The sequence below is a fragment of the Salvia splendens genome, chromosome 12 (assembly GCF_004379255.2).
Source record: "Salvia splendens isolate huo1 chromosome 12, SspV2, whole genome shotgun sequence".
Taxonomy (NCBI): domain Eukaryota; kingdom Viridiplantae; phylum Streptophyta; class Magnoliopsida; order Lamiales; family Lamiaceae; genus Salvia; species Salvia splendens.
In genome coordinates, this window is record NC_056043.1 from 1,742,972 (window position 1) to 1,885,719 (window position 142,748).

The 142,748-nt window shown below is 39.9% G+C and overlaps 12 protein-coding genes and 1 pseudogene across 15 annotated transcripts; 3 read left to right on the forward strand and 10 right to left on the reverse strand.

Moving 5' to 3' along the window:
- The first annotated feature begins 14,158 nt into the window (after positions 1-14,158).
- On the forward strand, positions 14,159-17,537 carry LOC121759341 (annotated as a pseudogene).
- A 145-nt stretch (positions 17,538-17,682) lies between these two features.
- On the reverse strand, positions 17,683-25,255 carry LOC121757026 (phosphoenolpyruvate carboxylase 2-like). The gene is made up of 11 exons (XM_042152490.1): positions 24,915-25,255; positions 23,469-23,860; positions 23,312-23,396; positions 23,026-23,248; positions 22,816-22,919; positions 22,658-22,745; positions 22,424-22,578; positions 21,734-22,293; positions 18,804-19,248; positions 18,338-18,724; positions 17,683-18,212 (listed from the first exon to the last, which is right to left on the reverse strand). Exons 1-11 carry the CDS (start codon positions 25,077-25,079, stop codon positions 17,910-17,912), a joined length of 2,907 nt encoding a protein of 968 aa, XP_042008424.1. The 5' UTR covers positions 25,080-25,255; the 3' UTR covers positions 17,683-17,909.
- Positions 25,256-31,540: 6,285 nt separating this feature from the next.
- LOC121758686 (probable disease resistance protein At1g58602) lies at positions 31,541-43,039 on the forward strand. 2 transcript variants are annotated; one of them, XM_042154072.1, is made up of 5 exons: positions 31,541-31,692; positions 32,556-32,689; positions 39,732-40,556; positions 40,801-42,566; positions 42,685-43,039. In XM_042154072.1, the coding sequence occupies exons 3-4, from the start codon at positions 39,752-39,754 to the stop codon at positions 42,555-42,557; spliced, it is 2,562 nt and encodes an 853-aa protein (XP_042010006.1). In that variant the 5' UTR covers positions 31,541-31,692; positions 32,556-32,689; positions 39,732-39,751; the 3' UTR covers positions 42,558-42,566; positions 42,685-43,039. The 2 variants fall into 2 exon arrangements, with proteins under 2 accessions (XP_042010006.1, XP_042010007.1); XM_042154073.1 differs by having other exon boundaries at positions 31,546-31,692; positions 32,600-32,689.
- A 19,749-nt stretch (positions 43,040-62,788) lies between these two features.
- On the reverse strand, positions 62,789-63,817 carry LOC121758689. The gene is made up of 2 exons (XM_042154075.1): positions 63,330-63,817; positions 62,789-63,249 (listed from the first exon to the last, which is right to left on the reverse strand). The coding sequence occupies exons 1-2, from the start codon at positions 63,654-63,656 to the stop codon at positions 63,163-63,165; spliced, it is 414 nt and encodes a 137-aa protein (XP_042010009.1). The 5' UTR covers positions 63,657-63,817; the 3' UTR covers positions 62,789-63,162.
- Positions 63,818-64,573: 756 nt separating this feature from the next.
- On the forward strand, positions 64,574-81,456 carry LOC121758685 (probable disease resistance protein At1g58602). The gene is made up of 4 exons (XM_042154071.1): positions 64,574-64,808; positions 78,137-78,961; positions 79,206-80,983; positions 81,102-81,456. Exons 2-3 carry the CDS (start codon positions 78,157-78,159, stop codon positions 80,972-80,974), a joined length of 2,574 nt encoding a protein of 857 aa, XP_042010005.1. The 5' UTR covers positions 64,574-64,808; positions 78,137-78,156; the 3' UTR covers positions 80,975-80,983; positions 81,102-81,456.
- Positions 64,859-67,084, reverse strand: LOC121758688. The gene is made up of 2 exons (XM_042154074.1): positions 66,822-67,084; positions 64,859-66,728 (listed from the first exon to the last, which is right to left on the reverse strand). Exon 2 carries the CDS (start codon positions 66,236-66,238, stop codon positions 65,627-65,629), a length of 612 nt encoding a protein of 203 aa, XP_042010008.1. The 5' UTR covers positions 66,239-66,728; positions 66,822-67,084; the 3' UTR covers positions 64,859-65,626.
- An 18,027-nt stretch (positions 81,457-99,483) lies between the features above and the next one.
- LOC121757200 (protein LIGHT-DEPENDENT SHORT HYPOCOTYLS 10-like) lies at positions 99,484-100,758 on the reverse strand. Its single transcript, XM_042152717.1, has 2 exons — positions 100,114-100,758; positions 99,484-99,833 (listed from the first exon to the last, which is right to left on the reverse strand). The coding sequence occupies exon 1, from the start codon at positions 100,616-100,618 to the stop codon at positions 100,133-100,135; it is 486 nt and encodes a 161-aa protein (XP_042008651.1). The 5' UTR covers positions 100,619-100,758; the 3' UTR covers positions 99,484-99,833; positions 100,114-100,132.
- A 3,427-nt stretch (positions 100,759-104,185) lies between these two features.
- Positions 104,186-113,467, reverse strand: LOC121759315 (serine/threonine-protein kinase EDR1-like). The gene is made up of 16 exons (XM_042154854.1): positions 113,294-113,467; positions 111,228-111,596; positions 109,768-109,971; positions 108,953-109,138; positions 108,519-108,778; positions 108,212-108,328; positions 108,008-108,094; positions 107,258-107,341; positions 107,012-107,129; positions 106,409-106,622; positions 106,048-106,171; positions 105,932-105,951; positions 105,330-105,486; positions 104,917-105,202; positions 104,759-104,831; positions 104,186-104,682 (listed from the first exon to the last, which is right to left on the reverse strand). The coding sequence occupies exons 2-16, from the start codon at positions 111,456-111,458 to the stop codon at positions 104,603-104,605; spliced, it is 2,241 nt and encodes a 746-aa protein (XP_042010788.1). The 5' UTR covers positions 111,459-111,596; positions 113,294-113,467; the 3' UTR covers positions 104,186-104,602.
- A 2,308-nt stretch (positions 113,468-115,775) lies between these two features.
- LOC121758259 lies at positions 115,776-116,999 on the reverse strand. 2 transcript variants are annotated; one of them, XM_042153671.1, is made up of 3 exons: positions 116,743-116,999; positions 116,566-116,650; positions 115,776-116,443 (listed from the first exon to the last, which is right to left on the reverse strand). In XM_042153671.1, the coding sequence occupies exons 1-3, from the start codon at positions 116,879-116,881 to the stop codon at positions 116,314-116,316; spliced, it is 354 nt and encodes a 117-aa protein (XP_042009605.1). In that variant the 5' UTR covers positions 116,882-116,999; the 3' UTR covers positions 115,776-116,313. The 2 variants fall into 2 exon arrangements, with proteins under 2 accessions (XP_042009605.1, XP_042009604.1); XM_042153670.1 differs by having other exon boundaries at positions 115,776-116,476.
- A 138-nt stretch (positions 117,000-117,137) lies between these two features.
- Positions 117,138-120,683, reverse strand: LOC121758257 (plant cysteine oxidase 5-like). Of its 2 annotated transcripts, none has more exons than XM_042153669.1 (6): positions 120,491-120,683; positions 119,780-120,022; positions 118,412-118,557; positions 118,087-118,234; positions 117,554-117,760; positions 117,138-117,451 (listed from the first exon to the last, which is right to left on the reverse strand). In XM_042153669.1, the coding sequence occupies exons 2-6, from the start codon at positions 119,877-119,879 to the stop codon at positions 117,333-117,335; spliced, it is 720 nt and encodes a 239-aa protein (XP_042009603.1). In that variant the 5' UTR covers positions 119,880-120,022; positions 120,491-120,683; the 3' UTR covers positions 117,138-117,332. The 2 variants fall into 2 exon arrangements, with proteins under 2 accessions (XP_042009603.1, XP_042009602.1); XM_042153668.1 differs by having other exon boundaries at positions 119,780-120,074.
- Positions 120,684-123,604: 2,921 nt separating this feature from the next.
- LOC121758330 (cytochrome P450 72A225-like) lies at positions 123,605-126,339 on the reverse strand. Its single transcript, XM_042153743.1, has 4 exons — positions 126,054-126,339; positions 125,737-125,951; positions 124,624-125,244; positions 123,605-124,106 (listed from the first exon to the last, which is right to left on the reverse strand). Exons 1-4 carry the CDS (start codon positions 126,325-126,327, stop codon positions 123,681-123,683), a joined length of 1,536 nt encoding a protein of 511 aa, XP_042009677.1. The 5' UTR covers positions 126,328-126,339; the 3' UTR covers positions 123,605-123,680.
- Positions 126,340-130,954: 4,615 nt separating this feature from the next.
- On the reverse strand, positions 130,955-133,618 carry LOC121757220 (cytochrome P450 72A225-like). Its single transcript, XM_042152732.1, has 4 exons — positions 133,335-133,618; positions 132,725-132,939; positions 131,952-132,572; positions 130,955-131,549 (listed from the first exon to the last, which is right to left on the reverse strand). The coding sequence occupies exons 1-4, from the start codon at positions 133,606-133,608 to the stop codon at positions 131,124-131,126; spliced, it is 1,536 nt and encodes a 511-aa protein (XP_042008666.1). The 5' UTR covers positions 133,609-133,618; the 3' UTR covers positions 130,955-131,123.
- A 5,157-nt stretch (positions 133,619-138,775) lies between these two features.
- On the reverse strand, positions 138,776-142,678 carry LOC121758346 (cytochrome P450 72A225-like). The gene is made up of 4 exons (XM_042153753.1): positions 142,405-142,678; positions 141,611-141,825; positions 140,829-141,449; positions 138,776-139,201 (listed from the first exon to the last, which is right to left on the reverse strand). Exons 1-4 carry the CDS (start codon positions 142,676-142,678, stop codon positions 138,776-138,778), a joined length of 1,536 nt encoding a protein of 511 aa, XP_042009687.1.
- Between the last annotated feature and the right edge of the window lie 70 nt (positions 142,679-142,748).

The window sequence follows — 142,748 nt, forward strand, 5'->3', positions numbered from 1 at the left end:
CAAGGCTAGCAGAGAATGGAGACTAAGGCGCCTGGGTTGGGGCAGAATCCCCCTCAAGACAACCGTCTTATCACCATGCACAAATTCGAGCGTCTTCCCCACGAAATCTGCCGTCACTTTCCCTAAGGATTCCAACCAATCCATACCCAAAATAATGTCCGGGCCATGGATAGGTAGAATATGCAGGTCGACCACGAAGACCATTCCCTGGACCGCCAACCTTGTTTGCTTCGAAACATGAGTACAGAGCAGTGCTTCACTGTTCCCGACGACCACTCGAAAAGGCTGGATTGGCGATAGAGGCAGATGAAGGCCCTCCGCGATCCTAGGGTGTAAGAAGTCTCTGTCACTCCCGGTGTCAATCAAGATGCAGACTTCTCTGTCTCCAATCAAACCCGTTACCTTAAGGGGACGTGACCGTTGACCCCCTTTCATCGCTTGGATGTGGGTAAAATCCGCTGCCTCATTCTCCTCTGTTACCAACTCACCGTCCGCACCCACGCCTTCATCTTCCTCAGCGTAGCAGCAAACATTGTTTGCAGACATGGCCCACCACCCATTTATCGAGGCAGTAATAACAGAGCCCCAGCCGAGCCCGTTCCGCTTTTTCCGCCTGCGAAACCCTGACCATCGGGGCCCGTAGCTGCACGGCTGGCCGTCCCGAACCCCCCTGGGGCTGAGCCGTCCCTCCCGGTGATTGGGCAGGCTGCTGCGCAGGGGTAACGCTCTGCGGTCCCCTCGCGTCCCTGTTCTGCCAGGGTCGTCGCGCACCTGTCGATGGTTGGGGTGTGCGTTCGACCATAGTATCGGACAACTCCAGTGCTAGGGCCATAGCGGCCGCCAAGGACTGCGGTCTGTGCAACTCCAATCTCTCCCGCAAATCGGGCTTAAGCCCCGCAACGAATAGGGTGAACAGATCGGATTCCGGGACTCCTTTAACACGATTCAAGTATCGTTCAAATGTGTCGTGATATTCCAACACCGTTCCCGTCTGTGTCAGTTTTGCGATCAGCCCATAGAAATTCTTGAAGCTTTGTCGATCGAAACGGTGACGTACATCCTCCAAGAATTCACACCACGTCACAAATTCATTATTTGAGCAATAGTTGAAAACCCACTCTGCTGCCGGTTGGTCGAACAACATGACCGCATAATGCAAGCGCTGGGCCTCGGGCATCATCAAATGATTAAAGTAATATTGGACCTTTGAGATCCATGTTGCTGCGTCTGTCCCATCAAAACGCGGAGGCTGCATTTTAACTCGCTCCGGCTTATCGTACCCCGCTGCTTGGAAACGCTGGGGTGGGACCCAGCACGACAGCGGTCGCTCCCCTGGTTGCGCGAACACGCCGGTCTGGTCCCCCCCAAACCCTGCGCGATATCCCGTCTCCCGACGGCCCCGACAGTCCATCCCGGTCTCGCGACCTCCTGGGGTCAAGGTCCGAGGACGCGATACTCTATCCCCCGAATACCGCCAACGATTACCCTCGTCCTCCCACTCGTCACCGTCCCCCATACCCAACGGTGGATCAGCCTCGCGAGAAAAGTGTGGTTCGAGATTTTCAAACCGTCGGTCCGTTTCATCGCGCCAAACGTCCAACTTATCAAAGCGTTCGAGTAATCGATCCAGTTTGTGACTAACCTGATCCTCTGGGGTCGAATCCTCCCCAAATCTTGCGTCGAAATCACTAGCCTCCAGACCAGGCCGCTGCAACCCACCCTGATCGCGGCGGCCTCCAAAAGGCGGAACACGTCCACCAAACCTGGTTGGTGGATACGTATCTTGACGGCTTGAGCCCCACACGGCCTTGCCGTTATTGTTGTATCGCTTCATGAGTACTGGATGAAAGCACCAGTTGTTAAGGGTTTTCCCCTTAACCTCGCCAAGCTTAGCCTCGGCGAACCTACTTCTCCGGCGCCCTGCGTCAGGGTCGACGGACAACGAGCGGATCGTGTGCGGGAATCCTCTCCCGTCAGGCGATCAGGCTCGATAACTTGCTTCTCAAGATAACACAAAATATGTGGGCAATTGATAATATTTTATTTCTTGAAAGTTTATGAACAATTCGCCCTATTTATAGACTAAGGACCCTAGGGTTGATTCGACCTAATCCTACTCTTATCGGGAAAGAATCAACAAAGAAAACCCGACGTAAAATAAATAATAAAACTAATAATTAAAAAAACAAAAATAACCGAAAATTAATAAAGGAAATAAACTAAGGCAGTATTCTATTTGGCGACGAAGTCGCCCAACCTCTTCGGTGGTCTAGCGTTCCTTTTTGGTTTTGTCGTCGCAATCGACTCCCCTTCCCTTGGCCTTGCCTCCGTATTCTCCGTCGGCTGCGGCTCTGCAGGAGGAGACGGTTCCCTTGGCTGCGGGACCGTATCAAACCCCATCAAGAGCAAACCATTAGCTGAATCAATTACAATACAATGTGAACTCATTCTTTTAGGACAGCGCAACGAGATCCTGAGAAGTGGTCTGAAGGCCTCATCGTAAACTTTGAACTCTTGGCCAGGACGAGCGAGTGTCAGGCCTTGCTTCGGAGTGTACGATGTCTCTATAAGATCTTATAGCGCCATAATTTACAAACACACTTGCATATTATCCTGTTTCTAATAGTGAGTCTGAGCAGAATCTCTCTTATAATCTCTTGAGGTAGAGTTGTAAATAAATCATCCTTCATTATTACCAAAATATATCATAAAGATTAACAAGTAAATGAAGAAAACCTCGGGCTCTGATAAAGCCTTGACCTTGAAGCACCCATTTCCCATGTATGGTCGTACTAGATTCAAATCAAACATTAAAATACGTGATTTGATGAACAAATTGGCAGCAATAAAACTATGCCTTCTACTACTCTTCGTGGTAATTTAATTTATTTTTAATACATAATTTCTTTTCATATATATTATATGCATAGAACCAATCAAAATTATTAATTAAAACAAATTCAAACCTCTCGTTTTTTAATACAAAAATAACAAAATTGAAGCAAAGTTCAAATCTAATCAATTACCTGCTTTTGACTTGAAACAACGTATGGTTTTAACAATGAATAATTTGATCACAATGAATAATTTGATCTTGGAGAATTCACTTTACTTGAACTTAATAAAAAGGATTGCGGCTGAAGCTTTTCACGTTGAATTGGAAATTTAATAAATAAAAGGCGTTAGGTTTAAAATTTAAATTTAGTTTTTCATTTCCTTTTTTAATTAATATGTACATGGCAATAGATTCCTTTTTAAAATAATATCTACATGGTAATAGAATATTGGTAATAATATCTACATGGCAATAGAGAAAATAGGTGCAAGAGGTTGCTTTTTGTCCATTTTCTACTAGGTTAAACTCAGTAATTAATTTTATCTTATTCTGTAAAAGATTCTGATCAATGTTCTTGTTGGTAGGGAGAAACTGGGAAATTGAATCAATTATAATAAAACAATTTCGTAAGTATTCACCAGAATCCTCTACGAAAAAAATAACAGTAGTTGTTTGTCACACATAGGCTAAGGTAGTCTGATACGGATATCACACGAGAGCAATCTGCGACGCCTCCGGAGCCATCAGAGGACTCTTCAGAGGGCAACAGCGAGGATGAAGGAAGCACGCAGGAGGAACCGAGGAGGAGCTCGAGGCAATCGAAGAAGCCGGAGTGGTTCAAGAATTATGTTTCACGCTAGTTATAGTAATTTGGGCTTTTGTTAGTTTTATTATTTTCGTTGGAATATTTAAATTAGAACTTTTTGGGTCGAGCATATTATTTAAATTAGAACTTTTTGGGTCGAGCATATTATAAGTTCCGTTTCGTGTTTTCTTGTTGGTTCTTTCCCGGAATGATCGAGTCAAACCAAACCTAGGGTCCTTAGAATTATAAATAGGAATTCTGTGCATTGAAACATCATCACTCACTACAACAAAACTTTTCCTAAATTTTGTTTTTTTTCTTCCGCAAGTTTCTCGTCCAAACCCTAGTTGGACGAAACCCTAGGCTGCTCGACGGGAGGTTTCCGCGAACGAACCTATCAGTTCTCCGGCGATCCCTCATCGCCACCACAGATACGATCATCATTGTATCATCTGGTGCTTTCACTCGTTCTCTACCTTCCGCCGTTACGACATCAACTATGACGGCAAACAATTCAGGTGTTGGGCGGACCGAACCGATCGGCGTTACTCTTCAGCCGCCCTCTTCGGGGGTGACTCCAGACCCTACGGTGGCAGCGCTGTCCTCTCAGTTGGTGCAACTCACTGCGATGATGTTACGGACGTCCTCCGTAACGAGGCCGGATGGCTAACTTCTCGGAGAGATAAGGTGATCGAACCTTCGACGTGCTCGAAGGAAAGGCCACGATTTGCGGTTCCACGGACGTTCTCCGTTGGGCAGCAAATATGGAACGATAATATTCTTGTTGCTCAAGACAAGTTTAGGGAAAATATGTAATTCATTGATTGATTGAATGATAACAAGCTCTGCTATTTATAATACTAGAATACTACTACCCTAACTTAATGAACAAGAAACAAATATCTAAACAAATATGGGAAAGATATGGTGAATCACAATTAACTAAATAGAATAATATCCTATGAATATTCCCTAATAATATGTAGAGGATGATCGTATCAACTCCCCCACGGTTGAAATTCACCTTGTCCTCAAGGTGGAAACCACGAAGCAACAAAGAGAGTTAAAAGAAGAAGCATTGGTGATTTATCTCCTCCCGGATCAAATGTGCCTGGTCGCTGGAGTTGAGCAAATGCGGATCCGTTTCCTACCTCCTCCTTTATCTCTAACTCCCATTGTGTGCGATTAAGAAGATCACCACTTTTGACATCATCAAACACCACGTCAAATGTAAATTTCCTCCAATCAACGACATCTGTCATCTCCAATTCCTGATGTGGTGGAACAATAAAATCACCAATCTTCTCATCATATACCCCGACGAGCACTTGCCGAGGCATATTGTCGGTTTTGACGTTCACGACCTTTTCCAGGGACTCGTCGTTTGGAACATCAAGATTAGCGCCCCCGTTGTGAGCGGGGTTGTTGGAAACATCTTCAACTAGATTTTCGTCATCAATATTATCCTCAAATACGCAATTCAACCGGACGAGAAGGGCGGCTTGCTCCAATCTATAAATACGCAATTTCTCGTTGTAATCACTTACGGCAGCTGGTTGGGCCGGGCAAGGCGAACGAACCTTGAGACTGGAAATATTGGGAAGACCATGTTGCTTCCCTGAATCAATAAACTTGCTGGACTGTTGAGGCCGGTGCGTGGAGCCAGATCGTGGCGGGGCGACAGTAGGCAACGGTTCTGTGCGGTTATCCAACGATCGGTTGCACCGTGGTGGCTGGTATGTAGGCTGCGTGTACAGCACTTCCGGCGGGTGGTAAGTCGGTTGCCATTGCTGATATCCTGCGTGGAAGGTCCCCTGGCGGCGATAGTCGGGTGGGTCCCAACACGAGGGCTGATGGAGCTGCTCGGCGTGGCCGTTTTGAGGCTGCTGGTGTCGCCACGGATAGTGTTCAGAACTCTGGCTTTGACGGTTGTTTCCACGATCGTGCCAGCCCCCTTGATCCCAATTGTTATCAATGATTCGAGGTTGGGGTTGGTCATGAAAGCGCCCCCGATACCTCCTGTTAGGAATTTGTGGAGGATCTTGTCCATCCGAGAACAGGAGCGACGGTGGTTCTCGCCATGGTTGTCTTGCGCGGCAATGTTGGTCTCCATCGTTGGCCGTGAAATCATGTAGCCAATAAGGCGGCTCCCATGTACCTGCTCGGTGGATCTTCCCGCCCCTGTACCTGTCCGGCGGGTAGGGCGGCCGACTGTGGGCCAGATAGTTGTGGTGGGTTCGCTGCGCGTACGGCGGTGCTGGAGTCAGAAGTGGGGGTGGCCGGTCGTTCGCGTTCATACGCGACTCCAATTTGTCCACCCGTCGATCCATACTGTCGAGGCGTGCATTTAATTTATCAAACCCTAATGTGATTGGGTCGACCGAAGCCTTCCCCGATTGGTCGGGACGACGCGGCGGGCCTATATGCAGCGCCGGCGTTGCTTCCCTCGTCGGCCGTTCCGACGTAGATGGGCCATGGTATGTTGACGTCATGAGTACGGGATGAAAGCACCAGTTGTTACGGACGTCCTCCGTAACGAGGCCGGATGGCTAACTTCTCGGAGAGATAAGGTGATCGAACCTTCGACGTGCTCGAAGGAAAGGCCACGATTTGCGGTTCCACGGACGTTCTCCGTTGGGCAGCAAATATGGAACGATAATATTCTTGTTGCTCAAGACAAGTTTAGGGAAAATATGTAATTCATTGATTGATTGAATGATAACAAGCTCTGCTATTTATAATACTAGAATACTACTACCCTAACTTAATGAACAAGAAACAAATATCTAAACAAATATGGGAAAGATATGGTGAATCACAATTAACTAAATAGAATAATATCCTATGAATATTCCCTAATAATATGTAGAGGATGATCGTATCAGATGATCAGCGAATTGACGAAGCGAATGGAGGGACAGAATTTCGGGCCAGCGACACATCAACCCTAACCCGCCCACAACCAGCGCCGCCTTTCTCCACGCTGTTTTCGACGCAGCCGTCGATTACCATGCCGATGTTTAGTTACTCTCCGGCTCCGTTATCAACCATCCACACCATGAACCACAGCTTTCCGCCGTTCTCCGAGGGGTTTCCGCAGACCCTGGGATCGACGCCACCGACATCCCTTCATTACTTTGGGCTTGGGGCCTCGAGCAGTACGTTACCGACGGCAACTAGACTTCCACATGCTTCTGTGCTGCCATGGCAGTAGCATAACCCGGATCATGGCCGTTTGGACCGGAATCGGTTGACTCAACCCCCTATTGTGAGCACATCATCTTGTTGGGGCCCACCAAAGCACAATATTCCTTCAGGAGTTTTTCCTTCGGATCATAAACAGCCCAAGTTCAAGATGGATCCACCAAGGTTTGACGGCACGGAGGTAAATAACTGGATTCGAGGAGTGCAATTTTATTTTGATCACGTCGGTACACCCGAGGTACAGTGCTTACACTATGTAGTAATGTTTTTTGAGCCAAATGTGGCAGATTGGATCTGGAATTATTGCGCAAGCCACGAATTTGTGACTTGGTTTGAATTCTTGGATGATGTGCGTCGGCGTTTTGACCCGCAATGCTACGTGAGCCACGTTGGCCTGCTCAAGAAGCTGCAGCAGACTGGCACTGTTTCTGATTACCAATTGGCCTTCGAAAAATTACAGACTAAGGTTGTTGGCGTCCCTGATCACGTGCTACTTGATTTGTATGTCGCTGGTTTGAAACAACCGATCCAGGACGAGGTCCTCCTTCATCGCCCGACTTCCTTGGCCCCGGCCTTCGCTCTGGCAACATAGTTAGCGTCCTGCAGACCAGATTGGGTACAGCCTCAACCCACTTATTCTCGCCGCCAGTGGCAGCCACGGGACAATCGACCACCTGGTCCGGGTAGCCAGGCATCGCCGGCCCCGGTTTCTAGGCTAGCTCTGCCAGCCCCGCGTCAGCACGAGCCCTCGGCCACACCAATCATACGACTCTCGGCTGCTGATAAGGCCGAACGTCGGAAGCAAGGCATCTGTTTCTTCTGTCTCGAGAAATGGGCAGTAGGGCATGTCTGCAAACACAGATTCCTAGCACACATGGGCGTGCCGGAGGATGAGGACGACCCGAATGATTATCCAGAGGACCCCCCGCCGGACGAGATAATTAATGCAGATTTATCCCATTTGTTAACTATTGGGGGCCATCGTCAGTCCAAGTCGCTTATGCTTTCAGGTGTGATCGAATCCGAGCCCGTGTCAGTTTTGGTGGATACAGGAAGCTCTCACGATTTCCTACATCCCCGGATCGCCGAGAAGCTACGCCTACCACTGACCGCGGTGAGACCGTTTCGAGTATATGTTGGTAATGGTGAATCCTTGGTATGCTCTCACATGTGTAATGGTGAATCCTTGCAGGATACGCCGTTCTTGATTGAATTGCACGTCCTTCCGGTGCATGGCCCGGATGTCATTCTGGGTATGGAGTGGTTAGAGTCCTTGGGTCGGGTTACCACCGATTTCATCACAAAGTCCATGGAGTTTATCCGTGATGATAAGCTTATCGTTTTGTCTGGTGCTAATCGGCCACCCTCACAGGTTTCACTAACTTGTTTTGCTTCGTTGGTATCACACGCCTCACTCTTCGAGCTATACGAGTTGATCCCGATGGACCCGGCTCCGTGTGCTAGCTCGACGACTGCCCATATTGAGTTTCCCGCAGACCTACCGGCCGCCACCAGTACCATCCTTGCCAAGCATGCGGCGGTCTTTCAGGCACCCATTGGACTTCCCCCAGTCCGCCAGTTTGATCATCGGATACACCTCCTCCCCAACTCGAAACCAGTGAACGTGCGCCCTTACAGATACCCATACTTTCAGAAGAATGAGATAGAGAGACAGGTTAAGGAGATGCTTGAGCAGGGCGTTATTCAACGCAGTCAGAGCCCGTTTTCCTCACCTGTCTTATTGGTGCGCAAGAAGGACGACACATTTCGATTATTCATCGACTACAGAGCATTGAACAAAGCCACAGTTCCGGATCATTTTCCAATTCCGATGGCAGACGAGCTGTTTGATGAGTTGGGCGAGGCTCGTTTCTTCACGAAATTGGATCTCCGTTCGGGATACCATCAGATTCGGATGCACGACGCGGACACATATAAGACGACATTCCGCACACATGATGGACACTTTGAGTTTCTGGTTATGCCATTCGGTCTGACGAACACCCCGTCAACCTTTCAATCGGCTATGAATTGCATTTTCCAGCCCCTCTTGCGGAAATCGGTAATTGTTTTCTTTGATGATATTTTGGTTTATAGTCCGACCTTGGAATCCCACGCAGATCACCTCAGCCAGGTCCTGTCAATTTTGGAGTTGCACTGTTTCTTCGTGAAATTATCTAAGCGCTCCTTCTGCAGCACGACGATTGATTATTTGGGGCACTTAATCACCAAGGGCCAGCTCATGACCGACCCGCAAAGATTGACGCAATGCTTGCGTGGCCCACACCGGCAACCGTGAAGCAGCTCCGGGGATTTCTTGGCCTCACGGGTTATTACCGCCGCTTTATTGCCCACTATGCGGTAATTGCAGCGCCCCTCACCGATCTACTTAAGAAGGACTCTTTTGGTTGGTCCACGACGGCGAGTAAGAGTTTTGAGGACTTGAAACGTGCAATGACTGCGGCGCCGGTTCTCCGCCTGCCGGATTTTTCCAAGACGTTTTATTTGGAGACGGATGCGTCTGATTTTGGTATTGGAGCCGTCCTCATGCAAGATGGCCACCCTTTGGCTTTTTTCAGCAAGAAGTTAGGTCCCAGACGCCGGAGTGCCTCTACTTACCACAAGGAACTTTATGCTATCGTTGAGGCCGTGGCAATATTTATTGTGTCGTGAATTTGTCATCCGGAGTGATCAGAAAAGCTTGCGGGGAGCTTCTACAACAAGTCATTCAAACTCCGGAACAACACATCTATGTCCGAAAATTGATGGGATATAAGTTCTCGATCGAATACAAACCCGGGACAGCCAACCGTGTGGCTGACGCTCTGTCGCGTAGGGATGAGGATGTGGACGCCAATGCGGCGTTGTTGACTGCTTTCGCCCAGCCAATTCCGGATATTATGAATTTATTGAAGGAGGAGACTGCGGTGGTACCAGAATTGTGCCTCTTACGCAGACAGATTGAGGATGGGACTGCGGACCCCAAGTACTCGATGGTGGATGGCCTAATATATTGGGGACGTCGGATTGTAGTAAGCAAGGATTCTCCTCTACGCGAGGCATTACTATATGAACATCATAGTACACCGCAGGCTGGTCACCCGAGGTTCGAGAGAACGCTCCGCCGCTTAAACGCCTTTTTCCATTGGCCGCATATGAGGCGCGATGTAAAAGCCTTTGTGGCATCTTGCCTTACCTTCCAAACGACGAAGTATTCTACGCAGAAGCCGGTCGGGGTCCTAAAGTCTTTACCTATTCCAACCGCAGGTTTGGGAGGACATATCGATGGATTTCATAGTGGGGTTACCTCTTTCGAAAGGTTACACAACTATAATGGTAGTGGTCGATCGCCTATCGAAATATGCTCATTTCGCCCCGCTTCCAGCCCGATTTGATGCCCTGCGAGTAGCCCGTTTATTTGTGGAGACGGTTGTCAAACATCATAGTTTTCCTAAAACGCTAGTGTCGGATCGTGACCCTATTTTTTTGGGAGCTATATGGAAGGATATGCTCCGCCTCAGTGGTACAAAGCTTCACTTTTCGACCGCGTATCACCCTCAGTCCGATGGACAAACCGAGATCAGAAACAGGGGCTTGGTGCAGTATTTAAGCTCCTTTGCCGCGGATCGACCGTCGAAGTGGGCAAAGTTCCTCCCTTGGGCGGAATTGGCACTTAATTGTTTCCACAATGAGAGCATTGGCACTTCTCCGTTTCGAGCACTTTACGGGCGTGAACCCGGCTCTCGTCGCGGTAAAACCATCAGCAGGAAGGATTCGCGAGGAACCGGCAGTGGCGGAGCTGATTTCACAGCGTTCGGCGCTGTTGGTGGACTTAAGGAAGAGTTTGGAGCGGGCTCAGCAACGGATGCGCGATACAGTGAATAAGCATAGGCGGGACGTGCAGTTCGATATTGGTGATAAGGTTCTTCTTAAGTTGCAGCAATACAGACAACACTCTGTGGCGAAACCTCTGTCCGCTAAACTTAGTCATCGATACTATGGGTCGTTCGTCATCACCGAGCGGATTGGTCAGGTCGCCTATCGCCTGCAGTTACCGCCGGGTTCGAAGATTCATGATGTGTTCCATGTTAGTTTACTTCGCCCTTATGTTGAAGGCAGTTCGTCGGAGGATTTTGCAACTCTGCCACGGGAGTTTGTGGGGGGTCGTTTGGTGGTCTGCCCGGTGGAGGTTCTGGACAGCCGTATGGCTTTGAAGGATGGCAGCCCGGTGGACCAGGTTCTGGTTAAATGGTCAGACGAGGATGGCTCGGTTGCGACATGGGAGCCGCGAGGGGTGATCGCTCGCCATTTTCCATCAGTCCTTGTGGACAAGGAGCTTCTTATCCGGGGAGGGGTTGATACGGATATCACACGAGAGCAATCTGCGACGCCTCCGGAGGCGTCAGAGGACTCTTCAGAGGGCAATCGAGGAGGAGCTCGAGGCAATCGAAGAAGCCGGAGTGGTTCAAGAATTATGTTTCACGCTAGTTATAGTAATTTGGGCTTTTGTTAGTTTTATTATTTTCATTGGAATATTTAAATTAGAACTTTTTGGGTCGAGCATATTATAAGCTCCGTTTCGGGTTTTCTTGTTGGTTCTTTCCCGGAATGATCGAGTCGAACCATAGGGTCCTTAGAATTATAAATAGGAATTCTGTGCATTGAAACATCATCACTCAATACAACAGAACTTTTCCTAAATTTTGTTTTTTTTCTTCCGCATGTTTCTCGTCCAAACCCTAGTTGGACGAAACCCTAGGCTGCTCGACGGGAGGCTCTCGCGAACGAACCTATCAGTTCTCCGGCGATCCCTCATCGCCACCACAGATACGATCATCATCGTATCATAGTCACTAAAATTAAACCACCTATATCGCCACATCCATAAATTAACCACAACCCAACATCATCCACAAACACTCAACAATGCAACATTAACACAAACACGAAACAAAGTATCTACTTCGGCCCCAGACAAACTTCCCCTCGACAAATCACCAATCTGTCCTCGCTCGCGCGTGGAGAGGTTTCACTGCAATGTATGTAAAAAGAGAGCAGTTGGGACTCGGGCACACTGTCGATATGTAAACATCTGGATTTTTTACAAAGTTAAACGGAGATTTGGAGGGGATCTCACCTTATTAGCAACTGCATCTTCGCGTCCAACCTTAGACGTAGCATCCAGCTTTTGTGCTTCGTCTGCAAACAAAGGATAAAAGATTACATACTTTGTAGAATTTTATGTCTATGCACATTAAAACATAACAAAAGCTAAAATATTTGGTTTTCACTATTTCTAATGAGTATGAATTAGTTACCTGCATCCTCGGGAATGTCAGAGAGGTCCACAGTGTGAGGTTGTCACGAAGCAGTTGGAGAATTAAGGTGCTATCCTTGTATGAATTCTTCGTTCAGAGATAGCTTTATCAAACGCCTGCTTTGCAAGATGGCATGCCCTGGAACATATAGTTAAGAAAGTCGATATTGATTTGAAGTAACTGAATATTATTTTTGAATCAACACTCAACAGTACTGATCAGAAAACGAACCTTTCGGGGAATTCAGAATTTCTTTTAAATTAATTCACTTTAACTTTTTAAATAATTACTTGAATAATGTATAGATTAAACTTTATAATGAAAAAATTACTATAGTTCACTTTAATATTTTTAGTAAAAAAATGTCGCTTTAATTTACGTTAGATATAATTCACTTAAATTTTAATTAGAGGGAACATCTTTTTTTGTCCACAAACTTTGCCAAAATATCATTTTAGGTCCATGAACTTTGAAAAAATATCATTTGAGGTCCACCAACTATATATTAATATCATTTGAAGTACATTTTTACTATTTTCAAGTTTTTTTTGATGAAAATACCCTCAATACCTTAAAGTGTATATATTTTTAATAAATATATCATATACTCATATTTTTTTTAAATATCTTTACATTATATTTTTGACAAATTTTCTAAATATAATTTGACCTTAAATATTATCACTTAATTTTGTGACATGCAAGTAAAATTGCTTCTTCAATTTTTTATATTAATATTTTTAAAAATTGAATAAAGAACTTTTCTTTAATAATAAAAATTGAATAAAGATCTTTTCTTGCATGTCACAAAATTAAATGATAATATTGAAGGTTAAATTATATTTAGAAAATTTGTCAAAAATATATTATAAATATATTTATAAAAAAATATGAGTATATGATAAATTTATTAAAAATATACACCCTTTAAGGTATTGAGGGAATTTTTGTCCAAAAAAACTTGGAAATAGTAAAAAGTACTTCAAATGATATTAACTCATAGTTGGTGGACCTTAAATGATATTTTCAAAGTTCACAGACCTAAAATGATACTTTGGTAAAGTTCGTGGACCAAAAAAGATGTTCCCTCTTTTAATTATTATATTTAAAAAATATTTTCACTATATTATATTTTAATTAACGTAATTAAAATATTTATTTTTCACATAGTAACATTTAAATATTTAAGTATCATTTTTTAAATAAAAAATTACTAGTATAATTCACTATAATATTTTTTCTTTTCAAATTTAAAAAATTTAAGTAAAATTTTTAAGTAAAAATAAATCCCTCAAAAAAATTTCTATAATTCACTTTAATATTTATATAAAAAAATGTTACTATTAAATATAATTTTTTCTTCGCATACATTCAAATTAAGTTGTATAATAAATAATATTTAATTTTAAAAATAAATAAAGCATAATTAAAATATTTTGTTTCTTATTTAAAATTTTGAAATTATAAAGCATAATATTATTTAAATGAAAGTATAATTGAATTTATAAAAGAAAATGGTGATGGAAGAAAAAATGAAAAAAATTAAAAGGAGAGTAGAAAGGTCCAAAATGCCCCAAAACTTTAAATATTTACATTAGTGGTGCCTAGGGTTACTTCAGTCTTATCGTACCAAAAATGATATAAAATTTTTTAGGGACCATTGGTGCATTTTTCGACAATATTAAAAACTATTAGTGTAGTTCACTCTATAATAAAATGTGAGTGAGAATAAGTTAGTGGAATGTGGAATTTACTACTAAAAATGATAAAAAGTAAAATGTGACAAATTTTGTGGGATGATCGGAAATGAAAAAAATGTGACAAAATTTAATGGAAGGATGGAGTATATAAACTAATTTCAGAAAATAGCCTTTTCACAGAGACAAAATATCTCCCACAGCTGTAAAAGCTGAAAAAATACTGAAAATTTTCACAATTCATAAAAAAATCACTTATATTTAATGAAAATGAAATGAACAACAAAGCAGTCTCCAATCCAAAAACACCACAACCCTCTCTTCCTCTGATATTTCCCTCTCTCCCCAATCCCCAAACTGAGAATCAATGGCGGCAGTTCATTGCTGCCTCTCAGTGACCTCCGCCGCCGTTCCCAGCTCCCAAGACTCGCCATCCCCGCCGCCGACCAAGATCATTCTGCCGAACAAGAAGCCGGAGAAGTGGTCCACCGGGGTGGCTCCGGGGGAGTACGGCGGCCCTCCCACCACCACCAAGCTCAGAAAGTACTGGGGCGGAGAGCAGGACCCTCTCGCCTCCGATGATTACTTGTGGAATAAGGATTTCATGGATCGCATGAAGAAGCTCATTCAGGATCCTGAGGATGTATCGAAAGACTCTACCTTTACATCTGTAAAGGTTTAATTTTGCCATTTTTCTGTGTTTTTGATTTCTGGTTAATGTTGGATTGTTTTCAGTTTGTTTGATTCTCTGCAATTTGGGTGATTTCTAGCGATTATTGGGATTGATAGAGAGAGAGAGAGTGGCGCAAGATTGTATCTTTGGATAGTAGTGAACTCATCTTGTTTGTTTGATGTTGGATTGATTATCGGCAATTTAAGTGATTATCCCTAATAGTTTTTGGGATTGAGAGAGTGAGGAGTTTGTATATTTAGATAGTAGGCCATTCCTAATGTGTGTGTGTGTGTTTTGCGTGTGAGAGAGGCACAAGATTGAATCTTTAGATAGTAGTGAAGAGAGGCACAAGATTGAATCTTTAGATAGTAGTGAAGAGAGGCACAAGCTTGAATCTTTAGATTGTAGTGAACTCATCTTGTTTGTTTGATCATTGATGTTGGATTAATTATCGGCAATTTGAGTGATCCCTAGATATTCTTGGGGTTGAGAGAGAAAAAAGCACAAGTTTGTGTTTTTAGATAGTAGGCCATTCCTAATGTGTGTGTGTGTGTGTGAGAGAGAGAGAGAAAGAGGGGCACAAGATTGAATCTTTAGATAGTAGTGAACTAATTGTGTATGTACTGTTCGTTTTATATTGGATTCATTATCTGCAAATTGAGTGATCCTTATGGATTCTTGGGTTGAGAGAGAGGCATAAGTTTGTATATTTAGATTGTAGGGGAATCCTAATGTGTGTATGTGTGTGTGAGAGAAATAGAGTTGCACAAGATTGTATCTTTAGATTGTACTGAACTCATCGGATATGTTATTGTTTGTTTGATGGCTCGATTGAATGAAAGAACTCTCTTTTTTGTGCCGTTTTTCCTTTTCAACTCTTGTAATGTTAACAGTGTGCTAGTTTTAGTGTTTAAGTTTAACAGGTTATGTATTGATGCAGTTTGGATCTCTTTGTCAATAGGAGCCTTCTGTGGATTCATTAGCGTTGTATTCTTATTCTTTTCTGTTGGTTTGATGTTCGATTAATTATCTGCAGTTTTTGTGATCCGTACCGGTTCTTGAGGTTTGAGAAAGAGGGAGAGAGAGGCAGGCGATATTTAGATAGTAGGGGATTCCTAATGTGTGTGTGTGTGAGAGAGAGAGAGAGAGGCGCAAGATTGCATCTTCATATAGCAGTGAACTCATCATGTTTGTTATTTTTCGTTTGGTGGTTCTCAATTTAATGAAGGATCTCTCTTTTGTTTTATCCCTTTTTAACCCACATTTTGATTGTAATGTTCATAGTGCTGGTTTTGGTATATACGTTTAAATCAATGCTTTGTGTTATTCTTGTTCGGTGTATGTCTTGATGTCGTTTGGGTCTCTTTCTTAATAGGAGGAGCCTTCTGGATTTCTTAGCTTGAATAGAGTCATGAGCTTGGACAAGTATGCCGATACCGTTTTCTACAAATCTTTTTTTTTTCGGGCGAAGAATGTTTCTGCTTTTATCGTATAACAATTCTGTGATCTAACTATGCAGTATGGAAGTTGACTTGAGCAAAGAACTAGCAGCTCCTTCTGCATCCGTAGTGGAAGAGCAAGTCGAGGAGCAAGTATTATTCCGACTTTTCTTGGCTTTTGTATCTTGTAGTCTCGTATTTTTTGCTCTCTTACCCGTCTCATTGAAATGATATTCAGACTGTCAGGACTGCCGGTAGGAAATGGAGACCAGCTCCAACACGTCGTGAGCTAGACAAGTGGACAGAGCTGCCAAGGCTGCAAGCGGAGGCAGTGTAAGTTCTTATATGCGTAAAAGTATGTGCTTTCGATAGATATAAGACACATATTCCTTTTCTTTTTATACAGGATGTCATGTTGCGGGAATCAAGGCGCGCAAGAGGGGATCCCGTGGTTTTGGCTGCTCAGTCGAAGGAACAATATTATAAGGTGCTTAACTATAAAATAAACGATGTTCTTCTGTATTCTTCATTTCCAGCACTTTGAATTTTATATTTTGCGAATCTTTTTTCTTCAGTTGAAAAACAAATTGCAAGTGCTCACGGTGGGAATCGGTGGCGTTGGCTTGATTTCAGCTTATTTCACATATTCTCCAGAAATTGCAGCAAGGTATCTAAAACGCTGTCGTGTAGGCGTTTCTTAAAGTTTTCTTTAATATCCTATTGCTTATACCCGCGTCTCATTAACAAATGTTTTATTCTCTTGCATCTATTTTATGATTATTGCATTACGAACTATTTCAGCTATGGTGATGGCTGGCTCGGTGCTTTGGTGTACATGCGAATGCTCGGTAATAGTATTGATTCCATGGCCGATGGAGCAAGAGGGGTTATCCAGTATGTTTTCTGTCTTTTCTCTTGAGCATTAAAAGTTCTTAGATGGTTTTGGCCTTATAATGCGTATGTGCCATTGTCGTTGCTCGTGCATTTGCTGCTACTTGATCTTCATTTGAACATTATCGTTGCAGGGGAGCAATGGCGCAGCCGAGGCTGTTGGTTCCCGTAGTCTTGGTGATGGTATTCAATCGATGGAACGGGTAAGGCCTTTTTACTCCCCGGCTTCGTTGCTTCTCCCAACTTTTAGCGTATCTCATATTGTTTCGTCCACAGGATTTTAGTGCCCGAGTATGGTTTCATGCCCCTTGATTTGATCCCGATGCTGGTCGGGTTTTTCACGTACAAGATCGCCACTTTTATGCAGGCGATAGAGGAGGCGGTGAACGTCGCTGCCGGAAAATCCGAAGCTTGATTCAACCTACCTATATGTAGATAGTGATGAGAATTCTTGAGTATGGGAATTGGGAAATAATCTTTAGTTCCCTACATTATTGTAAATGAGATGATATTGTAATATTTGTTGCAGAAGTAATGCTTCATCTTATATTTCACTTAGATATAGACTTAGAAATTAGAAAGATTTGTACAAATTATAAAACCGTATAATGTAGGAGTACTAAAATGGTAGTTATGCCTATATACTATAATGCCATCTTTTTTATTTTTTAAAATACCAATTTTTTTTTATATAATATGCCAATTTTCAATACCGTTATTGCACTAAAATGTTGGTATGTTGTATTGAAATTAGATATATTGTACTTTACTTTTACGGTATTATCGAATTTCAGTACAACATAACGAATTCTTATTTCATATCATTAATACTAGAATCTTTATTTAATTTGTTTTAATTTTTATCTAAAGCTTCAACATAGAAGTAAATATTTCTGAAATTACACAAGTTGATGACATAAAAACACCAACTACTATTAACACTACACTTATTTATTTTCTTCAAGATTTCTTTCACAGGAGGATGCATAAATAGTTCCTCCAAATAAAGCTCTCAAGTCTTCCCAAAAGTGGCCACAGCCACTCGACTAGCCGGTGTTTTGCAGCCCGGCCGCGATACCCTTCATGGTGAGGATGAGCGTGTCCTCCAGTCCCGGGGCGTACTCGCTCGTGGGGTTGAGCTTCACCAGCTCATCGGCCGGTTTGCTCGCGTCCATCTCCATGATCTCCTTCGAAAGATGCGGCCCCACCTTCACGCTGTAGGTGGGGTCGCGGATGCGCCTCAACGTGTATATCTGGCACACGTTGAGGACCGTGATGTACGGGTCTCGGAGCCTCAGCCTCTGCCTCAGGTACGGGTCTCCCTCCAGAATCTCCTTGTGTCCAGCAACCTGAAACCCGACCACGAGTCAGTAATTGCTCGTCTCTCCAAACGTCGTTCTCGTTCGCAGAAAGTAAGAATCGAGAATGTTGCAATCATACTCGAGAACTGAATGTACGTCTCACATGATCTCACCTGAAGGATCATGTCCTGAGTCGCTTGGTAGTTCGCGCGCAGCTGCTCTCCGAACGGCCACAGATCCTCGGAGACGAGGAGCTTGTCGCAGAGAGCGCCGATCTTGGGGTCGCCCTTGGCGAAGACCATCTCGATCAAGTCGATCGTGACTCTGAAGAACGGCCACCCGTTGTACATGTCTCGGAGCATCTGCAGATTCTTGATGTCTTTGTGGATCGCCTCTTTCATCGCGGCCCCAAAACCGAGCCAGACTGGGAGATGGAACCGCGTCTGAGTCCACGCGAATATCCACGGGATCGCCCTGAGTGACTCTATGCCACCGCTCGGTTTTCTCTTAGACGGACGGCTCCCAATGTTCATCCGGCCGTACTCCAGCTCTGGTGTCGCCTAACAACGGAAGCAACAAGACACGAAGATTAAATGCAAGTCACGGATAAGAGAAAGCGACTATCCACAACATACTTACGAGGCGAAAGTATTCAACAAATCGAGGCTCTTGGAAGACGAAAGAGCGGTATTCTTTTGTGGCAATCACGGCCATCTCGTCCATGAGCGCGCGCCATTCGGGCTTTGGAGCAACCGGGGGGTTCATTCCGTGCTCGAGCGTAGCAGCAGTGAATCTCTGGAGCGTTCTGAAGCATAAGTGCTCCTCTCCGAACGACTGCTCGATGACTTCTCCCTGAACCGTGACACGGAGCGAGCCGTGGATGGTGTCGGGCGGCTGAGACAATATGGCAAGGTGAGTCGGCCCACCTCCTCGTCCGACAGTCCCTCCTCGGCCGTGGAACATCGTGAGCTTCACTCCGAATTCCTTCGCCACCTTGATGAGCTCCTCCTGAGCCTTATAAAGTTGCCACGCCGCGGAAAGCCGGCCAGCGTCCTTCCCCGAATCCGAGTATCCAATCATGATCCTCTCGCGGTACCAATCAATGGAGAAGAGACGAGCAACGGCCGGGGGAGCGGCCTCGAGATCGGCCAATTTCTCGAACAGTGGACTTGGTCTCGAACTTGTATGGTTTTGGTGCTACAACAGAAGAACCTATTGAAGCTTGAGTAACAGACACCGGAGCCACAAGAGTGTTTGATTGTGCTTGTGGAGCTTGAGAACCCATATGTGAAATGAAATTTGATTTGTAGCAACTCCCGTGGAAGTAGGAGGAACCATGTATCCACCAGCTGGGGCTGCATCTTTCGAATTCCTCTTCCAGCGGCAGCTCGCGCTCTTTCAGCTTGGCCGACGGAGGTCCCGTAACAACTCCACGTCGAATTCTCCCCTGAATCATCACACCAACCCAGCTGCACCTCCTCCAAAGTCGCTCCATTACGCCAAACCGTTCGGCGGTCCAAGATCCGCACCAGCCGCGCTTCCGGCTTCTCCCGTGCGAACAATGCCTGAAGCTCCGTTTGAACCCAACTAACGTTCTCCACAAACGGCTTCAATAGATCCACATGGAACACATTATGGACACGACTACCGTCCGGCAACTGCAAACGATGAGCCACCTGGCCAATTCTCTCCAACACCTCGAAAAGCCCATAAAAGCGTCGCGATAATTTCGACGACAGAGGTTTCGCCACCGAATGTTGCCTGTATTGCTGCAGCTTGAGTAACACCTTGTCCCCTACACTGAACTCCACGTCGCAATGATGCTTATTCATCGACTTTCGCATCCGCTGCTGCGCTTTCTCCAAGTTCCGGTGAAGTAACACAATTGTTTCCCCTTACTGCCGTATCAAAGATGCCACATCTGGAGGCGTCGAAGCCGAAGGGGGCACGACGATCAAGGGCGGGGGCTCTCGTCCGTACAGAGCCTCGAATGGCGAAGTCTCTAACCCCTCATGATGGAAACAGTTCAAGGCCAGCTCCGCCCATGGCAAAAAATTCGACCATCTGGTCGGTCTATCTGCAGTAAAGGCTCGCAAGTATTGCCCTAAGCCTCGATTCCTGACCTCTGTTTGTCCGTCCGTTTGGAGATGATAAGCTGTTGAAAAATGAGGTTTAGTACCACTTAAACGAAGCATCTCCTCACATACATCATTCAAGAAAACCGGATCCATGTCTGACACCAACGTCTTGGGTAAACCATGCTGTTTCACTACCGTCTCAATGAACAAGTTCGCAATCTTCAAAGCATTGTAGCGAACTGGCTACAAGGCGAAATGAGCATACTTCGATAGGCGATCCACGACGACCATGACACACATGTGACCTCGAGATGGTGGGAGGCCAGTGATGAAGTCCATCGATACATCCTCCCACACCTACGAAGGAATAGGAAGCGGTTGTAACAGCCCCGTCGGTTTCTGAGTGGAATACTTGATTGTCTGGCACTCATAACATGATTCAACAAATTTTCTAACATCCTTACGCATCCCTTTCCAATAGAACGAGGCCGCCAACCTCCTAAATGTTCTATCCACTCCCGGGTGGCCCGCTACAGGCGACAAATGATGCGCATGTAGGAGCGCCGATTTAGCCTCGGAATCCCTGCTCACATAAATTCGACGGTTAAAGTATAGCAAACAGTCCACTAAAAAATAACCGGATCCGCATTCGCGTGCTGCAGGGCAGCCATCAGCGCCTACCCTACCTCCTCCTCCGGGACCGCCGGATAGTCTGGCACCTCCACCGCCACCGTTGACCCGCCGTCAGCCACGGAAACAGGCTCCGTCCGGCACCTCCACATCTCGTCTGGACAAGGCATCTGCCACCTTGTTGGAAGCTCCAGTCTTGTACTCAATGCGAAATTTGTAGCCCATCAACTTCCGAGCATATAATTGCTGATCTGGAGTCTGAACTATTGTTGTAACAACTCCTTAAGGCTCTTCTGGTCACTGCAAATGACGAACTCCCTGCCCAGTAAATATTGACGCCATTTCTGCACCGCCTCGACAATGGCATACAACTCCAATTTTATGGTACGTTGACGAGATCTGTCATTTCGACCCCAATTTTTTACTAAAGAACGCCAGGGAGTGTCCTTCCTGGAGTAAAACTGCCCCGATTCCGAAATTCGAAGCGCCTGTCTCCAAATAAAAAGTGTGATCAAAATCTAGAAGGTGAAGGACCGGGGCAGAAGGCGCCTGCTTCAAGGCTAAGAAATTATCTGTCGCCGCTACAGTCCACACCAAACTGTCCTTCTTTAATAACTCCGTCAACAGGACAGCGATGGAAGCACAGTTTCGATAAACCGACGGTAGTACCCGGTGAGCCCCAGAAAGCCACGCAACTGTTTTACCGCCGTCGGAACCGGCCACACCACCATTGCTTCAATCTTAGCCGGGTCTGCCTTCAATTTTCCCTCCGAAATTAGGTGACCCAAATACTCCACCGTAGAGCACGCAAATGTGCACTTAGACAGCTTTACAAAAAAGTGAAGAGTCTTGAGGATAGACAAGACCTCTTGCTTCCCGTTGATCCTCTCGCGGTACCAATCAATGGAGAAGAGACGAGCAACGGCCGCGGGAGCGGCCTCGAGATCGGCCAATTTCTCGAACAGGGGAACCACTCTCAGAGGGGTCTTGACGTGGCACTCGCGTTGCAAAAGCTCCACGGCCAGCACGTCAGATGGGGAAGTCGCCATCGAGATGATGTAGGCGCCAAAGTTGTCGGAGGGGAGCTCGGCAATGACTTGGAACGTGTCGAGGACGGCGGCAATCTCCTCTGTTTTCGGAAGGTCCGGGCCGAACAACGGACGCTTGCCACTAAGTTCGGATAGAAGCCACTCCTGGCGGTGCTCCTCGGGCCACTCCTTGTAGGATCCGATTTCGAGGTGCCTCGTGATAGCATCGAGAACATCGGTGTGCCTGTCCGACTCCTGCCTGATGTCAAGCCTCACGAGAGAGAGCCCAAACGTCGAAACTTGTCTTAGGAAATCGAGAAGGCTCCCGTCAGCAATCGGACGATCCCCGCAAGCACAAAGTGATCGGTAGCACAACTCTAGAGGCTCCAGAAACTGAAGATCAAACATATGATTTAGTTTTAGTGAAATTATTGATAAAAAACACAAAATTAATATAACTAGAAACATTATTACAAATTTATTTTCAAGAACAATAAAATGAAGGTGTTCTAGATGAGCAAACCTCTTCGGTATTGGTGAATGTTAGCTCGACGGGGATATCGGAGACTCCACTCGCAAGTAACTGGCGAGCACGTTCGCGCGTGTGATAGAGCTTGTCCCTCACGTCCCCGAGAATAACACGGTAAGGCTCATTCGAGGGAACTTGCTTCCAAAACTCTGGTGGAAAGAATGCACATTGCAATATGAATGAGAACACAAGACTTTTGAGTTTTTATTGAGCAAACGAGACACATACCGATGTAATGTTTAGCTTCCCTCTTGGAAGAACCATGAAGTTCTTCTGCACGCACACGAAGTTCATCGCTGCAGCGCCACATTGAAAGCTGCGGACGAGAGCGCCATTTAGAAATTCGGAGATTTTAAGTCGAAAATTTTTTAAGGCCAATTTCTCACCTCAAACATGAGATCTTCTATCTGTGAGAAGTATAAATTAGCAGCCATCATCCTTGCCAATAAACATACATCTCTTGTAACTTCGGGAGTCACCCGAGGATTGCCTACAATCACATCGCGCGCATGATCTAAGCTTCGACACATAACGTTTTTAAAAAATTCGATAGAGCAGAACCTAGGCGATTAGCTATAACAAGAAAGTGACAATACCATCGCGATCTCCACCCATCCAGGAAGAGAATTGAATGAGAGGGGCGTTGTAAGGAACACGCTCGTTGATTCCAATATTCTTCAGAGCAGTGTCAACGCGTCGCAGAAACTTTGGCACTCCCTTCCATATGGTCTCGTGGAAGTAACTCATTCCAGCCCTCATCTCGTCTTGAGGAGTCGGGGGGTTTCTTCTGATCTCATCAGTACGAAACGCAGCTTGTATCTGAACAAACGAACATGTTAAAAAGGTTTAAGACTCGGATGTCAAGGAATCGGATTAACTTACCTCTCTCTGCAATGCCTCATCGAGCTCCTGCTTATCATCCGGAGTGATATCCTTTGCGTTTAGCTGAGTCAAGCAGTTACGAATCCTGTGAAAAATCGAACATTAACAACAGATGCAATTCCACTCCATCTATATTCTAGCAAGATGTACGACAAACCTTGCGTGTTTCTGAAGCAAAGATCTCCGAACAGACTGAGTCGGATGAGCGGTTAGCACCAAGTCCACGGTTTGATTCTTCAAAGCCTCAAAGACTTCTTCGGGCGTCTTGTTCAACTGTCCCACCAGCCTCTTCAGCGTCTCCTCGATGTTGGATTCGGTCGTGGCAGAGGCCTCATCCGAGAAGTCGTTCTTCTTCAGTTTAATCCTGCGTCTGTAAGCGATCTGGACCTCCTCAGCAAGGTTGGCTAAGTTGAGCATGTGGGAGAATGACTTTGCAACGACAATGGAGTCCCCTGCATCTAAACTCGTGAGGACTCGCCCGAGCTCCTCCAGTTTCTGAGGGTCGCGATTGCCTTCATACTCAGCAGAGATCTCGTAACAGTCTTGAACCTGGTTGAACATATCAATACAAAATAATACATGTTTCAGCAAACATCACACGAACTTTCCCACATTCCATATCGTCTACTTGGACTAATAATCGCTACATCACGAGGGCTAATTGAGAAGGCGGTAAGCTCACATAACTCGAACAGATCAAAAACAAGAACATCAGCAATGTAGCAACAAGCAACTGGATTATCTAAGAAGGCCTCTCCAAATTAAAAAAGTTCATCATTTTTCAACCTTTGCCAAAAATGTATTTTCACCGTATCAATCACCTTGTATCGAAGCGAAAAACTACACTATCCAACGAGCAATTCTACATGGACTAATCCTTTAGATCATCTGTGAAAACATGAATATTCAACAATTTCTCAAATCCAAAACATAAACAAACGAAAATTCTCAGAAATATGCATCAACACAGCATAAAACTCCAAGAAAACAAGACATGTCTCTCAATTAGTGAAAATTACCATCAGATAACAACATATCAACCCAACTCCACAATCAAGAATAGACAAAACCAGCAAAACCCAAAATCCAAAATCCAAAAAATTGTATGAAAAATCAAATCTTTATACCGTTTCTGTAATTTCCTCTATATATTCAACAAGTTATCAAAGTCAACACATAAACAATGTCAAATTCTCAGAAGTTAAACAGCAATTCAAACTGATTTCCAGTAACAACAAACTTCTCCATAATTCACCACAATTTGGAAGAAAAATATGCATCAACACAGTATAGAACTCCAAGAAAACATGAAATGTCACTCAATTAGTGAGAATTGGAATCAGCTAATAACATATCTAACCCAACTTCACAATCAAGAACACAAAACCACCAAAAAACTACTTCATCTAAGAAGAGATATTCGCATAAAATTGGTGATCACACAAATTCTAAGAAGCTAAAGCAATTTAAAATCTGATTTCCACTACTAAACTTCTCTATAACTAACACATCCAACCCATCTTCACAATCAAGAACAGACCAAAACCAGCAAAACCCAACACCCAAAATCCAAAAAATTGTAAGAAAAATCAAATCTTTATACCGTTTCTCTGATTTCCTCTCCATGCAAGTCTTGGAGAATATCAAGAAACCGGTCCAACAACAGAGCATCATACTCCACCAGCTTATCATCCTCTGAAACCTTCCCTGGCGCCAGCAGCCTCAGCTGTGCATCAATTGAAGCCATTTTCTCTATCTTCCTACTCATCTTTCTCCCTCTTTTTATAGCCTCCCACCAAAAAAGATTCACTTTTTCTTGTTTCTTCCCTTCAATTCAAGCCTCTCACCAGAAAAGATTCACTTTTTCTTGTTTCTTAACTTCAATTCAAGGCTGAAGCTGCAAAAAGGGGCACGGGATTTTTGAGAGAGGGAGAGAAAGGATGGTTTGAAGGTGCAGAGATCTTCTGGTTTTATAGGCAAAATTTTCTTGATAGCTCAGTTCAGTAAAAAAATTCGTTCTTTTCAGCTTATATTTGACAATTTTTTTATTAATTGATGGTTAATTTACATAAATATTGCATTCAATTTCATGAGAAATTATTGTTTAAACAGTATATTGGTGGTTTTATATTCGCAAGTATATTCTGATACTGAATCTACAGTGGGAAATTGAGAAGAAGTGTCCAATTAGGAATATGCCTTTGGATTTTCCGCAGATGAAGGAGTAGATTAGTTTTATTTATTTATGTATATTTTTAAACTATAATTATAACATAAAATTACTAAAGTACAGAGTTATCGGGTATTTTTGTACTTTTTTGTTTTAAATATAATTTTTTTAACATTATTTTATTTAATTAGTTAAATTTGAGGAATAATTTTGACCTATATATAACTAATTCATCTCTCTCTTTTTTTTTAATTCCATTTTATATAAATTGATATCAAGAATTTACGATAAAAAATATAATTATTATAAATTAGTTAAACTGAGTCTTATTTATAGTAGTACTATTATGATTTTAAAAGAACTTTATTTAGAAATTTATGAAATATGTTTTGAATTCCAGCGTAAATTTTTGCAGTATGAAAAATGATGAATTGTAATTTTTGATCATGTGTAAAATTGTGGATAAGTTTGAGGATTGATTTTTGATCTCACATAGGAATATGCGATGATTAAAATGTTTGTCAAATAAGATAAAAGTTGACACCACTAGCAATAAATAGGTGATTAGGTTAGATCGATATGGAGTAATATATTTGTTTTAATCGCTACTTAAAAAAATATATAAAAAAAGTTTAATGTATTATAATTTGTGTCTTTTTCTTGACAAAAAAATATCCTTTATCATTATATAGCATGCTAGATTGCTAGTTAGTGACAAATGAAACTCAACAAATTACATGTGGGGTCTCGATTATTAAATATTAATGATTGCTAAAAATGTAATTATCTATCGTATTCATCTTACACAAATATATTTAAGAAAGCGATAAAAATGTGGTTAAATAGCTACTTTTTCCATGCCACGTACTTCACTTTAAAAGAGAGTATCGCATGATGTGTGACTAAGCAAATATTTATTGCAGCTATTTATTTTCGTGACTTTCGGATTCTTCTAGATCATTCATCACAAAAATAGAATTCGCTGGATCACTTTAATTAATAAAATAACTTTACTCCTCAAATAATTTTCTGTCATTTTATAAAGAATTCTTATCGAATCTTAACCACTATCCATAATTCATCGATTTTATTTATGAGTGTTTATTTATCGGATTATGTTAAGATGACAATCCTTTTTAAAGTGACAACGTACCACCAATCTCGTGCTGTCACGTGGCACGTTATCCAGCAATATTAGAGGCATATCCAGCAATATTCATTTAGTATGCGTTTACTGATTGCATGATAGTAATAGGTGGATTGCTGTGTAGATTGTTGAGTATTGCTTTATAAGCATAGAATGTTTTAGTTGCGGTATATATATAGACAGATTGCTTTTTTATACCGTTATTTTGTTGTATAGCAAATACAACAATACTCGGCACTACACACAACAATACACGTAGTACTATCATGCAATCTGTAGAAATCCATCTAAAACGCTTACTATGATATTGCTGGATACGCCCCTAATATTATTAGATAGCGTGTCACATGGCAGCACGAGGTTGGTGGTACGTTGTTGGTGGTATGTTGTCACTCTAACTATGGTGGCACCCTAATGCTCCCTTTATTTATATTTATATTTACAGTTATAGAGGCAAATGCAGGATCTATGTATATGGGGAGGGAATCACATGATGTTTCATGCTAAAGTAGTTGGCAATTAAAAAATTAGATACGTTAGAATTTTTCATATGCAGTCAATTTCAATAATTAATTTATAATTAGTAATGTTGTCATTTGTCATACCATTACCGAAAAGGAAAACTTAATAAAAAGAAATAGTCTACTTTTGATTAGTAATACCATGACATATGTATCAGTGGAGACTCATGTCCTCCAATTTGTAATCTTCACTCTAATTATGCCAAAATTTAATTCATACTATTATTAATCTTTGTATAATATAATTTATGATTATTATGAAAGTAAATACTATTCCTCTTAAATACTGGTCCTGATTATTCATTTAGTCAATACATAGGGATCAAACTAATTTGTAATTTAATTCGGATGATTTTCTACCTACTCTCATCATTCTCCCCACATGAAATGTCTGACTTCGTCACTGCTTAGCTACGCAATAAAGAAAATTTTTAGACTGAAATTAAGTGGAGTTGGGAATAAAGATTGATGAAGAAGAATTTGTCTTTGTAATATCTTGAGAGGTCAATTCTCCCATTTAGCCCTTTAAATACTTTAACATCTCTAGCTTGAAGAGGCAAACAAAAATGGAAATTTGCTTCTTTTTTGCAAGAATCGACATAAAAATAAATAAAAAGGGGTTATGCTAATGTACTTCTTGTTTCATTTAGATACGTGTGATGTAAAAAATTCGATATGAGAAAAATAAAGAATAATTAAAAGAGGCTGAGGAATTGTCGTTATCAATAATGAGGATCCGTATAGATTACCTTGTCAAAAAGGTACGACAAAGAATCGTTTTTCCATTTTCTTTTGCAAGATTGCTTTAGTTATAATCACCCTAACAATTGTATATATTTTCAATATAGAAAATTTCTCACAACAAAAATTTAGGAGAAATTGTATTCGTTTCGTTCTTAAAAGTTTGTCACTTATTTTCATTTTTGTCGGTCCCCAAATATTTGTCATCTTTCACTTTTACTATTTTTAGTAGTGGATTTTAAATTTCATTAACTCATTTTCACTCATATTTTATTGTAAAACTAATATATAAAAATAAGACCAACATTTTACTAACTTTTTGAACTCATTTTCTATTAAATTTCTTAAAACTCATGTCATGTCAAATGGTGACAAATTATTAGGGACGAAGAGGGTATTTCGTGATTTTTTATATAATTTTAATGTTGAGGGATATAGACAAGTCCTCGAGCTCCAGTTCTTTTGAGATTAGTCTATTCTACTATTTAATTAGATAGATTGATGGAATTTGGTCGGCCACGTCCAAAAAAGAATATAAGGATACAGTCCAAAAAAGAATATAATTAAGGACTTAATGGTATACAAATAAAAAGGAATAAGCATAAAATAGTACAAGAATCTAAATGCAAAACTTTAGTGTTTTTGGAGTAAGACCACTAGTAGTACATTATTACCCAAATATAGGGAACTCAACAAATAATCGGCACCATCCTCACACATATTATATAATAGGGTAAATTTGCCTGAAACACAATTAAGTTTGGTCGATTTCTTGTCAATCCATAGCTAAGAAAATGATCGATTATACCATAACTTCATATTTTTCAATTAGCCCATAATCGCATATTTGGAGATATTATATACAATACTCCCCCCGTCCCCAAAAATTCGTCACCATTTGACCCGGCACGTGTTTTAAGAAATGTAATACAAAGTGAGTTGAAAAAGTTAGTGCCATGTGAGTCCTACTTTTATATATTAGTTTTAAAATAAAATGTGATTGAGAATGAGTTAGTGCAATGTGGGATCCATTATAAAAAATGAATGGAGACCTCTTCTCAAGTTTCCCACAAGAGATAACAATAGAGATCCTAAGAAGAGTCTCGCTTAGAAGCGTTATGAGGTGCAAGCATGTTTGTAAATCGTGGCGCGATTTGATAGAAGGGGATGAGTTTATGGCGTCGTATACTATGCAACCGGGCTTGGTTTTCTCAGATAAAAACACGTGCATAGTGTGTGATGAGGCCGACAAGCCTCTTTTCCGATTCGACGTGCCTACTCCTCACAATAAAAATTCGTGTATAATTGGTTCAGCTAATGGTTTGCTTTTGGTTCAGGATAGGTGCTATGATACTCTTTTTATATTCGATCCAGTTATCTCTTATTATAGAGAGCTTGATCCTCTGCTTCAACGAGGCAGATGGTTTTTTGGAATTGGAGTCAGCAAATTAAGCGAACAATGGAAGATTTTATATATTAATCAACATGGATCATATATGTATATACTCATATAGGAAGAGGAGGGGATACTTATGGATTACTCCCTCCGTTCCCAAAAAATATGCACTTTAGGTTGGGCACGAGTTTTAATACAAAATTGGTAAACTAAGAGAGGTAGAGAGAAAAATAATTAAAGATATTGTTAGTGGGAAATGGGTCCCACCTCATAGAGGGAAAAAATTTTCAAAATTAAAAAGTGCATATTCTTGTGGGACGGACTAAAAAGGAAAAAAAATGTATATTCTTGTGGGACAGATGCAATATTATTTATTCATTGTATATTTTTGTTAGTTCCAATATTACACCAAACTATATATCCATTAACTTTTATAGATGAATATAATTACAAGTAATCATCAAACATAATCCCTTTGTTACTTTTCTTGATCTTATGGGAGTGGATAGTCAAATGCCCTTCATAGTTTTTTTGAAAAATAATAAAATATTTGTGAGTCTTGTATAAGATACTAAGAAAATATTACAAATACTCCCTCCTTCCATGATTAATTTGCATGAACTGACTCGACTCGAGTTTTAAAAATATAGTGAAAAGTGGGGTGATAACGGAAAGTAGGTTCTAATTTTATATACTATTAGTTTTATAATGGTCCATTACGGACAAAAAAAGGAAAGTTATTCCAATTAATCATGGACATGGGAGTATGTCATTAGATATGAACTCGAATATCTGACTCATTAGGCGAATTCTTGAACAATTAGACGCTCTTACACAACCTCCTTTTCGTGCAGGATCTGCCTGGTTTACGGATTGTGGTTGCTATCCAACCGCAAATTTAGAGGCTTGGCTTCTCACACCACCATTATCACGCTATGCATATTTCATGCCATTTTTGCACTTGCATACTATATTTCTGCTGTTGCCATACATTATGAAGGTGATTAAGCTAAGCCTTTTTATTTTTTCACTTTGTTGCTTATTTTTTGTAGCTGATTTTTTTCTAATCCAACCAAAAAAGGGAAATAAGGCTCAGGTGATCCATGTTTACTATTAGGAAGATTGCTGAAAAATCATGAATTTTAGTCAATTATGCAATTCTAAAAAATAACCAATTATATATCATAACTATAATATTTTTTTCAATTGTCTTATTGATATGAATTTGACCAAAATTTTATATTCCCCCGTCCCATAAAAATATGGGCAATATGAAAAGAGGAGTGGTTCAGTTCAGAACTATCTTGAAATGAGAACTTTGAGAATTATCAATTGGTAACGTTGGCAACTGATATTAGTTGATGACACAAAACATATGAGTTGGAGAACCTAATATGTTTTGTACTGCCAACTGATATATTTTGTGCTAGCAACTGATAGTTCTCAACGATCTCATTTTAAGATAGTTTTGAAATGAACCATCTCCAGTGAGGAGATAATTATCCTTTTGAAATGCTAATTATGATTTTAATTTAATTAAAAAAACATAATAAATGAAAGTAATGAATTTTATATTTTAATAAACCAAAAAAATAATTTAATTAGATTTCATAAAATAATTAGATTTAATCGTCCGGGAGATCCCATTCTGTTGGATACTTATTCACCTGAAATTTTCCAATTCCTGGGAAATTATATAATGTTTGAAAATTAGTGATGTTGAAGATGATTGAAATGGAACATTGAAGTCTTCAACTGGTGCAAATTGATTGGAATAACAATTTTGGAGGAAAATTTCATTCAATGCGTAGCAAATAACATCAAATTCTTAAACTCTACATTGTTGAGTTTTCATAATTATTCTCATTACATTTTTTATATACTATCAAATACTTATGATGAAATAAATGTTTATGAGGGTGTCTATTTATTCAATAGTTGTTAGTCAACACCTAAAAAAAATTAATCAGGATAACATAAATATTACTTGCAAGTAGATGCTGCCAGCCAGGTACTGATATTAGAAATTAATTCATTGTCTGCCATCAGAAGCAACGTCCAGAATCATTTTTATTTAGTGGAGACTTTCGATTAAATTATGTTATCGAAAATCCCAAAATAATTGATTCAGAAAAGCAGTATGCATCATGAACGTGGAAATGTGGACTATGAATTATTTTATAATACTAGATTAGATACCTCTAATGTCCAAAAATTAATTTAAAATATTAATTTGACCATATTCAGTTTATGAATTTGTAGTTTCTCTTTCAACTTTGGAAGATATCACACTCTCTCTACCGTTCAAATAATCAAATCATACTCTGCTTGCATAAATATTGAAAAAGAGACTGAGCATCGAAAATCTATTACAAGGCAAATATAAGAAGAAAATTTCACAAAAAGGTACTTCATTCCTTCATTTGAATGTATAGTTTTAAAACTTACCACATGATTATATATGCTGCTGTTTTTTTAGAAGTTCGAATTTGAGATCTTTTGTTTTAGAAATTGATTAAATTCAGAATCATAAATCGAGAGTTGTTACAAGTCAAATTAGGTAAATCAAGCCTTTAAAAATTTTCAACTTTTCTAAATCTTGAATGATTTTCAGATCTCGTTCGGTAAATCAATTGAGATTCGAAAATCTTTGATTAGTATTATTTTTACTTATTTTGTGTGATCCGTTTTTTCCTTTTTTTTTTTTTATTTTGCCATTGCTGAAAAATCTTGATTACATATATGATTTTATTTTTTTGTACTTTTATCTGGGATTCGTATGTGCAATTGGGATCGTCAAGCTGAATTATTGTGGTGTGATTGTTTGAAGGGAATGGGAAAATTGGGAAATCAATCCCAATTTTGAAGAGTTTTAGTAACCTTTTAGAGAAATTAATCCCACTTCCAATTACAATTTTTCTCATCATTATAGTTATGGTTATTTTAAACAAAAATCCAATTCGCTTATGCAAGTTATAATAACGCAAGGATAATTATAATTATGGTGGATTAGGAGATAATTGCGCTGAGGATTAGGTGTGAGTGATCTTAAATTATGGCCGACAATTAGACTTAGTAACGTGGACGTTGATTAATTTATAACAATAATAGCAGCTGGCTGCCATCTAACTTTTTATAATCTATTTTATCCTAATTCATTATGCAACTTTATGTGACTGCATCCACCTGCTTCCCTTCACATGGCTCACATTTTATTTTTCCATTTAATTAATTTCTATTCAATTTGAGTCTATGAATTTGCTATTCAGAATTACTTGCAACTCTTAAAGATATCACACTCTCCACCTCTCAGATCACACTCGCCGGCGAAGATAAGGAAAATGAGTTGAATCGGAAAATCAAATCCACACCGGCAAAGATAAGAAGATAAGACAAAGAAAAGGTACTAAGTTCTTTTCTTTGGGTACTTTCAAATTCACATGATAATGTTGATTTGTATAGATTTATAATCCTAGGCTTCACAAAATTTATTCAATCCATATTAAAGTTAAAAAGTTTCCAGTTTATCTAAATCCACAATTCCACACCTAATTGCAAGAAAATTGTGTTCCGTCAAGTTAGAGCATAGAAATCTTAATTAGAATTAGAAGATACTCCCTCCGTTCCGCGGTCATAGAGTCATTTTTTTTCGGCACGGATTAAGAAATAAATATTTAAATGTATTAACTGAAGATATAATAAAGTAGGAAAGAGAGAAAATAGAGACAATAAGGTAAGAGATGGAAAATGAGTTACCTTTTACTAAAAAAAGATAAATGACTCTACAAAAAATTATTTTATATACTAGTTTTGTGTTAAGGGCTTTTTCCCCTCAACACGTCGGCAACCGTGGTTGACAGCAGAAAGATAATTTCCGGCGCCCGTGATCGGGTCGGCGGCACGAGGTGATCGACTGTGCGCGGGAATCCGTTCCCGTCGGGCAGTTCGTCGCCTAGGTTTTCAATTGTCAACGATATGTTGGGCAAATAATATTTTCATTCATGATAGGTTATGAACAAAATAGCCCTATTTATATTTTACGGACCCTAGGTTTTGTTGACCTAATCCTAAACATCGGGAAAGAACCAACAAGAAAACCCGACGGAGCTTATAATTACGCTCGACTAAATTGCAAAAAATAATTAATAAAATATTCCAAAATAAAACACTAATGTTCGACTACTACTTAAAATAAAAGAAAGATAAATATGGAAATAACTAATTGGCAACAAAGTTGCCGAATCTGCTCGGAGGCTTCGCGTTCCTCGTTGGCTTTGACTTCGCGATGGAAGCTTCCTCTCGAACTCCCTTTGTCCCCCTATCCTCGTCACTCTTTCTCCTCTGTTCCACGATCGGTTCCTGCCGTGCTTGCGGTTCAGTTGGGATTGTATCAACCCCCCTCTCCATAGCAACATCCTTGTCCTCAAGGAGGATATTCGGAAACTTCTGGTGAAGCACATCCAAAGGCTCCCATGTCGGCGACTCTGTACCGTCCAACCAGCGAACCAAAGCATGCTCCCTTGGCTGATCCCCATTCCAAAGCAACCTCCTCTCCAGCACACGCACCGGATACACCACCGGGCGATTGCCGAAAAAATCTGACGGCAAATCACCCTGAGGTCCCTCTGAATCCCCAACTACAAACGGGCGAAGAAGGCTAACGTGAAACACGTTATGAATTATGCTCCCCTCCGGGAGCCGCAACCGATAGGCCACTTGCCCGATCCGCTCAATCACTTCAAATGGCCCATAATAGCGACGCGCCAATTTTGCTGACAACGGCCGCGCGACCAAATGCTGACGATAAGGTTGGAGTTTGAGCAACACCATATCCCCCGCTACAAACTCCACGTTTCGACGATGCTTATTCGCCGAATCTCGCATACCTTGTTGTGCGCGGGCTAGATTCCCACGAAGCTGAACCAACAGCTCACTCCGCTACTTGATCAGACTCGCCACTGACGGGGGACTCGCGGCTGACGGAGGAGCAAAAACCAGACTGGGCGGGTCCCTCCCGTACAGAGCTTTGAACGGCGACGTGCCCAGACCCGCATGATAGAAGCAATTAAGCGCTAGTTCCGCCCAAGGCAGGAAGTTAGTCCGTTTAGAGGGGCGATCCCCGGTGAAGGCTCGCAGATATTGCTCGAGCCCCCTATTACGCACCTCCGTTCGGCAGTCCGACTAAGGATGGTACGCCGTCGAGAAGTTCAGCTTAGTACCACTTAACCGCATAATTTCCTCCCAAATCTTATTCAAGAACACGGAATCGCGATCCGAGACCAAGGTCTTGGGAAATCCATGATGACGCACCACCGTGTTAACAAATAAATGTGCGACCCGCAAGGCATCAAAACATGTTGGCAGGGCTGCGAAGTGGGTATACTTGGACAAACGATCCACGACAACCATGATGGTCGTGTATCCTCGTGACGGAGGCAGTCCCGTGATGAAGTTCATCGACACATCCTCCCAAACCTGCGAAGGAATCGGTAACGGCTGCAGCAATCCAGCCGGCTTTTGTGTAGAGTACTTTGTAGTTTGGCATATAACACACGCCTCGATGAATTGCCGAATCTTCTTTTTCATATTTGGCCAATAGAACTCGGCGGTAACTCGACGGAGAGTCCTTTCAAAACCCGGATGGCCCGCCGATTGGGAGCAATGATATTCGGTCAAGATCGGCGTACGTGCTGAAGACCGAGATCACACAAAAATTCGTCTGTTATAGTAACCCAACCCATCCACCCACGACAAGTGAGGTGGGGTGCGTCCCTCTTTTATCTCTGGAGACGATGCAGTCTCATGCCGCAACAGATCAATCAGCTTTGGAACCGGACATGCGGCTGCTGTCAGGAGAGCCCCATCGGTCTGCACATTCCTGAGCTCCACGCTCTCTCCACTGACCTCAGAACCCTCGTCGGTCAGCTCAGTGCGGCGTGAAAGTGCGTCTGTCGCACGATTAGAAGTGCCTCTTTTGTATTCTATCTTGAACTTGTACCTCATTAACTTCCTCACATAGAGCTGCTGATCCGGGGTTTGTACCACTTGCTGTAGTAGTTCCTTCAAGCTCTTTTGGTCGCTTCAAATCACGAATTCACGCTCCAAGAGGTACTGGCGCCACTTTTGTACCGCCTCCACAATCGCGTACAATTCCTTGTGATACGTAGATATCACACAACGTCGAAGACCCAGTTTCTTGCTGAAATAAGCTATGGGGTGATTATCCTGCAACAGAACTGCCCCAATGCCCAAATCAGACGCGTCGGTCTCTATACAGAACTGGCGATCAAAATCCGGCAAGCGAAGAATCGGTGCCGAGGTCATCGCTGTTTTTAAGTTCCCAAAGCTCTCCTCAGCATCCGTAGACCAGTTGAAGGAATCTTTCTTGAGCAACTCAGTTAATGGAGCTGCAATCATAGCGTAGCCTGCAATAAAACGATGGTAGTAACTCGTCAAACCTAAAAAACCTCGGAGCTGTTTAACCGACTTGGGTTTAGGCCAGGCCGTCATGGCGGTAATTTTACTAGGAACAGCCTTCAGAGGGCCCTCACTGATTAAGTGCCCCAAATATTCCACCATGGAGCTACAAAAAGAGCACTTCGATAATTTAACGAAAAAATTGTTCTTCTGCAAAACGTCTAGAACAACGGCCAGATGCTGCCCGTGCGCCTCTGTCGACGGGCTGTAGACTAAAATGTCATCGAAGAAGACGATGACAAACCTCCGGACCATAGGTTGAAAAATAGCATTCATAGCTGCCTGGAAAGTCGAGGGTGCATTCGTGAGACCGAAAGGCATGACCAAAAACTCAAAATGGCCATCATGAGTGCGGAAAGCCGTTTTGAAAATGTCCTCGTCATGCATTCTTATTTGATGGCACCCGGAACGTAGATCCAATTTAGTGAAGATTTGAGCCTTGCCTAGCTCGTCAAAGAGTTCATCTGCTGTCGGAATTGGAAACTGATCTGGGACCGTTGAACTATTCAACGCGCGGTAATTGATCCAAAAACGAAACGTCTCATCCTTCTTCCTGATAAGGAGCACATGGGATGAGAATGGGCTGCTGCTTCGCTGAATAATGCCCTGTTCAAGCATGTCCTTGACCTGTCGTTCGATTTCATTTTTTTGAAAATAAGGATAGCGATAAGGTCTGACATTGATAGGTTTCATGCCCGGCAACAAATGGACACGGTGATCGAAAGGCCTTTTGGGTGGCATCCCCGCCGGCAAGCTAAAAAACTGGTTGGAATCGTGTCAACACATCCAAAAGCCCTGGCGGCAACCAACCGGAAAATCCTCGCCCTCGGTCGGCCCCGTTTGATCGATTTCCGGGTCCAGCAACAACAACTCAAAAATGTCGAGCACCTCCTGCGAAAGAACTAGCGATACTAAAAAGTGTAGATTAACGTGGCGCGGTGGCGGTAAAATTCCTTTCATAACGACCTGTCGATCCCCCTGTGAGAATGTCAGCTTTTTTGTATGTGAAGTCTGCTGTAATCGGCCCCAAGGACTCGAGCCAGTCCATCCCCAAAATAACGTCCGGTCCATGCACCAGCAGAAATATGCAGATTCACCAAAAATAGCGTCCCTTGTATGCGTGCAAAGCAGAGCCTCGCCATTCCCCACAATAACTCTAAATGGCCGTATAGGTGAAAGCGATAGGTGCAAGCTCTCCGCAATTTGCGGATGTAAGAAATCCCGATCGCTCCCTTATCAATCAAAATGCACACTTCCCGATCCTGTATTGTCCCTATCACTTTCAGAGGGCGTGATCTACGACCCCCATGCATTGCGTGGACGTGTGCTACCTCCGTGTCTTCGCATTCCTCTGTTGTAAGTTTCTCTAATTCTCCGTCTTCCAAGTCGTCCGAATCATCGGCATAGCAGAGGAGCTGCTGTTTGCAAACATGGCCAATGACCCACTTATCCGGACAATAGTAGCAGAGACCCAGCTTCGCACACTCTGTCTTCTCAGCTTGAGACACGCGGATCAGAGGTTGGCGAGAAGGGTTGGGAATACGCCCGAGAGCAGGCTGCTGAGTCGGGCCGACGGTATTCTGGGTTGTCGGTTGGCTAGAAATCAGGCCTGCCTGATTGCGGCTATCCCGGTTCTACCAAGGACGACGAGAGGCCTGCTGTGGCGGTTGTCGATCGCCCTGAGAGTCAGCCAGTTCCAAGGTCAAAGCCATCGCCGCGGCTAGAGACGACGGGCGATGTAGGCGCAACCGTTCTTGCATATCCGGCTTTAAACCTGCCACGAAGAGAGTGAATAATGTTGTTTCCGGAATGCCCTGAACCCGGTTGAGCACTGAACCTGTTTGTGTCAATTTTGCAATTAGGCCAAAGTAGTCCTGAAAACTCTGTCCGTCAAATCGATATCGTACATCCTCCAAGAACTCCTGCCACGTGACAAAATCATTGTTCGCGCAATAGTTAAAGACCCACTCCGATGCCGGAGGATCAAACAACATCACCGCATAGTGTAAGCGTTGTGCGTCTGGCATCATCAGGTGATTAAAATAATATTATACTCGATACCCAATTTGTCGCGTCAGAGCCATCAAATCGCGGTGCTGCCATCTTAACCCTTTCAGCTTTATCAAAAGACGGTTCCCGCGAATTAAAGCGATGGGGCGGATCCCAACAGGATGCTGGGCGGTCACACGCTTGATTGAAACCGTTAAACCTGTTACGGGGAAAACCAAACCCCAATTGGTCCCCGTTAGCGGTCGCACCGCCGTATCCCTCCTGGTGACCCGCGTTCTGGTGGCGAGGCTTATTCCCTCTGTCTCACGCTCTCTTTCCCCCAACATCCATATCCTCATACTCCTCCCAATCGTCATGCCGCAATGGGGGTTCCGCCTCGCGTGAAAGAACCGGTTCCAGATTCTTAAACCTCCGATCAGTCTCGTCCCTCCACACGTCCAATTTATCGAAACGATCCAAAACCGATCCAATTTAGTCTTAACAGAGTCACCTTGCTGCACTTTGTCCCCCTGTCTAGTCTTCATCTCTAAATCTTCAAACGGAGGATGATTAAACCCCCAGCATCACGGCGATTCGCCGGCTGGCCACGTTGGGGTGGACCTCAACCCGTCCTACCGTAGTTGTTGTAGCGTCTCATGAGTTCAACTGAAAGCACCAGATGTTAAGGGCTTTTTCCCCTCAACACGCCGGCAACTGTGGTTGACAGCAGAAAGACCGGCGCCCGTGATCGGGTCGGCGGCACGAGGTGATCGACTGTGCGTGGGAATTTGTTCCCGTCGGGCAGTTCGTCGCCTAGGTTTTCAATTGTCAACGATATGTTGGCCAAATAATATTTTCATTCATGATAGGTTATGAACAAAATAGCCCTATTTATATTCTACGGACCCTAGGTTTGGTTCGACCTAATCCTAAACATCGGGAAAGAACCAACAAGAAAACCCGACGGAGCTTATAATTACGCTCGACTCAATTGCAAAAAATAATTAATAAAATATTCCAAAATAAAATACTAATGTTCGACTACTACTTAAAATAAAAGAAAGATAAATATGGAAATAACTACTTGGCAACAAAGTTACCGAATCTGCTCGGAGGCTTCGCGTTCCTCGTCGGCTTTGACTTCGCGATGGAAGCTTCCTCTCGAACTCCCTTTGTCCCCCTGTCCTCGTCACTCTTTCTCCTCTGTTCCACGACCGGTTCCTGCCGTGCTTGCGGTTCAGTTGGGATTGTATCATTTTGATTATTTTGTAGATTTTTAAGAGTTTATCTTGTGCTTTTTAGGGTTAATATAATATCGTATCATTTTTTCTATTTAAAAAAGACTAAAGTCCAAAATTGATTCTCGACATTTTTGGGAAAAAGCTTTTTGATCTTACATATTAAGTGTGATAACTTATTGTCCAATACAACATATTTTGGTCCATTTTTAACGATTGACAAGATTAGTAAATTAATTGCATTTAAATTAAAAATTAAAAGGAGAAGAATGTCCTTTTATATTTTTTTCTTTTATATTGTGTTTTTAAAAATTTATTCTTAACTTTTATAATTAGAATGATATTTAACTCTGGTCAAATGTGGTTGATAGTCAATTTTTTGACGGAACTATTAAATACTCTAGATTAAAACATTATAGTAGTATTTAGATTCAGAAGCTATCAAATTTAATGTGTAGAACTAAAAAGATATTTTGGGGAAATGTTGAGAATCAATTCTGAACTTTGGTATTTACAAAATAAAAAAAAAATAGTCATAAAGTTTCAAATGATAAAAGAGAAGTGAAGCAAAGTTTGAGAGAACCATTATACTTCCTCCTCCGTCCCAACTAAGTTGAGACGTAAGCAAAGTGGTTATATTGAGGTATAGACAACATACTAAGAGTCTACCATAATGTATATACTAATCCTTAATTCGGTTTTTTATATATATGCAAAATCTTACAATTTTGTTATGTGCAGACTGCAGTTTGCCCATAAACATGGCGGAGGCCATCATCATAGAGGTGATAAGGAAACTGGAAAGTGTTCTGCAGCCTGAGAATACGACGCATTACAGATACGGGGACATCTCGGAGGCCTCCTGGACTTCTCGTAAGAGCCACCTTTCAGAGGTAATATATGAGATGAGAATGGTGTTGGATTTCTTGAGAGAGAGAGAATCAGGTGAGAGGAGCAAGCTAAACCATTTGCTAGCTGACTTTGCTGAGATAGCTCAAGTGTCGGAAGATATCATAACACTTCATGGGCTCGGTTTCTATGAAGAGATGCATCATGTCCTAGAATGGATGAAGAAGACAAGAAAGCGCATGTTGAAGTTTGGAGATGGTGAGGGGGTGAGTAGTTCACAAAGCGTTGGAGACGAAGGTGTCGTGCTGGGGTTGGAGAAAGACGTGGAACAGCTTATTTATAGAGTGATTCTTGGTGAAGCCATTCTTAATGAGAGGCCGCGCCTCGTGATTTCATGTATCAAAGGCATGATTGGTGCGGGGAAGACAACTCTTGCCCGACAAGTATACAACCATCCAGACATCGTTGAAACATTCGAGCTCCGCGCTTGGGTAACCATTTCTAGTAGTGACACAAGTACACATGAAGTGCTTGTGGAACTGATACAAAAGTTGGTGGGACATGTTAAAGATCCATTGTCGTTGGATGAAATGGACAACCGGAGTCTCCAATCGATGCTTTGGGAAATGCTAGAAGGAATGCCATATTTCATAGTTCTTGACAACGTGCCAAAAGGAATGTGGTTGCGATCCATATTTGATGGTCTTCCATACAAAGGTACGTTCGCTTTTATTTCTTATCTTAGAACTAATTTTGCATGCTTAAACTTATTAACATTTAGTAGAAATCAAATTTATTTGTTTTGATGATGGAAGATGGAAACTCATACTTATACCTAATTGTAAAGAGGTGCAATCAATTGTTAATTTTTTTTTAAATTTTTAACTTGCTAACTTATCAACTCAGTAGCCTTTTAAGTTTCCCTTTTTTGCATCAAGTTCTTAACATGGTATAAAATCAGGCTGCCGTGGATGTAATTTGCTGACCACCAGTCGCTATCAGATTACAGAAGATGATTTTTATACACACGAGATGAAACCTTTCGATTCTAATAAGAGCTGGCAATTGTTTTCACGAACAATTGATAATTTTACAAGTTGTGAGAACAAATTCTCAAAGGAGTTGGAGAGGAAGGGGAGAGATATGCTGAAAAAATGTGGGGGTTTGCCGCTAGCTATAATAGATGTTGCAAGGCAGAAAGCAAAGCAAAGACTTTTAGGGATTGAATGGGATGAACTTTTTGATTCAATTGATTTGGGCGAATCACTGAAGTTATTTGAGCCGGTGTATCATGGCTTGGATGATCAACTTAAGGCATGTTTCTTGCATATGTCATTTTTTAAGGAAAATGCAACAATAAGGGGAGAAAAGTTGAGACATATTTGGGCTGCAGTCGGATTAAACACAGAAAGATCCATACCATATATGGCCAATGAAGAGTGCATGCACAACGTACGATCATGTATAGAGGAATTAGTTTGTGAATCCATTATTGAATTGGTGAACGATTCTGAATTCTTTAGGTATCGCATGAATCCTCTACTCTATGAGCTATCCATAAAAAAAGCAGAAGAGAATATCGGCTTTGAGATCTTAAGGAGCAATGGAAATAATGGGCACTCTCAAAATCCTCGTCATCGCGTTATCCACTGTGGCAGAGACAAGTTTAATCACTCCACGAATCAAGACAACGAACATCTTGTTTCTCTCATCTTTCATGGAGGTGGTCGCTACTTGGATGATGCTAGTCAGTCCTATTGGAAGAGTTTTGAACTACTGAGGATACTCGACATGGAAGATTTTGGGGTGAAGACTTTATCAGAAACTATTGGCACATTGGTTGGGTTACGGTATTTGGGATTGAGGAACAACTACATACAAGAGATCCCACACTCGTTGGGGGGCTTGGAAATGCTTGAGGTTCTCGATATAGCTCAAAACTTTATGATGGAGTTGCCAAATATTATCAATGAAATGGGTAGCCTTCGTTATCTCTACATGTCTGATGTGATTTGCCGAAAGCCTTTGAAGGTAGACGTGTTGCAGATGCTTGAGATCCTAGCCTACATCTCGATTTATGATTGGACATATGAGGTCTCGAGCTTGGAGAAGATGACTCGTCTCATTAAATTGGGTACTGAAGAAGTTGATGAAAACTCGGATGTCAACATGCTCTTCGCATCACTGGCTAAGTTTAAGAGATTTCTACAGCTTAACTTGCAAGGATTTCGTTTCAGAAGCATGCCATGTTTGGACAAGATTGGGGTTCTACATGGACTCCGTAAACTCCGACTGGATGGGCTACCAAGTGCCATTAATTTCCCTCAAACTCTTGAATACTTGGTTTTGGTGAATACTTGTCTTGACGAAGACCCAATGCCAGTATTGCAGGAAATTCCTAAATTAGGGGTCCTCAGAATGCGAAATGCATACAATGGTCGAAAAATGGCGATCGGGAATTACGGCTTTAAAAATCTCTGTGTCCTACGCATCAATGAGTTATGGAATTTGAGAGAACTTCGTATCGAAGAAATTGGAAGTACATTTTTGCAGGAACTAGAAATCAAGAATTGTCCACTCTTGGAGACCCTTCCGGAAAGGATTGAGGCCATGGTTTTTCTGAGGAAGTTAAAGATGGTAACAACTAAACACATTGCAACAAAGATCAGAAATTCGAGCTCCTTCCCTAATATACTGGAAGTGGATATTAGTCCATAATTTTATTATGTAAGTTTACATATTTTGTCTGTGTGTATACTTTTTCTTCTTTCCCTTTTGTCCCCTTTTGTTGTTGTGTGTTTCTAGTTAACTTTCTTAATGCTCTCACCTACCAATTATGATACAGGTGCACCTCTTGAAGAAGCAGAAAAGCAAGGCTCAAACACGCGGCAGACGTCAAGCTAACCTACCTCGCTGGAATGACATTTTTGAGCGAACTATAAATCAAGAATTGTCCACTCTCTGACACCCTCCCGGAAGAGATTGGGTCGATGGTTTTCCTGAGGAAGTTAAAGATGGTAACAACTAAACACATTGCAACGAAGATCAGAAATTCGAGCTTGCTCTCTAATATACTGGAACTGGATATTTGTCCTTAATTTTGTTTTGTAAGTTTATATATTTTGTTTGTTATACCTTTTCTTCTTTCCCTTTATCCCCTTTTGTTGTTGTGTGTTTCTAATTAACTTTATTTATGGTCACCTGCTGAATTTTATCTCAAATTTTCATAATTTTATTATTTAATTAATGTGATCGAGAGGAGCAGGATTCCTAAGGCCAATTCCCTGTTGTAGGGATCAGACGTAGATCGGATTCACAAATTACCAAGACCTCTTTGTTCTTCATCAAAGAGCTCAGTCAAACTCTAACCACGCGACTGATTTACATTCAATGTTTTCAAAAACTTGAATACAGAATAGAGTTCTATCTATTACACAAGATCAAGATCCTCTTCTAGTTCGAGCTTCTTTCACCTGCACACTCAACAAACGTATCAGTATCACAAGGAACAGATCCTCTCGGATCTAACACACTAACACGAGTAAACACAAGAAATATGCAAAGAACACGGGAGAAACTGATGCTTCGGCTCAGACACCCGCCGATAGCACAGGCCTATTCTCAAGAGCTCAGATCCAAAGGAGCACAACTGAATCTACCAATGATTAACCTCACACTCCAGATTCCAGCGTCAACAGACTCCACAAAACCAGATCTATCACCTCTGAGAACGAACTCACACAGAAACATTCAAACACCCCAAAACCCTAGTTTCACCAACACTTCAGCAACCGAAGTGGTTGCCTTCTCTGCTACTGTAGCAAGGTCTACTACACTTCCAACCGTGAGAAGTCACAAAGAAACCGCCGGAGAACCGTCGGAGAAGGAAGCAGAAAGAGAGAAGAAGAGAGTTTCTGAGAGCATCGAGAGAGCAAGAGAGAGAGTGTAGAGTTAGGAATAATGAAAGCCAAAAGACTAACCTCTCACATAACAAACACACATCACAATCCGACGGCTAAGAACCTTGATCCGGGTGAGAGTACACGTGGCTGCATCTGGAGTAAGAGGCATAAGTTTTTGGGCCAAGCCCAATCCAACTTCACATGGGCCATTACAAAACAATCAGCCCAACATGAGAGTCCACCAATTATTCAACACCTGTTTCTTTGTCTGTTCTTTCCCGGGATGTAAATGGCAATTGAATCATTTAATTCAATTCCTTTTGAATTTGAATTTGGTGTAAATTGTTGGAGATAGCCTACGAAGTATTAGGATTCAACTCCTTTGGATTTTTCTTAAATGAGACAGTTTGATCGGTTGGTTGGCTGGCTGGCTATGACAATCCATCCAATTCTTACAAATGAAAAAGCTCCATGTAGCACAGGTTCGCTGAAGACGAAAGCACATGGACTATAAAGTTCCATGTAGCACAGGTTCGTGCTGGGCTTGGAGAAAGACGTGGAACAGCTAATTGATAGAGTGATTCTTGGTAAAGCCATTCTTAATGAGAGGCCGCGCCTCGTGATTTCGTGTATCAAAGGCATGATTGGTGCAGGGAAGACAACTCTTGCCCGACAAGTATACAAACATCCAGACATCGTTGAAAAATTCAAGCTCCGTTCATGGGTAACCATTTCTAGTAGTGACATAATTACACATGAAGTGCTAGTGGAACTGATATAGAAAAGTCATATTTCACTTTTACCATAAATGGTAAGTTTGTCTCACATTCCACTAACTCACTTCACTCGCATTCTATTATAAAACTAATATAGAAAAGTTTGCTCATATTCCACTAACTTTTCCAACTCACTATTCTCTACATTTCTTAAAATTTGTGTCTGTACCAAAGGTGACTCCTATTGTCCTACAAAGGGAATAACATTTAGTATAAATCAAATTAATTTGTTTTATTAATGTCAATTCATACTTATAGAGCAATTGTGGAAGGTTGATAAAACAACTATGTTAAATAGTTGAGTAATACATATAGTTCATTATAGTCTCCCTTTTTAGCATCACGCTCTTAATATACGATATATAATCAGGCTGCCGTGGATGCAATTTGTTGACCACCAGTCGCTATCAGATTACAGAACACGACTTTTATACTCACGAGATGAATTCTTTGGATTCTAATAAGAGCTGGAAATTGTTTTCGCAAACAATTTATAAATTTACAAGTGATGAGAACAAATTCTCAAAGGAGTTGGAGAGGAAAGTGAGAGAGATGTTGAAAAACTGTGGGGGTTTGCCGCTAGCTATAATAGAGGTTGCAACGCAAAAAGCAAAGCAAAGACTGATAGAGATCAAGCTAATGATCTCCGTTATCTCTTGAGATTATTTTCATTATTATGGAGATTGTTGAAAGATTACTTTAAATGTTGAGGATTTGTTTCCTTGTTTATCTATAGGTTGATCCCTATAAATAGCTCCTCTTTAGAAGAGCAAGATATCTCGGAAAATAAAGTGTATTAAGACGGTATCAACCGTAGGCCTCTTCGGAGGATTATCTTGGCCTCTTTGGAGGATTGTTCTTCTTTTATATTGAATTACAGTTCTTGTTTTACTTCCTCCTTTCACTCCATATCAAAGACTTTCAGGGATTGAATGGAAAGAACTTTTTGATTCAATTGATTTGGGTGATTATTTGAGCCGGTCTATCATAGCTTGGATGATCAACTTAAGGCATGTTTCTTGTATATGTCTTTTCTTAAGGAAAATGCAATAATAAGGACAGAAAAGTTGGAACACATTTGGGCTGCAATCGGATTAAACACAAAGATATCTATACCATACATGGCCACTTTGTTAAATTACATGATATTTTAATAAGAAGAAAGAGGATGCTAATTTTATTATGAACATGAATTTAAAGGTCGTGTCATGAGGATTTCAACCTGAGACATTTCGTCTAAGACATTAACTACTGTACCACTAGGCCAACACATGCACACAAACCTAAATACTATTTGGCACATTTGCCAGTTCTTGACCCATCAGATGCTCTAACAAAAGTTTCTGTGCAGGATCGTCATGCTCATCGGATCAGCATTTCCCGGGTTCGGAATAATGTCTAACCACAAATCAAGGGATTCGTGCGGCTTCACACAAGGCCATGTCCTGAAGTACGGCGGCTACTCATGCATGGCTCATGCCGTCTTTGCAGTTGCATACTATGCTACTGCCACTTCCTTAATTATCGTTTAATTTATGTAGCACTTTTTAAATTTTTGATTTGTTGTAGCAATTTTTAGAAAACTCATCTTCAAATCTTGTATACTGACTCAACTTATTTTAACACAAGTAATACCCGCAAGTGTACGGGGCTAGTGTAGCAATCAGTAAGCAAGAGTATCGTATCCCACAGAGACAATTTTGTATCAACTTAACTACCACGAACAAAGATCAACGACTATCTAGACAATCAAGTGCAGTTTGGTTTGTTCTAACAACTACTGAAAGCACATAATAGGCAAGTAACAATTAAGAACAAGAAAACACAGTGGGATAATGATATGAAAGATAATATGGAGAAATTGTAGAACTCAAGGATCCGATGCACAATTCCAAGCTCTTATCCAATTGATTCGCCTTACCTTTTGGTGTCTCTAGAGTTACTAAGTCAACCACGATTATAGATTAAACCCCCTCCCGAGGTGAGAAACCTGTAGATTAGATGCTAGAATTGAAGTCCCCTTCTAATCCTAAAACCTCTAACTCCCAATAGTTTGATTAGGTTAATGACCTCACTCAAAACCTCAACTCTCCCGAGTTCTATTGTATTAAGGTGTGAGTTATTCTTCTTTCCGGATTAACTATTTCATCTCCCGATTAATCTAATTAATCCTACACAATCAAGTGGTGATCAAGCAATTGAAAGGAATAAACCCAAGAATAATCAAATAACTACAAGAGCAAGGCAAGAACAAAATCAATCGGATAAAAACTATGAAATTAGTGCATCATCACCAAGAATTCTACAAGAAATGTTTAGCTACTCATGCTCATGACAAAAACCATGTTCAACACATAGGAATTCAACAAAAACATGAAATAAAGATACTAAGTACTCATGTGAGATCGATTTATGGAATGAAGCTTCAATCTTCCAATGTTGACTCTTCAATCTTCAAATCTCTCTCTCCAAAGTGTTCTTGGGGTGTGTGTGAATGTAGAAGGCGGTAGGTGCAGAATATCTCGAACCCTAGGCTTTCTCTCTCTTTTATTCTCTTCAAAAATCGCGTTTTCAGCTTTCAGACGCGTCAGACACTCCTACCCGGTCGGGTTGTATTTTTGAACTATAAATTAACTCGGCCGGGTCCCCATTTTAGGACCGTTGCTGGACTCTGGCTCTACCCGGCCGGGTCGGATTATTGCACTGTAAATCCACCCGGTCGGGTCCTTTTTTTCGTGCCCCTGCTGCCTCTGAACACTTTATGCTCCATTTTCTCCTCTTTTCAGCTATCTTTCCTAGAACACTCAACAAAACACATAGAACTCCAAAGGTATAATAATCGGTTAGATGAAGTCAATTTCGAGTGATAAAATTAACATTTAGCACTTCAACATACCAACTACACCTATGAAAATATGAGTTTGTCATATACCTTTGCCCAGGTATCATTAGCATTGACTCTCCAACCTCGTGTTTTGAGTGTTCTGTCTTCGTCTATATTCCTAAACATGAACGTACTAATTAAGCTTTTGCCTTGTGCTGTTAAGTATGTGTTTGTCAATTATGATATTTATTAAAAGGGTTATAGATGTTTTGATCATAAATATCGTCACATTCCGAACTGTGATTTCCTTGAAATCGAGTATTTTTTCAAATCTTGTGATCTGATGTAAGAGCTATTGAATTTGTTGGTACAATAGAAGTTTTTGATGTTAGAACTCCTATATATTCATTCTTAATTCTAATAAAATATTTCACACCTATTTATAATATGTGGGAACATAAAAAGATATCTTAGGAAAATAAAACAACTCAAAACAAATCCTAACAATTATAGAAAATAAATCTATTTATTGTCCAAGCTAAGAGCATCAGTGGGGCGCCCTAAGGCGCGCCCTAAAGCCCGCCCTATGCACCGCCACGTCAGCATTTTATCCTCCTACCCTTCCACCTGTAGTGGGGCGCCCTAAGGCGCGCCCTAAAGCCCGCCCTATGCACCGCCACGTCAGCATTTTATCCTCCTACCCTTCCACCTGTAGTGGGGCGTCCTAATGGGCGCCCTAATGATTTTCTTCAATTTGAATATTTAAATAACTATAAAAATTGGGAAAAACCTTCATTTCATTTATAAAATTAATACATTACACTACGAATTAAAAAAACAAAAATGCGTTGCATCGTCTGCGCTTCGTCCGCGGACTAAGCTTAGGGCGCGGATGACGCATCGTCCGTTGTCCACTCACCTACAGTGGAGGACGATGGCGCGCCCAAGGCATCAGGAGGCCTATCGTCCGCCCCACCTTGGATGCTCAAGGATGGGGCGAAGTTCATGCTCTCTATCATGATAAGAATAGTAGAATTCGAATCTTCAAGAAATCTAAACCAGTAAACCCATATTTGGATTCATAAGACCAAGATTAAATTGCATCAATCGATTTTGCTTCTGTAAATTGGATATGTTTTACATATATTAGATTTTCTATTACATTAGTTAGCTAAAAATTAGGGTATGGCTAAGGCACATGCCTCTCGTGTATTAAATAGTCGTGTTTTTAGGTGTTGGATTTCTCTGAGGCATCATTTTGTTTGCACTTTTAATTCTAATGTACAATTGCAACACACACTCATTTTTAGGTCTTTGTAATTTGTATTCATTCTTGTGTCATAGTGTAGCAAAAGAAAAAAAATATAGTACCATTGCTATTATGATCTGTTAGGGTTCGTCAGTGCACACCCAAACTCCAATATGAGATGGTTTGTGCCCCAGGATGATCAGTCCAAGATATGTCATCAATATTCTTTTTCTTTTATAAATTAGATTGCCATAAAATAGAGTAAGTAATTGAAATTTTTGGAGCAACATTAAATGGCACCAATTCACTTTTCTTCTGTAAATTAGATTTTCTTCTACTAACATAAATTAGATTTTTTATTACATTAATCAGCATTAATTATCATTTGTATTAGATAAATTGTAAGATATATCTTTTGATCAATAATATTGTGTGAGATTAACCCCTGTTGTTTTCTTTCGGAATTTGGCGTATGTTTATAGTAGAAATTCCATTGACTTATAAAGCATTTTTAACGTAAAACATTCGTGGCGTCTTCATCTTTGCAACAAGTCTTCATCTTTCTAAGGTTTGTCCTCCTTTCTTAGTTTCTTTCTCTATATATATTTGGCTCTCATTATTATAAAACTGATATTGGACTCATATTCTACTAACTTTTTCAACTTGCATTTCATTACATTTCTTAAAATACATGCCAGGTCAAAATGTGACAAACTTTGCGCGACGGAAGGAGTATCATACTATAAATTACTCTTAAAAAGTAAAAAATAAAGTCACCATTAAATTAACAAAAGAAGTTCTTTTCTCAAAATCTCAAATCACATTTCCACACACTACTTTCCATGTCCAAAGCTTATCAACCATCACACTAAAAACTACAGAAAAAGCGAAAAGTTTTAGACATTTCTGTCTGCTTTTCGATCGTTGCACTAGACGTCATAGGCGGGATGCTCGGATTGAAGGCCGATGTTGCTGAATACAAGTTAATCTTGCACCAAATCTCTGTTCAAATTCATAGAAAAAATATATACCATAAACTATAGTAATTAATGTGTTTTTGATGGGGTTTAGGAGAATCATTTGAAGCTTAGGGTTTCTGAGTGCCAAGAGCCAAGCCATGAAGCAGCGGTTTTAGGGTTAGGAGAAGCAGTTCTTCTTGGAATAGCCCATGTTTTGGCTACTTTTTATTGTGGATGGAGTGTTTGCAATGATGGAGTGACTGAGAGAGCCTCTCGCACCAAGAAGATGTCCATTCTATTCTTTTTTTTCTATTGGTAAATAACACATTCTCTATCCCTCTCCCTATCACTCTTGTGTTGCTATGTTTGATTTGATTATGGTTTTATAGTTCTAGTTTTTGGACATTTCTTGAGTGGGAAGTATAATATATTGGTACTTTTTTTCTAAATTCTAAAGTTCAAAATTGGTCCTCTATGTTTATACGAAAATACTTTTGTTCCTACATGTTAAGTGTGGTAGCTTCTGGTCTTAAATAGCACCCTATCCGTCATAAACAATAGTCTCATTTTTCATTTTGGGCGTCCATACAAAATAGACTCGTCAAAAAATAGAAAGTTTTTCTGAAATTATTATCCTTACATTCTTACTTATTTACAATTTATACATGGAGTGCCATTTATTCCTTATTCCATTCTTTCTCTTATCTTACCAATTTTTCAAAAACCTGTGTCATCCATCCATGGACCTATTTTCCGTGGACGGAGGAGTATACTTTAGTCCATATATAATGGTTCTGATTTACAGTCAATAGCATTTTGACCAGATTAATGTATTAAATATCATTCTAATACACAAGTTAATGAATATTTTCCTTAATTTGGTATGTGTTGGATAATAGAATTCATGTAATTAATTATGTTTTGCAGAGATTAAATATCAATTCTAAAAATATGATTATGGGTTACAATTTTCACTTTCCTTGATTTGGAAGGATGGATAGTAAAATTCATGTAATTAATAATAATAATAATATAAGATTTTATAATTTTGTTAATCTAATTAAACATTCACTTGCTTAATTGTGCGATTCTTTTATAAACCAGAAAAATATTACAAATATGCCATTAGATATGAGCCTGAATATTCGACGGTTCTTGGCCATCAGACACTCTTACACAAGTTTTCCGTGCAGGATCTCCTTGATCATCGGATTGACAATGCTCGTGATGGGAGTAGATGTTAGAAATAGTGGGAAAAAATTCCCAAGCCGTGTACAGGTGGTACTCTAACTATTACAATTTCAAGGAAACTTGCAACAAAAGAGGAATGAAAATTACAACGGAAATAAAGCAAACCAAATTTATAAGTCGAGTCGAGGAAAGCCCTCTTTCCGTAAGACAAATTACGCCCCGGCTAGTGCTCACGGAATGACGTATTGCCCCCAAAGATAAAACGACTTCCTCCTAGCGTGTAGAAGCACCTCAAACCCACTAGGCACCGGCGAACTTGATGGAGTTTCGAGAATCGAGCTAGACAATGCTCCTAAGATGCACACTATGATGTAGAGACCTTGAGAGAAAAGAGAGAATGTTTGTTGTTCGTGTGTACTTCATCTCTCAAACTCACACCTATTTATAGGATAAGAGTGACCACACGAGAGGTCTCGGCATTAAGGTACCTCATTATGCATTTGGGGGTTACCTAAGATGAAAGGCCATAGGTTTTGGCCACATCAAAGGTTTCCCACATTTTCCACATGTTTCTAATAATCCCCCACATTGGTTAGAGCGCTGCAAGCTCAAACCAACACCAGACACAAATGCATGCATGCAGACTCTATGCTCAATTCTCGAGAAACAATATTGCATTTGGAATAGTAGCTTGGGGCTTTGAACTTTCCATAGTCAACACTATCGGGCATATCGGCGGCCTGGTGGACGTGATGCCTTGAACCATTCCTCCTTGGTGTATACCGAGACAATAATATTGACACAATATTATTTACAAACTCATCACTTCTCACGTTTGTGTCCTTTACTGGCCATGGAACACCACTTTGGATTCATAAGTGATTCACATGTTGAAGCGGCCCACACTTCTTCACTTACATAGGTGATTCTTTTCCAGGTATCCTGCAATACCCACCTCCTCGAGGTTTCTAAGAATCATTAAAAGTCAAAACTTAGCCTCTTACCACACGCAGGTTACAACACTCAATGCTTTCTAAAGAATGGGCGAAGATAAAAAATCTTCCGAGTGTTACAACTAGATTCATATAGCTTCGTTTTCCCATTGAACCAAGCCCATGGGATCTCCAATCGTATGGTTGGGTTACCACTATAATCATCTTTTAAGATGTGGTTTTCAGTCCCATTCCTTTTAGCAATTTATGCAATTGATCACGATTTAAACCTTTCGTTAACGGATCCGCTAAGTTATCAACTGACCTTACATAGTCAACTGTGATAACACCACTTGTGATCAATTATCTAACGGTATTATGTCTCCGACGAATATGTCTAGACTTACCGTTGTATAAGCCACTATGTGCTCTCCCTATAGCTGCTTGGCTATCACAGTATATCACTACTGTCGGCACTGGCTTCTTCCAACCTGGAATACATTCTAGGAAATTTCTGAGCCACTCGGCTTCTTCCCCTGCTTTATCCAATGCGATAAACTCAAATTCCATGGTGGATCGAGCTATACACGTTTGTTTCGTCGACTTCCACGAAACAGCACCACCCCCACAGTGAACACATAACCACTCGTCGAGAACGAGTCTTTTGAATCAGAGATCCAATTTGCATCACAGTACCCTTCAAGTACTTGGGGATATCTTGTGTACTGCAGCTCAAAGTTAAGAGTATACTTCAAGTATCTCAAAACCCTACGCAGAGCTTTCCAATGTTCCTTGCTTGGGTTGCTCGTAAATCGGCTCAACTTGTTTACATGACAAGCAAGATCAGGTCGAGTACAGTTTGTGATAAACATCAAACTTCCTATGACCTTTGCATACTCTTCTTGAGCAACAAAATCACTCATATTCTTGCTCAGATGGACATTGAGCTCCAAAGGAGTCTTTGCTGGCTTACAATCAAACGAGTTGAATTTCTTAAGCATTTTCTCAACATAATGAGATTGCGTTAAGGCAATTCTCTCATTAGTCCTCAATATTTTGATTCCGAGAATCACATCAGCTAGACCCATATCTTTCATATCGAAATTTCTTTTCAACATGTTTTTTGTCTCGTTAATAATGGCACTATCGCTGCCCATTATCAACATATCATCAACATACAGACACACAATAACAAACCCGTTATCTGTGTTCTTAATGTAAACACACTTATCACACTCATTGATAGTGAATCCATTTGTCAACATCACGTTGTCAAATTTCAAATGCCATTGTAATGGTGCTTGCTTCAACCCATATAATGACTTTACCAGTTTGCATACTTTACGCTCTTGCCCAGGCACAACAAACCCTTCGGGTTGTTCCATATATATTTCTTCTTCCAGATCACCATTCAGAAACGTAGTTTTCACATCCATTTGGTGAATCTCAAGATTGTGCAAAGCAGCAATCGCTAGAAGCACCCGAATGGAAGTGATTCTCGTAACAGGTGAATAGGTATAAAAAAAGTCATACCCTTCTTTCTGCTTAAAGCCTTGGACAACTAGGCGAGCTTTGTACTTATCTATAGTACCATCGGGCTTATATTTCCTTTTCAGAATCCACTTGCACCCTAAAGTCTTGCAGCCTTCAGGCAAGTCTACTAACACCCAAGTGTTATTTCTCATGATGGATTCAATTTCACTGTTGATAGCTTCTTGCCACCACGCCGCGTCTGGGCCAGACAGAGCTTCCGCCAATGACTTTGGTTCGTCATCCAACATAAAAGTTATAAAGTCGGGACCAAATGTTTTAGCAACTTTAACTCTTTTACCACGTCTTGGTTCAACATCCTCAGGACTTGACCTCGTCCTTTTTGGAGGATTAGAACTAGTGGATTCATCCATCATTCTTTCACTAGAACGATCATCTTGCCTCTTGCAAGGGTAAACATTCTCAAAGAATATAGCATTCCTTGACTCAATCGTTGTTCCTTCAGCCATGCCAGGCACAGCTGACCTATGGACTAGGAAACGATAGGCACTACTATTAAGTGCATGGCCAATAAAGATGCAATCGACTGTTTTAGGGCCTATTGCAACTTGTTTCGGAGGTGGCACTTCTACCTTCGCTAAACACCCCCACACTTTGAGGTATGAATATGAAGGTTTCTTCCCTTTCCACAACTCACAAGGAGTCACATCCCTATTTTTTAGTGGAATTTTATTCAGGATATGATTCGTTGTTAACACAGCCTCCCCCCACATGTTCTGGGATAAACCAGAATTAATCAACAGAGCATTCATCGTCTCTTTAAGTGTTCTATTTTTTCGTTCAGCAACTCCATTTGACTGGGGAGAATATGGAGCCGTTGTTTGGTGAATTATACCACTTGCATGACATAATTCTGCAAACGGGGCCACATACTCACCACCTCTATCACTTCGAACACACTTAATTTGACAATTAAGTTGATTTTCGGCTTCATTTTTGAAGTCTTTAAACGCTTCAATTGCCTCATCTTTACTTCTTAATAAGTAAAGGTAACAATACCTTGTGCAATCATCTATAAATGTGATGAAGTACTTTTTACCACATCTAGTTTGCACAAATTTTAAATCACATACGTCTGTATGGATTAACTCTAGAGGTTTTGTGCTCCGTTCCATCGAGCGAAATGGTAGCTTGGTCATTTTTGCTTCAACACAGACTTCACATTTTTCTTGTGAGTTAAACTTATCTACTTTTAGTAAATTAAGATTTACTAATCTTTTTATAGCATTTAGATTTACATGTCTTTTATGCCATAAATCAGAGCACTCAAGCAAATAAGAGGAAGTGTCATATTCCTTATTGCTTAATCCTTGAATGACTGTAACATTCACCTCAAAAAGCCCATTCACTAGGTGACCTTCACCTATGAACTTTCCATACTTGGTCAATATAACCTTTTCACACTAAAATTCTAGTGAAAATCCATGATCTACTAGAAGTGAGCCTGACACCAAATTATTTCGGATGTCTGGGACATGCAGTACATCCCTAAGGGTAAGAACTTTCCAAATCCTAATTTTAGGAACACATTACCCACACCAACCACCTTACAAGAGGCTTGGTTTCTCATACGTACTTTTCTACCTCCAACAGATTTGTAGGTAGAAAAAACGCTTCTTTCAGAGCACACATGACATGTGGCACCTGTATCAACAAACCATTCATTTGGATTGTTACCATGGTTCACATCGGAGACCATTGCGACCACCTGGTGATCTTTGTTGTTTATAACAACACGTTCAAATAATTTGCACACTATTGTCTCCAACAATAAGTACACAATTATATTGAAACATATGTGCATTGATATATTAAAAAACCCATGCATCCCAATTACTACTACCAAGTTTAAATTGGTCTTGCTTGTCAACTGACAAACGATAAACACAATGCTCAAAAGAATTGATCTCAGGGAATTAACCATTTCGTAGCCCATGAACATTGCGACTGTTCGTTTCTTCATTCCAGCTTTGGTGCTCATGTTTCCTCCAACTTCAATTAGTATAACCCTGTCTTAGAAGAGTACAATAATTTGTCTTGCGATTGTTAGAAATAATGGGAAGAAATTCTCAAGCCGTGTACAGGCGGTACTCTAACTATTACAATTTCAAGGAAACTTGCAACAAAAGAGGAATGAAAATTACAACGGAAATAAAGCAAACCAAATTTATAAGTCGAGTCGAGGAAAGCCCTCTTTCCGCAAGACAAATTACGCCCCGGCTAGTGCTCACGGAATGGCGTATTACCCCCAAAGATAAAACGACTTCCTCCTAGCGTGTAGAAGCACCTCAAACCCGCTAGGCACCGGCGAACTTGATGGAGTTTCGAGAATCGAGCTAGACAATGCTCCTAAGATGCACACTATGATGTAGAGACCTTGAGAGAAAAGAGAGAATGTTTGTTGTTCGTGTGTACTTCCCTATTTATCGGATAGGAGTGACCACACGAGAGGTCTCGGCATTAAGGTACCTCATTATGCATTTGGGGGTTACCTAAGATGAAAGGCCATAGGTCTTGGCCACATCAAAGGTTTCCCACATTTTCCACATGTTTCTAATAGTAGAGTCGAAGAACAAATCGAGATATTGTGCTACTGCCACTTCCTTAATTAATTTGAACGACTATGTTAGAAGTATCAAGATTGAAGAAGTTGATGATGAAGCCAAAGGACGTGGAATGTTGATGAGCATGCGGGACATGGCGCTGACATGGACTCATGCACAGCTGGAAAGAAGAGTGCACGTATTGAAGCTCATTGTGTGAGCATTGGATCACCACCTTCACGTCCAGCTGTTGCTCGTGAAGCATGGGACCACTCCCGTACGTTTAAGGATGTGTTGCTACAAGGAATAAAGAGCACGACAGTTTGTTAGAATTAGCATCTTAATGGATGTTTAGTTACTGTTTTAGTTAAGTAATCATAACCGTATGAGAGGTCTAGATTGTTCCATGAGCATGTATATATTGCTGCTTGTAATCAACATTTTTCAATCAATGAAACAGTAACTATCAAACTCTCATTCTATTTTCGGTTATGTTGATTCTTGATTCAGAATCATGGTTTTATGTCACTCTTTTCATGGTATCAGAGCAGGATCTTCTTGATCTTGTCTCTGTACTACTTTTTTTTTCTTTTCCTTCCTTTCTTGTTTGTTTTCAACAAATGGCAAGCTTCGGCTCAACGAATGGAGGAGCTGTCCAGAGTCCCCAGCTCCCACCAATTTCAGTAAAATTAACTGATGCCAATTTCATGACGTGGCAACAACAAGTTGATGTCACGGCCTATGGATATGGCCTTGAGGGTTATTTAAATGGTGAGAAGCAACCTCCACCTCAGACAATATTCATTTCAGAAGGAGAAGGAGGATCCATCACTGCAAATGAGGATTTCATTGCCTGGCAAAGGCAAGACAGAAGAGTAGCCGTTTGGCTTCTCTCTTCTCTATCAGAGGGAGCACTTGGCCTGGTCGTTGGACTAAGATCAGCGAGGGACATATGGAGTGCCCTTGAAACTAATTTTGCCAGCAGATCCACTGCAAAGATAATGCAGTATAGGCAGATGATGCAAAATCAGAAGAAGGATTCTCTCACCATGAGTGAGTATATTGGGAAGATGAGAAATTATTTCGATCTACTGGGATCCGTGGGATGTAGAGTGTCAGAGGATGAGCAAGTCATGCATATTCTTGGAGGCCTTGGGCAAGAGTATGATCCTGCTGTGTGTGCTATAAGCTCAAGGTCAGATTCATGGAGCCTAGGAGATGCTACTGCCTTCTTGCTTACTTTTGAGTCCAGAATGGAGACTACAAGATCTCACTCTTCCAGCTCAGAGGGGTCACAACCTTCCCTCAATCTGCTGCAGCAGACAAACCAGAAAAGAGATTTCAATCCCTACAACTCCAACTTTAATCCAGGAAATGGCAGAGGGGGTTCAAGAAACCAGAGAGGAGGTAGAGGAGGACGAGGGTTTGGTAGAGGAAACAACAAGGTGGTCTGCTAGTTATGTGATAAGCCTGGTCACACTGCTGCCAAATGTTGGCACCGGTTTGAGCAGAATTACTCTCCTCCACAGCCACAACCTCAGTTTAGAGGGAATGCTCAAAATCAACAACATCAAGGGTATTTTAACCCTTCAGCACATCTGATTCAGACAGCCACACCAAGACCTCCTCCATCTCTAAATTCTACAACAACATCAGAGTTTGGTTTTGAATCTGGTGCATCAACAAGCTGGTATCCGGACTCTGGAGCAACTCATCATGTGTCTAGGGATCTTAGCAACCTCAACACTAGCTCAGAGTATACTGGAGGTAAGAAACTCTTGCTTGGGAATGATTCTGTTGTGTCTATATCTAATATTGGTGAATTAAAGCCCCACTCTGGTTTTTCTAGAAAACTAATTTTGAAGAATCTCTTGCATGTTCCTAGCATAACCAAGAACCTACTTAGTGTATCTAAGTTTGCTAGAGATAATTCTGTCTTCTTTGAGTTTCATCCTGACCTTTGTTTTGTCAAGGATCTGGGAACCCGGGAAACCGTGCTCAAGGGAGTTTTTAAACCAAGGATTATACCACTTTCTAGTTGACCACTCACCAATCAAGAGAAGCTTTAGCTCCATCATTCCCTTTCCTACTTTATTCAATCAAGGCAATCCGGCAGTCTACCCCAGCCATTCCAGCTCATAGTGCTAGTTTAAGTCATGATGTCAACCTTGAATTAGCCTTGTGGCATAATAGATTAGGACACCCTACTTTTGATGTTGTTAAGAGTGCCCTCAAGAGCTGTAATCTTCCTGTTAATTCAATCAATGAAAATCAGTTGTGTCATTCATGTTGTGTATCTAAAGCTCATAGACTCCCATACAGTGCCTCTGAATTTAAGGTTCATTTTCCTCTAGAGCTTGTGCACTCCGATCTCTGGGGACCATCCCCAGTCATTTCAAGAAATGGGTACAAATATTATGTCTCTTTTGTTGATCATTGTACAAGGTTTACATGGATATACTTGTTAAAGACTAAAAGTGTTGTTATAGATGTTTTTAAACTATTCAAATCATCATCAGAAAATCTTCTGGGAACCAGAATTAAATGTTTACAGTTTGATTGGGGTGGGGAGTATCAAGGCTTGCCTTCTTTTCTCAAGCAGAGTGCTATATCTCACAGAGTTTCCTGCCCTTACACTCCTCAGCAAAATGGTTTAGCAGAGTGGAAACATAGACACATAGTTGAGACTGGTCTTACCCTCCTGACACAAGCTTCACTTCCAATTTATTTTTGGGATGATGCCTTTGTTTCTGTAGTTTTTCTGATCAATAGAATGCCATCCAAGGTGATTGGTGACATCTCTCCATTTCAGAAGTTGCACTCTAAGAAGCCTGACTATTCTGCCTTGAGAGTTTTTGGATGCTTATGTTATCCTTTGGTTAGGCCATACAACAACCACAAGCTGGAGAGCAGGTCTATGAAGTCAGTTTTTCTGGGATATAGTGGATCTCACAAGGGGTACAAGCCCCTTCTTCCAGATGGAAGAGTAATTGTCTCTAGAGATGTTGTATTTGATGAGAAAATTTTTTCTTACTCATCAATCTTTCCCACTGATGCTTCAGATAATTCCACTATTAATCCACACTTTCTAATTTTTCCTGCTGTGGAGAAGCGGCAGGCTACTACTTCCACATCTGCAGCTCCAGTGGCTTATTCTGATGATAATCTGTCTCCATCTTCTCCATCTCCTGGTTTTCTTCATGACACAAATGATCAAGATTCTTTTTCCGCTGCTGAATCAGTTTCAGGTACTCAACCAGTTGCTGCAGCTCCGGTTATTCCTGTAGATGATGCAAATGTCTCTAGCAGACATCACATGACTACAAGGTCTAAGGCAGGTATTTTTAAGCCTAAGCTTTATAATCTCCTTGTCACTTTGCACTACACTCCCAAATCAGCTTCAGAAGCACTTCTCGTTCCAGTTTGGAAGGATGCTATGCAAGCTGAATTCTTGGCTCTCCTTAAGAACAAGACCTGGTTATTGACAACTCTTCCTCCTGGGAAAAATCTTGTGGGATGCACTTGGATTTTTAAGCTAAAACTTCACCTCTCTGGAGAGATTGCTAGACACAAAGCTAGACTTGTTGCACAAGGTTTTTCACAGCAGCCTGGCTTTGATTTCACTGAGACTTTTAGTCCAGTGGTGAAGCCTGCCACTATCAGGTTGATTCTCACTATTGGTGTAAGCTATGGTTGGGAAATCACTCACCTAGATGTGAACAATGCTTTCCTTAATGGAGAATTGAAGGAGGACATCTACATGAATCAGCCTCAGGGTTTTGAACAGGGTGGTCCACATCTTGTTTCCAAGCTGAATAAAGCTATCTATGGGCACAAGCAAGCTTCTAGAGCTTGGTTCTTCACTATACACTCTGTACTTATGTCTCTGGGATTCACTCAATCTAGAGCAGATGCCTCCATGTTCATCAGGAAGTCAGGATCAGAGACTATCTATATTTTGATCAATGTAGATGATATGCTTGTCACAGGCAACTGTCCTGGTGCTATTAAGAGTATCATTTCTCAGCTTAATACTCATTTTTCCCTTAAAGATCTTGGAGAGGTGGACCTTTTTCTGGGCGTAGAGGTTGTTAAAACTACCTTTGGTTTACATCTGTGCCAGTCGACTTATATCAGAGATCTTCTAAAAAAGGCCAACATGACTGGAGCCAAAGGGTGTCCTACACCCATGATTTCCACTTGTGAACTCAGCAAGAACGTTGGTTCACCAGTCTCTAATGTTAAGCTTTATAGAAGTATCGTGGGTGCTCTTCAATATGCTGCTATCACACTTCCCGACATCAACTATGCTGTTAACAAAGTCAGTCAGTACATGGCTTTCCCTCTTGATCCTCACTGGAAAGCAGTGAAACGGATATTAAGATATCTTTCAGGCACGTTGGATTATGGGATTCAAATTCAAGCCTCAAATAGAGTTCTATCTGCTTTCTCTGATTCTGACTGGGCCTCAGATCTTGATGATAGAAGATCAACTACTGGATTTTGCACTTATTTTGGCAGAAGCCTCATTTCATGGTGTGTTAAGAAACAAACGGTCGTGGCGCGTTCCTTTGTCTCATCCTGCTGCAGAAGTTGCTTGGCTCACTTCAACACTAAATGAGTTAAAGCTTTCTATCAAAACTGCTATCGAGAAATGGTCCAAATTTATCGAGAAAGGGCTTTCTATCAAAACTGCTCCAGTGATTTGGGTGGATAACCTTAGCGCTATAGCTCTTGCATCTAATCATGTGTTTCATGCCAGGACCAAACACATTGAACTTGATATCCATTTTGTAAGAGGAAAGGTTTTGAATAAGGATAACGATCTTCGACATGTCCCTACACAAGATCAAGTAGCTGACATCTTTACCAAACCTCTAAGTCAGCAACCTTTCATGAAGCTCAGAAACAGACTCGGTGCAGTTTCTCTAGCCTCACTCAGGTTGAGGGGGGATGTTAGAAGTATCACGATTGAAGAAGTTGATGATGAAGCCAAAGGACGTGGCAATGTTGATGAGCATGCGGGACATGGCGCTGACATGGACTCATGCACAGCTGGAAAGAAGAGTGCACGTATTGAAGCTCATTGTGTGAGCATTGGATCACCACCTTCACGTCCAGCTGTTGCTCGTGAAGCATGGGACCACTCCCGTACTTTTAAGGATGTGTTGCTACAAGGAATAAAGAGCACGGCAGTTTGTTAGAATTAGCATCTTAATGGATGTTTAGTTAATGTTTTAGTTAAGTAATCATAACCGTATGAGAGGTCTAGATTGTTCCATGAGCATGTATATATTGCTGCTTGTAATCAACATTTTTCAATCAATGAAACAGTAACTATCAAACTCTCATTTTATTTTCGGTTATGTTGATTCTTGCTTTCACAATCATGGTTTTATGTCACTCTCTTCAGACTAAGCCTTTTATTTATTAAATTCTTAATAGCATTAAAAAGCGTCCTTAGCCATTTTATTGTAGTGTTATCTTAAGCATCTTTAATCTTTATAATTTATTTTTGTAATAATGAAGGATGATTTGTTTACAACTATACCACAAGATATTATGATAGAGATCATGCGCAGACTCGCGATCAGAAGCATTATGAGGTGCAAGTTTGTCTGTAAATCATGGAGCCATCTTATCTTATAGAGACAATGTACACTCCGAAACAAGGCCTGGTATCGTATACACCGGAACAATGCATGGCTTTCGTTAATGTATTCAGCCATGAGTACATAGTCTGCGATGAGGCCTTCAGGCCACTTCTCCAAGTCTTGTTGCCTGATCTTAAGCCTTGCAACTATTGTGTTATAACTGATTCATTTGATGGTTCGCTCTTGGCGTGGAACGAAAGCAGTCATATTGTTTCCATAAGCAATCCAATGACTCCTGAATATACAGTGCTTCCTCCTTCGCCTACACGTAAGATTAATATCATTTGTGGATTTGGAGTGAGTAAAATAAGTCGGCAACATAATATTTTATTTGGTCGATATGAATATCTGTATGTGTATTTGTTTTGTTACGTATACACTCTAGGAGGAAGAGAAGGGTCATGGAGAAGCCTAGCAATACCAACACTAGGCCATCCTATATATGGGGGTAAATACATAATTCATACAAAATGTATCACATTTGTTTCATATTAGTACAAAAGATTTGAAGTTTACATAAATCATACAAAAAGTTTCATTCGTGTTTCAATTTTGTACATTCCATTATATGTGTTTAAACGACGTTAACTCTTTGTCTATGTGAAATACAGAATGTTTCATTATTGTTTCATATTGGTACAAAAAGTTTTATGATTTTTTCATTTGGTACAAATATTTCATCATTATTTCATGGTTTGTACGTCATATGAGTAAAAAGTTGACACCGTTTAAAACATACTAGCGGAATGTACTAAATTGAAACACGAATGAAACTTTTTGTGTGATTTATATAAACTTCAAACTTTTTATACTAATATGAAACAAATGTGATACATTTTGTATTAGTTATGTATTTACCCCTATACATGGACTTCTGACCGCTACATTTTTTAATGGAAATCTCTATTAGTTGACATCAGATTCAAGTGGAAATCAATTGATATGTTGCTTAGATCTCGAAACTGAGCTCTTTACAAGTTTATCTCTTCCCGACAAAGAATATTATTCTGAACTACGTATTTTGGAGGATCGATTATGTTGATGTTCATGTAATGTTGTTTCCGATTATTCTCATATTGTTATTTGGAGGATGAATTCCTACGGAGATGCGAATTCTTGGAGTAAGGAATATACGTTTGACGACCTACCACGCAAGAAAAGGATCTTTTTACCCACTGATAGGCTAGCATTCGTCACCATTTTAGAGTCACTTTTCATGCTATATTGTTGAAAATTTGCATATAAAGATGCATATTTTAGCAGGAAATGAATGGAGTGGTCCGACGAGTATGCTAATGGAATGGATTCTGGATTACATGCAAAAGTAGAGGCAAATTGAATACAAATTCAGTAGTTTGAGAAGAAAGGAATCCACAAGGCACAAAGTGCCCAGTTTGATAGATTAGCCAGTCTCCAAGCAAAGTTGACAGCTCTTCATAGTCGCACTTCAAATCTAAATTGACGAGTTTTTGTGCTACTAATGCCCACAAGCACCACTTTTGAAGGCAAAAGAAACCAACTACCATCATTGGGAGTGGAGATGACTTCCACATCAAACTAACTGGAACGTTCTTCTTTCTCCTGTGGGCTTACTTGCAACTTTAAAAGTTGCTCCACAATTTCTTGTTTCTTCTTTTGTTTCTCCTGATATGCTTGTAGCGAACCCAATAAGTGATCAATAGTCATTTCCTTCAAATCTTTTGTTTCTTCTATTGTAACTACTATGTGCTCAAAATTAGGGGTTAGAGAGCGCAATATTTTCTCCATGATTCTAACATCCTCCAATTTTTCACCATTTCTTTTTCATTTAATTTGATTCTGCCAAGACTCTTGAAAAATAATCCGAAATTAATTCGGACTCTTTCATATGTAAAGACTCAAATTCTCCTCTTAAAGTTTGGAGACGTACCTTCTTTACTCGCTCCGCACCAACACACGAGATTTGGAGCTTCTTCCACGCTTCTTTTGTGGCGCTTGCACTTGAGATCTTCTTGAAATCATCGTCCCCTAGAGCTTGGTAGATGAGATAGAGAGCTTTCTTGTCTCTCTTTCTCGCATCTCGCAATCTATCCCTTTGTTGTTGGGATAAATCGGTCTCGTCTTGCGGCTCCTCGTAGCCACTCTCCACGATCTCCCAAACGTCGTGGGCTCCCAATAACGCTTTCATCTTGATACTCCAATAATCGAAACTGCTCTTATTGAGCATGAGAACTTGGAACGACGGCAAGTTAGCCATACTATAGGTAGGAACTTATGGCTCTGATACCACTTTGTTGGAATATATAAGATATGTGTCGGAGGAGTACTTTAGTTTGGAGGAAGTATTTGAGAGGAGAATGAGTGAAATATGTGGGAAATGATTTAGGAGTGGTTGGTGAAGTGGAAAAGCAAAGGAACGCTTTTATTCTCAAATTTTTTGAACTTTTTGAACTTGTGAAAATGGTACAACTATGCCATATTTATAAGCATTCATTTCCTATTCTAGAATTCACTAGATTCTTTAATATTTTATATCTACGCTTTTCTCCATAATAATCTAGATATTTTACTACATTCTAGGGAACTCTACTAAGTTCCTTTTTTTATTTTTATATCTACACTTTTCTCCACAATATTCCTTTTTTTATTTTTATTTTGTCATTGCTGATAAATCTTGATTACATATATGATTTTATTTTTTTTACTTTTATCAGGGATTCGGATGTGCAATTGGGATCGTCAGCTGAATTATTGTGGTGTGATTGTTTGAAGGGAATGGGAAAATTGGGAAATCAATCCCAATTTTGAAGAGTTTTAGTAACCTTTTAGAGAAATTAATCCCACTTCCATTACAATTTTTCTCATCATTATAGTTATGGTTATTTTAAAAAAAAAAACCAAATTTGAGTAGCTCGCTTATGCAAGTTATAATAACGCAAGGATAATTATAATTATGGTGGATTAGGAGATAATTGCGCTGAGGATTAGGTGTGAGTGATCTTAAATTATGGCCGACAATTAGACTTAGTAATGTGGACGTTGATTAATTTATAACAATAATAGCAGCTGGCTTCCATCTAACTTTCTATAATCTATTTTATCCTAGTAATGTGGACGTTGATTAATTTATAACAATAATAGAGCTGGCTGCCATCTAACTTTTTATAATCTATTTTATCCCTGCATCCACCTGCTTCCCTTCACATGGCTCACATTTTATTTTTCCATTTAATTAATTTCTATTCAATTTGAGTCTATGAATTTGTTATTCAGAATTACTTGCAACTCTTAAAGATATCACACTCTCTACCTCTCAAATCACACTCGCCGGCGAAGATAAGGAAAATGAGTTGAATCGGAAAATCAAATCCACACCGGCAAAGATAAGAAGATACAAGACAAAGAAAAGGTACTAAGTTCTTTTCTTTGGGTACTTTCAAATTCACATGATTATGTTGATTTGTATAGATTTATAACCCTAGGCTTCACAAAATTTATACAATCCATATTAAAGTTAAAAAGTTTCCAGTTTACCTAAATCCACAATTCCACACCTAATTGCAAGAAAATTGTGTTCCGTCAAGTTAGAGCATAGAAATCTTAATTAGAATTAGAAGATACTCCCTCCATTCCGCAGTCATAGAGTCATTTCTTTTCGTCACGGATTAAGAAATAAATATTTAAATGTATTAACTGAAGATATAATAAAGTAGGAAAGAGAGAAAATAGAGACAATAAGGTAAGAGATGGAAAATGAGTTACCTTTTGCTAAAAAATGATAAATGACTCTACAAAAAAAATTATTTTATATACTAGTTTTGTGTTAAGGGCTTTTTTCCCTCAACACGTCGGCAACCGTGGTTGACAGCAGAAAGATAATTTCCGGCGCCTGTGATCGGGTCGGCGGCACGAGGTGATCGACTGTGCGCGGGAATCCGTTCCCGTCGGGCAGTTCGTCGCCTAGGTTTTCAATTGTCAACGATATGTTGGGCAAATAATATTTTCATTCATGATAGGTTATGAACAAAATAGCCCTATTTATATTTTACGGACCCTAGGTTTTGTTTGACCTAATCCTAAACATCGGGAAAGAACCAACAAGAAAACCCGACGGAGCTTATAATTACGCTCGACTAAATTGCAAAAAATAATTAATAAAATATTCCAAAATAAAACACTAATGTTCGACTACTACTTAAAATAAAAGAAAGATAAATATGGAAATAACTACTTGGCAACGAAGTTGCCGAATCTGCTCGGAGGCTTCGCGTTCCTCGTCGGCTTTGACTTCGCGATGGAAGCTTCCTCTCGAACTCCCTTTGTCCCCTTATCCTCGTCACTCTTTCTCCTCTGTTCCACGATCGGTTCCTGCCGTGCTTGCGGTTCAGTTGGGATTGTATCAACCCCCCTCTCCATAGCAACATCCTTGTCCTCAAGGAGGATATTCGGAAACTTCTGGTGAAGCACATCCAAAGGCTCCCATGTCGGCGACTCTGTACCGTCCAACCAGCGAACCAAAGCATGCTCCCTTGGCTGATCCCCATTCCAAAGCAACCTCCTCTCCAGCACACGCACCGGATACACCACCGGGCGATTGCCGAAAAAATCTGACGGCAAATCACCCTGAGGTCCCTCTGAATCCCCAACTACAAACGGGCGAAGAAGGCTAACGTGAAACACGTTATGAATTATGATCCCCTCCGGGAGCCGCAACCGATAGGCCACTTGCCCGATCCGCTCAATCACTTCAAATGGCCCATAATAGCGACGCGCCAATTTTGCTGACAACGGCCGCGCGACCAAATGCTGACGATAAGGTTGGAGTTTTAGCAACACCATATCCCCCGCTACAAACTCCACGTTTCGACGATGCTTTGATACGAGACCCCCGACACCAGACGCAACAGCAGAGCAGCATGCCGAGCTGGAGGCGACAACAGCCGAGCAGCATGCCGAGCTGGAGGCGACAACAGCCGAGCAGCATGCCGAGCTGGAGGCGACAACAGCCGAGCAGCTCGACGCAGCGCTTCCGGAGCCGAGCAGCACGACGCAGCCGAGCAGCACGACGCAATGCGTGAATGACCGAAGTGAAGAATTGATTGTGTCGAAGAGATCCTTGAGGCCGAGAGACAAGCTCAAGGCGCCGAACAAGTTCAAGAGTTAGCCGATTCTTTTTGTTTCCTTTTTATTTCTTTCCTTTTATGTTTTAGTATTTTTGAAACATTAATTTACTTACTGTTGAGTCGGGCCTGATTTATAAGCCCCGTTCGGGTTTTCTTTGCGGTTCTTTCCCGGATGAATTAGGATACGTCGAACCGCCCTAGGGTTTCTAGTATAAAATAGGGTATTTCATCAACACATTATTTTTATGAATGAAATATTTTCCCTAAACCTATCTTGTGAAACAAGCAATTATCCTTACGTTTCTTGTTGCTTTGTGGAAGACGTCCACCAAATCAGCAGGGGTTCGATCAATTGCCGCGAGTTTGTCGTGGAAATTGCTCGTGGTTCCGCCGAGAAGGAAGATCACGGAGCCGTTGCGGAGAACGTCCGTAACATCTGGTGCTTTCATCCCGATTACTCAAGTTTTAGTTAGTTACGCAATCGATGGCGGCGGAATTTCCACCGGCAGAGTCCTCGTCGGGGCTGCAGTTGGGCCCGACGCGGCAGAGGAATTCGGGCGACGTCGACGGAAGACAACAACACGTCGACCCAGTCACGTTAGGTTTTGCGCAGTTGAACGCGCGATTTGACAAGATGGATCGTCGGGTCGATACCTTGGAACGACGCCCGACGCTGCAGACAGAGGGCCATGAACCTGATTGGGAAGAAGCCGACCACGCGTGGGAGGACCACCGCGGGAAGGGACGGAGCGACCGTGAGGAGTATGACCGCCCCTACCACCATCAGGGTCGGGGCCGTGTTCGACCTTATCGGGGTGGACGCGGCGATCGTTGTGGGGAGGGAGCGCTTCCCGGCCGAGGAAGCCGCCCTGGTCAGCGACGGGGCGACGCAGGGTATGGAATGGGTCGCCGTCGGGATAATTGGGACCTACCACAGCGACACGACGATTGGGACGAGGAGACGTACGAGGAGCGCGGGGTAACCTGCTGGGACCCGCCCCAAAATCGGGAGCGTTTTAGCCGCCAGTCGTCAGATTATTCATCCGGCGTAAAGATGGATGCGCCACACTTTAATGGGGCAGACGCGCCAAACTGGATCTCGCGCGTGCAATACTACTTCGATCACAAGCGGGTTCCGGAGGCTGAGCGCTTGCATTATGTAGTAATGCTATTCGACCCTCCCGCTTCGGAGTGGATATTTAATTATCGGGAGACGAATGGTTTTGTTACTTGGCCAGAGTTTTTGAATGACGTGAGGCATCGATTCGACCCCCAGAGCTTCAGGAACTATACAGGTTTGATCGCCAAGCTGGTTCAGACGACCACCGTGGCTGACTACCACGCGACGTTCGAACGGTATCTCAATAGGGTGGCCGATTTATCGGAGTCTGCTTTGATTCCAATCTTTATTCAAGGGCTGAAACAGCCTCTGCAAGAAAAGGTCGAACTACAGAACCCAGAGTCGTTGGCAGAGGCAATGGCCTTAGCGTTGCGTTTGGCCGCAACTCATGATGAGCGACCACAGCACACGTCGACATATCAGCGCCGACCGTGGCCTGGCAAGGAGCAACGAGCCACCCCGGCTCCGGTTTCTAACCAAACCGCCATGCCACAACCACAGGACTCGTTTGTCCAGGAGGCGGACAGATCACGAGCATACCCAATTAGGGTGTCGAATGCGGAAAAATCGGAGCGAGCCCGTCGAGGGCTCTGTTATCATTGCCCCGAGAAATGGGTCGCGGGCCACGTTTGTAAAGTCAAGTTGCTCTGCTATATGGACGATGAGACGGACGACCCGCACGAGGTCAGTGCGGGAGAACAGCTTCCCGGCGAGGAATTGATTACGGCAGACTTATCACACCTGCACGCCTTAGATGGCCGTGGGAGTTCCAAACCGTTTATTGTCCAGGGGACATTAGGGGACTCTACCGTCCGGGTATTAATTGACACAGGAGCGACACTTGATTTCCTCCATCCACGGATTGCAGAGAGACTCCAATTGGAACTAACTCCAATTAGACCGTTCCGAGTGCTGGTGGGCAACGGGGCATCCCTGCTTTGCACCCATATTTCGCGGGGCACTAAGTTAGCTATGCAGGGTAGCTTATTTGTGGTAGATCTTCACATTCTCGCTCACCATGGACCGGATGTGATATTGGGAATGAACTGGTTGGAATCACTAGGGAAAGTATCGGCAGATTTTGTCAGAAAAACGTTAGAATTTACTCAAGGGGATCGGACGGTATTTTTGCAGGGAGTAATGCCGGGTCCGAGACAGATTTCTCTACACTCGCTGTACACACTAACAACACAGCCAGCAGACCATGAGTTCTATGAAATCGTGCCAATTGACAGGGTTTTCGAGACAGGGGCCACCAAGGACCTAGAAGGCTTTCCTCCTAACCTTCCAGCCGAGATACTGGAGGTATTGACGGCGCACCGGGCGGTGTTCGAGCAGCCTCGCGGCGTCCCCCCGGCCCGCTTATTTGACCACCGGATTCATCTGTTACCAGGGACAAGACAGATTAACGTTCGACCTTACAGATACCCATACTTCCAAAAGACTGAAATTGAAAAACAAGTGCACGATATGTTGGAGCAGGGTATAATTCGCCACAGTCACAGCCCTTTCTCGTCCCCGGTACTGCTGATCCGCAAAAAGGATGGCACTTTTCGCTTTTGCATCGATTACCGTGCCCTCAATAAGGCAACAGTCCCGGATCATTTTCCCATACCTACGGCAGAGGAACTTTTTGATGAGTTGGGCAGTGCGAAATATTTTACAAAGTTGGACCTTCGATCAGGGTATCATCAAATTCGAATGAATGAGGGTGACATCTTTAAGACAGCCTTCAGGACTCATGACGGCCACTTCGAGTTTCTTGTGATGCCTTTCGGCCTCACAAATGCACCCTCCACTTTTCAGGCGGCTATGAATGCCATTTTTCAGCCGCTCCTCAGACAGTGCGTTATCGTCTTCTTCGATGATATCTTGATTTACAGCCCGTCCCTAGAATTGCATGGCCAGCATTTGGAGGCAGTCCTAGAGTTACTCCACGCGAATAGCTTCTTTGTCAAGCTTTCCAAATGCTCATTTTGTAGTGTTTCGGTAGAATACTTGGGGCACATCATTGACAATGGCAAACTCAAGGCTGACCCAACTAAGATAGAAGCAATGACGGCATGGCCTACGCCGGGAACAGTCAGACAGTTACGGGGCTTCTTGGGTTTGACAGGCTATTATCGCCGATTCGTCGCTCACTATGCGACGATAGCCGCCCCGTTGACGGATTTACTTAAAAAAGAGGCGTTTCGATGGTCGTCCGAGGCCGAGACCGCCTTTGCAGCGCTGAAGACGGCAATGACCTCGGCGCCAGTCCTGCAACTACCGAATTTCAGTTTGCCTTTTTGCGTCGAGACGGATGCTTGTGAGGTGGGAATTGGCGCAGTCCTAATGCAGCTAAATCATCCAATCGCGTTCTTTAGTAAGAAATTGGGTCCTCGCAGGAGAGCAGCATCGACGTATCATAAGGAATTATACGCTATTGTGGAGGCAGTGCAAAAGTGGCGTCAATATTTATTGGGGCGTGAGTTCGTTATTCGCACGGACCAAAGGAGCCTAAAGGACTTGTTGCAACAGGTAGTCCAAACTCCGAACCAACAGCTTTATGTCCGGAAACTTATGGGGTACAAATTCGTGATAGAATATAAACGTGGAATCACAAATAAGGCAGCAGACGCCTTGTCCCGCCAACACGACACGTCGAGGGTACAGACCGACGATACCCCCAGGGAGTCGCCTCGCGCCAAGGATGGGACGACAGTAACCGACGACCAGCTGCTCGTTGCGCTGGCCCGACCAGTACCGGATGTAATGCGAGTTCTGCAAGAGGAGACCGCATCACTGCCCGATTTGGTCGAATTAACGTCGAAAATCAAGTCTGGTGACGCCCCCCCTCATTTGACGTGGGCGGATGGCCTCATATATTATCATCGTAGGGTGCTTGTGAGTACGGAGTCCAAGACAAAGAGGACATTGCTGAAAGAACACCATTGTGCACCGTCGGCGGGTCACCCGGGCCACGAGAGGACGTTCCGTCTTCTGGCGAGTAGTTTTTATTGGCCAAAAATGCGCAAGGACGTGGTGACATTTGTTAATGAATGTGTGGTGTGTCAATCCACGAAATATTCGACCCGCAAACTAGCGGGTTTATTGCAGCCACTCCCGGTCCCATCGCAAGTGTGGGAAGATGTCTCCATGGATTTCGTCACGGGGCTTCCACAATCCCGCGGGTATACGGTCATCATGGTGGTGGTGGATAGGCTTTCAAAGTATGCTCACTTTGCCCCCCTTCCCACCAAGTTCGACGCTCTCCGAGTAGCGCACCTTTTCGTTAATACAGTGGTGCGGCACCACGGTTTCCCTACGACATTAGTCTCGGATAGAGACTCGGTGTTCCTTAACGCAACCTGGGAGGAAATGATGCGGTTGAGTGGGACCAAACTTCACTTCTCCACGGCTTACCATCCGCAGTCGGACGGGCAGACGGAGGTCCGTAACCGGGGTTTGGAGCAGTATTTGCGCGCGTTTGTTTCGGATAAACCCTCGAAATGGACAAATTTTCTCCCGTGGGCGGAGCTCGCTCTCAATTGTTTTCACCATTCCGGGTTGGGCACGTCACCGTATCGCGCTTTGTATGGGAGAGAGCCTCCGTCCCTGGTCGCAGCCCCTCCATCGGCAAAGACACCACCTAACGTCGCAGACATTATCAAGCAGCGAGGGGAGTTATTGGTCACCCTCCGGCGTAACCTTTTGCGCGCCCAGCAGCGTATGGCAGACGTGGCGAACCGGCACCGTCGCCACGTCGAGTTTGAGGTCGGGGATATCGTTTGGCTTAAGCTGCAACCGTACCGACAACATTCGGTTGCGAAGCCACTATCGGCTAAGCTAGCCCCGAGGTTCTATGGGCCTTTTGAAGTGCTGGAGAGGGTTGGCCCAGTAGCCTACAGATTGCGCCTCCCAGATGGAAGTCGGATCCACAATGTGTTTCACGTAAGTCTATTGCGGGAGTTTGTGGCGGGGGAAGGTGATGTAGACGGGGTGAAACTCCCTCCGGAGTTCGTTGGGAATAGGCCGGTGGCACGGCCAGTAGCGTTGCTGGAAGAACGCGTTAGTTGGCGCGAGGGCCGACCAGAGAAGCAATGCCTGGTGCAGTGGGAAGATGATGCGTTCACGCCAACGTGGGAGCCGGTTGAGGCGATTGGTAGGCAGTTCCCGGAGGTTCGCCTTGTGGACAAGGCGATTTTTAACGGAGGGGGGGTTGATACGAGACCCCCGACACCAGACGCAACAGCAGAGCAGCATGCCGAGCTGGAGGCGACAACAGCCGAGCAGCATGCCGAGCTGGAGGCGACAACAGCCGAGCAGCTCGACGCAGCGCTTCCGGAGCCGAGCAGCACGACGCAGCCGAGCAGCACGACGCAATGCGTGAATGACCGAAGTGAAGAATTGATTGTGTCGAAGAGATCCTTGAGGCCGAGAGACAAGCTCAAGGCGCCGAACAAGTTCAAGAGTTAGCCGATTCTTTTTGTTTCCTTTTTATTTCTTTCCTTTTATGTTTTAGTATTTTTGAAACATTAATTTACTTACTGTTGAGTCGGGCCTGATTTATAAGCCCCGTTCGGGTTTTCTTTGCGGTTCTTTCCCGGATGAATTAGGATACGTCGAACCGCCCTAGGGTTTCTAGTATAAAATAGGGTATTTCATCAACACATTATTTTTATGAATGAAATATTTTCCCTAAACCTATCTTGTGAAACAAGCAATTATCCTTACGTTTCTTGTTGCTTTGTGGAAGACGTCCACCAAATCAGCAGGGGTTCGATCAATTGCCGCGAGTTTGTCGTGGAAATTGCTCGTGGTTCCGCCGAGAAGGAAGATCACGGAGCCGTTGCGGAGAACGTCCGTAACATGCTTATTCGCCGAATCTCGCATACCTTGTTGTGCGCGGGCTAGATTCCCACGAAGCTGAACCAACAGCTCACTCCGCTACTTGATCAGACCCGCCACTGACGGGGGACTCGCGGCTGACGGAGGAGCAAAAACCAGACTGGGCGGGTCCCTCCCGTATAGAGCTTTGAACGGCGACGTGCCCAGACCCGCATGATAGAAGCAATTAAGCGCTAGTTCCGCCCAAGGCAGGAAGTTAGTCCGTTTAGAGGGGCGATCCCCGGTGAAGGCTCGCAGATATTGCTCGAGCCCCCTATTACGCACCTCCGTTTGGCAGTCCGACTGAGGATGGTACGCCGTCGAGAAGTTCAGCTTAGTACCACTTAGCCGCATAATTTCCTCCCAAATCTTATTCAAGAACACGGAATCGCGATCCGAGACCAAGGTCTTGGGAAATCCATGATGACGCACCACCGTGTTAACAAATAAATGTGCGACCCGCAAGGCATCAAAACATGTTGGCAGGGCTGCAAAGTGGGTATACTTGGACAAACGATCCACGACAACCATGATGGTCGTGTATCCTCGCAACGGAGGCAGTCCCGTGATGAAGTCCATCGACACATCCTCCCAAACCTGCGAAGGAATCGGTAACGGCTGCAGCAATCCAGCCGGCTTTTGTGTAGAGTACTTTGTAGTTTGGCATATAACACACGCCTCGACGAATTGCCGAATCTCCTTTTTCATATTTGGCCAATAGAACTCGGCGGTAACTCGACGGAGAGTCCTTTCAAAACCCGGATGGCCCGCCGATTGGGAGCAATGATATTCGGTCAAGATCGGCGTACGCGCTGAAGACCGAGATCACACAAAAATTCGTCTGTTATAGTAACCCAACCCATCCACCCACGACAAGTGAGGTGGGGTGCGTCCCTCTTTTATCTCCTTTGTCAGTTCACGCATCTCTAGAGACGATGCAGTCTCATGCCGCAGCAGATCAATCAGCTGTGGAACCGGACAGGCGGCTGCTGTCAGGAGAGCCCCATCGGTCTGCACATTCCCGAGCTCCACGCTCTCTCCACTGACCTCAGAACCCTCGTCGGTCAGCTCAGTGCTGCGTGAAAGTGCGTCTGCAGCACGATTAGAAGTGCCTCTTTTGTATTCTATCTTGAACTTGTACCTCATTAACTTCCTCACATAGAGCTGCTGATCCGGGGTTTGTACCACTTGCTGTAGTAGTTCCTTCAAGCTCTTTTGGTCGCTTCAAATCACGAATTCACGCCCCAAGAGGTACTGGCGCCACTTTTGTACCGCCTCCACAATCGCGTACAATTCCTTGTGATACGTAGATATCACACAACGTCGAAGACCCAGTTTCTTGCTGAAATAAGCTATGGGGTGATTATCCTGCAACAGAACTGCCCCAATGCCCAAATCAGACGCGTCGGTCTCTATACAGAACTGGCGATCAAAATCCGGCAAGCGAAGAACCGGTGCCGAGGTCATCGCTGTTTTTAAGTTCCCAAAGCTCTCCTCAGCATCCGTAGACCAGTTGAAGGAATCGTTCTTGAGCAACTCAGTTAATGGAGCTACAATCATAGCGTAGCCTGCAATAAAACGACGGTAGTAACTCGTCAAACCTATAAAACCTCGGAGCTGTTTAACCGACTTGGGTTTAGGCCAGGCCGTCATGGCGGTAATTTTACTAGGATCAGCCTTCAGAGGTCCCTCACTGATTAAGTGCCCCAAATATTCCACCATTGAGCTACAAAAATAGCACTTCGATAATTTAACAAAAAAACTGTTCTTCTGCAAAACGTCTAGAACAACGGCCAGATGCTGCCCGTGCGCCTCCGTCGACGGGCTGTAGACTAAAATGTCATCGAAGAAGACGATGACAAACCTCCGGACCATAGGTTGAAAAATAGCATTCATAGCTGCCTGGAAAGTCGAGGGTGCATTCGTGAGACTGAAAGGCATGACCAAAAACTCAAAATGGCCATCATGAGTGTGGAAAGCCGTTTTGAAAATGTCCTCGTCATGCATTCTTATTTGATGGCACCCGGAACGTAGATCCAATTTAGTGAAGATTTGAGCCTTGCCTAGCTCGTCAAAGAGTTCATCTGCTGTCGGAATTGGAAACTGATCTGGGACCGTTGAACTATTCAACGCGCGGTAATCGATCCAAAAACGAAACGTCCCATCCTTCTTCCTGATAAGGAGCACATGGGATGAGAATGGGTTGCTGCTTCGCTGAATAATGCCCTGTTCAAGCATGTCCTTGACTTGTCGTTGGATTTCATTTTTTTGAAAATAAGGATAGCGATAAGGTCTGACATTGACAGGTTTCATGCCCGGCAACAAATGGACACGGTGATCGAAAGGCCTTTTGGGTGGCATCCCCGCCGGCAAGCTAAAAAACTTGCTGGAATCGTGTCAACACATCCAAAAGCCCTGGCGGCAGACCAGCAGGAAAATTCTCGCCCGCGGTCGGCCCCGTTTGATCGATTTCCGGGTCCAGCAACAACAACTCAAAAATGTCGAGCACCTCCTGCGAAAGAACTAGCGATACTAAAAAGTGTAGATTAACGTGGCGCGGTGGCGGTAAAATTCCTTTCATAACGACCTGTCGATCCCCCTGTGAGAATGTCAGCTTTTTTTGTATGTGAAGTCTGCTGTAATCGGCCCCAAGGACTCGAGCCAGTCCATTCCCAAAATAACGTCTGGTCCATGCACCGGCAGAAATATGCAGATTCACCAAAAATATCGTCCCTTGTATGCGTGCAAAGCAGAGCCTCGCCATTCTCCACAATAACTCTAAATGGCCGTATAGGTGAAAGCGATAGGTGCAAGCTCTCCGCAATTTGCGGATGTAAGAAATCCCGATCGCTCCCTTATCAATCAAAATGCACACTTCCCGATCCTGTATTGTCCCTATCACTTTCAGAGGGCGTGATCTACGACCCCCATGCATTGCGTGGACGTGTGCTACCTCCGTGTCTTCGCATTCCTCTGTTGTAAGTTTCTCTAATTCTCCGTCTTCCAAGTCATCCGAATCATCGGCATAGCAGAGGAGCTGCTGTTTGCAAACATGGCCAATGACCCACTTATCCGGACAATAGTAGCAGAGACCCAGCTTCGCACACTCTGCCTTCTCAGCTTGAGACACGCGGATTAGAGGTTGGCGAGAGGGGTTGGGAATACGCCCAAGAGCAGGCTGCTGAGTCGGGCCGACGGTATTCTGGGTTGTCGGTTGGCTAGAAATCGGGCCTGCCTGATTGCGGCTATCCCGGTTCTACCAAGGACGATGAGAGGCCTGCTGTGGCGGTTGTCGATCGCCCTGAGAGTCAGCCAGTTCCAAGGTCAAAGCCATCACCGCGGCTAGAGACGACGGGCGATGTAGGCGCAACCGTTCTTGCATATCCGGCTTTAAATCTGCCACAAAGAGAGTGAATAACGTTGTTTCCGGAATGCCCTGAACCCGGTTGAGATACTTCTCAAACGTATCATGATACTCGAGCACTGAACTTGTTTGTGTCAATTTTGCAATTAGGCCAAAGTAGTCCTGAAAACTCTGTCCGTCAAATCGATGTCGTACATCCTCCAAGAAATCCTGCCACGTGACAAAATCATTGTTCGCGCAATAGTTAAAGACCCACTCCGATGCCGGAGGATCAAACAACATCACCGCATAGTGTAAGCGTTGTGCGTCTGGCATCATCAGGTGATTAAAATAATATTATACTCGACACCCAATTTGTCGCGTCAAAGCCATCAAATCGCGGTGCTGCCATCTTAACCCTTTCAGCTTTATCAAAAGACGATTCCCGCGAATTAAAGCGATGGGGCGGATCCCAACAGGATGCTGGGCGGTCACACGCTTGATTGAAACCGTTAAACCTGTTACGGGGAAAACCAAACCCCAATTGGTCCCCGTTAGCGGTCGCACCGCCGTATCCCTCCTGGCGACCCGCGTTCTGGTGGCGAGGCTTATTCCCTCTGTCTCACGCTCTCTTTCCCCCAACATCCATATCCTCATACTCCTCCCAATCGTCATGCCGCAATGGGGTTCCGCCTCGCGTGAAAGAACTGGTTCCAGATTCTCAAACCTCCGATCAGTCTCGTCCCTCCACACGTCCAATTTATCGAAACGATCCAACAACCGATCCAATTTAGTCTTAACAGAGTCACCTTGCTGCACTTTGTCCCCCTGTCTAGTCTTCATCTCTAAATCTTCAAACGGAGGATGATTAAACCCCCCAGCATCACGGCGATTCGCCGGCTGGCCACGTTGGGGTGGACCCCAACCCGTCCTACCGTAGTTGTTGTAGCGTCTCATGAGTTCAACTGAAAGCACCAGATGTTAAGGGCTTTTTCCCCTCAACACGCCGGCAACCGTGGTTGACAGCAGAAAGACCGGCGCCCGTGATTGGGTCGGCGGCATGAGGTGATCGACTGTGCACGGGAATTCGTTCCCTCGGGCAGTTCGTCACCTAGGTTTTCAATTGTCAACGATATGTTGGGCAAATAATATTTTCATTCATGATAGGTTATGAACAAAATAGCCCTATTTATATTCTACGGACCCTAGGTTTGGTTCAACCTAATCCTAAACATCGGGAAAGAACCAACCAGAAAACCCGACGGAGTTTATAATTACACTCGACTCAATTGCAAAAAATAATTAATAAAATATTCCAAAATAAAATACTAATGTTAGACTACTACTTAAAATAAAAGAAAGATAAATATGGAAATAACTACTTGGCAACGAAGTTACCGAATCTGCTCAGAGGCTTCGCGTTCCTCGTCGGCTTTGACTTCGCGATGGAAGCTTCCTCTCGAACTCCCTTTGTCCCCCTGTCCTCGTCACTCTTTCTCCTCTGTTCCACGACCGGTTCCTGCCGTGCTTGCGGTTCAGTTGGGATTGTATCATTTTGATTATTTTGTAGATTTTTAAGAGTTTATCTTGTGCTTTTTAGGGTTAATATAATATCGTATCATTTTTTCTATTTAGAAAAGACTAAAGTCCAAAATTGATTCTCGACATTTTTGGGAAAAAGCTTTTTGATCTTACATATTAAGTGTGATAACTTATTGTCCAATACAACATATTTTGGTCCATTTTTAACGACTGACAAGATTAGTAAATTAATTGCATTTAAATTAAAAATTAAAAGGAGAAGAATGTCCTTTTATATTTTTTTCTTTTATATTGTGTTTTTAAAAATTTATTATTAACTTTTATAATTAGAATGATATTTAACTCTGGTCAAATGTGGTTGATAGTCAATATTTTGACGGAACTATTAAATACTCTAGATTAAAACATTATAGTAGTATTTAGATTCAGAAGCCATCAAATTTAATGTGTAGAACTAAAAAGATATTTTGGGGAAATGTACGTTGAGAATCAATTCTGAACTTTGGTATTTACAAAATAAATAAATAAAAATAATCATAAAGTTTCAAATGATAAAAGAAAAAGTGAAGCAAAGTTTGAGAGAACCATTATACTTCCTCCGTCCCAACTAAGTTGAGACGTAAACAAAGTGGTTATATTGAGGTATAGACAACATACTAAGAATCTACCATAATGCATATACTAATCCTTAATTCGGTTTTTTATATATATGCAAAATCTTACAATTTTGTTATGTGCAGACTGCAGTTTGCCCATAAACATGTCGGAGGCCATCATCAAAGAGGTGATAAGGAAACTGGAAAGTGTTCTGCAGCCTGAGAATACGACGCATTACAGATACGGGGACATCTCGGGGGCCTCCTGGACTTCTCGTAAGAGCCACCTTTCAGAGGTAATAAATGAGATGAGAATGGTGTTGGATTTCTCGAGAGAGAGAGAATCAGGTGAGAGGAGCAAGCTAAACCATTTGCTAGCTGACTTTGCTGAGATAGCTCAAGTGTCGGAAGATATCATAACACTTCATGGGCTCGGTTTCTATGAAGAGATGCATCATGTCCTAGAATGGATGAAGAAGACAAGAAAGCGCATGTTGAAGTTTGGAGATGGTGAGGGGGTGAGTAGTTCACAAAGCGTTGGAGACGAAGGTGTCGTGCTGGGGTTGGAGAAAGACGTGGAACAGCTTATTTATAGAGTGATTCTTGGTGAAGCCATTCTTAATGAGAGGCCGCGCCTCGTGATTTCATGTATCAAAGGCATGATTGGTGCGGGGAAGACAACTCTTGCCCGACAAGTATACAACCATCCAGACATCGTTGAAACATTCGAGCTCCGCGCTTGGGTAACCATTTCTAGTAGTGACACAAGTACACATGAAGTGCTTGTGGAACTGATACAAAAGTTGGTGGGACATGTTAAAGATCCATTGTCGTTGGATGAAATGGACAACCGGAGTCTCCAATCGATGCTTTGGGAAATGCTAGAAGGAATGCCATATTTCATAGTTCTTGACAACGTGCCAAAAGGAATGTGGTTGCGATCCATATTTGATGGTCTTCCATACAAAGGTACGTTCGCTTTTATTTCTTATCTTAGAACTAATTTTGCATGCTTAAACTTATTAACATTTAGTAGAAATCAAATTTATTTGTTTTGATGATGGAAGATGGAAACTCATACTTATACCTAATTGTAAAGTGGTGCAATCAATTGTTAATTTTTTTTTAAATTGTTAACTTGCTAACTTATCAACTCAGTAGCCTTTTAAGTTTCCCTTTTTTGCATCAAGTTCTTAACATGGTATAAAATCAGGCTGCCGTGGATGTAATTTGCTGACCACCAGTCGCTATCAGATTACAGAAGATGATTTTTATACACACGAGATGAAACCTTTCGATTCTAATAAGAGCTGGCAATTGTTTTCACGAACAATTGATAATTTTACAAGTTGTGAGAACAAATTCTCAAAGGAGTTGGAGAGGAAGGGGAGAGATATGCTGAAAAAATGTGGGGGTTTGCCGCTAGCTATAATAGATGTTGCAAGGCAGAAAGCAAAGCAAAGACTTTTAGGGATTGAATGGGATGAACTTTTTGATTCAATTGATTTGGGCGAATCACTGAAGTTATTTGAGCCGGTGTATCATGGCTTGGATGATCAACTTAAGGCATGTTTCTTGCATATGTCATTTTTTAAGGAAAATGCAACAATAAGGGGAGAAAAGTTGAGACATATTTGGGCTGCAGTCGGATTAAACACAGAAAGATCCATACCATATATGGCCAATGAAGAGTGCATGCACAACGTACGATCATGTATAGAGGAATTAGTTTGTGAATCCATTATTGAATTGGTGAACGATTCTGAATTCTTTAGGTATCGCATGAATCCTCTACTCTATGAGCTATCCATAAAAAAAGCAGAAGAGAATATCGGCTTTGAGATCTTAAGGAGCAATGGAAATAATGGGCACTCTCAAAATCCTCGTCATCGCGTTATCCACTGTGGCAGAGACAAGTTTAATCACTCCACGAATCAAGACAACGAACATCTTGTTTCTCTCATCTTTCATGGAGGTGGTCGCTACTTGGATGATGCTAGTCAGTCCTATTGGAAGAGTTTTGAACTACTGAGGATACTCGACATGGAAGATTTTGGGGTGAAGACTTTATCAGAAACTATTGGCACATTGATTGGGTTACGGTATTTGGGATTGAGGAACAACTACATACAAGAGATCCCACACTCGTTGGGGGGCTTGGAAATGCTTGAGGTTCTCGATATAGCTCAAAACTTTATGATGGAGTTGCCAAATATTATCAATGAAATGGGTAGCCTTCGTTATCTCTACATGTCTGATGTGATTTGCCGAAAGCCTTTGAAGGTAGACGTGTTGCAGATGCTTGAGATCCTAGCCTACATCTCGATTTATGATTGGACATATGAGGTCTCGAGCTTGGAGAAGATGACTCGTCTCATTAAATTGGGTACTGAAGAAGTTGATGAAAACTCGGATGTCAACATGCTCTTCGCATCACTGGCTAAGTTTAAGAGATTTCTACAGCTTAACTTGCAAGGATTTCGTTTCAGAAGCATGCCATGTTTGGACAAGATTGGGGTTCTACATGGACTCCGTAAACTCCGACTGGATGGACGTATATCTAGGCTACCAAGTGCCATTAATTTCCCTCAAACTCTTGAATACTTGGTTTTGGTGAATACTTGTCTTGACGAAGACCCAATGCCAGTATTGCAGGAAATTCCTAAATTAGGGGTCCTCAGAATGCGAAATGCATACAATGGTCGAAAAATGGCGATCGGGAATTACGGCTTTAAAAATCTCTGTGTCCTACGCATCAATGAGTTATGGAATTTGAGAGAACTTCGTATCGAAGAAATTGGAAGTACATTTTTGCAGGAACTAGAAATCAAGAATTGTCCACTCTTGGAGACCCTTCCGGAAAGGATTGAGGCCATGGTTTTTCTGAGGAAGTTAAAGATGGTAACAACTAAACACATTGCAACAAAGATCAGAAATTCGAGCTCCTTCCCTAATATACTGGAAGTGGATATTAGTCCATAATTTTATTATGTAAGTTTACATATTTTGTCTGTGTGTATACTTTTTCTTCTTTCCCTTTTGTCCCCTTTTGTTGTTGTGTGTTTCTAGTTAACTTTCTTAATGCTCTCACCTACCAATTATGATACAGGTGCACCTCTTGAAGAAGCAGAAAAGCAAGGCTCAAACACGCGGCAGACGTCAAGCTAACCTACCTCGCTGGAATGACATTTTTGAGCGAACTATAAATCAAGAATTGTCCACTCTCTGACACCCTCCCGGAAGAGATTGGGTCGATGGTTTTCCTGAGGAAGTTAAAGATGGTAACAACTAAACACATTGCAACGAAGATCAGAAATTCGAGCTTGCTCTCTAATATACTGGAACTGGATATTTGTCCTTAATTTTGTTTTGTAAGTTTATATATTTTGTTTGTTATACCTTTTCTTCTTTCCCTTTATCCCCTTTTGTTGTTGTGTGTTTCTAATTAACTTTATTTATGGTCACCTGCTGAATTTTATCTCAAATTTTCATAATTTTATTATTTAATTAATGTGATCGAGAGGAGCAGGATTCATAAGGCCAATTCCCTGTTGTAGGGATCAGACGTAGATCGGATTCACAAATTACCAAGACCTCTTTGTTCTTCATCAAAGAGCTCAGTCAAACTCTAACCACGCGACTGATTTACATTCAATGTTTACAAAAACTTGAATACAGAATAGAGTTCTATCTATTACACAAGATCAAGATCCTCTTCTAGTTCGAGCTTCTTTCACCTGCACACTCAACAAACGTATCAGTATCACAAGGAACAGATCCTCTCGGATCTAACACACTAACACGAGTAAACACAAGAAATATGCAAAGAACACAGGAGAAACTGATGCTTCGGCTCAGACACCCGCCGATAACACAGGCCTATTCTCAAGAGCTCAGATCCAAAGGAGCACAACTGAATCTACCAGTGATTAACCTCACACTCCAGATTCCAGCGTCAACAGACTCCACAAAACCAGATCTATCACCTCTGAGAACGAACTCACATAGAAACATTCAAACACCCAAAACCCTAGTTTCACCAACACTTCAGCAACCGAAGTGGTTGCCTTCTCTGCTACTGTAGCAAGGTCTACTACACTTCCAACCGTGAGAAGTCACAAAGAAACCGCCGGAGAACCGTCGGAGAAGGAAGCAGAAAGAGAGAAGAAGAGAGTTTCTGAGAGCATCGAGAGAGCAAGAGAGAGAGTGTAGAGTTAGGAATAATGAAAGCCAAAAGACTAACCTCTCACATAACAAACACACATCACAATCCGACGGCTAAGAACCTTGATCCGGGTGAGAGTATACGTGGTTGCATCTGGAGTAAGAGGCATAAGTTTTTGGGCCAAGCCCAATCCAACTTCACATTGGCCATTACAAAACAATCAGCCCAACATGAGAGTCCACCAATTATTCAACACCTGTTTCTTTGTCTGTTCTTTCCCGGGATGTAAATGGCAATCGAATCATTTAATTCAATTCCCTTTGAATTTGAATTTGGTGTAAATTGTTGGAGATAGCCTACGAAGTATTAGGATTCAACTCCTTTGGATTTTTCTTAAATGAGACAGTTTGATCGGTTGGTTGGCTGGCTGGCTATGACAATCCATCTAATTCTTACAAATGAAAAAGCTCCATGTAGCACAGGTTCGTTGAAGACGAAAGCACAAGGACTATAAAGTTCCATGTAGCACAGGTTCGTGCTGGGCTTGGAGAAAGACGTGGAACAGCTAATTGATAGAGTGATTCTTGGTAAAGCCATTCTTAATGAGAGGCCACACCTCGTGATTTCGTGTATCAAAGGCATGATTGGTGCAGGGAAGACAACTCTTGCCCGACAAGTATACAAACATCCAGACATCGTTGAAAAATTCAAGCTCCGTTCATGGGTAACCATTTCTAGTAGTGACATAATTACACATGAAGTGCTAGTGGAACTGATATATAAAAGTCATATTTCACTTTTACCATAAATGGTAAGTTTGTCTCACATTCCACTAACTCACTTCACTCGCATTCTATTATAAAACTAATATAGAAAAGTTTGTCCATATTCCATTAACTTTTCCAACTCACTATTCTCTACATTTCTTAAAATCCATGTCTGTACCAAAGTTGACTCCTATTGTCCTACAAAGGGAATAACATTTAGTATAAATCAAATTAATTTGTTTTATTAATGTCAATTCATACTTATAGAGCAATTGTGGAAGGTTGATAAAACAACTATGTTAAATAGTTGAGTAATACATATAGTTCATTATAGTCTCCCTTTTTAGCATCACGCTCTTAATATACGATATATAATCAGGCTGCCGTGGATGCAATTTGTTGACCACCAGTCGCTATCAGATTACAGAACACGACTTTTATACTCACGAGATGAATTCTTTGGATTCTAATAAGAGCTGGAAATTGTTTTCGCAAACAATTTATAAATTTACAAGTGATGAGAACAAATTCTCAAAGGAGTTGGAGAGGAAAGTGAGAGAGATGTTGAAAAACTGTGGGGGGTTTGCCGCTAGCTATAATAGATGTTGCAACGCAAAAAGCAAAGCAAAGACTGATAGAGATCAAGCTAATGATCTCCGTTATCTCTTGAGATTATTTTCATTATTATGGAGATTGTTGAAAGATTACTTTAAATGTTGAGGATTTGTTTCCTTGTTTATCTATAGGTTGATCCCTATAAATAACTCCTCTTTAGAAGAGCTAGATATCTCGGAAAATAAAGTGTATTAAGACGGTATCAACCGTAGGCCTCTTCGGAGGATTATCTTGGCCTCTTTGGAGGATTGTTCTTCTTTTATATTGAATTACAGTTCTTGTTTTACTTCCTCCTTTCACTCCATATCAAAGACTTTCAGGGATTGAATGGAAAGAACTTTTTGATTCAATTGATTTGGGTGATTATTTGAGCCGGTCTATCATAGCTTGGATGATCAACTTAAGGCATGTTTCTTGTATATGTCTTTTCTTAAGGAAAATGCAATAATAAGGACAGAAAAGTTGGAACACATTTGGGCTGCAATCGGATTAAACACAAAGATATCTATACCATACATGGCCACTTTGTTAAATTACATGAGATTTTAATAAGAAGAGAGAGGATGCTAATTTTATTATGAACATGAATTTAAAGGTCGTGTCATGAGGATTTCAACCTGAGACATTTCGTCTAAGACATTAACTACTGTACCACTAGGCCAACACATGCACACAAACCTAAATACTATTTGGCACATTTGCCAGTTCTTGACCCATCAGATGCTCTAACAAAAGTTTCTGTGCAGGATCGTCATGCTCATCGGATCAGCATTTCCCGGGTTCGGAATAATGTCTAACCACAAATCAAGGGATTCGTGCGGCTTCACACAAGGCCATGTCCTGAAGTACGGCGGCTACTCATGCATGGCTCATGCCGTCTTTGCAGTTGCATACTATGCTACTGCCACTTCCTTAATTATCGTTTAATTTATGTAGCACTTTTTAAATTTTTGATTTGTTGTAGCAATTTTTAGAAAACTCATCTTCAAATCTTGTATACTGACTCAACTTATTTTAACACAAGTAATACCCGCAAGTGTACGGGGCTAGTGTAGCAATCAGTAAGCAAGAGTATCGTATCCCACAGAGACAATTTTGTATCAACTTAACTACCACGAACAAAGATCAACGACTATCTAGACAATCAAGTGCAGTTTGGTTTGTTCTAACAACTACTGAAAGCACATAATAGGCAAGTAACAATTAAGAACAAGAAAACACGGTGGGATAATGATATGAAAGATAATATGGAGAAATTGTAGAACTCAAGGATCCGATGCACAATTCCAAGCTCTTATCCAATTGATTTGTCTTACCTTTTGGTATCTCTAGAGTTACTAAGTCAACCACGATTATAGATTAAACCCCCTCCCGAGGTGAGAAACCTGTAGATTAGATGCTAGAATTGAAGTCCCCTTCTAATCCTAAAACCTCTAACTCCCAATAGTTTGATTAGGTTAATGACCTCACTCAAAACCTCAACTCTCCCGAGTTCTATTGTATTAAGGTGTGAGTTATTCTTCTTTCCGGATTAACTATTTCATCTCCTGATTAATCTAATTAATCCTACACAATCAAGTGGTGATCAAGCAATTGAAAGGAATAAACCCAAGAATAATCAAATAACTACAAGAGCAAGGCAAGAACAAAATCAATCGGATAAAAACTATGAAATTAGTGCATCATCACCAAGAATTCTACAAGAAATGTTTAGCTACTCATGCTCATGACAAAAACCATGTTCAACACATAGGAATTCAACAAAAACATGAAATAAAGATACTAAGTACTCATGTGAGATCGATTTATGGAATGAAGCTTCAATCTTCCGATGTTGACTCTTCAATCTTCAAATCTCTCTCTCCAAAGTGTTCTTGGGGTGTGTGTGAATGTAGAAGGCGGTAGGTGCAGAATATCTCGAACCCTAGGCTTTCTCTCTTTTATTCTCTTCAAAAATCGCGTTTTCAACTTTCAGACGCGTCAGACACTCCTACCCGGCCGGGTTGTATTTTTGAACTATAAATTAACCCGGCCGGGTCCCCATTTTAGGACCGTTGCTGGACTCTGGCTCTACCCGGCCGGGTCGGATTATTGCACTGTAAATCCACCCGGTCGGGTCCTTCTTTTCGTGCCCCTGCTGCCTCTGAACACTTTATGCTCTATTTTCTCCTCTTTTCAACTATCTTTCCTAGAACACTCAACAAAACACATAGAACTCCAAAGGTATAATAATCGGTTAGATGAAGTCAATTTCGAGTGATAAAATTAACATTTAGCACTTCAACATACCAACTACACCTATGAAAATATGAGTTTGTCATATACCTTGGCCCAGGTATCATTAGCATTGACTCTCCAACCTCGTGTTTTGAGTGTTCTGTCTTCGTCTATATTCCTAAACATGAACGTACTAATTAAGTTTTTGCCTTGTGCTGTTAAGTATGTGTTTGTCAATTATGATATTTATTAAAAGGGTTATAGATGTTTTGATCATAAATATCGTCACATTCCGAACTGTGATTTCCTTGAAATCGAGTATTTTTTCAAATCTTGTGATCTGATGTAAGAGCTATTGAATTTGTTGGTACAATAGAAGTTTTTGATGTTAGAACTCCTATATATTCATTCTTAATTCTAATAAAATATTTCACACCTATTTATAATATGTGGGAACATAAAAAGATATCTTAGGAAAATAAAACAACTCAAAACAAATCCTAACAATTATAGAAAATAAATCTATTTATTGTCCAAGCTAAGAGCATCAGTGGGGCGCCCTAAGGCGCGCCCTAAAGCCCGCTCTATGCACTGCCACGTCAGCATTTTATCCTCCTACCCTTCCACCTGTAGTGGGGCGTCCTAATGGGCGCCCTAATGATTTTCTTCAATTTGAATATTTAAATAACTATAAAAATTGGGAAAAACCTTCATTTCATTTATAAAATTAATACATTACACTACGAATTAAAAAAACAAAAACGCGTTCCATCGTCCGCGCTTCGTCCGCGGACTAAGCTTAGGGCGCGGATGACGCATCGTCCGTTGTCCACTCACCTACAGTGGAGGACGATGGCGCGCCCAAGGCATCAGGAGGCCTATCGTCCGCCCCACCTTGGATGCTCTAAGGATGGGGCGAAGTTCATGCTCTCTATCATGATAAGAATAGTAGAATTCGAATCTTCAAGAAATCTAAACCAGTTGTTAGAAATTAGACCGGAGCAAAAACGAAATGGAACAACAAGAACACGAGGATATACGTGGTTCGGCGTAAGCCTACGTCCACGGGAGAATAACGAATCGATTTACTTCAATCACGATCAAGAACTACAATCATACAACAAGATCACACACTCAAGAACAAGCTACTCTCTCTTCGCATATGAACTCATATCACACCGAAGACTATACAAGCTAATTCCTCACAAAGATAGTGTGTATCTCTCACTCTAGCTATTGATTGTTGTTATGATCTCTCAGCTGATTTCTCTCTCTCGTTTCTTCTCAATGAACTCCTTGGATTGCAGCAATATTTATAGGGATTGTATCATGCAGTTGAAACTGCCATGAATGTGTAACAACTTAAATATCCGTTGCATAACAGAGTTTTGAACTCAAACTTCTTGATCATGTGTCGCACACTCCACGCTCGGTTCCAATGCACCCTCACTCGTTGTTATCATCACAAAACTCCTAACAATCCTCCACCTTTTGAGATGATACAACACTTCTTTCGATCATCTTGAACTTTGTCGATCTCATGTCCGAGTAGCGCCAATCTTGACTATTCTTGTCAGTATCCTGACTCCGAGAATCATCCCCAGATCCTCCTTTATCACTTCCTTGATCAGCCACAACGCCCCCACCGGACGATCGCCTCCACCGGACGATAAAACCTCCACCTAATCTGAATCTTCCCCGTTCAGAATTGGAGTTGCTGATCCCTAGAGATATCACACATCTCTCATAAGTGATAACCGAATTTCTGTCAAGATTATTACCACTTTCATCGCTTAGGATCGATGCCTGGACCGCTAACGAGCACGCGTCGTCGACACTGCTCTCATGCTTCTTCGTCAGAAACTCTTCATGACTGGAAACTCCATTTCCATATCAATCTATCGGCGCTTTCACGGCATCATCACCACAGGAATCGCCTAAACGGCATCATCACCACTCGGATTTCTCGATACAGGTATTCTCGAAGCAAGCTCTTTCTCAGCCTCCAAGAATGATAGTTTGTAGAACCAAGAATGATAATTTGTAGAAGCAAGAATGATAGTTTGTAGAAGCAAGAATGATAGTCTGTCGAAGCAAGAATGATAGTTTGATCCGCTAATTTGCTTCTATCTTCTTGTTTCAGAGTCCGCAATACCATCTTCTCTGACCTCAGATTCACCCCTGAAACTGATTTCCTCTTCCTCCAGTTTCCGAACCTTAGCCAGCAACAAGTCCTTCTCCTTCCGAAGCTTGATCAAGTTTCAATCCCCTTTTTCAAGCTTCTTCATCATTGAATCCACTTGGTGAAGAGAGCCTGCTGCCTTACTGGGAACCGGCACATCATCATCATCCATCGGTGCTTCGCGGCGAGGTCCACGGAAACCTCCGCCTCCACCTCCACCGCGATGTGCCTTCTCATCCAGAACAGGTGCCTTCCCTTTGCTCTCGGGATTGGGCTTCTCCAAGACCGCTGCGCATCCCTTCTCGAACTGAGCTCCGACTATTTCCAACGATTCTCCCCTTTCCCACAGACGGCGCCACTTGTTAGAAATTAGACCGGAGCAAAAACGAAATGGAACAACAAGAACACGAGGATATACGTGGTTCGGCGTAAGCCTACGTCCACGGGAGAATAACGAATCGATTTACTTCAATCACGATCAAGAACTACAATCATACAACAAGATCACACACTCAAGAACAAGCTACCCTCTCTTCGCATATGAACTCATATCACACCGAAGACTATACAAGCTAATTGCTCACAAAGATAGTGTGTATCTCTCACTCTAGCTATTGATTGTTGTTATGATCTCTCAGCTGATTTCTCTCTCTCGTTTCTTCTCAATGAACTCCTTGGATTGCAGCAATATTTATAGGGATTGTATCATGCAGTTGAAACTGCCATGAATGTGTAACAACTTAAATATCTGTTGCATAACAGAGTTTTGAACTCAAACTTCTTGATCATGTGTCGCACACTCCACGCTCGGTTCCGATGCACCCTCCCTCGTTGTTATCATCACAAAACTCCTAACACCAGTAAACCCATATTTGGATTCATAAGACCAAGATTAAATTGCATCAATCGATTTTGCTTCTGTAAATTGGATATGTTTTACATATATTAGATTTTCTATTACATTAGTTAGCTAAAAATTAGGGTATGGCTAAGGCACATGCCTCTCGTGTATTAAATAGTCGTGTTTTTAGGTGTTGGATTTCTCTGAGGCATCATTTTGTTTGCACTTTTAATTCTAATGTACAATTGCAACACACACTCATTTTTAGGTCTTTGTAATTTGTATTCATTCTTGAGTCATAGTGTAGCAAAAGAAAAAAAATATAGTACCATTGCTATTATGATCTGTTAGGGTTCGTCAGTGCACACCCAAACTCCAATATGAGATGGTTTGTGCCCCAGGATGATCAGTCCAAGATATGTCATCAATATTCTTTTTCTTTTATAAATTAGATTGCCATAAAATAGAGTAAGTAATTGAAATTTTTGGAGCAACATTAAATGGCACCAATTCACTTTTCTTCTGTAAATTAGATTTTCTTCTACTAACATAAATTAGATTTTTTATTACATTAATCAGCATTAATTATCATTTGTATTAGATAAATTGTAAGATATATCTTTTGATCAATAATATTGTGTGAGATTAACCCCTGTTGTTTTTTTTCGGAATTTGGCGTATGTTTATAGTAGAAATTCCATTGACTTATAAAGCATTTTTAACGTAAAACATTCGTGGCGTCTTCATCTTTGCAACAAGTCTTCATCTTTCTAAGGTTTGTCCTCCTTTCTTAGTTTCTTTCTCTATATATATTTGGCTCTCATTATTATAAAACTGATATTGGACTCATATTCTACTAACTTTTTCAACTTGCATTTCATTACATTTCTTAAAATACATGCCAGGTCAAAATGTGACAAACTTTGCGCGACGGAAGGAGTATCATACTATAAATTACTCTTAAAAAGTAAAAAATAAAGTCACCATTAAATTAACAAAAGAAGTTCTTTTCTCAAAATCTCAAATCACATTTCCACACACTACTTTCCATGTCCAAAGCTTATCAACCATCACACTAAAAACTACAGAAAAAGCGAAAAGTTTTAGACATTTCTGTCTGCTTTTCGATCGTTGCACTAGACGTCATAGGCGGGATGCTCGGATTGAAGGCCGATGTTGCTGAATACAAGGTAATCTTGCACCAAATCTCTGTTCAAATTCATAGAAAAAATATATACCATAAACTATAGTAATTAATGTGTTTTTGATGGGGTTTAGGAGAATCATTTGAAGCTTAGGGTTTCTGAGTGCCAAGAGCCAAGCCATGAAGCAACGGTTTTAGGGTTAGGAGAAGCAGTTCTTCTTGGAATAGCCCATGTTTTGGCTACTTTTTATTGTGGATGGAGTGTTTGCAATGATGGAGTGACTGAGAGAGCCTCTCGCACCAAGAAGATGTCCATTCTATTCTTTTTTTTCTATTGGTAAATAACACATTCTCTATCCCTCTCCCTATCACTCTTGTGTTGCTATGTTTGATTTGATTATGGTTTTATATGCCCTTGTAGTTTTTGGACATTTCTTGAGTGGGAAGTATAATATATTGGTACTTTTTTTCTAAATTCTAAAGTTCAAAATTGGTCCTCTATGTTTATACGAAAATACTTTTGTTCCTACGCTTCTGGTCTTAAATAGCACCCTATCTGTATCTGTCATAAACAATGTCTCATTTTTCATTTTGGGCGTCCATACTAAATAGACTCTGTCAAAAAATAGAAAGTTTTTCTGAAATTATTATCCTTACATTCTTACTTATTTACATTTTATACATGGAGTGCCATTTATTCCTTGTTTTTTTCTTTCTTTCTCATACTTTATCTGTTTTTATCATATCTCTCGTACTTTACCCACTTATTCTATTCTTTCTCTTATCTTACCAATTTCTCAAAAACCTGTGTCATCCATCCATGGACCTATTTTCCGTGGACGGAGGAGTATACTTTAGTCCATATATAATGGTTCTGATTTACCGTCAATGGCATTTTGACCAGATTAATATATTAAATATCATTCTAACTATACAAGTTAATGAATATTTTCCTTAATTTGGTCTGTGTTGGAAATAGAATTCATGTAATTAATTATTTTTTGCAGTGATTAAATATCAATTCTAAAAATATGATTATGGGTTACAATTTTCACTTTCCTTGATTTGGAAGGATGGATAGTAAAATTCATGTAATTAATAATAATAATAATAATAATAATAATAATAATAATATAAGATTTTATAATTTTGTTAATCTAATTAAACATTCACTTGCTTAATTGTGCGATTCTTTTATAAACCAGAAAAATATTACAAATATGCCATTAGATATGAGCCTGAATATTCGACGGTTCTTGGCCATCAGACACTCTTACACAAGTTTTCCGTGCAGGATCTCCTTGATCATCGGATTGACAATGCTCGTGATGGGAGTAGAGTCGAAGAACAAATCGAAGGCGTCGTGCGGCGTAACATATGACCATGTCTTAAGGCACGGCGGCATACTATGCATGATTCATGCCTTCTGTGCAGTTGGATATTGTGCTACTGCCACTTCCTTAATTAATTTGGACGACTAAGCCTTTTATTTATTAAATCCTTAATAGCATTAAAAAGAGTCCTTACCCATTTTATTGTAGTGTTATCTTAAGCATCTTTAATCTTTATAATTTATTTTGGTAATAATGAAGGATGATTTGTTTACAACTATACCACAAGATATTATGATAGAGATCATGCGCAAACTCGCGATCAGAAGCATTATGAGGTTCATGTTTGTTTGTAAATCATGGAGCCATCTGATCTTATAGAGACAATGTACACTCCGAAACAAGGCCTGGTATCGTATACACCGGAACAATGCCTGGCTTTCGTTAATGTATTCGGCCATGAGTACATAGTCTGCGATGAGGCCTTCAGGCCACTTCTCCAAGTCTTGTTGCCTGATCTTAGGCCTTGCAACTATTGTGTTATAACTGATTCAGTTGATGGTTTGCTCTTGGCGTGGAATGAAAGCAGTCATATTGTTTCCATAAGCAATCCAATGACTCGTGAATATACAGTGCTTCCTCCTCCGCCTGTACTTAGTAAGATTAATATCATTTGTGGATTTGGAGTGAGTAAAATAAGTGGGCAACATAAGATTTTATTTGGTCGATATGAATATATGTATGTGTATTTGTTTTGTTACGTATACACTCTAGGAGGAAGAGAAGGTCGTGGAGAAGCCTAGCAGTACCAACACTAGGCCATCCTGTATATGGGGGTAAATACATAATTCATACAAAATGTATCACATTTGTTTCGTATTAGTACAAAAGATTTGAAGTTTACATAAATCATACAAAAAGTTCCATTCGTGTTTCAATTTAGTACATTCCATTATATGTGTTTAAACGATGTTAACTCTTTGTCTGAGTACAAAAACGTTTTATACTAATATGAAACAAATGTCATTTACCCCTATAAAATGGTCTATTTACACAAAAAAATGATATAGATTACTATAATTTTAACTTTTTTGGCTACTATTTATATTGACAGAGTAAATTATCTACTTTTCATTATTGTCGAAAAACTTAATATTCCGCATTATATAAAAAAAAAGTAATTATAATTGTTCATCGAAATTTGTTCGACGTTAATATTATATTTACACTAACATTGTTTAGTTTATGTCTTAGTGTGTTGTAACAAAAATAGTACGCGAGATTTTCCTATCAACAGGGTCAATTGATATAAAGACAAGTTTCTAATAATGAAAATATGTGATCAGATAACTAATTTCGTATAGTATTAAACTAAATTTGCTAGCCGTCAACAGTTAATATTTCATAAGATTGTAAGGATTCTAACAATAATAAAGACATGTTTCTCATAATAATAATATGAAATCAGATGACTAAATTTTTTAAACTAAATTTGATATCTTTCAACAGTTAATATTTCATATATAAGATTATAAACGATGTAAATACATGTTTCTAATTTAATAATAATAATATGAGATCAAATGACTAATTTAATATAGCTTTCAGTAGTTCATTTTGCATAAGATTATAAGCATTCTCTATCTTTTTATTAAAAATATATTATTCATAATATAAAGATAAATTTCTAAATTTTTATAATTATATATATGAGATCAGATATGTCAAATTTCAGATTAAACTAAATTTGATTGCTTTCAATAGGTAGTATTCCGTAAGATTATAAGCATTCTCTATCTTTTTATAATAAACCACTCTCATATAATAATCCCACCAAACTCTATTTAGTTTTATAACTCACCAAGTAATACGTACAACGTTCATAATACTCCTATTTACTCTTGATTTCATATTACATTTTTAATTAAAAAATTCCACATGCCAAACATTCAATGAAAACAACATGTATCCACCATCGACATTTGTATAGCAAAACATTCTACGATAGATACTACTAAAATGTTGGGCTGACAAATTGTGTGGGTTGAATTGTTATCGCGTGAACTTGATAATGACTCAATAAGGCATACTTTGAATGCGGCATATTAAGAAAACTCTAACCGAACACAATACAAATCTATCAACGACATGATATATATAATTCTGGTTGACGCGACATGAGAATAACACAAACATAATTTACATAATTAAAATATGAGTGTGTTCGTATTAAAATTCTCAACTTATGAATAAATAAAATTTGTGAATATTATCTTAAAATGCTTTGACTTTCGAATATACTACTATATTATAGATAGAGGTTTTAATATATGCAAAACTAGATTTAAAATCATACGTAGGGCATATTCAGGTCATTGTTAGTTTATTTTTAGGTCATTCTAACAAAGGATGATCTAAAATGATCTTAACATGACATAAAACCTGAATTTTATAATATGACATAAAACTGCTTAATAATGATCCATGTTTTTGGTTAATTATTAACCATTAGATCAATTAATCATAGGGCCAAGATTTTGGCTGCATTTTTGGATTTAGATGCATTCTTGTTTGGATCATCTCCCTTATTGAGTCTACCTTTTATTTAACTTTTTATTAAATTGAAAATTGAAAATTGAAAAAATAATTTTGAAAAGCTCCACCGTATTCGGCTGCGCCGACCATCGCCGTCTCGAATTTCATAGGCAGCACAGCAGACTCAGCACGGCGCACGGCCCTCTAACTTCCAATAATCAACTCATAATCATTTCCTCAAAGTTTCAAAGCTGTAGATGAAGAAAGAGAATCATATTACCATGGCCACCACATGCTCGACGAAATGCCAAATAGACCAATTGCCTCTTTTCACCGTTAATAAGAAGAGAATTAGACAGTGACAAGTGCGACGCTCATCCGCATGACAGTCTCGTACGCAGACCGAGCAAACGTGGCATGTGCCGCGCGTATGATAACAGCAGCTCAATGCGGAATTGAAAAGTCATCACCATGGGACTGGAAAATTGCTAATCCGGTGTTTGCATAATCTGTGATAATTATATTTCAAGTTTCGTTGATCACTTCAGATAATAAGCTCACGACGACCAAAAAGGTATTGTCTCAATTTCTGGACGGCCTAAACAATGACATGCAATTCCTTATGATAGGTTGAGGCGACAAGCCGGCCCAATTTTTTGCTTAAATAGAAATTCAAAATGGCCATTATGAGTATGAAAAGCCGTTTTAAGAACATCATTCACTTGCATACAAATTTGGTGATACCCGAACTTTAAATCCAGCTTCGAAAAATGCGAGCATCGTATGATTCACCGAATAGTTCACCTGCCATTGGTAATGGAAAGTGATCCAGTGTTGTAGCCGCATTTGAAGCCCTATAATCGACACAGAAGCGAAATGATCCATAATTTTTACGGACGGTTGGCAATTGAAACATAAAAATAAATATAATAATATCTCACATCGGTGTACACAAAGAGCTTAATCCACTATATAAGTCTCATGGGCCTCTCCTCTTATCACCAATTGGTTTTAAGATGGAACCCATGGATTTCTATCATGGTATCAGAGCGGGTCGCCGACTGTGGGTCATCTTTAACTGACCCAACAGTATATCTGGGCTGAAACCGAAAAAAAATGACTGACCCAGCAGTATAACTGGGCTGAAAATTTGGGCCAGTGGTCCAACCGATCGAAAAAAAATTAGGCCGATTGTCCAATCGATCATAAAAAAAAGGTTTCACCTTGAAAAAAAATGACTGATCCAGCAGTATAACTGGGCTGAAAATTTGGGCCAGTGGTCCAACCGATCGAAAGAAAATTAGGTCGATTGTCTAATCGATCATAAAAAAAAGTTCAACCCCTCCAGGATTCACCTTGAAGTTCAACCCCTCCAAGATTCACCTTGAAGGGTTTCACATTGAAGAAGATTCACATTGAAGGGTTTCCCCCTCCAAGATTCACCTTGAAGGGTTTCACCTTGAAGAAGATTCACCTTGAAGGGTTTCACCTTCTTGGAGGGTTTCACCTTGAAGGGTTTGAGGGAGGGTGTTGGCAATTGAAATATAAAAATGAATATAATAATATCTCACGGAGGGTTTCACCTTGAAGGGTTTAAGGGAGGGTGTTGGCAATTGAAACATAAAAATGAATATAACAATATCTCACATCTTTGTACACAAAGAGCTTAATCCACTATATAAGTCACATGGGCCTCTCCTCTTATCACCAATTGATTTTAAGATGGAACTCATGAATTTCTATCTCGGACACAAAGCACCAGTGTGCTGAATAATGTGTTTCCTATGGCCGAACATTTAACAGATAAAATCAATACTCAAAAAATGTAGAGACAAATTTTAAAATTCAAAACCAACAAGTGAAAAGTTCAATAGTTTAAAGGCACAAAAGTAAATGCAACATTTTCCAAGCAAAAAAGGAGAAGAAAAATAAATTCATCTTGGGCCGAAGCCAGTTGACATCCTTTTTTCCTTCTTTTCTCTATAGGCCCATATATCCTCAAAGAATTAATAGAAAAAAAAACACTATTAATTTGCCAATTAAAAAAACTACCAATAAAATGATGACCGTTTTTATTTGTCGAACTCATTCAAAATATAGACATTGTAATTATTTGAAAAATAACCATGCACTCATTGCAAGAAATTTCCAAACCAACTAGGTAAAAATTAATGGTGTCTCCCACAAAATCTCAACATACAGAAGGCAATAAATATCGAGGGCAAAATATATACTCCCTGATAATTATTAACCATATTATGATTGATCAAGAGATAGGGAGAGATATCCTGAGAAGACTCCGGATTAGAAGCATTTCGAGGTGCAAGCGTGTTTATAAATCATAGCATCCTTGGATAGAAGGGGCGATTTTGAGACGTCATATACTCTGAAACCATGTCTGGATTTGGAGAGAGTAAAATAAACGAGGAAGGTATTTGTTTTCATTGGTTCTTGTATATGTTATAATGTCATTTCATTTTACCCTTAGTTATAGAATTATTTCAATTTCAATTTCAATCGTATTCTGCTACTCTCTCCATCCTATAGAAATAGGGTAATTGAGGATGACATAAATTTTAATGCATAATTGATCAAATAAAAAAGAATGAAAAAAAGTAATTGAAATAATATAGTGGATGGTGGAGCCCATAAATAATAAAATAAAAGAGGAGGCGAAATTTTTTTCATAAATAAATACATACTATTTGTATTGAACAGACAAAAAGGAACTTCAGCTATATGGAGAAAAACTGAAAACCTTTAATTGATCCTAACTGTGGTACACCAAGGCGGTGTGTGTGCCTACAATATTTGATACATTAATTAGGGTGTCAATTGTCATTAAAATTATGTTTTTAAAATGTTTTAGTAGTTTCAGTTGTCATTGAATTTAATTCAGCATAACATTGAATTTATAGCACTATGTCATTGAATGTAATCGTTATACACATATTGTGTAAATTAGGTCAAAACTTGTGAGAATCGAGGCACTATCATTGTGTATTAATTAACAAAATTATCCTTGATCATAATTATTAATTAATTTGGTAACCATGTGACATAAATCCTACCCATTTGATATTGAAATCCTAAGAATGATATTTGATATTTATGCAATAAAATCTACTTTATTTTTATCACAATCCAAAATATATGTATGTGTGTGTCTGAAACTGGCAGAAGCAAATTAATCCTTCAAGGCTTTACCAGAGCCTGAGGTTTTATTCATTTACTTGTTATTTTTGTTCATTTTCGGTTTTAATATGATTAATCCATCATAATAAAAAATTGAAGAATGTTTTTTTTTTTCAACCGCATATCTTCCCCAATCTAATATATTTCAATAATAATGAAGGAAAATTTCTTCATAATCCTACCGGAAGAGATAACGAGAGAGATCCTGAGAAGGCTCCCTATTAGAAGCCGTATAAGGTGCAAGTCTGTTTGTAAAGCATGACTCCTTTTGATAGAATGGGATCACTTTGCGATGTGGAATAGTCCAATACCATGCCTGTCTCTCGCTCTTCGACGCGATGTGTACAAAGTCTGCGATGAGAGGTTCATGCCACTTTTCGAATTCGTGTTGCCTAGCCGTCACGTTCCATGTCTAGATGCTCCTTGTGACAGTCGTGTTGTAATTGATTCAGTTAATGGTTTGTTTTTAGTGTGGCATGCATGCGTTAATACCATTTACTTATGCAATCCAATAACTAGTGAATATATCGCACTTCCTCCTCCACCTCGACCGATGAGTAAATGTGGTACTCCCTCTGTTTTTTTATAGTTGAGGCAAAACTTTTCGGCACGGAGTTTAAGAAAATGATGTTGAGTGTGTTAAGTAAATAGATAAAAAAAGTAAGAGAGGGAATAAAGTAAGAAAGAGTAAAGTAGAAAGTGGGTAAAGTATGGAGAATAAAGTAAGAGAGAGTAAAGTAAGAAAGAGAAAAAAGTTACTTAATATGGAAATGACTCAACTATGAGGGAACTTCCTGAAATGGAAAAACGACTCAACTATGAGGGAACGGATGGAGTACATTTTTGGGATTTGGAGTGAGTAGAATAAGTGGCTAATATAAGATTTTATATGGTATTCTTATGTATACACTCTAGGAGGACAAGGGTTGTGGAAAAGCATAGCAGTACCAACGCCACTTTATCATGTGCCACGACTATTGATTGCTGCAATTTTTTAATAGATATCTTCATTAGTTGGCATCTGATTTAAAGGGAAATCTTTTGATGTGTGTCTTTGATATTCACACTGAGCTAGTTGGCGGTTTTTCTCTTTCTATTCCTGGGAGATTTAATACTATCTCAACTAAGTATTTCGAAGGATCAACTATGTTTATGCGATACTTTAGATGATAATTTGCATGTTGATGTTTGGAGGATGAATAATTGTGGAGAAACGATTTCTTGGATTAAAGAATATACCTTCAACAACCAACCAAAAATCTATGGAGCAATTTACCACTCAAAGTAATGGCAAATGGTGACTTGTTGTTTGTGGGACAATATACTAAATTTACCAATGAACTATTTATCTACTCCAAATAAAGTAAAGATGTTGTGAGATGTAGAAGTGATTTAGGATAAACCTTATGTACTAACAACTTATCTTCTTACACCCCAAACTTTCGTTCACTCACAACCATGGGATTTCACAATGTTGAGTTATTAGAAGTCGCCTAGTTACCTTAGCATTCGTAGATTTTTGCACTATTTATTCTATCGTACTTGTATTAAATACTCCCTCCGTTCCATGGTAATGGAGTCATTTCCCTTTTTAGTACTAAAAGTTAACACATTTCTTCTGACTTACTTTACTCTCACCTATTTATTCTCTCTTCATCTTTCTACCTTTTTCATTCTACTTTATTCTTCTTTTATTTAACTCACTTAACACAATTTTTCTTAAATCGCGTGCCTAAAAGAAATGCATCCACTACCGCGGGAACGGAGGGAGTAAATCATTATTGATCCTAAATACGGTACACCTGCAGGAGGTGTGTTTGCCTACAATTTCTTGCAACATTGATTTTTACAATCTCTCATGTCTTAATTTTAATTTTATCGCGTTACATGATGTTAGAATTTCCAGCTACGAAGTTAGATATTGTATTGCATTGTGTTCAACACCATGAAATTTATTTCATATTTTACTTACACCATGCATGCATCTCTCTCTTTTTCTCAGAATTGTGGATATAAATTTAAACCAAAAAAGAAATAAAAAAAGACCAACACTTTGTGTCTCCTTTTTGCAGCACCTAGAGCCTATTTAGTATCGAGTTCATTTAAAGTAACTTACACACTATATTTGACAAATAGTACATAAACCATGCACTCATTGAAAGAAATTTTCAAACTTGGAATAATCAACCTTGTGAAATTTAGTATGTTTTCCTTTTGTATTAAACGAAAAATGTAGCATTAGGACAAAATTTAATAATTGTGATGTCCCACAAAATCTCAACTGGCAGAAGGCAATCTGGTAAAGATCGATGGTAAAGATAATTAAGTACTCAAATTCCAATTTCTGAAATTGCAATCACTTTTAAGTTGTTATACTATTAAGTAGATTAAGAAGTGTAAATTAGTGGGATCAGTCGATAACATTATTGGTGCCTTTGAGTTTTGGCAACAGCTTAATTAAGGTGTAATTAAACAAACAATTTATTAGAAGAAATAGTATATAATAATTTGTGTCACATTCTTGATTTAATTAACATATACCCTCTATCACAATTGACTATTTGTGGGGGCAAAAGATCTTCCACAATCTCAAAAGATGCTCAAGAAATGGAAATCTGACATGCAAATACAAGAGCTACTCAATTTGGTGGGGGATCTTGCCACATAGTATTACTGTGTCTACAGATCAGACACACTAAAGTAACATATGAACGAAAGTTCACCCAACCCTTGGTATCGGCCATAGCTTCATAGACTGAATTTAGTGGAGCTTTTCGATCCTAATGAACTGGCAGTGGGGTTGGTCGATCCACTGGATTCCCATTATGTATGTGTGCTTTTCTCTCCCTCTTTTACATGATTAATGGAAAATTATGTCTAAATAAATTTGAACAAAGAGGGGATATTATGCTAAGACAATAATTCATTCCTCAATAACCAAATTTTCTTGCATATGAAAAGTTGTGGTTGAACTGCTCATATTTTAGGGTTTTCAAAAGATTCATCACAAAGATCGGAAACTGAATAAAAAGACATCATCAGTATACAACCGCCCTCGCAAAAATGAATTAACATAATGAAACATATATATGTTGTAGTATAAATATAATTAAAAGAGAAAAAAATTACCAAAAATAGATCGAAAATCTCACGAAAACGGCGTCGTAGAGGAAGTCGACTGATCATCCATTTTCCTAGTCTTCTTCTTTTTCTTAAAAGAAACCCCCCTCGCCTTTGCCTGAAACTCCTTCACCTCCCTCAGGTAAACCCTAATCTCGCCGCTCGCGAAGGGGTTCGCCTCGGGCGGCCCGCCGTGCTCCTCGTAGGCGGCGCGCAGCCGCCCGATCAGTGCGTCCAGGCTGCCCCACGCCTGCCTGAGCGGGCAGGCGCAGGGGGCAGGGGGGTCGGGCTGCCCGTAGAAGGGGCAGCCCTGGAGGTGGACCTTGGTCTTCCCGAACTGGTCCAAGTACCGGAGGAAATCCAGCACGTGGCCGCCGGTGCAGCGGTGGAGCTCCACCGGCGGCCGCTGGTTCCTCAGGAACTGTCCGAAGGTGTTCCAGTCGCGCCGCTTCTGAGACTCGTAGCGGCTCGGGGCGGCTGCGGCGGCTGGATCGTTGGTGGTGGCGGTGTCCATTGATTTGATTTGATTTGGTTTTGTTTAGTTTAGTTTGTTGAGAGATGGTAATTGGTAAATAGGGCAAGAGAATGGAGAATGAAGAATGAAGAAAGATAGAGTGAAGGAATTAAGGAAGATATGACTATTGAGTTGACATGCAATGGGCCACCAAAGTGTTGCTTTCTTCAAATGGAAAATTTTGTCAATTTGAATCTTTTTCGTACATAATTTTATTATTTTTAAATAAATCTGAATTATTGTTATTTTCTGTATATATTTTGAATTGGTGTCTTAGACCATCCACAACGGGACTCGCCGGCGTCTCGCGTCTCGTCTCAGCGAGACGAGACCCCGGCGAGACGCGTTGCAGCCTCCATCTCGTCCCGTCTCGTCGCGCGTCTCGTCGCGCGACTCGTCTCGCCGAGCCAGGAGACGAGCTGGCTCGCCACGCGCCTCGGCGACGTGGCGCAGCCCGGCGTCGTGCGTGACGCCCACTCGCCGGCCCGCGAGTGGGCGTCGTCACGTGCTGACGCAATAAATATTTTTTTTTTAAAAAAAATCGAATTTAAATAAAAAAAAAAAAATTTTGTAACGGTATTATTACCGTTTTTTTGTTTTTTTTTTATATTTTTTTTGTTTTTTATTAAATTTTTTACTCTATAAATACTCCTAAACCCATCCTCATTTACACACAACTACACATCTATTCTTCATATCATCTAAATTTTCTCTCAAATTTTCGCTGAAATTTTCATAACCCAACTCAAGATGTCCGGCGACGGCGAGGGCAACTATGGCGGCTCCGGCTCCGACGGGTGGGATCTCAACTCATTCGGCGATTGGGAGAACATGATCAACACATTGGGCGGTGGAGGTTCGTCAACGCCGGGGACCCAGGGTTCGGCGACGCCGGGGGGGTACCAACCACCCAATTTTGACCTTGATGCATATGTTCATCCCAACGTCCCGCGGTTTTCGCAGGGATTATCCCAGATCCGGGAGGATTTTCCAGTTGATCCCACGCCGGGAGTAGGCCGAGGCGGTGGAGGTGGCCGAGGCGGTGGAGGTGGCCGAGGCAGTGTACAACCCCAGACGGGCGAGGACGAGGAGGAAGAAGAGGAAGAGGATCTTGGCCGACATCCGTACAACAACCTCGAAACGATGGCGGTGTACAACGCCTGGATCACGGTCTCGTACGATCCCATCGTCGGGAATCAACAAACCCGGAAGTGTTTCTGGGAAAAGGTTGTCGAGGTCTACCACCAAATAAAGCCGAACCGCTCCCGCAAGCGCACAGTTAAAATGATCCGCTGTCACTTTGACCGAGTCGACCGACAGGTCAAAAAATTCTGCGGCATCTACTCGGCGGAAGAGGCGCGCTACCAAAGCGGCGCCACGGCCACCGACATTTTGACGTCCGCTTTGCGCGCCTACTACCAGGACGAGGGACATCAATTCAGATTTGTTGATGTTTGGCGCGCCGTCAAGGACGAGGAACGATGGGCCGGCGGTTTCCGCTCCAGCTCGGGCTCAAACTCGAAGCGCACGAAGCATACGGCGAGTGGCCAATACTCGTCTAGTGCTGGTGCGTCTGGTGGTGACACTGCTGAAGGCATCAGCCAACATGATGCTGAATCCCAGGAGTTTGCGGGTACGGTCGGCGATGCAGGAGGATCCGCGAGTACGCGCCGTCGGCCGCAAGGGACGAAGGCGGCGAAAGCTGCTAGAGCAAGGAAGGGCCGAGGCGAATCAAGCCAGCCGGCCTCAGGATCGGGCTCGCGAGGAGGCTCGGACACACTTATGGTGGCGTACATGACCGCCACAATGGCGGACACTTCCCGCTTCTCGCACTCCCAATACGCGGCCTGGTGGAACGGAATTGTGCATATGGCAGCACAACTTGGCCTTCCGACTCCCCCTCAACCTCGACCGCCTCCGGAGGATGATTAGCCCTTCCGATTAATTTTTTTTTATTTTGTGTGTTTTTTTATTTTGTGTGTTTTTTTATTTTGTGTGTTTTTTTATTTTGTGTGTTTTTTTATTTTGTGTGTTTTTTAATTTTGTTTTAATTTTAATAAAGTGTGTTTGTTTAAATTGAATTGGGTTTTAAAAAAATTATAAATTAAATTGAATGAATAGTAATTAAGAGACGGTATAGAGACGGTTAAGAGACGGAGCGTTGCAGCCTCCGTCTCTTAGTTAAGAGATGGAGGAAAAAAGGACAGTGGGGCCCTCAAATAGTGCTCAAATAGTAGTTAAGAGACGGTTTAAGAGACGGTATAGAGACAGCGTTGTGGATGGCCTTAGCGCGTAATTGGTACAACTTTATCATGGTATATTTCTATTGGTGCTAGAAAGCTGGTTAGTGAAATATAATTGGACTACATTAAAATAATGAATTAATTAATTATAGTTGGACTAAGAATTAATTGATTCACTAAGAGTGTCCACTATAAGCAACCGCGGCGGTCTATTGAAGGGACGGAGGGCACCACGGCGGTGGAGGAAGAGTTACGTATGCGGTGGTATGGTGGCGAAGGCGGCGGTTGACGGGGTGGAGCTGCGGCGGCTACTGTTCCCATTTTTTTTTAATTAATAACGTGATAAATAATGTGATTTTATTTTGTGGCTGTGATGACTGGTCAGACAAGTTTTTTGTGGCTGTACTGACTAGGCGGATAAGTTTTTGTGGCTGTTCCACCTTATTGTGGACACTCTAATATAAACTGAGCGTTTTGGCTCATGGCCCATGTGGTAGTTACTTTATATAGAGAATACAGAGATAAGGAAATTTCTAAATTCTATAAGAGAAAATTGTGGAAAAAGATGATACATAATAGAGATTTCCTAGATTGTACCATGACATTTTTCCTGCATTGGGCATTGGACGTGGAAAGTAGTGGATTCACTTGCAAGACTCAACAATCGTGATAGTATTATATTATGCTCAACGCGCAATAAGGATTATGAATTGAGATCTATTTTTGTGTGCGTAATTTCCGTTTTGTATCGTTAGATGACGATAGGTTCTCAACAACTAGGAGGGCGATGATGTGGAATATTTGAAATAATTATTAAGAAATGGATCATAAGTCCTAAGATACAATTAATGTAAGATAGAAGACACAACCAACAAGCTAGTAGTATTGAAGTGGTGCATGTGGAAATGTCAATACTAATGACCCCCACTGGCTTCTCGTAATTTCCCACTTGTTGACATTTTGTTATCTCCATTATCTTCGAGGGCAGTGCCTGCCAATGGGACTAACATAATATTTTTATATATAGCTCTTAAGATATGCGTTATAAAATAATTTCAAGGCATTAAATCAAAAATAATCTGAAGTGGATTCATCACTATATTTTGCATTATTATCGTGCAGTACAATATTTTTGCGTTCGCACCAAAAGAAGAGAAATGAGAATTGTTTTTAAGGAAGTCATTAGGAAATAGTAAATTGCTATTTTTATTTGTTCATTTTAGAAAAAAATAAGTTAAAAACATCACATGATTAGATAAAAACAAGTCGAATGAAAAATGAAGAAATTGAGGAAAAATAGAGAAAAGATGAATGAAGAAAAAAAGAAATGGGAATGAAAGAAATGCTTATAGGAAGAGATTGGTAACTAAAATCGAAAACACTATTGACTAAACTAAAGCTCACTCGCACGCCGACGAAATGGGCTACAACCTCATTGGATACGGAGGCGTGAGCGTGTGGCGAGCTGGTTCGCTAACTTCAGCTCCACCACGTGACGCTCGTCCCGCCCCACTCCCAGCAACGCGGTCTCGCCGGCTCGTCTCTACGGATCGGGACCGCGGCGAGACCCGTTGTTGGTTCACTTTATTCACTCTTCATACGGAAGTGGCATAACGGAAAGTGACTCTGTGGGTGGAATACTCAAAACAGATTTTACAGTGTGCCGGAAAAGATGGTGAAAATTCTAGAGAGCTTTTTTTAACTGTAAAAGGAAAGGAGCATGTAAAGAGTACTAGTGTTATCAAGGTTGCAGCTCGCAGTCTAGCAGCCGAGCAAGTATTTCCTCGCAACTCGGTCGCGTATGGGGTTCTGCCCAGCAGTCTGCAACCCAAGAAATCAAAGTGGTTACAATCAGCGAAAACACGATAAAGTCGAATATCTCCAGCACGACCCATACCTGCGATTAACCTGCCCACGGGACCTTGAGGCATCTCCAAACGCAAACCCTCCTTCGCAACGGAGTGGATAACCTAAACATGGGCGGAACATGATTAATATCTAAGGTGAACTGGCGAAAAATGAAAGAATCTGAAAAGGAGTTGTGGTGTGGCGTACCAGGTCAGGTGGCATACCATCCCACGGCCGATTCAGAGTGTAGAGTTCCCATATGATGACGCCGAGGCTGAAAATGTCGCATTTCTCTGTGAATGGCTCGTTGCGGATGACTTCAGGAGCCATCCATTCTGGCGTCCCACCTGATGATGACTTGATGGGCTCGTCCGTCGTGATTCTGGAGAGACCAAAGTCACAGATCTTAACCGTCCAGTGCTTGCTCACGAGACAATTAGCACTTTTAAGGTCGTGGTGGATTATCTTCATTCGATGTATGCACATCAGCCCTCTATTTGTCAAAGCAAGAGAAAATTTAATCAGTACTAAATGCTAAATGTGACTATTTCAGAGAATATCCAGGCGTAACAAAGTAGCGAAAACACCGTATTTTTGAGAGATGATATCAGAAGGGAGACCTGCAAATGTCGCGTAGCATCTTGATTCGCCTCCGCCAGCTGAGTTTATTCTTCTGGCCACTTAAGTGAATCAAATAATAAAGAGACCCCATTTCCATGTACTCGGTGACCAGTGACAGTCGTGGAGGCTTCATGCAAGCACCGAGAAACAAGATAACTGCAGGAACACCATAAGTTGAAACTGCATGAGTTTTGAGGTCAAGATTCACAGTGAAGGCATAGATATTAGATAGGATGACTCAGATTACAATTTCAAGTGTAATGAAAATTTAAATGCCTAGTAGTAAGGTACTTCTACTATAGGATGTTATATTTCATAGTTGAACCTTCAATAAATATTTGCATATGTAGATAAGAACATCGTCCTGTCAATTAGATGAGAACAGCAGATCAAAGTGCACCTGGCTGTTCTGAGAATCTGGTGAACCGCCCGGTAAAAAACTATGTTAATGTTATTACTTTTTGCATATTGCTTTAGATATGTGAAGTTAAGGTTACTCCCAAAACTCATTTATTGTAATTAGATATCGCCAAAAGTTATAATGAATTTTCTCCAAACATCAAAGTAGAATAAGTTTGAGGGCTTGCTTGAAGAGAAGTACCATTTGGGTGGCGAAGGCGACTGGAACAAGAAAAACCAGATGAAAATTTCCGAGTTAGAATGATACTATGTCAGTAAAACTGGAAGCCAGCAAAGAGCCAAAACCATATATCACACCTGAGGATGGATATTTCATTACAGAAATCCTCCATGTTTTCAGCAGTGAGATCCTGCTCCAGAAACACTTTGATAGCAACCTCCGTTCCGTTCCAAACTCCACGAAAAACTTCCCCAAAGAACCCTGGAAAGGGGGGCTTCATTTGTCTAAGAAATAAATGAACTGAACAGGGAACATCAAGCGCTAGGTACAACTGTAGTCAAGTTAAATGCCCTTCTGATCTCCTATTCCCATCTTTCCATGTCTACCTTTTACGACTAGAAATAAATTAATCGCTAAATGCATTCAGTTCAGTGCATAATGCAAAGTTTTTGGCCTCCCAACTTTCTATCTTGTGAATGATAGTATTATGGTTCTTACCGATCCCAACACGAGTGGCAACAGTCAATTCTGAGAAATCAATATTCCACTCTTCAAATGGTAGCAAAGGTTTATTATGGAAGATTGGTAACCCTAGAACTTTGTTCCATGTTGAAAGCATTTCTTCGGTCGCCCCATGATTCCCACTTACTTGAGCACTCTTACTCGCATACTCGTGAGAAGATGACACTGCTTTCTGAGAGCTGTGGTGCCTCTGCAGAGCATATAGGGAAGACATTTCATCAGAAGCTTTGCCAAGGTCGTCAAGTTGAACGCCAGTTACCTCATTAAGTACCAGTTAGAAGGTGGCTCAAAATGGGTAAAAATTGCTTAAAAGGTTCAGTTAGAAACAAGAGCAGCTGATAAGTTTAATATATCCTGATTGAATGATTAATGAAGCTCACAATAGACTTACGATTTTCAGAAGCCAGTCGTCCATAAAAGAGAAATTGAAGAGGATATAATTTGTTAGGGAAGATGAGAAATACGTGGAATCTAATAGTGGTACAGCAGTATGGGACAACATACTATATCATTAAGAAACACTTCTGATCAACAGAGTAAAAGGACAAAAGGACAGCTTAAAGCAAACATATTACATACATATTTTGTTTGATCTGTGCTGTGCTTGGTATTTGAGCCCAAGGACTCAGAGCCACTGTCTTCAAGATTTGGTAGAGGGCGATTCTGCTTCATAGATTCATTCATTGCTCGCACAGCCCTAGTATAGTCCAGAGATGTAAAAGGAGGCAAAAAGTGCTATTTTTTTTACTGAGCAAGAACCTCAAATGGGGGCATTATACGAGTGAAAATATTGAAATATAATGTGATACAAGATTCACTACTAACCTTACAATCTCGTCACTAATCTCTGGAGTCATACTCATGCTTCTTCTTCTTAGTCTATGCATATGTGATGATGTACCTTCTGACCTGCAGAATGGTTAAGAAGCTCAAACAACATAAAGCAATAACCTAAACCACTCTAACTACATGAGTGAATTAGAGTCCCATGTCCAGAAGTACCAAGAAAAGAAATGCAATTGCTTTGTTTCATTATAATCCAAGAAAATTGATTGCAATCAGAAAATGCAACAAAGGACCAAAAGCAAGTGAAAGATGATTTGACTATTAAATCGCTATAGATGATGATGACGATGACGACAATCACGACGACTATGGTATGAAACCAAGAATAATGACATAAATGAGACTAGAAACTCCCTTCAGTTTGCTTGAACAATATATAAACTTCAGATGAGGTTCATAGAGTGTTGAGACAAGCGTCACATTATCTTCACTTTGTTTCCATAAATACAATGAATGATCATATGACTTTCTCTGGTAGTGTTACCAACCTGTTAAGCATAAAGAGATGTAAAGGGTTCTCAAATTTAGCATTCAGAAAGCCAAGAAAATGGAGCATACGGGCGTTTGGAAATGCAGAGGTAAGCAGAAACCAATATTTTAGCAGCACTTTTGAGTCATACGAATTGACACTTAAAACACAGAATTATAAAATTGATCCGATTGTTATAATCTTGAATTCTTGATATAATATTATCTGAAGTAATGTCATGGTTATCAAGAAAAAAAAACCTTGGATTTGCTGTCCTATGAGAAGCAATGGTCTTTCTCTGACTCTTCCAAAATGAATCAGCAACGTTCGGTTCACTCTGTGACAGGCTGAACAACAATATCAAACATATGGAATAGTCTTCTCATTCTCGAGAGAATAAAACAAGTAAATAAAACTAGAACTAATTAATGAAGCAAAGTTTTGAAACTGAACTACCATAGTACCTAAATTCTCTATCTATAGATTGTGTTCGAAGCAGCATCATATTCCTTAATGAAGGGCCCGCTGCATTTGAAGATGCTTCTCGTCTATATTGCATCAGACCATCTTCTTTTTCAGCACTGAAGAGAGTAAATAAATTAGCTTTGGCAATATATGATGCGGACATCAATCAAAAAAGTTTCTCTTTTCCAGAAGATGGCAGACCCCCACCCCATATCAAAAAAACTAAAATCATATGAGCTATTTTGAGTTTAAAACTACAACGGTGCTGGAACAATATTACAATAATGAAATGACCATTGTGCTAACCTCTGAGCTTCAACTCTCTCAGAAACCCCATAAAGAGGGCTGTTTGGTTCCATTGGTGAATCACAAGAATCATAGTCTGCAGAATCACTCTCCCCAGTAGCAGATATGTGAGTCATATAAATAGCCTTGGATGATCGAGGAATCAGTTGGCCAGGAAACCGCATTAGATCCACTAGAAACTCCACAGAATTTAGTACTACTAAGACGGACAAGTGCTTGTATGAGTCTACACACTCAGAATAACCTTCTGTAGGTAAACCCTGATAAACAAAACCATGAGGAAAGATGACATAAGATACTAGTGGAAATTTTACAAAGCTTTTCAGGATTCTAGAGTATGAACTATCATTCCTGGTCAAAGCTACAACAATAAGAACACACCTATTAGAGCTAAATAATAGAATATAAACATTCCCCATACAATTAAATCTTACCACCACCAGCCTACTTTCAAGTCCAACAGAATCTGCAAGAACCTTGAACAATATTGCTCGAGGTCTGCAAGAACCACACTTTATTTGCCCCAGCAACTGAACACCTCCATTTTCAGATGCAGCTGCCTCCAGAACAGCTTTCTTGGGACTTAGATCCAGATTTGGTCGTTTGTAGACATCAGATACCTAAAAAAGGGTGTTGGATCATTGGTCAGGAGTCTCTCATCACAACTGCCCGTGGGCAATGCTGAAGGACAAATGACATTGATATGATGAGGACGGAATATCAACTGAATAGGGATATGATAAGAAATGAACCACTGTAATTTTCATACGTGAAATATAAAGAAAGTAGAATAAGAAGATTGATTGCAACTTCATAAACCATTTCAAAAGCCACACGAGGATATGAAATGTCATAACATGATAATTCATTCTGAATGCTGACAAAAGTATAATCTTGATGTTCCTTTAACAGTTATAAAATGGAAAAATGCTGTTTGCTTTCCATGAAGTTCATAAACAACTTCAATGGATATACCTCTGGTGCAACAAGAGAAACCATGGCAATATGCAGAGTAGTAATTAGTTAACTAGTAAACAACAACAAAACAAGAGAACCACATGTACCATTAGTTGTACACTATTAATTGGACAGAGTAATGAAACTTGATAATGAAGTGACCTATTGAAGTCCTTTTATATTACAAAGTGAATATGATCATACAAGCAATTATAGCAAAATAAATAATGTTCCATATAACAAATTAGTTATGTTTGATATTCAAAATTAAGAGGGACCAAGAGACACTTACTAATCCAGCAATCTTTTTTATTATAGCTGGAGGATTTCCATGTAAACCATTAACCAGAGCTACAGTATACTGTTTTAACTTAGAAAGCTTCTTATCTTTCTCGGCATCAACAAGAATGATGTCAGCTTTATAACCATTAGTCTCCAATGCATGAAGATCATCTATAGTAGGTATAGCTTTGTAAAGCTCTTTGAGCTTTTTATCCTGTAAGGAATAACACATTAAGTATTAGCCATTACAGATAAGATATCAAAGGCCAGAGCACAGTACAGTTAGTTACTTGATTTAATAAAATTAAACATTAACTTCACTAGGACATCAACACAAAAAATTGCAGACACTACTAAAAGATACAATTGCATTGCGTTCAACAAGAGTGACACCCCGCCAAAAAAAAAAAGAGAGAGAGAGAGGGGGACTTTTAAAAAGGGAAAAAAACAAAAATGATTGAAAACCTAGAAAGATATTTTACTCCTTTAGCTCCTTTAGGGAAATAAATAAGAAAGAGAAGAATCCAAGGCAGCACGCATATGGAGATATTGCGCACACAGCTTCACAAGTAAACAAGGTCTTTTGCTTACTACAGCTGAGTTAACAGACAATTTTAAGTGCTAGATTTTTCTATATGCAGAAATCTATAATGAAGAGAGCTGTTAAAAACTAAGAAGCTAGTACCCATAACCCCTCTCACGCAATAGATGAGATCTTGAGATAACTTGATCAGTTTGTAACCATTAGATACTAATTACTAAAGGAGAACCAGACTTTCAAGTGTTCAAAGGTGAACTACATGAAATTTGCAATATTATTTTTCCTTTTCTGAGAACTATATATTATGACCCAAATTAGAAGGTTTTCTGTCAGATTTAATTCAACTAAAACCATTTAATACTCATAATATATACGTGCAAATTAGTTTTTATCTTAGCATTTAAAACTTATCAAATTAGAATACATACCTTGTAACTGCAAGTCTTTGACTCTTAATGCTTATGTACAGCATGATATACATACAGGATACATGTATTACCATACTAACCCTACTTTTCTACTTAAAGTTTTGAAATGAACTTCATTAGAATAAATAAAGAATAAGTGAAAAACTCCATGCAGTAATCACTAACAGAAATTTTGAAGTTCTGAATCTAATGGATAAACATTTGGATGTCTTTCCAAGGATCGACCTAAACCACCACAACTTGCAAAAGTTAGTGCCCTTATATTTCTGCAGCCAGAATATAGAATTTCAGCTGACTTTTATGCATGGCAGAATTTAGTTTCAGAATCTTAAGCTACCCTCAAAAGCATCATGATTACTAGAATAAACTATCTATGAACAAGGTAAGTAACTACTAGTCCTGTTAATAATGGTATGCATTGTTTTTCAAGTCAAAAGGAATGGAATCAGTAAATTAGAATAGAAATACAAAGCCGGAACATGAGATTAGTCATATGCTTACAGCAACAATAGAGTAGAAACCATTGGGAATTGGCTCAGAAAGCACCCCTGTGCTCCAAAGAATCTGTGTTGCTGAAGTGCAGGAGGATATATCATACTTCTCCTCATCATTTAATTCTTTATTTCTCATATTATTGTCCTTAAAATCCAACGAGACAGAACCACATGGTTGGTCACCAGGTGACCTATGATGTGAAGACTCGGTATCACCTCGTGTATTTTCCATGTCCATAATCTCGTGAAATGTAATATCATCTCAGTACTCTTATTACTCTTTTAAAGTGCTTATCGCTTGCACAGTTCCAAAAAGAAACAAATGTATTGATGCATCAACTATCTTTTGGCTCCTCAATGGAGGGCCATATATGACCTGAAATTTGGAGAAAATTCGAGCACTCAGAACTTGTATGGAAGTACATCAAAATCCAAAACGGAGTAAATTTAAAGTGATTCCTGACCAGTGTTATCAATCTCGTATGGCGGCTTATGGCGGTTCGCCTAAAAACCGCCACAGGGATATGGCGTATTAGTATGGCAGATATGGCGGTCAATAATTAAATAAATAAAATAATACTTATTATTTATACATAATTCAAAAATTGGAAAATAACAAAAATATAACATCTAAAACTCTTAAAACAATTAATAAAGCATAAAATACAGCTCTAACATCCATGTTTCTTGCATAATGCCTCATTCCTAAATGCAGTACACGCAATGTTGTCAAATGGCGGATATGGCGGTGCTGTGGCAGGGCCATGTTGCTATGGCATTTCCACCACAGAACGCCATGCCATAGCGCCATGGCGCCGCCATATCCACTATTTGATAACATTGTTCCTGACAAATGGAGGAGTAAGCAACTAACTATTGAAGAAGTAGAACACCGACTATATTTAGTATTCAAATCTCAACAAGCAAAGAGAATACCAGATAGTTAATGCAGAAGCCACAGACAACATGTGAAAACTTAACAACAAATTTAAGAAAGTGAAAAACTTTGAAGATCTCTATTTCCAAAAAACTAACTTAAATAAATGAATATATATAAGAAAAGACAAAGGAACAAAACAATACATCCAAAACACGAAGCCTATTACAGTAACACCTAGAACCTCTTTATGCCTACAAAAATTTTGCACCTTCACATTTGCCAGTGCTATTCAATTGGATTCCCTAAAGAAGATGATGTACATAGGAGTCACAGGACTATCTGTACAATTTTGATTCCCAACTAGTAGATATCGTCGAATTACTTAAAAGCAACCCATAGCATCCTGAAAGGATGTAACCAACATAAGAACTCCATCACAGAAATAGTACGCGTCTTCTCAAATCTCAATTTCTAATATCTTCACCACAAAGAAATGGTCCAGCAATTACATTAGGCATATCCTGATACAATCCGAATCTTAAATCTCACTCCTTGACCCTATCATTTCTAATTTTCCAGCATCCGGACTTCAGAAAGTGTGAATACGAATAACTACTGTCCACGGCCCCCTCGCAATCAAAACTGAACCAGATCTCGAACCATGAAACTCAAATTCCAGGTGAGAAAGCTCTTTATCCAATCCTTGCGAACTCAACTCATATAGTTAGCAAAATTTCACGGTGCAATCCTCACGAAGAACACAAGTCTCGGATCATCTACTACATTCCGGACCAAAGGTGCTTATCAAACAAGCAAAAACACATTATCCTATCCCTCCTAACAACTTCAATTCAAGCACTGCCATTAATAGCTTACCGTTACATCAACAGCTGCGGCATTAATTACCATCAAATTCTCCAACCGCTCACAAAACAACAACGAAACAGCTACTAAAATCCAGTTTCCAGATCTAAACCGACATCAACTCATCAATCACCACTCCAATCACACATCCCCGGACTTCGATCACTTCAGCTCAGTTCAAATTAACAAAAACAGCTCGAACAAGCAATTGAAAATTAATAACATCACTAATACTATAATCAACAATCTTAATAAAAGCAATTAAAATTCGATCAAAACTTAAAAACACAATCAACAAAAAAATTCAATGCTGCGATTGAAGAACTAACCGGCGGCAGATCTTAGCACGGAAATTGAAGTGCATTTGAATCCAGCAAGTGGCGCAACAACTTAACACATCAGCTGGATTCGACGAAGCTTCTTCAATGCAATCTGGTTGAAGTATTAAGTTGCGAGAAACGGAGAGAGCATAGATGGAAACGAGGTAACAGTGAAATGCAGAAATTTATATACCGAGAGGGGCGGGGGTTTTATTCCATTTAACGATAATTAATTACTTTTCCGGGCGGGTTCAGATCCGGGTTTACATTCGGATTTTTTTCTGTATTTAGGAAAAAATTGAGTTAGTCTAAGCGGGGCGGGCGACAAATACTTTTGTTTTACCTATAAAATATTTGTTAAAATAATATTTTATTTAAATAATCCTAATATAATGAAGATTATAGTTTTGAAGAAAGTGAATTTTGCATATTCTATTGGATTTTTTGAATTTTGTTATAAGAAATTTGGGTTTTTAGATCCGATATTTCAAATATTTCTGATCGGTTCGGATTTATATTTTTTTTAAATTTTGAATTTTAGATAGGTTTGAATTGAACATAAAAGTTATCCAAATTTCGGATGTTCAACCCTAATGCTTTCAAATAATGATATGACTGACCTTACCAACAAGAAAATGAATGAAAAAATAAATTTGGAGATTACAATTTGATTTTAGGGTTTTTCGACCGTTATGAAACGATTAGGCCTCGACTCAAATTGGATCTATTAAATCTTAAAAATATACTCCTATTATGTTTTTATTTCTTTAAGAAAACACACACCACTTATAAAAGTAGCATGTGACATACTCAATATACGGCTTCCTCATACTCACAAATTCAAATTTAAAAAATTAAATAAATATACGTAAGTCGGCATGGTTTTCAAAATTGCTGAAAATGATAGTTACAACTGTGGAACAATTCCACGTGTTGATATTTCACTAATTGAATAAAGTTGTTGTCAATAAAAGTAATGCTTTATACTCCACTTGATCCATTTAACAAAAGAAAATACACAAATAAAACTCAATCTTATAAATTGAATATCATCATAGAATATAGCATGTATATAATGAAGATTATAGTATACTTATAATTTGGATATGAGTTTTTATTTGAGGTAAATAAAATATAAAAACGATGAAGTAATTTTATAAATATTGGTGTGACTATTATAAGACTAAAACAAGGTTAGTCAAATTAGGCACAACAAAATTAACTTACCGTGGAAGCGATATCTTTGACCCTAAAGAATTTATTAAGGCCTAATCTAGCTTAGTCTATTGCCGTAAATTAACTTAAATTCACATCACGACATTACTATAAGTCATTCTATAATTCACCAAAAATTTAAATAAAACTAAGTGACGCATATAAATTTGGATCAATTCCATATTTATAATAAGGCCACGTGATCTGAATTCGGATTGTAACGAATATGCAAAATCCAAAAAAATACTAGAGTAGTATTAATTTTTTCCCTTTTCTAAAGGAAAGTATTGATTCTCATGATTGATAACGACAACTTAATTTGGTAAAACATAAGATGATGATTAATTAGTGTTTTTTTTCCTCCATTTTACATAAGGTATAAGCTTCTTCTCTTAGTTTAATGAACTCAAACCAATTTAAATCATTGTAGAAACTTACAAACTCGTTTACTCCCTCTCATATAAATATTGGGGTCATGACAATGTGAGTGTGACATATTTGTTAAAGAAGAATTTGACTATCTCTCATTTCTTGGATGTTGAAAGGTACAACCTTGTTTATGTCAAGGTTTTGGTTGTTGTTTTCATCCTTTCTCCCTCTTCTTGCTGCCATGTTATAGTATTTTGTAATTGTTGTTTGACATGTTGAGTTGTGTGACCGCTTCAGACCATGTTGCTTAGGATGTGTGTTTTTCTCTATATATTGATTTCTTTGTTGTTTTCTTGTCTATTTTGATTTTTTCATCTGTTGTTGTTGCTCGCCAATTTTTTGACTTAACATTTTGTAACATAAAAAAATGTTATGCAATATTATCATTTCTTTAAATCTCAAACGTAAAATGTGTTGTTGAAATCGGATCCGTTTGGTTTGTCGAATGTAATAGGATTAGAGATTTTTTCTTGCTAAATCTTCCAACCCCAAAACGTAAGGTAATTTTGTCTTTTCATGTCCTATCAATGACACAAAATCGAGGATTATCTAGTTATACCAAAGAATACCATAAACCTTGATTTTGGCTTGTATTTCTTATCACGAGTTACATATCTTGTTATATCTTATCAGTTAAACCAAACGAACATGCATATAGATGCTTATGCATATAATACTTGAAATGAAAAATCAAAACAAAGTCTGATTCATATATAGGCAAATATTAAGGCTAAAAAAATTTCAACATTTAATTAGAGCCTTGAAGAGATGTGGAAATATATTGGCATGCAAAGCATGTGGAAATATATAGGCATGTAGAGATAAATATGTCATAAATGAGAGTATATTTGAAGATTTAGTGTTTCCAAACCCTATAAAAGTTCATTCTTGTGTTTTACAATAGAGCTGGAAAAAACATGGTGGAGAAGAAGCTGAATTTCAATCAACCAATATTATCTGTAAGAAAACACTCCCACAAGGTGACCTCACACATAGTTGGTCAAAGGGAAGGCTTCCCAGTCATACATAGGCTTCCTCCGCACAGACCAGAGCAGAGCTTCTGCTCTCGTCCTGTGGGGAACCCGGTCTCTGTTCCCTTCCAGTGGGAACAAATCCCGGGGCGGCCAAAGGAAGAGATCCTAGCACAATCTAACGACTATGCTAGGCCTTTCGTGTGGGAACAAATCCCGGGGCAGCCAAAGGAAGATATCCTAGCACAATCTTACAACTATGCTAGGCCTTCTGTTTCTCCAGAGCCTCTAGTCGGGGTGGAAGCTCTGCGACAAACTAGTTCAGATTCTGATGCAAGTAGCGAATCAATTGTAGACGATTTAGGAGTCCGCCAACGAGAACACGAGAGAAGGAAAGTAGTGTATCAAGAAAAGTCAATAGTGCTCCACTGCAGGCCTAGTTTCAAGAGAGGAGGGAGTGATCAGCATGAGAATGTGATCAGAGTGTCTTGCTTGATGCCTCGAGCTTTCCTGAAAAGTTCGGTCTGCAGCCTGAGCCCCGTACCTGCAATGAGCCGGGCCCACGCGATGACATTTCCTGGTAGCAGAATGCTGTGTGAATCTGCAGTGTCTGGCTCCTCAACAGACAGTGAGAATGAGGTGATGAGTCGTAAGGCGAGGGGTTACCAGCAAAGGTACATGCCGTTTCTTGTAGAGGCGCCGCACAAGAAGAGCCTCAGAACCTTGCGAGAACTACTGGATGCTGATGATGCTGCAAGAATTGTGGAGAATAGTGAGAGTTATGTGAAGACAAGTGGTGTGATGAAGATAAATGAAGATTCATATTCGGATTCGGATTCAGACCATGATTTGAGCAGTGAAGATGATATTCGGACTGCTGTGAACGAAGCAGCTGAGAATGCAAGAAAGCGGATAGCAAGAGAGGGAGAAGCTCCTCCACCTCCACCACCACCACCACCACCACCTCTGCCGAAATCTCCATCAGATTCTTGGCTTTCTCGCACTCTGTCGTCCACCTCTGTGGGGAAGGCACGGAGCTCTGTTTTCATGTCACGGTTAAGCAACAAGTACTACTAAATACAGCAGCTGATATATAGTGTGGAAGGCTAACATTATGTAATTCCTCTCATCAAACTTGCTCTTTTTCCTTTTAATCAGGAATGTAGCTAGCTTATCTTGAAGTTCATAACTTGATGCAATGATGAGGAGGAGAAAGAAAGGGAATACACACACAGAGAGAAAGAGAGATATGTAATGTCAATCAAATAATAATATATAATACCTCAACTATGTACACCTCAAAAGTCTAATTCTGCTAAAGGAAAATTAATGTCATAAACAGTTAAAAGCCATACTAAAATTGAGGCAAATTAAGACAATCTTGGCTCTTGAGAGCTTATAGAATTTGAATTATATGACAACAAAAAATTTCTTCAAGTTTTGAGCACGCGGCCTTTGTACTGTCCTCTCCTTATGACAAAGTCATCCGGAGGCTGAGACTCTTCTAACCAAGTGATTTCGGATATTGTTTCTCCATCCACCTCGATGGAACCTTCATTGAAGACCAAAATTGAAAACAAAATAAATAAATGATGAAATTTTAGGACTTTGTTTAGCAAGAATATATGTGAATGTTTTCAGTTGCAATGAGTACCAGGTAGATCTGCGGCGGGGGACATTCTAAAATAAGTGCAATGGCGTCCATCTTCGGATGAGTAGGGCGGAGAAAGGATGTCAAAGATGGCGCATGGAGTGATGGCCTTGAAACAATGGATGTTACCACCACTAGTTGGATAAAGCACTGTTGTATCACATGGAGCTATCATGTCGCAATCTTTCACAACCCTCGCAGGCCTTGCTCCTGAAAGCAATCAAATAATCTTAAGATCATTATTTATCTTGAAGATTTTGGTGCAAAAATACCGATGACGATTCTTTTGGCACGTTTTTGCATATTCAGATAAGTTCATGAATCCAAATAGATAAAAACACATGCCCAATATCTAAGTAGGTTATCATCCTCTAAAGATGGTTATTCCATGTTTATACCAAAAATTTCACTCTTTGCTATAAAATCAATATACAAGAATCAAGATGGACTGAAGCATAAATGAAAGCACAGACAACCAGCATGAAAGAAGAATCCATTACAAGACACACGAAGACAGTTGCTTAGATTTACTTAACCTTGAGATGGATCAGAAGGCCCAGGAATGTTGATCCAATCATAGGATTTTATATGTAATGAACCGTACAGAAGCTTACTCAGCACTGTCATCCCAGGATGGTTATGAAGAGGGATGACTGAAGAAGGTGGCATACAGAATATTCCCATCTGCGAAAGAGAAGTTACTTATTCAGTAATCTAAGGTTCCAAAATAATAAAGAAGAATACAGTGTCATCATACAAAGTGCACTGTGTCTAGCCGTCAAAGGAATCAAGAACTGAGAAAATCAGAACAGGAAAGAGAAAGGAAAGCAGAAAAGTTGATATATCATAAGAGACACTTACAGAGAAGCCATCACACTCGTGCACATGCAGGTATTTAATTGGAGGGAGAGACTGATTTCCTCCATTGCGCTCTGTGAAGGTACCTGGCCAATTCCGTAATAGTTGGGCCTCTTGCTCGAGACCTACATCAGAAGGCTTGATTTTCTCTGCAACAAAGGATGTAAAGTGTTACTAACTGATAAAACAAGCAGCTTATGGACCTGCAGAGCAATTTCAGAATTAGAATATCCTCTCGCAAGTTAAATCCAATCCCTAAACCAACAAATCATTAAGGTCCTAATCAATCTGACACATGATAATATCTTGAATTACAATAATATATATAGTTCCTCATCTGAATCGGGATTTTATATGTAGCAGATGATTACATGCATGATGCAAAGTGCTATGACTATGAGTATGACAGTTTTTTCATATACACACCTTATTTTAAATTGCTAATATCACACAATATAAAAATTTATATCTAAAATAGTGGGGCAGCATGCTAAAAATTCAAAGAACAAAAAGGGAAGTTTTCCCAGCATGAATAGAATGTTTTCTATTCGCCTATCCCAAATACACCTCTTTTTACTACAACCGAGATATCCCAAAATAAGACATGGGTCTGTTTTGTCAAAACTACTTAATCTTTTGTGGTACTCAATAACCTCCTCATCTAAGCCTACAATGTTAGAGACGATTACCATTTCATATTTACTATCTTCAGTGCTAGAGATAACTATCATTTCATAGATTCTAGCTTCATAACATCAGCAAATTTATCTCCAACAAAGATTACACAAGAATGCATTCATTATAACATTCATTAACATTGCAACGCCAGTTAATATAGGAAATACAGTTGGACAAAGGGCCACTCCCAGTTAGAAAGTCAGGATTATGAGATAAAAAAATGCACATGAATAGAGGAAGATAATATAAAGCGTGGTAACATGGTCATCGAATAAAACAGCTCTCTGATTACTTGAGGTAACTACCTTTCCAATACCTAAGCTAATAGATGTGGTTCGTTTATGATAATTCCACGGACTATATACCATTTTTTAGACACATGAGAAAATGATCATCAAAGTCAATTTCAGATCTCGTATATATTTTTATTCCTTTTCTCCCCAAGTTAATCCAAATAGATATAGAAAGTAAAAATACAAAAGAAGCGCAGTTGATTTTTCCTCTATAAAGAGTCTAATTCTCCAATATTCATTAACTAGGAAGAACTTCATCAAACATTACGGAGAAATGCCAAGTGTCACCATACACAAAAATAAATGCATATGTGCTTCTGTTTATACCTTTCTAAGGAGATCCATGATAAAGAAACAAATGCTGGTAAAGGAAAAGGATGAGGACTTTTCTTCTTCGTACCTAATAGGTTGCGAACCTTTTCTAAACCCTCTTCCGAAATGGGTCCGTTAGGCGTAAGTGATGCTTTACACGCATTATAAAGCTTCTGTACGGCTGGCATTGTCTGGATAACGAACCAGCTAAACTATAAGAAAACGTCAAACACAACAGCTTCGCTTCCACTGAATCAAGGGTCCTCTCTTTACTGAAGACCCTCTCTCTTAATTGCACCCAATTTTATGCAAAACCTCCTGACCATCAAATCTGTGTATCCACACAAGCACCTTACTTAATAATTCAGCTTCGCCGACAATACCTATTAAACAGTTTAAGATTCCAACAGTTTAACTTAATTTTCCAGATAGTACTGATAAAAATGTACATAGAAAAACTCAAAGAATCCACAATCAAATTAAAAATAGAATCTTGCAGGACCACTGAGAACTGTCCAATTAGAAGAAAGTCAGAAACTAAACAAATAGACTGACACTCAGTCATGTGCAGCTGCAAAAAAACATAGGGGCGCACCTAATTACTCAAATTAAGCTCCAATTACGACCTAATAGAGTGAAATAAAAGGTGAATTGAGCCCCAAACCAGATGAAAACGGAAAATTCAGACGTGAAACAGATCAGCAAGCACGGAAACAATTCAATTACAGAAAGACGAACCACGGAATCAACGATTAAGGCAACGCAGAGAAACGAAAGAAGCTTAATTAGAAGGACTCACGGCGAAAACGAAATCACAGCGCGCCTCGCAGAAATGAAGATCGGTGGTTTTTTACGGCGAAAGAGAGATATGCATAATTCTGAGGGGGCAGGCGGCGGGGGGTGGCGGTGGGGGACGGCGGTGAATTCTTCAAGGGATTGAATTCGAGAGAGTTTGAGAATCCGGCGAAGGTCGGAAGCTGATTTTAGCTTTCTCACTGCAAGTCGATGCTATTCTATATTTGACGGTTTTGCCCTTTGCCCTTTGCCCTTTGCCTCTTGCCTCCTAGAGCTGTGACCATAGCTCTTCACTACAACAAGTTGATGCTATTCTGCATTTGACGACTTTGCCCTCAATGCAAGTTGATGCTATTATGCGTTTGACGACTTTGCCCTTTGCCTGATGACGAAGTTACTTAGGCGGGACAACTACACCACACATAAGGATATCTACACCGTTTTTGGTAAGGATTGAACTCATAATTCTCAGTCAAACGTAATCAACTTTGTCATTTGAATTATGTTTCACTTGTCTCATATGTAATTATCATATTCTGTTGATTATTTTATACGGTAAGTAGGTGGGATTAGACCGTGAAATACTGAAATGCAATTCAGATCGTAAGATGTTTCTTGTCAATCCAATAGGTGGAAGCTTCGAGTCAGAACATGGATGAAAGAGAAACATTATTGATCATTCTTAAAAAAAAAATAGAAGGAATACTATATCTACACTATCATAATGTTAGGAATCAACATCACAAGTATGCCAGATTGAGCACAAAACCATTCTCTAATAAAATCTTGTGATGTCTCAGTCTTATCATAAAATAGAGTATTTATCAATTTGGAATGGTGTAGGTTCATTAAATTAGGCTAGATGGCTTTCTTTGAATAGTATTTATAGCATATGGTTTTATTGTAGTATTACAAAGAGCAACTTGGTGCTAGGTGGGATAGTAGGACTAGAGGAATATTTGATCATGGAAATTTTCAAACACTTGTGCAAAAGGCAAGAAAGTAGGGTACTGTTTGAGTAAGAATAATTTTAAAAAATGTTTAGTTCGATTTGACATATTCAAGTCGTAGTATTTTTTAGTGAATTTTTTTTTTCTCTCTGGGTTTATTCAATTCTTTCTCTTTAATTTAATTTTACAATTTTATACTAAATCATAAAAATAGTCTTGTCAGTGGACGACATAGATTTAGATGCAAAATTGATAAATTAATCGAATGCGAGATAGAGATGTTGAAATATTGTTAGTTGCAACTAAGACCCATTTAATTTACTAACAAAACTTAATACGAATATACAAAGATATTTTTGATGGACAAAACAAGAGTCTTATTTTTTTTGGAATGAGGTAGAATATTTTTTAAATACTTGTAACGCCTAACTTTAATAATTCATAAACGTTGCATGAATACGTTGACTTCTTGTCTCCCATTTGCATGGAAAGACGTTTTTGGATGCTCACCAATTTCGTGGAAGAAGAAACGTTTATGACTTGAAGGTCGTAGGGATAAAATAGTGCAATTTTTTTTATTATGTCTAATTAAAGAGAAAACTATGATTATGTATATGATTATTTATAATTATATTTTCTTTTCACGTGATGCATAAAAATCAGTGGCGTATGCAAGTGGGTACAACTGTACCCCCAAAGTTCATGATATTAATACTACATGTATTGGTGTTTTACAACAAAGCTTGGTGCTCCAGTGGTTTGTTGCTCATAATGTCCCTCATAGCTCCGAATTCGATTCTTGGCTGGGGCCAGCGCTTTTACCTTTTCCTTTCCTTTTCCCTTTTGATTTATGAAAACTACCTTTCTATTTCTATAGTCATCATTTTTATTTTTGTTATGCATTCTCCTTTTCATTGTTTTAATTATGATTATGTTTGAATATTTTTTTATTTCTGTACTAACATTTTCATTTTTGTTACCGTACGTGCACTTTTACCTTTTCCTTTCCTTTCCCTTTTTGATTTATGAAAACTACATTTCTATTTCTACAGTCATCGTTTTCATTTTTGTTATGCATTCTCCTTTTCATTATTTTAATTATGTTTATGTTTGAATATTTTTTTATTTTTGTACTAACATTTTCATTTTCATTTTTGTTACCGTACGTAGTAATTAGTTTTTTTAGTTAGTTAATTATTTGCACTTCTACTAACATTTTCGTTATTGTAATGTAGTACTCCAGTAAATAATTTTTAGTTAGGTAAAAATTTCCACTCCTATTTTATTTTATAGATATTAGGATTGTTTACTATACTTTAATTATTTTAATTTTCCCTATTATGTTTGTTATTTAATTTATTTTAATTGCTTTATTTGTGATATCGATACTCTATTTTATTTTATCATTTTAAGTAATGTAACTCGCACTTCAAATAAAAAATTCTTAGTTTTTTATTGCTTTTATTTTTTAATATGAAATTCTTATTTTTAACATTTTAGGTAATTCTCTCCCGTCCCACTTTAGGAGTCTCATTTGAGTTTGGTACGTGTTTTAAAAAATGTAAAGAAAAATTGGTGAAAAAGATAGTGGAATGTGAGTCCCATTCTTATATATTAATCTTATAATAAAGTATAAGTGAAATAATGTTAGTAGAACGTGGGGCCTATTGTCATTTATTGAATATTTTAACAGAAACTCTTAAAGTGGGATTGATGGAGTATTATTTTTAGTACAACTCATACTTCATGTAAAAAATTCTTACTATTTAAATTATTTTTATAATCAATATATTTTGTTTATAATAATTATTTGTCATATAATTCATACCCCCAAATCAAAAACTCTGGATACGCCACTGATAAAAATTATTACTGTATTATTGAATTTCACTTAATTCATTGTCAAATTGAAATCAGAGATTTTTAATAATTGCAGCATTATCTTTTTTTAGTAAATTTATATTGTGTAAAAATTTCAAATATATAAATCAATAGATTTCATATAAAATGGTGCATTCAGAGGTATTTTCTTCGCGTATGAAGACGATATATTTGATATAAGAGGGAAGAAACATTTTATTCTATAAATAAATATAGTAAAATAAATATAAATTCTTAAAATTGAAATCCAAATATTTCAAAAATACAATTTAACCACGCTTGGTATATCTAATACATGTCACCCTTATCACACGAAACCACATAATAATAAAAAATTATTATAGTTTAAAATAATTGAAATAGTTATAGTTTGGTAAGAATCAAATGTGCTCCATGCTGAGGCTGCAGAGTGAAGAGATGATGAGGAGCATGCGAATACGAGGGCGAAAGCTTGAACGAATAATTCTGCAGAATCATAACCATCGCCATCTTAACTTCCACCATCGTGAAGTTCTGCCCGATGCAAACCCTTGGCCCCGACCCGAACGGAATGTATATAGGCCTCCCCTGCGTCGCCTTCGACACGCCCTGAGAGAACCTCTCCGGATTGAATATGGCCGCGTCGTCCCCCCACAGGCGCGTGTCGTGGTGCATTGCTAGCAAGGGCAGCTGCATCTGCACTCCGGCCGGGATAGTGTACTTTCCGAAGTTCGCCTCCTTGTATGTAAGCCTGGCGAGCGTCGCTCCCGGTGTGTATAGCCTCAGAGCCTCGTGGAGGATCATGTTCATCTGCACGCAGAGGCGGACACATGTGTTAGAAGTGAAGGAAAAAGGGAGGAATTATTATTATTATTATTATTATTATTATTATTATTATTATTATTATTATTATTATTATTATTATTATTATTATTATTATTATTAGTATTATTATTATTATTATTTATTTACTTTTGTGAGGGGTAAAATTGTAATTTTACGTATTAGATCATAAATTTGGTCCTCCTGACAGTCTAGGATGACTATGTCTAGAGGTGACCAAGATTTACGGTTCCGGCGGTTAACCGCGAAACCGTAACCGGTACCGTGAGAATTTACCCGAACCGAAACCGTCGATTTTAGAACTGTTTCATAAAAGCTACTTAGATATCTATAGTGAAGATAAAATTCTACAAACGATGTCGTTTGATGTTTTTTACATCCAAAAAAAATTATGCAAGAAAGATAGTACTCACAGTTTCATAAAACACGTTACGGATTTTTCTAGTTTAAATTGTAAATTGAGGTGAAGAAAGCCAATACTCACAGTTTTTAGGTGGTTTAGCTCTTGATAATCAGGTTTCCCTTTCCCGAAACGCTCCAAAGCCTCGTCCCTGGCGCGTGTTTGCCAGTCCTCGTGCTTGCTCAGAAGGATCATTGTCCATACCAGCAAACAGACAGACGTTTCCTGGCCAACGAAGTAGAACACCTTGCACTCTTCCATCACTTCCTCCATTGACATTGCAGAAGCAGTTCCATTCTGCTTCACCTCATTTGCATTGGATTCCAATAGCATGCCCAATAAGTCATTCATGCTCGGCTCGCCCGCCTCCATCGCCTTCACCCTCTTCCCGATGACCCCGAGCACCCGTGACTCGATCTCATCCATGATTTCCTTCATCCTCCGGTTGTTTTTGGTGGGCAGCCATCGCGGGACGGGCATATGGCGACCGGCCTCGTTGATTCGCTCCACCTGCTCTCGCTGGAGCTTGAAGATCTTGTTTCCTTCCTCGTAGCTGCTCCCGAACACGGTTCTTGATATCACATCGCTCGTCATGGTCTGAAGATAAGGCCACACGTCGACTTCACATGATCCGGAGTCTGGTACGATCGCATCCCATTTCTTCAGCATGTCAACCGTGCTGACGTGGAATGCTGGAACCATATGCTGTTTCATTAAAGGTAGATATTAGTTTTAATACTCCATCCGTTTCTTCATAGTTGAGGCGAAACTTTTCGGCACGGAGTTTTAGAAAGAAATGTTGGGTGTGTTAAATAAATAGATAAAAAAGTAAGAGAAAAAAAGTAAGAGAAAGGAAAAGGTAGAGAGAATAAAGTATAAAGTGAATAAAGTAGAGAGAATAAAGTAAGAGAGAATAAGTAAGAAAGGGAAAAAAGTTGTCATATATGGAAATGACTCAACTATGAAGGAACTTCTCGAAATAGAAAAATGACTCAACTATGAAGGAACGGAGGGAGTACTAGATTAAATTTTCTCTGTCCCACTGTAGTTAAGTCATATTCATTTTTTGGTCGTTCCACTCTTTTTTAATTAAAACACTCATTCCTTCATCTTCACGCCCATAAGAAAATACCTCAACTACAACAGAACAGGAGTAATTTGTTTGCATCATTGCATGCAATTTCATGATATATATACCTTTAGTTTCTCAACATGGAAGGCAGGGTTAATTAGCTTTCTATGTTTGGCCCATTGCTCTTTCTCGTACGTTCCAACTCCTTTGAACATTTTCCCGAGTAAATTAGCAGTCGGCTTCAGATAAACGTTGTTTTTCGACAAAATCTCCCGTATAATCTCAGGCTCCCTTATGCACACCGCGGGCCTTGGTCCAAACCAAACAAAGTTGTCATCACCTGAAAATTTGTACTCCATAATCAATTAGTTAGCCCTAAACAATAACCATTTAATTAGAGGTAAAACGTCTTATCAACTTAGCTGCATGCAGTCGTACGTACCATAGTTTTTGGTAGCGTAGTGGACAATGGGAGTCGCTCTATGCGCAATTTCATTGGTGAAATCCATGGGTTTGGACAAGGCTTCCCCAATGATCTTTCCTATCTCTTTGAAATCTCCATAGAAAAGCTTGTAAGAATTGCCCTTGAAGCCTTGTTGACGTAGGATTTTTTCGAGTTTTTTGGGGGTAAACCACACCCAATCCAATACTTTCCATAGATATATCAGAGCTACAACAGCACAAGAAATTGTGGCTGACAAGATGAAAACATCCATTGCTTTAGTGAATTGGTTTTTTATTTGGAGTGGAAGATTGAAGAGAGGGATGAGCTTATTTATACACATTGGATAGTGTTGTTCATCACGTTTATTTCCGATTTGGAATTTTGAACAGTCAGTTTTGTCGACTTAATTAGTTAAGTTCGATGTCTTTCTTTGAAAAAAAATTCATAATGGATAGTGTTATTCATCACGTTTATTTCCGATTTGCAATTTTGGACAGTCAGTTTTGTCGACTTAATTAGTTAAGTTTCGGCTAAGGAAATAACTTTTGAGATGGGCATTCTTTTCAAAACGTGATTTTAGTATGAATACGCGAATCTTTTCTAAACTTGTTTGTCATGCCATGTTTTGCATTTTACGATTACCTATCTGTTTGACTATGTCAATCATGTTAAATCGAATCCGGGTCCCAGTAGGGCCGCAAACCCTACTCGGACTAGTGTACACATCAAAACGATGTCATTTTGATGATTAATTAAGTATTTTTTTAACTTAATTTAACTTTTTATGTATTATGTGACGAAACAAACGTTGATTTGATCTTATTAGACATTTCGATAAGTCACATTTAATCAAGAAGATACATCGTTTTGGACATTTCGGCCTATGCCACTTTGGATTCAATGTCGAGCAAAATTTGAGGGAAATTAACTACACACTAAAAACTCATCTATATTTTCACCATATTCAAAGTTAATTAGTGGTAAAAATCTTAGCCTAGCTGGTGTACTTTTCCACTATTACTATTTCAGTTCATTACATGCAGCCGTCATGCTTGAAATTATTGATATGCAATTTCAAGAATTTTTATTTTATCCATTTATGATTTTAAGTCCCATAACATATCTATTTTGTAGTTGGTGTTAAGAAGTATCCGCCTTTAACAAAATAACAATAAAAATACTATTATCATTTGTTCTTAAAAGCAGGAACTTTGAAAACGACATGGGTCATAATGCAAAATTGTTAAAGTAAGAGAGAGGAAAAGAAAAAAAAAATGGGTAAAGTAAGAGAGATGAAAAAAATAGTGGAATTAGTGTTAGTTGATTACGAGGTCCATTTCCTAAAACGAAGAGTTTCTATTTTTAAGAAACGGATTAAAATGGAAAGAATTTTTATTCTTAGGAAACAGAGAGTAATTGCCGCTTGTCGTTATATGTATCGGTCCAGAAGTCAACGTTAGATTTGTATGACACTAAAGCAAGTTGGTGCGAGTGGAAATATGTAAGAAGATGCCTGCATATTAAGAAATTATAAACTGAACTTTCAATCGCCCATCCCTTTGCATTGCTTTCATTCACATACTGTCTATGTGTATATATTGTTCTAGTAGCGTACTCAGAAATTTTGATTTCAGATACGACAATTAATTACTAACACATCAGCCAAGGGCGGAGCCAGGATTTGACGAGAGGGGGAGCAAAAATATATTTATAATCAAATTTTATGGTGACGAGAATAGGCATTTAAAAGAGAATTTAAAATAAATTTTTAAATTTAATAAATATACCATGTGTAAAGATTTTTGAGGAGGGGCAAACGCCATCGATCGATGTTTGATGAAGTTCACGTCAGGTTATTCAACTCTGTATATTTTGATGCTCTAAATTCATTTTCATTTTTTATTTTTATTTCCAACAAATTCAATTAATAAAAACACATTTCATTAAATAAAATAAAATTACAACATTACATTCTTAAAACAATAAAACAAAACATAATTAAAAATCCTAAAAAATGAAAAATACAAAATTTAATTTATACCGGCGATGATGTGCGTCTACCGATTGCCAAAGTTTGCCCAAATGTGCTCAATTAGATCTTTTTGGAGTTGGGCGTGGGGGTAGAGTCACGTGTCCTTGCCCGAATAGACAATTGTTCTTGTATAGACGGATGCACTCCACTTCGAGGCGGACTACTTGCGGTTGAGCTTCCGGGGGCTTCACGGTCGAATCAATTTTCCGCCTCGGGTCCTTCGTCTTGGACAATCATGTTGTGCAAGATTATGCACGTATACATGATGTCGACCATGCTCTCCATGAACTCCATGAACCACGTACGAGACGGGGCTTTGATAATGTTGAAGCGCGTTTGGAGAACCCCGAATGCCCGCTCCACATCCTTTCGAGCAGCCTCCTGCTTCTGCGCAAAAAGAGTCTGCTTTGCGTTCATAGGCCTGGTGCACGTCTTCACGAAGGTTGTCCACTTCGGATAGATGTCGTCGGCAAGATAGTACCCCATTTTATAGTGCCGGTTGTTAGCGGTGAAGTTGATGGCCGGCGCTTTACCATCCAAAACTTCAGCGAAGAGGTCGGATTGGTGGAGCACGTTTATGTCGTTGTTCGAGCCGGAGACCTCGAAGTACGCATGCCAGATCCATAGCCAGTAGTCGGCAACGGCCTCGAGTATAACGGTGGGGTGGGTGCCTTTGTGGCCGCTCGTGTACGACCCCCTCCACGCCACCGGGCAATTCTTCCATTGCCAATGCATGCAATCGACGCTGCCAAGCATCCTGGGGAATCCGTGCACTTCTTCGTGGAGGCGGAGCAGAAACTGGCAATCTGTCGTGCTTGGCTTTCGGAGAAATTCATCGGTGAAGGCTGCCCGGACGCCTTTACAGAATTGGATCAAGCACATTCTCCCAGTGCTTTCTCCAATGTGGAGGTATTCGTCGAACACATCCGCCGTTTGTCCAGTCGCAAGCTGACAGATTGATGCAATACATTTCTGCAGTGTCGTGTGGCTGGGACGGCCGACGGCGTCAAACCTTTCTTGGAAGAACTCTTCTCGGGCCCCCAATGTATTTGCGATGTGGAGAAATAGCGGTCGCCGCATGCGGAAACGGCGACGGAAGTAGGTATCTCCCCATACCGGGTTATCGCAGAAGCAGTCGCGTACTAACCTTGCGGCGGCTTCCTCCTGGTTACGATGGATGAATGTCCCGGAGCGTCTTTGGGGCGGCGCGGCTTCCTCCGCCTCCCGGCGTCGATCTTCTTCAAGTGATTCTTCCATTATTCGACGCATTTGCTCAAATGGATCCATTAGATCGATTAACTTTGAGAGAAGAATAAAAGAGATGATTTGAGATGAAAATTTGAGTGGAAAGAGAGATGATTTGAGAGGATTAGATGTGTGTTTGTGTGTGAAATGAGGATGAAATAGGAGTATTTATAGAGTAAAAAATAAAAAAAAAGGGAAAACGGTCGAAAACGGTAATATTACCGTTTTCGAATTTTAATTTTTTTTATTAAATTCGAATTTTTTATAAAAAATGATTTATTGCGTCAGCATTACGAAACCCACTCGCGGGCAGGCGAGTGGGCGTCACGCATCGCCCCGGAACGCGCCACGTCGCGCAAGCGCGTGGCGAGACAGCTCGCGCACTGTCTTGGCGTGACGGAGGTCTCGGCGGGATGGTGACGGGACGTTGCAACGCGTCCCGCGCCCGTCTCGTCACGAAGGGACGGGACTCGAGCCACCCGCGTAACGCGTTTCGGGTTGCCTTATAATTCACGGTTGAATGCTTAGATTGGTCATATCAGAAAGATATTTGGAAACATAACAAGCACAAATATTTGAATGGAAAATTTACAATTCGACCTCTCATAATCATAAGACTACAAAAGATTAACTTTTGTAGGAGTATTAAAAAATATGTTGTCCAGATTTTTTGGGGTTTAATTTGACTTGAGTTGAACGCTAGAAAATCTTGTTATCATATAAATAATCTTTAAAATGTTAATTAATTGCAGAATAATAAAAAAAAGGTTTAATCCCATTTTATGTCCCAAACATTGACCATGTTGTGGAAAATGTTTAGAACTACATTTTCTTTTAAAAAATTCTTAATAATGCAAAAAGTTTGATTTATGTTCCCTTCAGTGGCGGATCCAGGAATTTCATATTGGGGGTACGATAAATAATTACAATGACTTAAGAAATTTAAAATTCAATCAATTTTATTTCTTCCGTTATCTCAATTTTTTTTGCAATGAATCCGTAATATTTGTGTATAAAAAAGATTATTTTTAGTGTTTATACTTGAAAATATTTCATTTTATAAAATGGTATAATTCTTTTTATATAACAAGGAGTTTATTTTGGTTTGGAGAAAGTTCTAAATATTTAAACTAAAACAAAACATATTGTATTTTCTATATACTACTAATAAATATGATGAGGAAAAATAGAAACCATGAATAATAAAGAATAAATTAAACTGTACAATTCTTTATTGGGTATAAAACAAATGAGAGAACAGATATGTTTATTCAAAGATTAATTAGAAACCATAAATGCACTGAATCACTAAATATTGAAAAACAACACCTGAATTGTGAAAACGAAACCATAAATGCACTGAATCACTAAATCACTAAATATTGAAAAACAACACCCTTATTTGTAAAAATCAACACCAGAGGTGATTCGACCCCTGGTTGACGCTGTGAAATATGAGTGTCTTACCAGTAAGCTACTTGGAAATTTTGGGGTACACTTGTACCCCTTTGTACTTAACTGGATCCGCCACTGGTTCCCTCTAACATACCTTTGCTTTTATTCATAAAAACAACTACTTACTTAGAAAACAATCACTTAAAACATAATTTACTTGTATGTGTTAAACCAATAAATTTTATTTGAAGCTCATGATAAGTGAAACTTCCCACAGTTTTACAGTACTTGTGATTACAACTTATTTTTTTATAAAAAGAACATGCATACAAAGCACACCGTTACTATAAGAAAACACACAAAACATAGTAACAAAAGTTAAAAAAAAAATTCAATTAAAGTTTGGTAAGAATCAAATGTGCTCCAAATTGAGGCTGGAGAGTGATGAGCGCATGAGGAGCATGCGAATACGACGGAGAAAGCTTGAACGAATAATTCTGCAGAATCATAACCATCGCCATCTTCGCTTCCAGCATCGCGAAGTTCTGCCCGATACAAACCCTAGGCCCCGAACCGAAGGGGATGAACTTAGGCTGACCCTGTGTGGCCTTGGACACGCCTTCAGCGAACCTCTCGGGTTTGAAGCTGGTGGCGTCGTCCCCCCACAGCTGCTTGTCGTGGTGCACTGCTAGCACAGGAAGCACTAGCTGCACTCCGGCTGGTATACGATACTTTCCAAAGTTAGCCTCGCTGTGAGTAAACCTACCGAGAGTCGCGCCTGGTGTGTACACCCTCAAAGACTCGTTCAAGATCATGTTCATCTGCGGGAACATACACGTGTTGTTAGATTTTACGGAGACTGGATACTGTATTATTTATGTGTGACTCAATAAGTATTAAGTTGATTTCTTTTTACTTCACATTTATATAGGATCACCCATGCTTTGTCACCTCCAATGAAGACAAATCAGGGTCGGGCATGTGGCCTGCTTTGATATAATGTTAGATTTTATGAAGACTAGGTACGATCTCATTTATTAAAACATACCTAATACATGAAGGTGAGACCAACTAACTCCAAGTCTCCAATTATGTTTTATCATAAAAGTCAAATTTTCAATTACTACTAGTTACTTACATTTATCACTTTTTACTTTTTATTTTCATGACAACTCACATGTGAATATATCAAATAGCCAGAATAATTAATAATATGTACTCACAGTTTTGAGGTGGTTTAGCTCTTGATAATCAGGTTTCCGTTTCCCGAAAACTTGCAAAACCTCCTCCCTGGCGCGGGTTTGCCAGTCCTGGTGCTTACTCAGAAGGATCATTGTCCATACCAGCATCGAAGCAGAGGTCTCCTGACCGGCGAAGTAGAAAACCTTACACTCCTCCATCACTTCCTCAATAGTCATTCCAGATGCATTTCCATGCTCTCTTATCTCCTTTGCATTGGATTCCAACAATATACCCAACAAGTCATCCATGCTCGGCTCACCGGCTTCCATCGCCCTCATCCTCTTGTTGATGATCCCAAGCACCCGTGACTCTACCTCCGCCACAATCTCCTTCATCCTCCGGTTGTTCTTGGTGGGCAGCCATCCCGGGACAGGCATGTGGCGGCCCGCCTCAATGATCCTCTCCACCTGCTCCCTCTGGAGCTGGAAGATCTTCGTCCCTTCCTCGTAGCTACTCCCGAACGCAGTTCTTGAGATCACGTCACTCGTCATGGTCTGAAGATGAGGCCACACGTCGACCTCACATGATCCGCCATCTGGCACGATCGCATCCCATTTGTTCAGCATGTCCACTGTGCTCAAGTGGAAAGCCGGAACCATATGCTGTTTGCATCAAAGTTATATATCAGTTCACTGTCGAACTGGCCGGTTTTGTAATTAACCTAACCGGACAACATGTTAGTTCTCAACCAAACCGGCCAAGCCGGCCAGTCTGGTCCGGTTTTTTAAAATTTACGCAATTTCAAGATATGTACCTTTAATTTCTCAACGTGGAAGGCGGGGTTGATCAACTTTCTATGTTTGGCCCATTTCTCTTTCTCGTACGTTGCTAGGCCTTTGAACATTTTCGCAATTGGATTACCGGAAGGCTTCAAGTAAACGTTGTTTTTCGAGAAAATCTCTCTTATAATCTCGGGGTCGTTGATGCTTACTGCAGGCCTTGGTCCGAACCAAATGAAGTTATTCTCACCTGAAAATTGTAACCATTTAGAATTTTTTTTTGGAATAATCTTGATTGCATACAAAAGAAATACTAAAAGATGAGAAGTCAACTTGCCCAAATAAGTAATAGTGATTACTATATAGGATAGATCTAGACATAGTTTGTTCTGTATGAAATAGTATATGTAATTCTAGCATAAAATTTTTTCTCTATATTTCAATTTAGATTGCATGCATTCAGTGGCTGAAATACATTTCACTTTATTTTTTATATAGTTTTCAAATTTATTAAAATTTTAGGTAAAATGTTATGCTAAAGCACTATCAATAATCCAAATCACCTAAAAATACATTTGCGAACAAAATTTATAAAACATAGCTTCTACCAATCTTTTTTTGGCGATGCACGAGAAGTGGTCATACCGTGGTTTTTGGTAGCTTGGTGGAATATCGAAGTAGCTCTAGGCTGAATATCATTAGTGAACTCCATGGGTTTGGACAAGGCTTCTCCAGTGATCCTTCCTATCTCTTTGAAATCTCCATAGTAAAGCTTGTAAGAATTACCCTTGAAGCCTTGTTGGCGTAGGATTTTTTCGAGTTTTTTGGGGGTAAACCACACCCAATCCAAAAAATTCCATAGGTATATCAGAGCTACAAAAGCAATAGAAATTGTGGCTGACAAAATGTAAACATCCATTGTTGTGATAGTTTAGTTTTTGATTTGGTGTGGAAGATATGAGAGGGATGGGCTTATTTATACACTATGATATAGTGTTGTTTATTATGTTTCCAATCTAGACTTGGGAATAGTCAATTTGGTCGGCCGTTTCATTTGGTTAAGGTTAATTAGATTACAATTAGATACTAATTAATATTGAATTCATTAGTTTGTTCAAGTTTGAATTGAAGTTCATAGGGATAAAATAGTGCATGCATGTATCAATATGGTTTGGTGGTGGTTCATTAGTTTATAATATTTGGATGGCTTTCTTGGAAGTATGTTTATTAGTTTATAGCATATGGTTTTAGTTTTTATGTTTAAATTATTGTTCAACTTGTTATGGCACCTACTTCATATAGTTGCAGGATAAGAAAAGAAATAGTTTATCAGGGCTGGCTTGACTTGATATAACTGGTCAAGATTTGTAGATTTTATAACTACTACTCCCTCTGTCCGCGAATAGGAGTCCCATTTTTCTATTTTAGTCCGTCCGCAAATAGGAGTCCCGGTTCACTTTTACCATAAATGGTAATAGGGTCCCACCTTCCACTAACTCATTCCACTCACATTCATTTTAAAAACTAATATATACAAGTGAGACCCCTATTCCACTAACTTTTTTCCACCCATTTTTCTTAACATTTCTTAAAACCCGTGTCACCCATAAATGAGACTCCTAATGGCGAACGGAGGGAGTATAATTTTGAGCTTTTACGAATATTATTCTTGACAAAAAACTAGACTAGGAACTCAAACGAGCCCTTAGTATCAAACATGGGCGGCCCCACACATGACCCCAATAAAAGCGGGTGGCCCTAGTTCTTGTTTGGGTTAATTAGATATTAGACATTAATAAACCCTAATTATTAACTTAATCCGGTCAACATCCAATTAAGATTCGTTGACTGTTAAATTTTAACAGTGCTGTCCAATTCGGACTAAATGTGACCCGTTTTTAATTGTGAGAGACCGAATAATTCAAAAGATAATGTTTTGGACCAAAATCGTAAAATCGCAATATGTGAAGGACAAAAATGGGCCTTTAGTCTATTACTTAATATTGATGTCTTTCTTTTAAAATAATACAACAACAACAACGATGCTTAGGAATATATAGATAAAGTTGACTAAACAAGAGTATAATTGATTAGAAATTATCCTATTCCCATTGGCCATTAATCCCAAAGTAATATCTATTCACTGTTGTATTCTTAGGTCAAACGCTATCCATATTATTATGTGTTTGCGGCTTCAACTTGTCGCCGCCATATTTGAAATGATTTAATATTATTTTCGTCTCTAAAAAAAATAGACTAGTTTTACTATTTTGGATAGTTCTCAAAATTAGATAAAATCTAAATATAGAAAAAATTTCAACAAATAACCACACATCATTTATAATGTGAATTTTACAATCCAATAACAAAAATTCCACTACTTTTTTTTTTCTTTTTTCTCTTATTTTTTCTCATTTCTCTCTTACTTTACCAATTGCACATTAAAATCCGTGTCATTTACAAATTTGTCAATTTTTTGGGGAAGGAGGGAGTACCAGTAAATAAGATAAATTTATATAAATTATGATGTAAAATTGAACAAAATTTAGATTAGTTATTTAGGTTGATTCTATAGTTATTTTTAGCCTACGTATAAAGCTTGGATATATATATTGTGCACATTCATTTTTAGTTACTTGAATAAAAATAACAATGTTATTTATTTGAGACCAATCAGAAAATAAAAGTGTGGAATTAAACAAATTTGGAGATATTACTACGGCTAGGAAAAATATGAATCTTATTGCAAAGAAATAAAAATTTAGTATCCATTTTGATAGTACATAATTAAATTTACTACCCAATGATACAAACTCTAGTTTGGTACTCCCTTCGTCCATAAAAAATAGTCTCATTTGTGGACGGCATGAGTTTTAATGAGATATTGAAAAAGTTAAAGAGATGGAGAAAAAGTATGTAAAGTATGAAAAATAAACTTTCTATTTTTAGAAACAGGACAATTTTTTGTAGACATCCCAAAACAACAAAATGAGACTATTTTTTATGGACAGAGAGAGTATTATATTTAGAAAAAACCCTCGTTTTGCTAGCATTTTAATCAAAGTATACATGCATGCAATGTCGTATGCGTTGAAAACCTTGTTACCTTGAAACTAAGGCATTACAGGGTAGTTGAATATGCTATAAAATTCAAAATTTATGATATTATTAAAATGTTTTAAATATCAATTCAATAAAAAAATCATATACTTGAATTAAGAACATGCAAAATAAGCTATATAATACTCAACTCATCAAAAAATATACTGCTCAGAATTAAAAAAATAAAGCTTTAAAAAGTTATATATTTATCATTTTAGCAAGTCTCCTAGATGGAAATAATGAAAATATGCTTATTAAAAAGTTGATAGTCAAACTCTTGCTCATATTCAAAAAGGAGAGTATGAAAGATCATATGCATTTGAATGGGAGTTTTTTAATCAGCAGCATCTATTTTCAAAATCAGTCCACCTGGTGTTTTAATATTTGGCCATTAATCTTCACTACCTTAATTTAGTAAGGGTTAAAATCGATTTAGGACAATTTTGTCAACACCCCGTATTAGAAATGGGTCACTCACCCCTTAAAAGGCCTTATAAGGGGAAGAGTTATCAACACTTATGTAGAGGAGCTAGGATCATCACCAAGTCGATGTGGGACAAGATTTTAAGAGTTTTAACACCCCGGCTCAAGACCAACACCTTGTCATTGTCATCAGGCACGGCGAATTTAATCAACGAATTTAATATCAGCCTAGTTCAATTGCACGGTGATCATATTGAACTTGTTTAGATGTTGCTACACGATTTTTTCTCTGAAATTCTAAAATTAAACAATCGTCTTATCAGATGTACCTTTTTTGCATCTCATTCAACGTCTTCATCATCTCTTTCGTCGATGCTGTTGTAGTTGTATGATACGCCACATACCTCCTTTCAGGTACCATGCTCAACACCATCATTTTTTTAGAAGAGAATACACAATTATATCTTGGCTATTAAACATTCTATTCAAAGACATGAGCTTTAGAAGAGGAAAAAAACCACACATCATAATGCAATTGTCCACAAATTCTATGGTAGCAATGACTAACTTGACAGAGTTGTGAGAATCAAACAAATAAAATGGGACATTAAGTACATAAAGTACTACAGAGATTTTGTATGTGGGAATTATTTATGTATCGGATTTACAAGATAATGAAAGCAATGAATTCAAGTGCATGATTCGATTAATTGTGAAAAACAAACTATGCAATATTGATTATGATTCCAGATATGTTTCTGATCCGTAATTTCCGTTGTGTATCATAAAGCCCATGCTGATTTATAATCGAATTTGTATTATTAAATAATTGTGGAATCGATTTTAAAATTTTTTAAAAATCAAATTGGGGTTTAAAATTAGATTTCATTACAAAACCTTAAACGGTTGACCGACGGTTGACATAGCAAAATCTAGACGAAGAAGGATCAAGAATAGCAGCCCAAATAGAGAAATTGTTTTAAATGGCAGCCCATTTCAAACAATTTACGGTAGTTTATTTATTAATTAAAAATAAATTTAAAATTCTGAGTTCGTATTTAATTAAAAAATAAACTTTTCATTAGATTAATGCTTTTATATTTTAGTATTATTTGTTTTCCTATGTACTAATAAGGATTCAATTTGTACTACTAGTTATAGACTCTGATTTTATTGGGGGTAGGTGGCGCCAAATATGTGAAGGCCGTGTTACTATGTTTGAATGGACGAAACTCAATATGTGTAGTTCTTATTTTATGCCTGGGTAAGTGGCGCTCAGTAATTGTTTTGAAATGGACGATGCCGAATATATTTCCTTGAATTATGGCCATTATTATTGGCATGAGACATCAATGATATATAAATTTTCTAGCTTTCTTAATTCCGTGGAACTATTGTAATAGGAATTATATAAGCACTTGATTGACAATGTCGTAGATAATGTAAGTAGTGAATTCAAGTGCATGATTCATTCAATCCTGGAAAAAAAACTACAGAACAAGTATTGATTACGAATCTAGATCTTGTTTTGCCTTCATTTTCAGATGCAAAAACACCACTATTATACGAAATTACACTAAACATAATAACTAAAGCAGAATAAGTAGTTATAGCTTGGTAAGAAACTAAGAATCAAGTGCATCAATCAAATAGAAATGACGTTGATTATAAGTCATCAATCAACCAAAAATATTTATAATACAAACTCTATTTTGGTAAAGTATTTAGAAAATAACCCTCGCATTTTATTCAAAGTATGCACAACAGTTAATGTCGTTTTAGGCCTTGAAAACACTGTTAAGCTGAAAATAAGCTATGCCACGCGCCATTTTGTGCATCATAGGAATATTAAAGGGTTGGTAAAGATGCTATATTAAAATTTGAAATGATATTAAAAATTTTGAAAATCAATTCAATAAAAAGTTATACTTCAACTAAGAATTAAACTTTTTGCAAATTAATTTATAATGCTCTATACTCCCCCGTCCGCCATTAAATATCTCATTTTGGTAAGTGGACCATACATTCTACTTATTCATTCCATTCACATTTTATTATAAAACCAATATATAATTATCTCAATTTTAATTATATTTTTCACACAACATATATCAAATTAAAGATGATTTAGTAAGGATTCTAATGAAATCCTACATGCATATGCATATGTTTCAATGTCAAAATATGATAATATTTTCAAAAATTTTCATATATATCATAAACCAACTGCATATCAACATAGCTTACATGTATGTCAGTATAATAAATGAAAAAATGAAATTAAATGACAATTTACATACCATCATATCTCTTAAAATCGTATGGTCATAAATTAGTTGCTGGTAACAATTATAAGGTGTGAGTTGTCAATTGATTAAACCTCTATAGTTCTATGGAGTATTAAACAAAACAAATTTTATTTCAAGGTCAAGACAACACAAACTTCACACAAGTTTTTACAGTAACCTGTGATTATTACAACTTCATTTTTTCTGATAAAAAAATGCATACAAGCACACCACACACAAAACAAAATAACAAAAGTAAAAAAATAAAATCAACTACAGTTTGGTAAGAATCAAATGTGCTCCAAATTGAGGCTGGAGAGTGATGAGCGCATGAGGAGCATGCGAATACGACGGCGAAAGCTTGAACGAATAATTCTGCAGAATCAACACCATCGCCATCTTCACTTCCAACATCGCGAAGTTCTGCCCGATACAAACCCTAGGCCCCGAACCGAAGGGGATGAACTTAGGCTGACCCTGTGTGGCCTTGGACACGCCTTCAGCGAACCTCTCGGGTTTGAAGCTGGTGGCGTCGTCCCCCCACAGCTGCTTGTCGTGGTGCACTGCTAGCACGGGAAGCACTAGCTGCACTCCGGCTGGTATACGATACTTTCCAAAGTTAGCCTCGTTGTGCGTAAACCTAGTGAGCGTTGTGGGCGGTGAATATACCCTCAGACACTCGTTCAGGATCATGTTCATCTGCGGGAACATACATGTGTTGTTAGATTTTACGGGAGTTAGGTACGATTTTATTCATGTGTGACTCAATAGCAATTATGTAGTAGATTTGTTTTTACTTCACAATTATCCCTACTTCCCAGAAAAATAGTCGACTTTTTGTTTTTGGTAACTTCTTTTTCTCTAATGAGGTGGACTTTATTCTTTACTAACATACACCAATAAATATTTCTTTCTATCTCTCTCATACTTTACCGATTATGTATTAAAATCCGCATTTCCCAAATGTGTTTATTTTTATGGACAGAGGGAGTATTTCTGTATTTGAACAGGATCATCCATGCTCTGTCACCTTTGATGACAAATTCGGATCAAGGCATGGGCCTACTTTGTTATAATGTCATATTACGCATTCATAATACATAACATGATCACTGATGTCCCATCACCTCTGATAAGATATTCGACTCGAGCATGGGGCATAATTTTAGATTTTAGGGGACTAGGTACGGTCTAAGTTATAAGAGCACCCGCAACGCGGGCCACCGGCGTTCCGCGTGCCGTTCCGCCGGAACGACTTTGCAGCGGAACGCGTAGCGGAGCATGGTTTCGTCGAGGTTCCGTTCCCATGCCGTGCCGGGTGCCGACGGCACGACTCGCGGCACGGTCTGTGCCGCCACGCGCTTCGGCGACGTGGCTCTCCCCCGCATCGTGCGTGACGCCCACTTGCCGGCCCGCGAGTGGGCGACGTCACGTGCTGACGCAATAATTATTTTTTTTAAAAAAAAATTATTTTTATAAAAAAAAATTTAACTGTATTATTACCATTTTTTTACCGTTTTTAAATTTTTTTTATTTTCTTATTCTATAAATACTCCTAATTCATCCTCATTTCACACACAACTACACATCTATTCTTCCTAAATCAACTTCATTTCCTCTCCAATTTTCATATTCAATCTCTTCACAAAATGTCCGGCAACGGCAACTACGGCGGTGGCGGCTCCGGTGGGTGGGATCTCAACGCGTTCGGCGATTGGGAGACCATGTACAACACACTTGGTGGTTCCGGTTCGTCGACGCCGGGCACCCAGGGGTCGGCGACGCCGGGTGGGTACCAACCACCCACTTTCGGAGTAGTTTTTTTATTTTCCCACGTTTAATTGTGTGTTTTTATTTTTTTAGGATTTTAATTGTGTGTTTTTTATTTTTTTTAAGTTTAAGTTGTAATTTTTTTTAATGTTATGTGTTTTTTAATAAAGGGTGTTTGTTTTAATTGAATTGGGTTGGAAATAAAAATAAGAAATGAAATTGAATGAATAGTAATTTAAGGAACGGTTAAGGAACGGCTAAGGAACGGAGGGTTGCAGGTTCCGTTCCTTACTTAAGGAATGGAGTAAAAAAGTACAGTCGGGCCCGCAAATAGTAGTTTAAGGAACGGTATAGGAACAGCGTTGTGGATGGCCTAAAGGTACCTGATACTTAAAAAGAAGACCAACTAAACCCCAACAAGGTTTTATTATAAAACCAAATGGAAGGAATGACTAACTAACTGGCTATATAAGTTGATCTTCTTTTGCTTCACATTTTCGATATAGGACAACTTAGTTGTAAATATCTCAAATAGTCAAAAAGTATATGTACTCACAACTTTGAGGTGGTTTAGCTCTTGATATTCCGGTTTACGTTTCCCGAAAACTTGCAATACCTCATCCCTGGCACGGGCTTGCCAGTCCTCGTGCTTGCTCAGAAGGATCATTGTCCATACCAGCATAGACGCAGAAGTCTCCTGGCCGGCAAAGTAGAAAACCTTGCATTCCTCCATCACATCCTCCATTGTCATTCCGGATGCATTTCCATGTTCTTTAATCTCCTTTGCATTGGATTCCAGTAATATACCCAACAAGTCATCCGAGCTCGGTTCACCGGCTTCCATCGCCTTCATCCTCTTGTTGATGATCCTGAGCACCCGTGACTCGACCTCCGCCACAACCTCCTTCATCTTCCGATTGTTCTTCGTGGGCAACCATCCTGGGACGGGCATGTGGCGGCCCGCCTCAATGATGAGCTCCACCTGCTTCCTCTGGAGCTGAAAGATCTCCGTCCCTTCCTCGTAGCTACTCCCGAACGCTGTTCTTGAAATCACGTCGCTCGTCATGGTCTGAAGATGAGGCCACACGTCGACCTCACATGATCCGCCATCTGGCACGATCGCATCCCATTTGTTCAGCATCTCAACCGTGCTGGCGTGGAAAGCCGGAACCATGTGCTGTTGCATCAAAGGTTGAACCAGTTAGGTTTTTAAGTCTAACAGTAAAAACGGTTTTGTAATTAAACCGGACCGGACAATGCGCTGATTCGCGGTTGAATTGGTCGAACCGGCTGGTTTTTCAATTTTATTTTCATTCAAAATTTCATGTATATATATACCTTTAATTTCTCAACGTGGAAGGCGGGATTGATCAGCTTTCTATGTTTGGCCCATTTTTCTTTTTCGTACGTTGCTAGTCCTTTGAACATTCTTGCAACTGGATTACCCGAAGGCTTCAAGTAGACATTGTTTTTCGAAAAAATCTCTCTTATGATCTCGGGATCGGTGATGCTTACTGCAGGCCTCGGACCGAACCAAATGAAGTTATTCTCACCTGAAAATTGTAACCATTTAGAAATATTTCCGGGTTACAACTCACACACACTGGATGACTTGAATCCCCGACCTAATTATTGAATAATCTTTAGTGCATACAATAGAAGTAATACCTTTAGTGAGAGATTTTGGAAAAAAAGGGATTGAATTTGCAAGCCTTTCAGAATTTGGGATTAAATTCGCAGAATATGAGATCGAATTCAGAATGAGGCATTTATCACAAATCATATAGGTTCCTAATATTGAGTAAAAAATTGATATTTATGATTCATCAAACTTATAGTGAGTGAGAAACTAATATGTTTTGTGATCTGAACTGAATTTAATATATTCACGAACTGATAATATTTAGGGTTTTAATAATCCATATTGCATGCATTAAGTGGTGGAAACACTTGAAGTGTTCAAGGGTCCCACAGAGTTCTCAAAATCTCATGCAAAATGTTACGCAAAGCGCGTTAATAATCCGAATCACCTAAAAAATATATTTTCGAATAAATTTAAAAAACAGAGCCTGATAGCCCCAAGCTAGCCCACATTTTTTTTGCAATGCACAAGAAGTAATTAGTGTATATACCATATTTTTTGGTAGCTTGGTGGTAAATGGAAGTAGCTCTAGGTTGAATATCATTAGTGAACTCCATGGGTTTGGACAAGGCTTCTCCAGTGATCCTTCCTATCTCTTTGAAATCTCCATAGTAAAGCTTGTAAGAATTTCCCTTGAAGCCTTGTTGACGTAGGATTTTTTCGAGTTTTTTGGGGGTAAACCACACCCAATCCAAAAATTTCCATAGGTATATCAGAGCTACAAAAGCAATAGAAATAGTGGCTGACAAAATGTAAACATCCATAGTTGTGATAGTTTAGTTTTTTATTTGGTGTGGAAGATATGAGAGGGATGGGGCTTATTTATACACTATA

What these genes read in the sequence shown, in the direction of transcription:
- LOC121757026 (XM_042152490.1), bottom strand. Translation starts at nt 25,079, where the DNA reads ATGAGTAGGAAGATAGAGAAAATGGCTTCAATTGATGCACAGCTGAGG. An exon ending in ATGAGGCATTGCAGAGAGAG is followed by an intron (nt 23,249 to 23,311) that starts GTAAGTTAATCC and finishes TCGTTTGTTCAG; the next exon opens with ATACAAGCTGCGTTTCGTAC. An exon ending in CTCAGGACATGATCCTTCAG is followed by an intron (nt 18,213 to 18,337) that starts GTGAGATCATGT and finishes GTCGGGTTTCAG; the next exon opens with GTTGCTGGACACAAGGAGAT.
- LOC121758686 (XM_042154072.1), top strand. Translation starts at nt 39,752, where the DNA reads ATGGCGGAGGCCATCATCATAGAGGTGATAAGGAAACTGGAAAGTGTT. An exon ending in TGATGGTCTTCCATACAAAG is followed by an intron (nt 40,557 to 40,800) that starts GTACGTTCGCTT and finishes GTATAAAATCAG; the next exon opens with GCTGCCGTGGATGTAATTTG.
- LOC121758689 (XM_042154075.1), bottom strand. Translation starts at nt 63,656, where the DNA reads ATGGCTAACTTGCCGTCGTTCCAAGTTCTCATGCTCAATAAGAGCAGT. An exon ending in GTGCGGAGCGAGTAAAGAAG is followed by an intron (nt 63,250 to 63,329) that starts GTACGTCTCCAA and finishes TTATTTTTCAAG; the next exon opens with AGTCTTGGCAGAATCAAATT.
- LOC121758688 (XM_042154074.1), bottom strand. Translation starts at nt 66,238, where the DNA reads ATGGTGTTGCTAAAACTCCAACCTTATCGTCAGCATTTGGTCGCGCGG.
- LOC121758685 (XM_042154071.1), top strand. Translation starts at nt 78,157, where the DNA reads ATGTCGGAGGCCATCATCAAAGAGGTGATAAGGAAACTGGAAAGTGTT. An exon ending in TGATGGTCTTCCATACAAAG is followed by an intron (nt 78,962 to 79,205) that starts GTACGTTCGCTT and finishes GTATAAAATCAG; the next exon opens with GCTGCCGTGGATGTAATTTG.
- LOC121757200 (XM_042152717.1), bottom strand. Translation starts at nt 100,618, where the DNA reads ATGGACACCGCCACCACCAACGATCCAGCCGCCGCAGCCGCCCCGAGC.
- LOC121759315 (XM_042154854.1), bottom strand. Translation starts at nt 111,458, where the DNA reads ATGGACATGGAAAATACACGAGGTGATACCGAGTCTTCACATCATAGG. An exon ending in GTTTCTACTCTATTGTTGCT is followed by an intron (nt 109,972 to 111,227) that starts GTAAGCATATGA and finishes TATTCCTTACAG; the next exon opens with GATAAAAAGCTCAAAGAGCT. An exon ending in GCACAGATCAAACAAAATAT is followed by an intron (nt 106,623 to 107,011) that starts GTATGTAATATG and finishes TATGCTCTGCAG; the next exon opens with AGGCACCACAGCTCTCAGAA.
- LOC121758259 (XM_042153670.1), bottom strand. Translation starts at nt 116,881, where the DNA reads ATGGAGATTTCGGCAGAGGTGGTGGTGGTGGTGGTGGTGGAGGTGGAG. An exon ending in TCTTCACTGCTCAAATCATG is followed by an intron (nt 116,651 to 116,742) that starts GTCTGAATCCGA and finishes CAATTCTTGCAG; the next exon opens with CATCATCAGCATCCAGTAGT. An exon ending in AACGGCATGTACCTTTGCTG is followed by an intron (nt 116,477 to 116,565) that starts GTAACCCCTCGC and finishes TTCTGCTACCAG; the next exon opens with GAAATGTCATCGCGTGGGCC.
- LOC121758257 (XM_042153669.1), bottom strand. Translation starts at nt 119,879, where the DNA reads ATGCCAGCCGTACAGAAGCTTTATAATGCGTGTAAAGCATCACTTACG. An exon ending in AAAGGTTCGCAACCTATTAG is followed by an intron (nt 118,558 to 119,779) that starts GTACGAAGAAGA and finishes CCTTTGTTGCAG; the next exon opens with AGAAAATCAAGCCTTCTGAT. An exon ending in CCCCGCCGCAGATCTACCTG is followed by an intron (nt 117,452 to 117,553) that starts GTACTCATTGCA and finishes TCTTCAATGAAG; the next exon opens with GTTCCATCGAGGTGGATGGA.
- LOC121758330 (XM_042153743.1), bottom strand. Translation starts at nt 126,327, where the DNA reads ATGGATGTTTTCATCTTGTCAGCCACAATTTCTTGTGCTGTTGTAGCT. An exon ending in CTACGCTACCAAAAACTATG is followed by an intron (nt 125,952 to 126,053) that starts GTACGTACGACT and finishes ACAAATTTTCAG; the next exon opens with GTGATGACAACTTTGTTTGG. An exon ending in AGCTAAACCACCTAAAAACT is followed by an intron (nt 124,107 to 124,623) that starts GTGAGTATTGGC and finishes CTCTGCGTGCAG; the next exon opens with ATGAACATGATCCTCCACGA.
- LOC121757220 (XM_042152732.1), bottom strand. Translation starts at nt 133,608, where the DNA reads ATGGATGTTTACATTTTGTCAGCCACAATTTCTATTGCTTTTGTAGCT. An exon ending in TCCACGTTGAGAAATTAAAG is followed by an intron (nt 132,573 to 132,724) that starts GTACATATCTTG and finishes TGATGCAAACAG; the next exon opens with CATATGGTTCCGGCTTTCCA. An exon ending in AGCTAAACCACCTCAAAACT is followed by an intron (nt 131,550 to 131,951) that starts GTGAGTACATAT and finishes ATGTTCCCGCAG; the next exon opens with ATGAACATGATCTTGAACGA.
- LOC121758346 (XM_042153753.1), bottom strand. Translation starts at nt 142,678, where the DNA reads ATGGATGTTTACATTTTGTCAGCCACTATTTCTATTGCTTTTGTAGCT. An exon ending in TCCACGTTGAGAAATTAAAG is followed by an intron (nt 141,450 to 141,610) that starts GTATATATATAC and finishes TTGATGCAACAG; the next exon opens with CACATGGTTCCGGCTTTCCA. An exon ending in AGCTAAACCACCTCAAAGTT is followed by an intron (nt 139,202 to 140,828) that starts GTGAGTACATAT and finishes ATGTTCCCGCAG; the next exon opens with ATGAACATGATCCTGAACGA.